The sequence below is a fragment of the Nyctereutes procyonoides genome, unplaced genomic scaffold (genome assembly GCF_905146905.1).
Source record: "Nyctereutes procyonoides isolate TBG_1078 unplaced genomic scaffold, NYPRO_anot_genome, whole genome shotgun sequence".
In the NCBI taxonomy this organism is placed as follows: Eukaryota; Metazoa; Chordata; class Mammalia; order Carnivora; family Canidae; genus Nyctereutes; species Nyctereutes procyonoides.
In genome coordinates, this window is record NW_026575110.1 from 1 (window position 1) to 143708 (window position 143708).

General features: G+C 48.8%; 1 protein-coding gene and 1 long non-coding RNA gene across 2 annotated transcripts; one reads left to right on the forward strand and one right to left on the reverse strand.

Annotated features, from left to right (window-relative positions):
• Positions 1-13046: 13046 nt before the first annotated feature.
• Positions 13047-21586, forward strand: LOC129514831 (uncharacterized). Its single transcript, XR_008665507.1, has 2 exons — positions 13047-13385; positions 20948-21586. It is a non-coding gene; the product is annotated as an uncharacterized LOC129514831 (long non-coding RNA).
• A 4909-nt stretch (positions 21587-26495) lies between these two features.
• RET (ret proto-oncogene) lies at positions 26496-70068 on the reverse strand. The gene is made up of 20 exons (XM_055333538.1): positions 69834-70068; positions 52926-53192; positions 51840-52127; positions 49439-49683; positions 48025-48220; positions 46538-46737; positions 44236-44494; positions 43382-43507; positions 42732-42842; positions 42073-42195; positions 40734-40990; positions 37526-37673; positions 35946-36053; positions 34739-34953; positions 34531-34653; positions 32516-32586; positions 31103-31240; positions 29904-30003; positions 28053-28200; positions 26496-26714 (listed from the first exon to the last, which is right to left on the reverse strand). The coding sequence occupies exons 1-20, from the start codon at positions 69898-69900 to the stop codon at positions 26557-26559; spliced, it is 3348 nt and encodes a 1115-aa protein (XP_055189513.1). The 5' UTR covers positions 69901-70068; the 3' UTR covers positions 26496-26556.
• Positions 70069-143708: the final 73640 nt, after the last annotated feature.

Genomic DNA, 143708 nt, shown 5'->3' on the forward strand with positions numbered 1-143708 from the left:
AAAGAAGTGTGAGATTCATACTCTGAACATTATAAAATATTACTGAAAGAAATTAAAGAAGATTTAAATAAATGGAAAGACACCTATGCTCATGGATTGGAAGACTTAATGTTATTAAAACACTGATATTCTCCAAATTGATTTACAGATTCAACACAATTCTCTACAGAATCCCAGATGACTTCTTTTTGGAAATTGACAATCCTAAAATTCACGGAACCCAGAATAGTCAACATAGTCTAGAGAATGGAGAACAAAATTGAAGGACTCACTCTTTCCCATTTCAAAACTTACTTCAAAGCTACAGTAATCAAGATAGTGTGGAGGGGACCTGGATGGCCCAGTTGATTAAGCATCTGATTTTGGCTCAGATTGAAATCTAAGGGCCCTGGATCCAGCTCTGTGTTGGGCTCCCCACTCAGTGGGGAGTCTGCTTGTCCCTGTCCCTCTTCCTCTGCTCCTTCCTCCACTTGTGCTCTGCCTCAAATAATTTTGTTTTTAAAGACAGTGTGGTACTAGCATAGGAATAGACATATAGATCAATAGAATTTAGGGTCCAGAAATAAGCCTTCACATTAAGTCAACTGATTTCCACAAGGTGGAAAGATAATTCAATGGAGAACAAATAGTCTTTTCAATAAATGGTGCTAGGACAACCAGATATTCACATGCAAAAGAATGAAACTGGACTCCCACCTCACCCTATAATAAAAATTTAACTCCAAGTGGTTCAAAAATCTAAATGTAAGAGTTAAAAATATAAAGCTCTTAGGAAACATAAGTGTAAATATCTGTGGTTTTCAATTAGGCAGTGATTGGTTAGATATGACACAAAAAGACCAAAGACAAAATAAATAAATTGAACTTCATTAAAATTAAAAACTTTTGTCCTGCAAAGGATATCCTCAATAAAGTAAAAGACAACTAGGGATGGGGGAAATATTTGTAAATCATGTATCTATTGATAGGGATCTGTATCAAGAATACATAAAGAACTCTTAACAACTTCTATTGAAAGTATAAATAACCCAATGGGCAAAAGATCTGATTAGTCATTTCTCTTAAAAATGGCCTATAAGAGAAAGAAGAGATCATGACCAACACCAAAGAAATACAAACGATTTTAAAAACATATTATGAGCAGCTATACACCAATAAATTAGGCAATCTAGAAGAAATGGACACATTTCTGGAAAGCCACAAACTACCAAAACTGGAACAGGAAGAAATAGAAAACCTGAACAGGCCGATAACCAGGGAGGAAATTGAAGCAGTCATCAATAACCTCCCAAGACAAAAGTCCAGGGCCAGATGGCTTCCCTGGGGGAATTCTATCAAATGTTTAAAGAAGAAACCATACCTATTCTACTAAAGCTGTTTGGAAAGAGAAAGAGATGGAATACTTCCAAACTCATTCTATGAGGCCAGCATCACCTTAATTCCAAAACCAAAGACCCCACCAAAAAGGAGAATTATAGACCAATCCCTGATGAACATGGATGCAAAAATTCTCAACAAGATACTAGCCAATAGGATACAACAATACATTAAGAAGATTATTCACCATGACCAAATGGGATTTATCCCCGGGATGCAAGGCTGGTTCAACACTTGTAAAACAATCGATGTGATTGATCATATCAACAAGAGAAAAAACAAGAACCATATGATCCTCTCAATAGATGCAGAGAAAGCATTTGACAAAATACAGCATCAATTCCTGATCAAAACTCTTCAGAGTGTAGGGATAGAGGGAACATTCCTCAACATCTTTAAAGCCATCTACGAAAAGCCCATAGCAAATATCATTCTCAATGGGGAAGCACTGGGAGCCTTTTCCCTAAGATCAGGAACAAGACAGGGATGTCCACTCTCACCACTGCTATCCAACATAGTACTAGAAGTCCTAGCCTCAGCAATCAGGCAGCAAAAAGAAATAAAAGGCATTCAAATTGGCAAAGAAGTCAAACTCTCCTGCTTCACCAATGACATGATACTCTACATAGAAAACGCAAAAGACCCCACCCCAAGATTGCCAGAACTCATACAGCAATTTGGCAGCGTGGCAGGATACAAAATCAATGCCCAGAAATCAGTGGCATTTCTATACACTAACAATGAGATTGAAGAAAGAGAAATTAAGGAGTCAATCCCATTTACAATTGCACCCAAAAGCATAAGATACCTAGGAATCAACCTAACCAAAGAGGTAAAGGATCTATACCCTAAAAACTACAGAATACTTCTGAAAGAAATTGAGGAAGACACAAAGAGATGGAAAAATATTCCATGCTCATTGATTGGAAGAATTAATATTGTGAAAATGTCACTGTTACCTAGGGCAATTTACACGTTTAATGCGGTCCCTATCAAAATACCATGGACTTTCTTCAGAGAGTTGGAACAAATTAAGATTTGTGTGGAATCAGAAAAGACCCCAAATCGCCAGGGGAATATTAAAAAAGAAAACCAGAGCCGGGGCATCACAATGCCAGATTTCAGGTTGTACTACAAAGCTGTGGTCATCAAGACAGTGTGGTACTGGCACAAAAACAGACACACAGATCAATGGAACAGAATAGAGAATCTAGAAGTGGACCCTCAACTTTATGGTCAACTAATATTCGACCAAGCAGGAAAGACTATCCAATGGAAAAAAGACAGTCTCTTCAATAAATGGTGCACTACAAAGCTGTGGTCATCAAGACAGTGTGGTACTGGCACAAAAACAGACACATAGATCAATGGAACAGAATAGAGAATCCAGAAGTGGACCCTCAACTTTATGGTGAACTAATATTCAACAAAGCAGGAAAGACTATCCACTGGAAAAAGGACAGTCTCTTCAATAAATGGTGCTGGGAAAATGGGACATCCACATGCAGAAGAATGAAACTAGACCACTCTCTTGCACCAGACACAAAGATAAACTCAAAATGGATGAAAGATCTTAATGTGAGACAAGAATCCATCAAAATCCTAGAGGAGAACACAGGCAACACCCTTTTTGAACTTGGTCACAGCAACTTCTTGCAAGATACATCCATGAAGGCAAGAGAAACAAAAGTAAAAATGAACTATTGGGACTTCATGAAGATAAGAAGCTTTTGCACAGCAAAAGATACAGTCAACAAAACTCAAAGACAACCTACAGAATGGGAGAACATATTTGCAAATGACGTATCAGATAAATGGCTAGTTTCCAAGATCTGTAAAGAACTTATTAAACTCAACAGCAAAGAAACAAATAATCCAATCATGAAATGGGCAAAAGACATGAACAGAAATCTCGCAGAGGAAGACATAGACATGGCCAACAAGCACATGAGAAAAGGCTCCACATCACTTGCCATCAGGGAAATACAAATCAAAACCACAATGAGATACCACCTCACACCAGTGAGAATGGGGAAAATTAACAAAGCAGGAAACCACAAATGTTGGAGAGGATGTGGAGAAAGGGGAACCCTCCTGCACTGTTGGTGGGAATATGAACTGGTGCAGCCACTCTGGAAAACTGTGTGGAGGTTCCTCAAAGAGTTAAAAATAGATCTGCCCTACAACCCAGCAATTGCACTGCTGGGGATTTACCCTAAAGATTCAGATGCAATGAAACGCCGGGACACCTGCACCCCGATGTTTATAGCAGCAATGTCCGCAATAGCCAAACTGTGGAAGGAGCCTCGGTGTCCATCGAAAGATGAATGGATAAGGAAGATGTGGTTTATGTATACAATGGAATATTACTCAGCCATTAGAAATGACAAATACCCACCATTTGCTTCGACGTGGATGGAACTGGAGGGTATTATGCTGAGTGAAATAAGTCAATCGGAGAAGGACAGATCTTATATGGCCTCATTCATTTGGGGAATATAAAAAATAGTGAAAGGGAATAAAGGGGAAAGGAGAAAAAATGAGTGGGAAATACCAGAAAGGGAGACAGAACATGAGAGACTCCTAACTCTGGGAAACGAACTAGGGGTGGTGGAAGGGGTGGTGGTGACTGGGATACGGGCACTGAGGGGGGCACTTGATGGGATGAGCACTGGGTGTTATTCTATATGTTGGCAAATTGAAAATCAATAAAAATAAATGTATAAAAAATGGTATATAAGCCCGTGAAGATGGCTCAACAGCATTAGCCAGTATGGAAATGAAAATCAAAATTATACCAAGATACTACTTCATATCCACTAGGATAGAATTCAAAATTCTATCCACTAGGATAGAATTCACAAATCTAAATGAAAAACCTAAAACTATACAATTAGAAGCAAGCACAGAAGAAAATCTTTGTGACCTTAAGTTAGGCAAAGGCTTCTTTGATCCAACAGTAACAGCATAACTGATAAACTAGACTTCATCAAAATTTATCAACTTGTGCTCTTAACATTGTTAAGAGAATGAATAGACAAATTACAGACCTGGAGAAAATAGGTGCAAAGCATATATCTGATAAAGGACTTATATTCAGCATATATACTTAAAAACTATCAAAATGTGATAACAGAAAAAAACACAACTCAGTTAAAACTTGGCAAAAAGCACAAACACTTCAAATAAGCCCATGAAAAAAATGTTCAACACTGTCAAACCACAAGGAGATACCATTACACAGAATGGCTAATTTTAGAAAAGTTAAAATTAAAAAGTGATGTGTTGGTGACAATGTGGAAGAACTACAACTTTCATATCCTGCTGGTGGGAATGTAAAATGACTTTACAGTTTCCTAACAAGTTAAACGTAAGCCTATCTTGATTCAGTCATTTCATTCCTAGATATTGATCTGAGAGAAATGAAAGCATAGGTCTGTACAAAGATTTGTATACAAATACTCATAGTTTTATAGGTAATACCCAAAAACTAGAAACAACTCAAGTGTTTACAAGTGAATGGATAAATAAACTGGTATAGCCATTCCGATACATGCATAATGGGTGAATCTCAGTAATTATTTTTAGTGACAGACAACAGAAGATTATATACTGTATGATTCCATTTATATAAAATTCCAGAAAATGTAAGCAATTTGTAGCGATAGAAAGCAGTATGAGTCAGTGGTTGCCTGCCGGTAGGGGGGTGGGGGGAGCGGAATAGTGGGTCAGGGAAGTGGTAACAGGAAGCAATTATAAAAGAGCACAGGAAACTTTTAGGAATGATAGATATGATCTATCATTTGACTGTGGTGATGATTTCAAAGGTGTATACATATGTTCAAATTATCAAATTATATACTTTAAATATATATAGTTTACTGTATGTCAATGATACTTCAATGAAGCTATTTAAAAAATAAAACAAAATCAGATTTAGTTTTAGTAGTAGCACCAAAGAAACATTTTAGGAAAACTCCATTGTGTTCCTTAAGACAAGCATGAAGATTTGTTGACTCCAAGTTTGAATTTAAAAACACAAAAATAAGAGGGGTACCTGGCTGGCTAAGTCAGTAGAGCATAGAACTCTTGGTTTTGGGGTTGTGAGTTTGAGTCCTACATTGGGTGTAGAGATTACTTAAAAATAAAAAATCTTGGGCAGCCCCGGTTTAGCACCGCCTGCAGCCCGGGGTGTGATCCTGGAGACCCAGGATCGAGTCCGACGTCGGGCTCCCTGCATGGAACCTGCTTCTCCCTCTGCCTGCTTCTCCCTCTGCCTGTGTCTCTATGAATAAATAAATAAAATCTTTTTTAAAAATAAATAAAAAATCTTTAAAAAAACAAAAAAAAAGTTAAACAACTGCTCTCTAAAAAAAGCAGAACTTATATTACTCTGAAGGTCTCATTACATCTGTTCTATTTGCATTGTGATTTTGAGACAACAGAAAAGCGCTAAACACAGTTCATTCTATGACACTGATCCTACACATAATGACTTTTAAGCAGTTTCTACTCAATCTTTTGATTCTATAATTTTATAGTACTACTTACACGTATTTCATACATCATTTGCATGATACTTACACTGCAGTGTGTCAAAATAACTTCTGCAGTAAGAGTAACCTACTATGTTTTGCAAAATACAATCCATTTGAATCTATTTAAAAGTTCTATTCTATATAGTCTTCCTAAATTTTTGTACAATTTCTTACTAAAGTTTTCAAAAACTAAATTTATAATTTTTAGCTCATTTTTTATATAACAAAAACAAAGTTACAAAATTATTTGGAAAACATAAGCACTGTCAGAAAAACAAATTAAGACATTACGAAGTATAAATAAATATTTATAAGGGAAGGAATTAGAACCTTTTATTTCTTCAGCAATTGATGAGTTACAATGATACATGGATTTTTTTTAACATGTTATTGAATAAATGGTTTGTAAGTCTTTAGAAATAAAAGTACTGATCACCAGAAAGTAGTACTCATTCATAACAAATGTTTAAGTACCTACTATGCGTTACGCACTGCTATGGACTGAATGCTTCTCTCACCAGCCCCCATTCCTATGTTGAAGTCCTAACCTCCAATGCGATAATATTAGGGATAAGGCTTTTGGGAGGTTAAGTAGGTCATGAGGGTGCACCCTTCCTTAATGGGATTAGTGCTTTTATGAAAGAGATCCCAGAGAGCATCATAGCCCTCTTTCAGCCATGTGAAGATACAGGTTGGCAGTCTGTAATAACCCAGAAAAGGGCCCTCACCAGAGCTCAACTGTGCTGGCACTCTGATCTCAGACTAAGAGAAATAAGTTTCTATTATTCATAAGCTAGTCTATGGTACTTTGTTATAGCTGTCTTAATTGATTAAGACAGTTACACTGTGTTGGGAGCTAAGAACAAGTAACATCAGATCATTTTGAGAAGTGTTTCTGGGGAAAATTATATTCAAGGTACCCAGATTTCAGCAAAACAAGTAACAGTAATATTCATGCTAACATTATAGGTAAAACAGAAATATGTGTCAAAAGTAGCCTGTGGCACAGGAAAAACAACTACAAAAATCAAGTAGATATAATAGCTACTTAATAATTGTATAATCTTGGGCATAATACTTACCTATCTGGCTTTCATCTATAAAATGAAGTATTTGTCTAAAATGACCAAGGTCATTTAGACATCCAAGATGTTTCAATTCCTTTCATTAAAGATAAACTAAAAATAGGCACACACATGACCAAGGTCATTTAGACATCCAAGATGTTTCAATTCCTTTCATTAAAGATAATCTACAAATAGACACACACACACACCCCTTATTTTTTGGAGGGCAAATTTGATTTAATGTACATGATTTTTAATCCAGCAATTCACAATTCCACTTTTAAGATTTTTAAGACTCCATACTGGGGCAGCCTGAGTGGCTCAGCGGTTTAGCGCCGCCTTCAGCCCAGGGTGTGATCCTGGGAACCCAGGGTCAAGTCCCATGTCAGGCTCCCTGCATGGAGCCTGCTGCTCTCTCTGCCTGTGTCTCTGCCCCTCTCTCTCTCTCTCTCTCTCTCTCTCTCTCTCTCTCGGTCTCTCATGAATAAATAAAAAATCTTAAAAAAAAGGACTCCATACTACATAAATAGTCATACTAGTGTGTAATCACATCTATGTTTACTACTGCTATATGTAACAGCAAAATAAAAGCAACTTAAAGTCTATCAAAAGGAGAAAGATTAAGTAAACTGTAGATATTTATACAATAGAGTATTCAAAAGGAATGAGTTTGACCCAGGTGTTTTAACACAGATAATACCTATAAAATGGTATTAACAGATTATAAACTTTTCTCTTAGTTTATCTTGTCCATATAATAGGCTTGGGAGCCAGATGGGCTAAATTCATACATCTGCTCTACAACTTTCTAATTCTTCATTATTCTTTAATCTCTGTAAGCTTTTCTCATCTGTTAAGTAGGAATAACTACAGTATTGCAGTATTATTTTAACAATTAGTCAATTAAAACATGACAAGCATTAAGTGCTCAGTGTTAGGTGTTATTCCCCTTATGCAAAGTTTTGTTTTGTTGTTAACGGAGTCAAATGGTCTCTTCCTGCAGGACTTCTCCATTTTAGCTTTCCTACTAGAAATAATCCTAAATAGCCAATTCTTACTATGTATTAAATAGCCAATTCTTAACCATGCTCTTGTCACTAATTTAAAATACCGTTTTTGTCATAAGCAAAATTCCTATGCATATGGAGGTCTATTTCTGGCTCTAAACCAGAAGTTAACAAACATTTCAGGTAAAGGGCCATGTAGTGAATTATCACAACCATTCAACTCTGCCCTGGAGCACAAAAGCAGCCACAGAAAATGTGTAAATAGGGTGTCCTCTGGGTGGCTCAGCAGTTGAGCTTCTGCCTTTGGTTCAGGGCATGATCCCGGGTCTGGATCGAGTACCACACATCAGGCTCCCTGCGTGGAGCCTGCTTCTCCCTCTGCCTACGTCTCTGCTTCCCTGTCTCTCATGAATAAATAAATGAAAAAAAAAAAAAGGAAATGTGTAAATGAGTGAGCATAGTTGTATTCCAATGGATACTGAAAGTTGAACTACCTATAATTAATCTCACAAAGTATTATTCTTCTTTTGTTTTCATTTTTTGTTTTCAAGCACTTAAAAATATAAAAGCCACTCCACTCTTAGGTCACAGGTCATACTAAATATAGGTGGCCAGTCATATTTGGCAATTCATCGTCTGAATCTTTACATTTTTGTATACTTAAATTTTTTTACATTTCTAAAATTCCACAAAATAAATACACAAGGGAAAAAAGTTAAATATAAGGGTTTATAAAGGGAAACTTCTTCCTTCTAGCCCAGAGGCCCAGGTCTCTTCACCAGTTTTCGTGTATCCTTCCAAATCTACTGCCACTATATTAAACATCCCAGCATAACATGTGGAACCATGTTATTTCACCTATAGAATAAATTTCTGAAAATGGAACTGCTAAGTCAAAGTTCCTTAAAGTTTTTATTCCAGCATGTAAATTGGTCAGTATCTAATCTATAGCTTTTTCCTTGCTCAGGTTAAGCCTTCCAAGATGGCTTTACCTACTTCCCACCTTCCCAAACAACTTTTAAAATCATGTTAAGTATTTGTTCCAGATTATAGACTTTAACTACTAAGTTCTATGAATCCTTCCTGAGCATGTCTTAGTTATCATTATTAATGCCTGTAGCCAAGAAATAAATTATACTATTTTCTTTGGTCACTATTTCTTGATTTCCACATCTATTTTTCTTGGATAAATTTTAATTTTTTACTTGAGGGACACCTGGGTGGCTCAGCGATTGAGTGTCTGCCTTTGGCTCAGGGCATGATCCTGGGGTCCTGGGATCAAGTCCCACATTCGGCTCCAGCAGGGAGCCTGCTTCTCCCTCTGTGTCTCTCATGAATAAATAAGTAAAATCTTTGAAAAAAAAATTTTTTTTTCACTTGATACATACATCCTAGGGTATTCCTAGTGGGTGTGGGTGAAAATAACTTTGTTTTGTCCCTACTTTTTTTTTTTTTTAAAGAATAAGAGAGTGAGTGAGCATGGGTTGAGGCAGAGGGAGAGAGAAACTCCAGCAGATTCCTCGCTGAGCTCGGAGCCTGACATGGGGCGTGATCTCAGAACCCCAAGATCATGACCTGAACTAAAACTAAGAGTCAGAAGCTTAGTTGACTGTGCTGCCCAGAGGCCCCTATTTTGCCCCCACTTTGAATGACAGGTATAATTTCTTAGTTCAAAATATGTCTCATAAGTACTTTTTAAACACTGCTCCACTGTTATCTAACATTCCATGTTCCAGATTAGAAGTCTAAGTGGAAATTTTGTTTTCACTCCTTTATAGGTAACCATGTTTCTCTTTGGAAGCTTATGAGACTGTATATTAATTTATTCATGAAGTTCATAACTTTCATTGGAATGTATCTTTGTGTGTCTATCGATACTCTTAAGACTCTCAGTCTAGTCCACTGTCTAGTCCATTCATAAACTCAGATACTTTGACTCAGAAATTTCCTCGGTTCCTTCCTTTCTTCTTTTGGCATAGTATTTTGTTTCCATTCTACCATAAGGTAAGAATGGAAAATCTGGTATCTATTTTGATTTGCGAGGGGGAGAAGAAGGGAGGAGAATGGGAAACAGGGACTGTTAGCACAACCAGAAACCCTTAACCCATGCCACATCTTTCTACAAGCCTGCTGATAAAAGGTATACTTACTGATCATTCCCACTACACAGATGAAATGGAGACCAAAGAGGGAAGGGCTGATTTAGATTTGCCAGTACTTTATCTTCTGATACATCTTTCTAGAGGCCCAAGATTCTGCCTGGGTACGCCTACCCTCATGATTTTTGTGGTTATTTCTCCTTTTCTAATTTCTATTCCTTCCTAGAACTGCTATGAGATTTTCACTGACTCTTCTGGATCTATTTTTCATGTCATAGCTATTTTTTCCCCTACTTTCTATGTTTTAATATTCAAGAACTGTTTGTTTTCAGGGCAGCCTGAATATGTTCAATAGGCATGATGCCCTCCCAAATCTGAACATACTAATAGTAATTTTAAAGTTTTCTTCTGTTTCTTACATTAACTCTATTGATTCAGGTCTATTTCTATGTATTTGTTCAGCCTGGGGCATCTCTCATATGCTACTGATTTCTGTTGTTTGTCCCCATTATAAATGCATCAGCAACTCAGCATCTGTTGGAAATCACTGTACTCCTGCGTAAATTCACATTTGTAACAATTTTATATTTACACACAGTACTTATATAGTACGTTAGCAACAAGGTAAGTTCTTTGACTTGCAGTCCCATGATTCTTCAATCCATTTTTAGTCCTATCCTTGTGGTGTTTCGTTTCCCCTAACAACCACCAACTTGAGTAACACAGTTCTTACCTAAGTGTTATGCAATAAGCTTCAGGGATAGATCGTCACCAGCTCTATCTAACAGACTTATCTAAGAGTTAAACAAATAATGACAGTCTGGCAGAAGATTGTTACAGGTGTGCAACCAAATAAATAAATAATAATATAGTAATGAATCACTTAAGTCTTGAACTCAAAATAGTTATCCTTTTTACAGAAGTTAAAAGAAATTATATTGAAAAAGAAAGACTCTATCTTGGTTCAAACCATTTTCTGCCTACCTTATGATAGTTATTCCACAGCTGAAGAAATGCACATAGGTGTTCACCAATAACATTTATAAGGAATGTTCCTAGCATTCTTCAAAATATGTAAAAATAGAAGTTGAAAACACAAATATCCATCAACAGAAGAATAGTCATATAGTCATATCAATGGAATATTGAACAGCAATTTTAAAAATGAACTTGAAACATCATGGGTGAATCTCACAAGCAATGTGCTGAGCGTAAACAAAACTAACAGATAATGACAGAAATCAGAACACTGATGGGGGTGGGCAAGAGTAAAACTAGGAAGAAGCAGAGGGAAACTCCTGGGATGATGGAAATGTTCTTTAAGTGTAATTTGGTGTAGCTTATGGTTACACAAGTTATTAAATATATAAAAACCCACTCAGTTGTGCAATTAAGATTTATGTACCTGATGACTTCATCTGTATTTCATACTTAAACAAAAAAGTTGAGAAAGAAAAAAAATGTAATTTCCAAACTGTCTGGAATGAAAACTATGCATATTTATGTCGATATTCAATAAATATTGGAACAGTTAGCCATATTTAGCCATAAATATTGGAAACCCAACATCCTTTTTACATTTAGTCATAAGACAGCTTTAGACACATCAGGATAATAATACAAAATGAAGATTAACATCGTTAGTCATAAAACACTTGGTTTCCCACCTCCAAGTATGGAAGTACTGTTTTAATACAACATTTTTATTTATTTATTTTTTAGATTTACTTACTTATTTATGTGAGACACACAGAGAGAGGCAGAGACACAAGCAGAGGGAGAAGCAGGCTCCCTGCGGGGAGCCTGACATGGGACTCAATCCCAGGACTCCGGGATGACGGGATGACGCCTGAGCCTAAGGCAGATGCTCAAACACTGGGCCACTAAGGTGCCCCTCAATACAACATTTAAAGACAACATTGATTCCACCAGAAATGAAGACTCAGCTCCTGAGAATCTTCAATGAGATTACGTGTCCGGACACTGCATATAAATCTCAAGGACAGGCTGAAAGATAAAAGCCTAAGATTTATAATCGAATCTCCATCCTGCCAATAATGTCATCACACACGCACACACTTAAAGCATCACTACTGCGTTTAGAAATGATTCCTCCGAAGGCTGTTCCGGAATAGCGCAATTTTCCAGATGAAGACTGAAAATGCAAGAGGCTCCCTGTCCTGTAGCCTCCTCGGCCGCACTGATTCCTACACAAATGTGCATCTCTGAAAGGCGCCTGCTGCCCGGCAGAGACAGACAGACACGGCGAGGGGCTGCTGTCAAGAGAATACTACGTTAACGCCATAAGGAGGCAACAGCTGACTAGAGAGTTTCTGCGCGGAGAGAAGCGGAGAGGATGGTGAGTCAGATGAAAAAAGAAAGTGCTAAAAATAAAACACACCCAAAGCCACGGTCCTCTGACAGCATCGTTCTCCAAAGAGAACTCAAACTGCTCCGAAAAGCGGTGACTCTCGCTGACACCGCAGCGGTCCTCCGAGGGCTTGTCCAGGAGGGGACCCCATCCGATAGGGGCCTCCCGCCCCCGTCCCGACCCCGGAGCTCGTCCGGGAAGCGACCCGACCCGGACCGGGACCCGCAGCCCTCCGCCCGCGCCCGGGCGCTCGCACTGCGCGGGCCCGAGCCGCGAGAGCCGCGGACAGGCGACGCTGGGTGGGGCCGCGTACTCACCGCGCTCACCCGTGGGTGCAAGGCCACCACCGCGCCGCTACGCCTCCTCCCCGGCTGCAGGCAGACACCAGCGGCGCCCGGCGCGCAGGGGATACCACCGCCTCAGCGCCCTCCGCGCCCCGCCGCGCCGACAACCGCCACTTCCGGCGCGCGTGAGGAAATGAGGCTGCCGCCGCGGGGCGCGCCCGCTCAGCCCCGCCCACGCCCCGGCCCCGCCCACAGCCGACGCCGACGGCCCCGCCCACTTTCCCGCCCGCGCCCAGTGTCGGGCTTAGGAAGCCTAGAAGCTGGCGTACGGTTCTGATTGATCAATTGTCTATTTAAAATTGTGTGTGTGCGTGTGTGTGTGTGTGTGTGCGTGTGCGTGTGTGTGCGCGTGCGCGTGTGTGCGCCTGTGTGCGCGTGTGTGCGCGTGTGCGTGTGTGTGTGCGTGTGCGTGTGTGTGTGCGTGTGCGTGCGTGTGCGCGTGCGCGTGTGTGCGCCTGTGTGCGCGTGTGTGCGCGTGTGCGTGTGTGTGCGCGTGTGCGTGTGTGTGTGCGTGCAGCTCGAAGAATGATTTGTGGAGACCGGGAGATTGCCCCAGGCAGAAAACCGTTTCCGCCGGAGCAGGTAGAGTCTGCGGAGACCCGAGTACCAGCCCGCGGCGGGCGGCGGACTCTGAGAGTGGGAGGGACTCGGCTGAGGAGGACAGCTCTGTCCTGCCCGGGACCCCTGTCCTGGGAGCTTGAAGGGTTGGTGAATGCCTTGGTGGACGCTGAGCTAAGGATTGATAGGTCGCCAGAGGTGTTCGGGCATCCTCGAGGGTGCTGGGCTGCGCGTGAGACCGCAGCAAGGAAGTCCTGAGCTGCCGCTGGACCTTTAGCCATTCCATTTCTTTGGACCAGGGTTTCCTTGTATGTGAACCGAGGGATTTGAGGTAGACATTGTGCAAGATGGCTTGAGATCTGATATTGTCTGATTTTAGTGGGGGGGGGGGGAAGCCCTCCCTAGCATCCCCTCTACTCAACTCTCAACTGCTTATTTCTGGGCATCCCCAAGGCACTTTGTCCTGCCCTAGGGAGTGATGGTCTGAGCAGGGGAGGGGATGTCAGGCAGCACCAGCCTCTGCCTGGGTCTGGGCAGGACACGAAGGTTCTAAGAGCAGCTCTGGGGTCTGGCCTCCCATCAGGCTCTGCTTTCCTTAGCGCAGGTTACCACACAGCCTCTCTTAGCCTTTTTCCTCAAGCTGTGTTGTAGGGACAATAACAATAGCAGACGCTTCCCTGAGGTTGTTGTGAAGGTTAAAAGCAATTCTGTGTCTGAAGGGTTTGGCACTCTACCTGGCAGGTGGCAGGCAATTGAAGGTTACTGTCACCATTGAGTACATTACTTAGAGCAGAAAATGGAGGTGACTATGGGATGCATCCTGTAGAAGCAGCATTCCTAGAAAGGAGGATTTGCTCCTAATCACAGCTGTCTTCACTGGATGATGGTTATTGGGATGTCTTTAATACAGATAGTCTTCTCAGATATGTCTTGTGGGAAATCCCACAGGTAAGAGTCTGGATAGCCTTCTTCTAAGATAGGCTTGCTGAATGTCCAGCCTCTTCCTTTTTTTTTTTTTTTAAGATTTATTTATTTATTCATGAGAGACGCAGAGACACAGGCAGAGGGAGAAGCAGGCTCCATGCAGGGAGCCCAACATGGGACTCGATCCCCAGTCTCCAGGATCATGCCCCGGGCGGAAGGCAGCGCTAAACCACTGAGCCACCAGGGCTGCCTTCCAGCCTCTTCCTAATTTCAAGTTGTCATTCCTCTTTCATGTCATTTCTGCGCAAATGTAAATAAACATTTATAGTGTTAACACTCCTTCCCCAAATCTGGCCCAAGACTGAATAATTCATCTAGTCATAGATTCCATGGGTCTGTGACCTTCTGAGGGTAAGGACCATGTCTTTTTCCTCTACCAGTACTTTACACATAGGAAGTGTTCAATAGGGATCCCTGGGTGGCGCAGCGGTTTGGCGCCTGCCTTTGGCCCAGGGCGCGATCCTGGAGACCCGCGATCGAATCCCACGTCGGGCTCCCGGAGCGTGGAGCCTGCTTCTCCCTCTGCCTGTGTCTCTGCCCCCCCCCCTGTGACTGTCATAAATAAATAAATTTTAAAAAGGAAGTGTTCAATAAATGTGAATTGAATTGATTAAAATAAGAACACACAAGGATCTCTCGCTTACCCAGAATCTCTGCCACTTGACTAGCCCCTTGAGCAGATGGCAGGAATGATTAAGTTTACTGTCTGACATAATTAAGCTTTCTGTCTGGATGCCTAGTTATGCTCTAGTATGGCAATCAGTCTTGTGTGAGTCTATGTAGTATAAATTAGTTATCTAGAGTTTTTTTTAAAAGATATTTATTTGTTCATGAAAGACACACACACACACAGAGAGAGAGAGAGAGAGAAAGAGAGAGAAAGAGAGAGGCAGAAACAGGCAGAGGGAGAAGCAAGATCCACTCAATCCCAGGACCCCAGGATCACGCCCTGGGCTGAAGGTGGCACTAAACCGCTGAGCCACCTGCACGTCCCAAGTTATCTTGTGTTTAAGCCTGCCATGGTTGTTTGTCCTGTAAGTCTGAGGATCCAACTTGGGAGTGTGAATGGAAAGGTGAAGTATTCTCTCTTGGGTACAGAGCACAACATTGGTGGATTTAAGAGGTTAAGACAGAAGTTCTTTGGGCAGCCCTGGTGGCGCAGCGGTTTAGCGCTGCCTGCAGCCTGGGGTGTGATCCTGGAGACCCGGGATTGAGTCCCATGTCGGGCTCCCTGCATGGAGCCTGCTTCTCTCTCTGCCTGTGTCTCTGCCTCTCTTTCGCTCTCTCTGAATAAATAAATAAATCTTTTTTTAAAAAAAGAGGTTAAGACAGAAGTTCTTTAAATACTTAAAGTGTTACTGCAAGTAATTATAAATGGCAGGCCACTGAACTGTCAGAGGATTACATTCCCAGGCTGGCAGCTTTGAAGCTCTCAATCCAAGTCTAAGTCCACTACATATCCTCAGTTAAGATGTTGTAATCAGCCTGTATTTGACATTCCTGATGATGGCCCTTAGGAAGTCTACAGAAAAAGGAGTATCTGGATCTGTCCTCTACTCTCATATCCAACCAGCAAATGCTCAGGCTGTCCTCTCTTTCTGCTGTCCTTAGACACTTTAAATTGGATGAGACTATCTACTCTCCCAGGGCAGGAACATGGCCTCTCCTTTTTCTCTCAGGCACCCCTAAACCGGGCCCAGGACCTGACCCATTATAGGTGCTCTCTGCATACCCACAGATGCATGAATCAATAAATACTAGTATTCATTCTACAGCTCTAACTTTCCTCTAGTGGAGGCCAAAGTAATAGCAAGATAAGCCTCTACTTCCACTAACCAGATGCAAAACAGCCTCACTTCCTGTTGTGCTGCAATGCACAGTAGAACCACTCCCATCCATGTTAAATATTCTATCCTTTGTCTACCTCCACTAGCCTTATAAGTGCTGGGTTTTCTTCTTTATTTATAGCACTTGTTTTTCTTCCTTTGCCCTACACTTTCCTTACTGATCATGCCATGTAGCCACATCTGGCACAAGCAGGGTGTGCACTCAGCAGCAAATGCTTCTCTCAGTGCTCCCTCTGTTCTAACCCCTCTAATCCTCTTGACATCCCTGTGGAGTAGGTTATGGTCCTCAGTTTACAGTGAAAGAAACAGAAACTCAGAGAAGAAACTGCAGAGGCTCTCCCAGGACAGGACCTGACATGAAATCAAAGCAGCAGGGTTAGGGTCATCTGTCACTTCTTGTAAACTGTTATTTGAATCCCCCATTAGAATTGTTGTTTTTAAAATAAATTGAGATTCTGCCATCAATGGATTTAAATTGTTAGCTTTTTATTATTTTTTGAATTGCTAAATAAAATACTAACTGAACTGTATATAATTTATATTTTGAGAGATAATGAGTAATTCAAGTTCTGTGGCAAGTAATGGTGATATACATAAAATAAATAGTTCCATTGAGAAAAATACTAACGTACTGTTGTGGTATATTAATACTAGAAGAATGTAGTTTTTTCCCCCCAACAATCTCTGACGCTTCTTTTTTTTTTGCCTGTAAAACTTTCCCACTCCCTAAGCCTGTTTTTGAGCTCCTGCCAAATGAAAGTGATAGGGGCTGACTTCCTTGCTATAGCAAGCTCTGAGTAGGCTTTGCCTATTCTCATTCCAACCATCTTTGTTTCCACCGTTTTCCCAGTGGCGCCACCAAGATATGCCCTTCCCTGCTTATTGCCTCAGACCAGAGGCTTCAATCAGGCATGGTATTCACAGAGGCCCCCTATGAATTGCTGTTCTTGGTTTATCAAGTCTGTAAGGATATGGTAAATTGGCATTGGGTCTGACCACTGCTCGCTTTGCATGGAGTTCCTTGGCTATTTCTTAGTTTGGGAACCTGGTTTTGTTATCGATTTCCATTTGTTAGGCATCTTTGATGGAATCAGTCCATTCCTTTCATCCCCTTTTGCTGTCTTTTATGTTTTGTGTACTTTCTAAGTGTTGTTTATCATATGGAGAATCATAGGATAGAACACTGGCACAGCCCTAGAACCCTGTTGCTCAAGCTGGTTCACAGACCTGAGTTTGGTCTTCTCTCCACGCCAGTGTCCATCTATACATGGTATTTCCCCCCATGACTTCCTTGTGTCCAAATTTCCCTCTTCTTGTAAGGGTACGAATCATCGGATTAGGGGCCACCTTAATGCAGCATGACCTCATCTTAACATGATTGCATCCATAAAGACCCTATTTTCGGATAAGGTCAATTTCACAGGCTCTGGAAGTATGGACTTGAACTTATCTTTTGGGGGCACAATTCTACCCACTATAGATGGCAACCTCACCAATTTCTGATAGATTCAGGTGCTACTCTTTCTGCATTAAGCCCTGCCACTTTTGTTCAGTCTTTTCCTAGGAGTAAACATATGGCAGATGGTGAGCATTTTAAATAACCCACAATTTTCTCTATTTCCCAGACCATAACTATGAGCCTTGAGCCGTTGATTGCAAAACATTCCTTCCTGCTCTGTGACATTGTCTCTTCAAAGGTAACAGGGAGAAACTTACTTTGCAATACTAAATGCACACCAGAGTACTTGGGACTATTTGTGAGATTCCATAGGATCCCTTTACTCAGAAGCAAGCTGATTCTGCTCTGGATTCTCCATTATATTTAATACACACCCCCAGATAATTTTCTTACCTGGGGGTGTGTATCAAATATACCTGACACTTTCTGGGCTAAAGATTCTACTGTAGTGGAATAAGAATAATTGGAGTAGAATCTATTAAAGTTTAGAGAGAACTTACCAAACCATTACCCAAACTTCTCCAATATCCCTTGAAACCAAAAGCAAAGGAAGGGATTAAATCTATAGTTGAAGTCTTATATCCAAAGATCTTCTTGTACCCTACCCTTGTAATATGCCCATCCTGGCAGTAAAGAATGGCCTCAGGGCCATTCACAAAACTGTTATTCCCCATTCTCTGGCGCATATACCATCCTGTGAGCCACTTGCTGAAGACACTGGCTGTAGTGAATCTTTGCTCAGCTTTTTTCAATGTGCTTCTAGAACAGGACAGTCAATAACTTTTTGTACATATTAATAGCAAATTTCCACAACATAAACCCTACAATTTTAACCATTAAGTATACAGTTCAGTGGCATGAAGTACATTTACATTGTTCTACATAGCCATCTCCACTATCCAGCTCCAGAACTTTTTCCTCATCCCACACTGAAACTCTTCCCCCATAAATACTAACTCCCCACTTTACCTTCTCCCAGCCCCTGGCAACCAACATTCTACTTTCTGCCTCTATGAATTTGCTCTATGTAACTCATGTGAATGGACTCACATACTATTTGTCTTTTGAGTATGTGTTTGAATGACGACAGTACCTTTCTTACCTTCACCTGGGGAAGATAACTGTCCTTCAGGATGGTCACGCCCCAAGGGTTCACTGAAGTATCCTACTATTTTTCTCAAGTTGTTAATCAAGATCTAAATGATCTAATTTTAATTAAATGAAAAGGAAAAATGAAAAAAAATTAATGATCTAATTTAAGTTATCTAAATTTCCCTTGTGATTGTTAGGACACCATATGTAGATGATCTCCTACTCTACTCAGAGAAAAAAGGATTCCATTTACTTATTCTCAGCCTTAGAAGAAGGTCATAATATTTCAAAAGACAAATTGCCATTTTGCCAAAATACAGTCTATTATTTAGGATGTGGTTCAACTAGAAGGGGAAAACATTCTCTTCTGATAGACTAAAACCTACTCAAATCTATGGTAGCTCCTTCACAAAATCACATCTGAGAGGATTTAAAGGTTTATTTATTTATTTTTAAGGATTTTATTTATTCATGAAAGACACACAGAGGGAGAGAGAGAGAGAGAGAGAGAGAGAGAGAGAGAGAGAAGCAGAAACATAGGCAGAGGGTGAAGCAGGCTCCTCGCAGGGAACCCAATGTGGGACTCAATTCTGGACCCTGGGATCATGCCCTGAGCCAAAGGCAGATGCTCAACTGCTGAGGTATCCAGGCATCCCAGGATTTAAAGGTTCCACTAGATTTTTCAGCACCCATTGGTGCTAAATTTTTTCTGTGATTTTTATACCTCTTTATGAACTAAGTTCTTAGTAAGAGATTCTCTCCTCTGGGAGCCTCAAAATGAACAGGCTTTCTGGAACCTGAAGGTGGCTCATCAGTGGCCTCTTTCCCTAGACATCTGAAACAACAGAAGGCCCTTCTGTCTATTTGTGCATGAGCAATCTGGACAAGACCTTGGAGTTTCACGGGAACCATCCAAAACCCATCACTTACTACCTAGCCTTCCCTTGACATGCTATATGCCCCTAGTGTTAGGGCAGGTGTTCTGCTGCAAAATTTGTGGATGCTTCTGCCGAGCTAGTTCCAGGCTCCTCGCTTGACCTCATGATCCTTCCTGAAGTAGAGAGATTACTATTGACTGGAAACAGCACTTCTCAGCCAGCTGCTTAACATCTTATGAAATTCTATTACTCTCTCCCTCTCAGGTACTACTTACTGCTACAATACCCTGAATCCAGGCATTCTGCTTCTCTTAGCAGAAGAAGGGGAGCCTAGTGATCATTTTACCTCAGATAATTTGGGAACTCTCTGTACCTTACTCACATGTATTATAGTCTCATATTGAGAACCCTGAACTAATCCTGTTTGCTGATGGATCATTCTTGAAGCTGGAAGATATCAAGCAGCATGTACTATCATTAATTGAAGGTCTCCTTTAGAATTTAGTCCTCTCCTGAGGTAAAATCAGTCAAAATGGCAGAAGGTGTTGAATTTACTACAGCTTGTTAACTAGCCAAAGACTAGAGGGTAAACATATAATATAGACAGGAAATATGTTTTTGGGGTGCCACACAACTTTGGGATGCTAGAACCCCCACAAAAATGGACAAGTTAAGCAACTATTAGATGCATTCTATTTACTACAAAGGTGACTACTATGAAGGTTGAGAACCATGCAAAAAGAGACAATTTTGAAGCTAAAGGAAACGCTCTGCAGATCATGATGCCAAACAGCTAAATTTTCTCCCTGAAACTATTCATGGAGCACAAATTGATTACTACTTTAAATTGACACTGGAGGGGAATCCCTGGGTGGCGCAGTGGTTTGGCGCCTGTCTTTGGCCCGGGGGGGGGGGGGGGCGCGATCCTGGAGACCCGGGATCGAATCCCACGTCAGGCTCCCGGTGCATGGAGCCTGCTTCTCCCTCTGCCTGTGTCCCTGCCTCTCTCTCTCTCTCTCTCTCTCTCTCTGTGACTGCCATAAATAAAAAAAAAAAATTGACACTGGAGAAGCTGTAAAGGGACAGCTGCATTGTTCTAAATTTCATGTGGGTAAGTCATGGTGTGTGCCAATCCTAATACTGTCCTTGGATCAGTGACACAGGGAAGGTGGGGCAGGCTCTACAGTGCCTTACGAGTAAAAGCTACTTGCTCTGTAAAACTGACCCTCAGGACCTGTATGGAATTTATTCTTGGCCTGGGTTAGGATTCTGGGTTCAAAGCATCTGACGGGTTATTAATTGTTCTCATTCTTGTTTATGTCATAGGGGTAGTAATACTGGTCCACTGCATTCTATCCAGGGTCTGAAATGCTTCTGCACAGCTACTTTCCTCATCAGATGATCCTCATGGTGATACAACAGAAAGGCTGAGAAGACTTCATGATACAGTTGGCCATGTAGAGGACTGAACAATCAATCTCAAAGTGGTGAAGATCTGGATTTCTAGACTTCCCGAAATTCACCAACTTCTCACAAGCAAGAAAATGATCAGAAAGGAAGACTGAGAGACTGAATATGCAGACATACAATGACCAGACCACATGTAAACTGAGAAGCCCTGACCCACACCTCTGTAGGAACTGGCCCAGAATGGTCAGGGCTTGGTCTATGACTGCCACGTTCCCCACTTTTGCTATTTCCAAATCAGAACCAATCAGAGAGAGCCAAATATGTTCCCAAAGCAAATCTCATAAGATGCCCGACTTCTAGGTAGCCTACCTTCCGCTTCCCCCTGCTATCAACTTCCAAGCACAACGTGCCTGAAGCCTCTCTCCCTCACCCCCTTTTTTACTGTAAAGCTTTTCCCTCCTCTGCCTGCCTTCGAGTTTCTGTCAAAACCAACTGATGGTGGTTGAACTCTCTTACTATAGCGAGTTCAGAATTAAATAACCTCTGCTTGTTCCATTTGGATGGTCTTTACTTATTTCCATGAAATTTAATTTTATAGATAATTGGGGTCCTCTGAAAAAAATACAATTTTCTACCACAATGCTTTTTTTTTTTTTAAAGATTTTATTTATTTATTCATGAGAGACACACAGAGAGAGAGAGGCAGAGGGAGAAGCAGGCTCCCCAAAGGGAGCCTGATGTGGGACTTGATCCCAGAACCCCGGGATCATGACCTGAGCCAAAGGTGGATGCTCAACCACTGAGTCACCCAAGTCCCCCACACAATACTTCTTTTACTTCAATGACTATCTCATGAAAGACCAGAATCCTTCTATCCTCTGTATCACTCCTTTTCTTAAAAATCTGATAATCTTTTCTTTCCCCAAACCCTTGGCATGCACCTGACCTGCCAGGCCCTGTGGCCACAGACCCTCCAGGGAAATTTTCTCTTTAAAGCTCCCAGGATGGGGATCCCTGGGTGGCTCAGAGGTTTGGCACCTGCCTTTGGCCCAGGGCGTGATCCTGGAGTCCCGGGATCGAGTCCCACATCAGGCTCCTGGCATGGAGCCTGCTTCTCCCTCTGCCTGTGTCTCTGCCTCTCTGTGTGTGTGTGTGTCTAAAATAAGTAAATAAATCTTTAAAAAAATAAATAAAAATAAAGCTCCCAGGAGGCACATGTGAAGCATGTCATAGGCCCTTGGTGAAAGAAGCATCTGAGGACAGGGGCTGTGACACAGGCACCATGTGGGCTCCCTACAGTCCTCTGGGCAAAGTCCCTTGCCTCAGGGAGTAAGAGGCAGCCTCGCGTTCTTCCTTCTTCCAGTCTAGACCCTTCCCAAACCATAGGAATGACTTTCCTCCACAGGGGAAATGACATGTGCAGAAAAGGACTGGCATGGAGGTGAGAGACAAGAGCAGCCAAAAAACATATGGTTTATTCTGGTACTGTTTACAAAACTGACCAAGATTAAAAGAAACGGGGACACTTAAAATGAACTTCACATTTTTATTCATGAAATTGATCATTTTCATGGTAAATATTATGTTTATGAAATATCCAAATGATTTCCTTCTCAAAAAGTTACTTTTGTGTTTTGTTTTGTTTTTTAGTTTTGGAATGTACTTACCTTGCCTGCTCATGCTAACTTTGAACTTGAATTGCTGTGTCCTCTGAATGGATGCAGGGCTATGGTGCCTCCCGGTGTGGAACAGAACTCCTGAAGTCATGGTGGTTGGGTTGGAGTGGTCTTGGGTTGTGACTCCTTCCATGCTGCCTGGCCCAGTTCCTTGTGACACTGATGTTTCTGCAGTCACCAAGTTCCTGTAGATGGCTTCCCCGTTACAACTCTGGGCCAGGCTCACATTGAGAGATGTCGGTTGGCCAGGTCCTGTGATTTAGCACATCCCCCAAAACATCTGCAAAATTATCTCATTACTTGACATAGCCATCAAAACCTGACTTGCAAAGATTAACCGTGATTTCTTTTGGGCATTGATAGTGCGTGCCAGTGTCTTTGACTCTGGGTGTGATGCTCACTCTTGCTGCTGTTACACTGCCCCCCCCCGCCCCCATCCAGCCTTGGCTGCAGAATGGATAGGTGCTCCAAATTGAAAAATTCTCTACATAGAGGTTCTGATTTTTTGTGATGTCAGCTAAGAACAGTTCCTGTGAATCCCTAGAGTTCTAACAAGGCCATCAAGGTTGCTGCCTGTGGAGAAGAGATGAGAGAACAGAACAGGCAGACTCAGTGGAGGGGTGTTTTCTGCACAAGGACAAGAGCAGAGAATAAGCTCTGTGAATATCTTCATGCTGAAGGGATGAGGAAGCTCCTCCACCACTACGCGTGCCCTTCAGACCACCATGTCTTTCCAGAGCCACAGAGTTATGGATTTCTCAGGCATCATCTAGAACCACCCTAAATGCCACCTGCTAAATATCCTATACATGAATATGCCCAAGGGAGGAGAGGAAACCATTCACTGGGGAAATGATGCTTTATTTATACTGGGGAAGATTATGCTTTTCCTTTGAATTTTCTATTACATATAAAGTATTTGTCCAAGCCCCATTCTCAGGCATTATATTCAACTAAATTTCCACTCTTAAAATAAGCTGCCCTTATGGTAGAAAAGCATCGTTTGTGGAAATTGGTGGAGGAATGTGCTTTTTAAGACAAATAAACCAAACATACAAACACTCCTAATGGAAGTTCAATGCTCTTGAAAAAGGGGGCTTTTAGTATTTTAGTATCAGCTTTTCTCAGCATGGGTTTCTAAACGGTCAGAGGAAAAGACTGTAACAAATCGCTCACCCTAGAGATTACGTTTACTTCCAGCCCCTGTGATTCAGATTGAAGGGGGACGTCAAGAGTGGACATGGGTGCTGAGGGCCGGAAGCCAGAGCTTCGAGGGCCAGGGGCAGTCCGTCCAGGTGTGTGTGTGTGTGTGTGTGTGTGTGTGTGTGCACGTGTGTACACCAAATGTGGGAAATGACATAGGCTTTTGGCATCTAGTGCACGACACACTCAGAAATCAGATTTATATTGGTAACAACTTGTGTTTGCCAACTGACCTATCTGCTCCCTGCCAGGCATTTGAGGAGGAGTTCAGAGAATGCATGCATAACCCAGCAGAAAGACTTGGTCTTTTAAACTTATGGTAGTTCAGGGCAAAAGTTTATCACTGACTGTACCAGACTTTCAGTTATGGCTATGCATTTTGCATCCCTTCTTGCACATCTGTCTAATGGCAGCTTTAAGAAATAAGCCAATTTGCTAGAGAACCGCAAACACCTGAACTCGATGTGGCTGTTGCTCTATTTCAGGGAAAGAAACACAAAGGAAAGAATGGTGGAACTAGCGGCACTTTAACAGTTCCCATAATGTGCCTAGTCACCTACATATTGTTCAAGATAAGTCAATGACCAAGCACCTCCTAGTTCTTTGAGCACTGTCACTTCCCCAGGGGTTACCATGACAGATCTCCTTGTGGTATTTCAATCCTTACACGTTGAAACTTCAAAATCAGAAACCTGATGTTTCCAACTGGGAAGTTAAAAAGAGAAAAGAAGTTTACACATTTTATGATAGATGATTTTATTCACATAATTGAAATTATTTCCTTAGTCACCTTGTTACAAAAGCAAATTAACAATGGTATGGTTTAGTAACCTTTCATAAATAGATTTTACAAATTTTAATAACTGACAGATTGCTACTTAATGCTCAGTAATACTTAATACTTGGTAACTTCAGTGTATATGCATATGAAAATAGTCTGATAGGACCAGTAAGTATGAGTGCTTTTAAAACTCAGGAATAGACATTAGATAACTGGTCAAGGGTTAAGACCTGGAGCTTTCACCCTGCCAAGAACAAACCCACTGTGGCAACTCGCACCTGTTGAGTAGGTATTTTTTAACAATTTGAAGAGTTTATCCTTTTTTCTGCATTTAATAAGACTGTCATTAACCACATCTGAAAACCAAAAGTTTACCACAACTAGATTATTTGTAAAAGAACTTATCACAGTGTGTCTGAAAAGTGGCCTAAACTAAAGCCACGTTACAGCGTGTTTTTCCAGCTCTCCCTCTGCGGGTTTGTGTGCACACGCATACACACACATACTATGAGGCTCTGCTACATACTCATCCAAGCTACAAAAATTCCCTAATTTTACTGCTTTTGTGAAACGCCTATGAGATACAGCGTTTGGATGAGACACTGTCAGTCCTTTACAGTGCTTTAAGTCTGAAGGCCAGGCAGCGTGTTGGGAACTGACCCTCTCCCTAGAGGTTACAGTCAGAAGAGCAGCTGGGAACTTCCCGAAAGCCACCCCCACAGATGGGAGGAGTACAGAGTGTCTGTGACCACAAACAAGCAGTGAAGAATGTCAAGAAGCTTATGAGTCATGGTCAGAATCTAATAAACAAGAATGTCTCGCTATAGCAGCATTAACTTACAAAGACAGAAAGAGTGGATACACGTACCTTTTCACACAAGCTCTATGAGAGCCAAAACATTGTCTTTTCCACATCAGAACTGTAATCAGAGGGTAGCAGTCCTTGGTCATTGTCAATGTTACTTCTAACATAACTAGCTGAACTGTCCTTTTTAAGCTGAGCACTAACCCCACCCACTACTCCTAATGTATGAGACGAGCCACTGCTTTCTGGCGCTGGACATGTGGTGCATGAAGGCTGGCAGCAGTGGGATTCACAGCAGCCAAGTCTTGGCTGTCAGCAATCCTTGGACTGGAGCCATTCCACTCAAACGCCCCTTTTCTTCATACCGTTCTTGTCAGGGCGCAGTGATCACTCAGTGATGGGGACAGAAGCGTCTGTGAGCCCATTCCCCTCACACCACCCACCTATATAGTAAATATGGCATCAAATCTCTCCATTGTGCTAAATTTAAAAATCATTTAAATCATGATAAAAATCAAACGTCTTCCTAAGAAAAGGCGCCATGATTAAAAAAATAAAACCAAAAACGTTCTCAAGAACTCAAACGCTGAGTTGAGGCCCATCCCGAGGTCTCCTCATCCCCTCCAGCCCTGGCTGTAGTGGGTTTTGACACCCCTACAAGGCCTTGCTGGGCTCTTGTTCTGAACAAGAACATGTTGTTTGGGCCAGATTTTATTTTTCCTGTTGCCCTTTGGTGTGTGTGCTTCGTGTTTAAATCTTGTTGCCTTGTTTGGTGGCAACCAGAAAAATAAAACAGCTCAGGTAGTGATTGAAGGACCCACATGTGTGAGCACAGAATGTGTGGTGGTCACCGATGAGCACGGACCAACACAGGGTACTACTGAGGGCCGAAGAGGAAGGAATAACTAGAGGCTGGACTCACAACTCTGGTCCAGTGGCTACGTGTGCCAGGAGGGAAAATCACCAGCCAGTGTGAGGTGCACAAAGGAGGGGCCGGCAGACTTTCCATTCTCGGCATGTTTCTTCCCCTTGTGAGTCCATTACCTTTCACAAAGAAATGTTAACTATCAAATGCGTCCATTAATTGTGCCGCTGAGGGTGAAACCATCCAGTTAGCATATACACTATCATTTGCATATCTTGGACACACAGAGTTAGTGCCATCAGCTCTCGTGAGTGGTACAGGACTCTCTTCAGGCCAGTTCGGGTCTGACATGCCTAAAAATGAAAACAGATAATTTGTTCTGCACTGAAGAACCAAAACTTCATGTGCAGACAGTAAGGCCTTGGCAAAACTCCCTTTGAGGTTCAAACCAAACTTTCTGGTTTCTGTGCCAATTACATGAATGGTTTCCTGCTTCAGGTTTCCAAAACACTGTTATATTTTGGGGGAAAGATCATGTGCTCTCTTGGTAACCAGAACTTAACAAGAACTACCAATTTTGACTTTTATGAGCTTCAAACTTCCAAATCTAAGTATTTGTTGACCCGTTTAAGTCTTTTTCTAAGATAGCATAAAGCATTGCTGAATTAAAGGGCATACTGAAGTGGGAAGCTTTTAAAAAAAAGTTCTCTAACATAAGAAGCCTACTTGTCTTCCATCCAAGCCCACCATGGAGGAGAGAATCTTCCAAATCAAGGGTACACGCGGGCGAGCCCCATAGCGTCGACAGGACAAATGGCATGTAGCGCTAGACCCAAAGCCAGCAAGGAAATCAGTGATTCAGGAGGCATGCAAAAGGAACAATCTCAGCTGAAAAATGCTTGAAACTCCAAGATTTTAAAACAATCAATGATCAAGTTAAGAAACAGAAAATTTTTTAAGTGTTTAATCAAAGACAAAAGAAGGAGTTTTGGCAAGAACCATATTTACTGTCCATTGCAAGACCACAGCACCACAGACTACGTTCTTTCAAAAGCATTTGCTCCAGCTTTTAGCACTGACTTCATAAACGGCAACTGTCATGACAGTGTGTAATGCAAAGGATGTGAAAACAGCAGCCTGTATGTGTCTTCCCTGATGGGGGGCATGTGGGTGGGACCAGGCTAGGCCAGCCCACACTCCCTAGTACCAAGTGGCCTCTGGGAGCCACCTGACCACCCAGCTGGGGTCTGGGTGTGACCACAGGCTGCGCCTTCAGTGCAGGCAGAGTGGTCCTGGCTCCTCCTGTCTAAATTAAATGCCTCTTCAGATTGGGTAAATTTATCCAGTAGTTAATTAGAAGTACTATGACTTGATACATACCCACCCCAGAAATGATTTATCATTTTCTCAATATCCCCTGAGAGTTCTGCCCAGCTCTCTTTCTTCTCTATAATAGTGAGTTGCTGGGTAGTGTGGTAATTATACTTATTTTCACATCCTTTTAAAAAAACAGTTTCAAAAATGCCTGAACGTAAACGGATGGAAAGTCAGACATTTACAAATAAAGAGGTTCAGAGAGAGATTTGGTTTCATTCAGACCAGAAACACTATTAAAAAGCATTACAGAGAGTAAGGATAGTGCAGAGAGGCACAACGTTGCTAGAATCTAGTAAATGCATGTGAAATTCTACCATAGAGTTTGTTTTCAATCCACGTGGAGGGAAGGGTTCGAGGGAGGGGAGCATTATTACAGTCCACCAGAGGTGTCTCCTCCTCCGAGAGGCCATCGTCATAAAGCAGGGAGTCAGATGGGGTGGACGCCGCCAGGTCCAAGTAGTCCTGGAAGAGACAGATGGCTGTTCACCCTGGTGTAGGCCACAACTGGACTCGCCCCTTGCCCCTCCCCACCCAAAGGCAGAAGCCCTGGCTGAGTCCTACCCCATGCTGTCTTACTGGCTTCTCCTGGAGACTTGAATTTTTTTATTCTTTATTTATTTATGATAGTCACACACACAGAGAGAGAGAGAGAGGCAGAGACATAGGCAGAGGGAGAAGCAGGCTCCATGCACTGGGAGCCTGATGTGGGATTCGATCCCGGGTCTCCAGGATCGCGCCCTGGGCCAAAGGCAGGCGCCAAACCGCTGCGCCACCAGGGATCCCCTCCCGGAGACTTGAAACCTTCACCAGACAGCCCCTCTCCCAACCTCTGCTTCACTGGTGCTGTTCCACAGCCTTTGTCGCTTCCCCTAGAAATTCACCTTTTTGGGGGGAGAAATGTGCTCCTTCATTGTTCAAGTCCTGTCTCTGCAGCATGGTGGTATACCACACCCAGCACCAGGGACCTAGCCTGTTTACCAAACCCAAGGCTCTGGGACAGCTCACTCTAGCATTACTCATGTGGGAGTGTCAAAAAGCGTCTCCAACTTGCTGGACACTTTTCAGCTTTCCTCTGAGGACCCTGTCTTCTAGAACAGTACATCAGGGCTCAGAAATCTGAAGTCATTGATGCAGGTTTTGCATAGGATACTGCTATACACTTCAGCTTCAATGCAGGATTTCCCAGGGCCTGCCACTGCTGCTGCCCTGGTTAAATGTGTAATGAATGGTTCTAGCATTTTCCTGGCTGTGTTTCTCAGCTCTGTTCTAGGAAGGCTGGCTCTCTTGGCATCACCTATTACTTTTATTTAAGACAACCCTATATTCACAGGATTTGGAGGCTCGGCCCAAACAGTGGTACACTGATGTTAGGTTTTATTACAAGCACCTTACACTATGCGTCTTTGTTATTGTGTATGAAGCAATGCCAACTTTTAGTAAATGTGTCAATGCAAAGATGAAACCCTGAAAGCAAGACTTGTGCCTGTCTTGTTTGCTTGTATCCCCAGCATCTGAGACAGAATATGTTACATAACAGTTGCTCAATAAGTATAAGTTGAAAGTTGTTGGCTTTCTTATTTACCTACAGAGTTGTAACCTGGAGCACACGGGCTAAATCTGGATTCCCAGATATGCTTTACTTGGAGCAGACTGAGCTTTTGGAAATTTAAACTAGTTATTAACATTAGAGACTGGGAATCTTAACACAAATATCCTTTAAAATTTAGAGGACCTGACACTCTGGCTCTCATATTCCTACAGATTACATGTGGCTATGCTGAGGGGTCCTTCAGACGTGCCCCTCTGTTTTTGCCATGGTCCCAACTACTCCCTAGCCACTTCCATCCCCTACTTCAACTCCACTCTTTCATGTTCCGTTACTAAAAATTATTTTGACTTTGGATTATTTGCCTCCCACATCTGTCTGTGGAGAGTTCTAAGTATAAAGGGAAGAACCTTGGTTTCTTTATGATTTGAGAGGGGGCTCAAGGAGTAAGGGTTTGGTTGCTGGCTGCCCTCAGGAGGCAGCATGACTGTCTCCCTTTGCATGGCCTTGCTCTGCCCCTGCACTGGGACCTCCATAGAACTGAGGTGAGGCTGGAGTCCCCCACTGCTGTGTTCAGCGTGCAGGAGGCCAACACAAGGAACTGGCTCCAGGTACTCACTCTGTTCTTAACCATCATCTTCTCTAAGTCTTTGCTGATGTCAGCAAACACTGGCCTCTTGTCTGGTTCCTGCTTCCAACACTGCAGCATTAGACCGTACCTGGAGGGAAGCACAGATAGGCAGTTATGACCCTGCAAGGATTGCCCGATCACAGTCACCACACTCAGCACAGTGCCTTCAGCCCAGAAGGCTCTGTTCTCAAACTCAAAGCCATTTCTGCATCACTGACATCCTTCTCTGAGTTGCATCTACGGGGTCACTAGGCCCACTCAGGGTGCCTGGTGTTGTGGTCCAGCATCTTCTGTCTCCTTTCCCTTGAGAGAGATTTGTTTTCAATTCCTTTTCAGACATTAGAAAACAGCTAACAGGATGCCAAGCCTACTATGGTGGCTGAGGGAGCAATGCCAGTCCTTCAAACACTTATGAAATATTAAGTGGTTGTAGAAATAAACAAGCAAAATATCTGCCAATCACCTGTCTTGTACCTGCCTCACTTCCTCATTTCTCTGGGTCTATGGCATGGCTGCAGGGGCCCCAGGGTTGCTATGTGGGTGTGCGCTGGGCCAGCTGCCTGCCAGCCCAGGCCACCCAGAGAGATGGCACCTGCACTCCCTCATTTAGCCCTGAGCCAGGGTAGTCAGCACACAACAGATTTTGTGGAATGAATGGACCAGTGTGTTTCTGCCTATGATGGTCGCTTTCTCATGTGTTCTCAGCCTGTCCTCCGAGAATTGTCTGCTGGAACCACCATATGTGAAGACTCTGGGGCTCCTGGGCTGTGGTGCAGGGTCCTTATGTCTGCTACCTCCTGACCTCTGTGCTTCCATGTGGGGACTCCCCAACATGCACCTATCGGCTCATTCTGAATTACCTGCTCCTCCCCAAGTATCCTGCAGGGACAGGCCTTGGGTTTCATCTGCTCCCTGGGTCTGAAGCACCCTTTCATCCTTCCCAATTGCCGCTCATCCAAGTCTCCCCCACACCCTCAGGAAGCACACTCAGTCCCCAATGGAATCAGGGTCCCCAGCATCTGTTGTGGTGCCTAGTGGTGGTTCTCTGACTTCTGGCATGCTCTGCCCTGTTACTATCTACCACCTGCTTCACCCTGGGCTCGCGTCCAGGGCTGCTCAGGAGCAGGGAGGGAATGAGTATATTGTCTGTGTCTGAGGGAGGCTGGGCTAAAGCAAAGCCTGCTCACATCTCCTCACTGCAGTTGTCAGGCCTCTCCATCCGGTAGCCTGTCTTCAGAAGGTTGAAGAGCCGCTCTGGAGGAATCCCAGGGTAGGGGTTGCCCCCCAGAGTCACAATCTCCCACAGCAGGACACCGAAGGACCACCTAAGGGGAGTGAGACAACCAGTGAGCGGCTGTCCTGGGCCAGCGGTGTCCTCCCCTCAGCAGATGATATGTCCATCCTCCCAGCAGCTGTTCACCCCACCAGCCCTCAGTGCAAAGAGCCATCTGGGGCCTGACTTCATGGATGGATGTAGAATGGAGGTGGGGGTAAGCTGTCTGCCTGCCCAGCTCTCACCCCTGCAGTGCTGCAGCCCGACAGGGCCACTGCCCAAGCTCAGACCCCACACCCATGAGGGGTACTTGGCTGGCCCTGTGGAGATGCACTGAAGCATCAGAGACAGCACAAAGCAGCTGAGCAAGTGCAGCAAGGTGCAAGGTGGGGACCTAGGTCACGGGGATCTACGCCATGGGACCCAGGGCTGCTTGCACCAATTCCTTCACCTTTCCTGTGGGCTTGGAAATTTTCATGAAATCTTGGAAGAAAAAAGGCCCTGACATAGAAAAATATTTAACTGTGAAGTGCGAACCACATTACAAAATAGCATTGTCACATGAGCCCACTTACAGCAACAGACAGCATACACCTGCACATAAGGAGAACACTAGAAAGCCCATGAAGGCCAGGAGCTACAGGAGCTACTTAGAGGCAGTGGGATCCAAGTGACTTCCAGTGTCTTCATTACCCTGTTCTCTGCATTTTCAAACATTTTACATACTCTCAACATAACTGTTTTGAACTGTTCAGGAGCTGCCTTTCCTCAGCCCACATTATTCAAGACATGCACGTCTGTTGATGGCAGCATACTGAGTAACAAGTCTGTTGTGTTTTTGAAAGCTATCTGGTCTTATGATTGGACCTGGAAGGCCAACTTTTAGTTCTCATTTTTTGAGCAGTTTGGGACTCACTCAAGGCCACGCTCCTTGTGGGTGGGGACCATTCTGCTCCCAGGGGAACTTGCCTGAGCCCAGCCCACACTCAGATCCACAGCCGGGGAACTGCTTGGCTGGGCCTGGGTGGCATGAAGATGCCCAAAGAGGAGAGGGAGGGGCTGAGAAGGGGAGCAGTGAGCGGAATTTGCAGTTACCTGCTCATGGCTCTCATGCACTCCACTGCGACTCTCAGAACCACTGCACAGGTCCCTGCCATTTGCTGAATGAATATGCGAAGCTCCCTCAGCTTGCAGGGAGGGGCAGCAGTCATTGCAGATGGTTGGTATGAGCCAACAGGCACTTGGGTCCCAGCCACGCTGCCCAGATAGTCATTGTGGCATATTATACATGTAACCTTGACCCCAGAAAAGCAACACCCACACTTACACATCACTTTGGGTGGTATAGATATGATCGAAAAGAGACTCAATTGCCATCCACTTGACTGGAATCCGACCCTATAAAGGGAATGAGGAAAGGCATTAACATCGCTCTGACAACACCCTGGGAACCAGGGGTTGGGGGTGTGGAGGAGGGTGAGGTCATGTCCCAGGCACTCCCGGCTCTGGAAGGATGCTGTGTAACGACATGCAGAGTGCTCCCAGGTACAGAATTGACAGCAAGTTCCAGAGGGTCTGGAACTCTAATCTGGCATGGCTGAGACACTGGAGGGAGTCAGCTGGCCTGCCCACAGGTACACAGGGCGTGCTTGTCATGCACTACATCCCTGCTGAGAAGAAACCCAAGGAATCATGACTGGCTCACACCAGCCAGGTCCCTTCCCTACAGCCAGGTCCAGAGGGTTCTGGGTGCCCAGGGTGGTGAAGCTCAATGTGTGGGCAAACAACACCATCCAGCAAGATCTCCCGATTTCTGAGGGTGAATGAGTTTGGGATACCAACTTCCAGCACTTCCATCTTGGGGACTATTGATGCAAACCAACACGCTAAAGGCTTTTCTGAGACACCCCAAGGGAAGAAATCTGTTTCTATGCTTTGGGGCTGCTTCTTTCCCCATCATTTTATCCCAAAGCTCTGTGAGCATCCTCTGAGACAGTGCCCCCACTGGAGAGGTGCTGGGGTCAGACCTAACAAGGCTTCCCATGCAACTTGACAAATAGCTTTTCATTAGGTTAAGGATTAGGACACAAGTCAGCCAAAAATGCATGTGCTGGATTTTAATGCAACTTTTCCTATAATTTCTTTTTTCTTAAAGCATTTTTTAGGATTTACATCCTTAATGAAAGGGTGATTTTCTGGGAGCATGTGTTCATAACAACACTGCCTGCTGCCTGCACTCTCTAGGGGCCCTTGTGCTTGGATGCCGGTACTTCTCTGTTCCATGACACAGGCCATTCTTGGAGGACCAGTGCATCAATAGAAAGCCTCTGTCCACAGCTCTGCACGGGGCAGAAAGGAGGCTTCTCCACTTCCCCTTTAGTAGTTCTGAGATATGCTGTCATAACGGAAACCCCAGAAGAAACGAAACCTCATCCTCACAGCCTGTGGCAACACAGGGCTTCTCCTGACCCATTAGAGCAGATCTGAAATGTATGCAGTCGCTTTTTAAAATTTTTCTCTTTTTTTATTTTTGTGCAGTTTCGTTCTGAAGGCCAGGCAGCTGTGACTCTTGAACAGCCCTGTGAGTGGCCCTGTCTCATCTGTCACAAGAAGGCTGCAGGGGAAGGTCTGAGAGGGCAGTGGAATCACAAGCGTTAGGAGGAATGCCACAGGGAGCTGGACAACACAGCGAAGCAGACTTCCTCAGAAGAGTCCCCAACCACCTATTTCAGAGGTTCGGAAAAAGCTGTCTGAGAACCTATCCTCTGTCTCTGGACTCCATCTCAGGGCCTCCCCGTGAACCTTCCAAACTCACCCAGCCAGAGGTTCCCAGGCCCCCATCCCAGGGGAACCACTACCTGTAAAGCAGTTCATTCCTCCCTGCCCAGAATGACTGCCACACTCAGGTATGTTGACTTCAGTCTCCTTTGAGTGAAGAGCTGAAGTTACAGAGAGGAAACAAGGGACCTTTCATCTTGTGGAAGCGACAGGAACAACTGTGGAGCAACTGTCATTTCCACAGCATTAGGTGACTTTCCACAGTGTTGGTGGTTAAAAGCAAGAGAAGCCCAGGGAACCCCCTCCCTAGCAGGCCCTCTGAAAACGTGGGTATGGCCCTTAGGAAGAGAAGAAACAGACCCGGGGGAGAGGGGAGGTCCTGAACTGGCTCTCTGGGAACCCAGGAATCAGGAAGGGTTTGAAGATGAGGATAGAAGTTCATACTCTAAAACTCTGCTCTCTCCTCGCCGGTGTTCTAGGGGCTCTGCCCCTACCCACTGTAGGAACCCTGCCCCCTGCTAGGGGAGCCCTGGGCCCTCCCTTGCTCCCACAAGGACCTGGTACCTTGCTCCTCTTCACGTAGGAATCTTCCTCATAAACATCTCGGGAGAGGCCAAAATCTGAAATCTTCATCTTCCGCCCCTCAGCCACCAGGACGTTTCTGGCGGCCAAGTCCCGATGGACAAGCTGCAGGGAAGACAACAGGCAGGGACCCCTCAAGCCCGGGTCCCCATCGCTGGCAGTGGGGAGCCGGGGCTGGCATGGCACACACCTTCATCTCTGCCAGGTACCGCATCCCCCGAGAGATCTGCCAGGCGAAGGAGATGAGGTCGCCCATGGTCAGCGCCCGCTCCTCGGGGTTGTCCAGGTAGCTGGAGCTTCGGCTGCCTCCACTGCCCACATAGCCTGGACCCGCCTTGCGGCTTTCTCGGAGGAAGCCCCGCAGTGAGCCATACTTGGCATACTCCACAATGAGGAAGAGTGGCCCTGGGGGCAGAGAAAGGGGGCTGTGAGAAGTCCGGCCAGCTCTAGGAGCATGGGAGGAGGCTACAGGGTCCCCAGGCAGGCTCCACATCCTACCAATAAGTGGGCAGAAGGACACAGCCATGCCAGTGGCCTGGGTGCCAAAGCAGCATGAGTCCATGTGTCAGTGTCTGCTCACTCGTGTGGCTTGCTCTCCTCACGCTGCCCATGCCACAGTGGGCTCCCTGGGCTGCTGAGCGCAACCTTCTGGGATGCCACTGTGCTCAGCACTCCCCTGAAAGGCACACTCCTGCTGCTAGGATGTCATGTCTTTCTACACCCTTTGCCTCGCTGCAGCGCAGGCTAGGGATGGCTGACAGAGGATCTAAAGCCTCACATGGCACGTGTTCCCTGTTCTCAACAGGGCTTTGGCTGCCATCTTGTCCCAGGCCCAGCCTCAAGTCCTGCTGGTGCCAACCAGCATCTTTTCTGCCCTCTCCCTGGTGCACAATGCCCTCTCGTACCTGCAACACACACATCTGTGCACAGGAGCACACACACAGGGAGAAGCCCTTAAGTGGCACAGACCAGGCCAACCTCCTGTGTCCTTAGGTGAGAAATGGTGATGATGCCTCCATCATGCAGGGCTGGGACTGGGGTTACTTGGGGGTCATGGTATGCCTAGTCCCCAGTAGGTGTCCAGGATACACCATCTGTTTCTAGAGCTCCCTGCGCTGGGGCTCCACTTGGAACATGGTGTTGACAAAGCAGGATGTCACCAGAGACCTCTGAGCAGCTGCAGCAGCTTAGGGAGCACCTAGGCCTCGGAGTAGAGGCCTCATGCGAGCAGTCCTGCAGCAGCCCCTCCTGGTCCTCTCACCAACATACAGGAGGATGCACACAACTTTGGTGGGGGCCGGAGCAACCGAGGACAAGGGAGGAGAAGGAGGAAGAATGAAGCAGCCCAGAACCCTTAGCCTCCCCTGGGCAGCTGCCTGTCCCTTGGCCGGCCTTACCATCCTGGCTGCAGGCTCCGTACAGCTTGATGACATGCGGGTGGTTGACCTGCTTCAGGAGATTGAATTCTGATAGCAGATCCCGCAGCTCGCTTGGGGAAGCATTCTCTGAAATGCACATAAACACAGCGAGTTGCCAACAAATCCCTTCTGGAAGCCCCCTCTTGTGACCACCCCTGGGTCACCTGATCCACATCATAGGTCTGCACAGACCCTGGTTATCTCCTTGCCTACTTGGTTTTAGACCAGGCCCCCAAGGACCCTGCTGCCTGGGGCTCTTGGGCTTAGGATGGTCAACAGTAGCCTCAAATGCCTCCAGTGAATAATAACCCTGAGGAGCAAACTTCCACATCAGCCAGGTCTTTCTATGGAAACCTTCCCAGGACCGGCTGTGTGTGTAAGTGGTAATATTTCCTTGCAATTGTCATCTTTCAAGGACAGTGGTACACAGACATTGTCCTCATAAATCCTTCTGGGAAGGTAAGAGGACTGTTTCATGTCCTATAACAGCTGCTGACCAAGCACTCAACAGGAGGTGAGGCCCTGGATACAGTTGGAGATTATGGGACTTCACAGAGGTGGCCTCTGCCATGTGCACACGTGCATCCTGAGGGTGAGCAGAGCTGTGCTTGGGCTCCCACGAGGAGCTGAAGCCTAAGGGGAGGGATGTGGGGTCAGAAGCCTTGGCTAAGCAGGCCTCCTGGGGCAGCTGCCCCACAGCTCACTGCCGAGCTGTACCACATCGCCACCTCTAGCCACACGCTTGTCTGGAAATGAGAGGACAGCTGGGAGAGAGGGTGCTGGGCCCCATACATGGTGGCCTGGGGCTGGTCTCAGTGTGCCCCTTAGTGTGTGGGGCTTCAGGGGGGAGCACAGAAAGACACAGTCTGAGGCCTAGGTAAGGATTCAAGCACCTTGCACAGTGTAGCCCTGAGTGCTGCACTAGAATTCTCATGTGCACCTGCCGACTTGTACCCGCTGCAAGGCTACTGGGCCCTTGGTCCATGTGAGCCAGACTCCTGGCATGGCAGAGGGCCATCCACCCAGCCTCTGCTCAGAAACACCAGTGAGTGTGTGTGTATATGGGTGGGTGTGTACCCATTTAGAGCCAGACTTGTGGCACGACCGGTCTCAGAGGCAGGGCACTGGGGGCCACTGGGGATTGGGCCAGGTAGGGCCCCAAGAGACAGGGGCCAAGCCTTACAGGTGGCTTCTTCACCAGGACCACAGGGGCACCTGGTTGAAAGGGATGAATGGGCAGACCGGGATGGAAGAGCTGTCAGTTCAAAACCAAAAGGCCTTTTAATTTTTAAAAAACTCAGATCTATACCCAACATTGGTGCAGAAACAGCACCATTCTAGAACCTTCCCAGTGATGAAAAGTTCTCTTGCCCTGTTTCTCCAGGGACTACCCTGGCCCTTGTTATCTGTGATGGTGCATGGGGGCATCTCCAGAATGCAGCCACTCAAGAATAGCAATGGTGGGGGGGTGTGCTCTTTAGAGGGCCCTAGGCTGGCTGCCACATCATGGTTGTCAGGGTGGCTCCAGAGCCACCTGTGCATACTGCCTGGACAGGTACCTTTCAGCATCTTCACGGCAACGGTCGTGTATCCTGCTTTGCCTTTTAGCCGGAAAGCTGTTGCCTTAACCACTTTTCCAAATTCACCTTCTCCCAGAGTTTTTCCAAGAACTAAGTTCTTCCGAGGGAATTCCCACTTAGGATCCTCCTATGTGGGGTTGGAGGAAAGGGAAGAAGAGGAGAAGGGAGAAAGTTGGTGAGGGTAAGAGGAAAAGAAGAAGACAAGGCTCATAAATGAGTCTCCAATGGACAAGCTCTGGTGTGCAAACTGCCACCTGGACTAGTGGGCAATGGTCATCTACCTGCACTGAGAGTGGGACCCCACAGTTGGGCAGGACCTGTACCTTACGGAGAGATAAACGTTGCCACAGAATGGCCTGGACTCTGGATGCCTGGATCCTTGCTTGTCCCCAGTCTACTGAACATGCCCTTGGCCATCTCGGGCCCATGTCTTCATTTCTCAAACAAGGAGTTTAGGGCTTACTAAGGATGTAGGGGGTGTTCACATAGGAGTGTGGCGTCTTTCCTGGGAGTTGAGCCCAAGCTTCCCGGTACTGTCCACAAGCCACTGATGTCCTACAGACTACGGCCCAATCTGTCCTCTCCAGAGATTCCTAGGACCCTGTTGGCATTAGCAGCCTATGCTGCCTCCCAGAACAGGACCCCTAACTATGGATGGAAGTGTCCTTTTCTGTGTGGTGCCCCAGAAAAGATATCACTAGGGGGGTTGGAAGCCTCCATCCTGACATGTGGAAGAGGCTATTCCTCTCATGGGACTCGCCATTTCCTTGAACCTGCATCCACCTGCTACCATGCTCCCCTCTACCCATCCTGCCTTCCTACTAAAATCCCACTCAAGACTACTGTGGGGGGGGTGCCTGGGTGGCTCAGTCAGTTGGGCATCAGTCAGTTGAGCCTTTGGCTCAGGTTATGATCCCAGGGTCCTGGGATCCAGCCCTGCATCAGAGACTGCTCAGCAGGGATCCTGCCTCTCCGTCTCCCTGCCACTCTGCTTACTTGTTTGTGTGCATGCACAATCTGTCAAATAAATAAATAAAATCTTACAAAAAAAAAAGAAAAGAAAAGACTACTCTGGGACATCTTCCCAGACCCCAGCCTGGCTCCAAATCTTTGAACTCTGACCAGGGAGGCTGAAACCTCCCTTCATGTGCCGGCACTGGGCATCTATTGCCCCAACTCTCCCTGCAGCTGGAGGTGGGTGTGGCCTGGGGGTGCTGCTATGATGCACCCTGCCAGATTCGCCTGACCCCCACAGATGACACCATTGGGTCCTCCGGCCCTGCCAGGCAGAGCCATGTTTTCCAACACCCAAGTATAGCTGTGTTTGCCCTGTGGGCAGAGGTGACCTCCTTTCAGCACTGTATCTAGGGCTCCTGCTGGCCAGCTCCTGGGCATCCTGGTGTTGTCTCGGGTTCTGCAAGAACCCACAGTCAGGAGTGGAGACAACATCATCATTGTTACCCTCGTGTCCTTCCTCCCCATTGCACTGGATAGGCATTCGCTGCATGTGGAAACTGCACTAAGCATGTGTGGATAGCACTGATTTGATTTTCTTTTGGGACATTAAAAATTCTCTCTGCTTTATATAAGAGACAACTAAGATCAAGCAGTTGAGTAATGTGTCCTCAGAGCTGGTCAGTAGGCCCTGGGCTGCAGACTAGGCTCTGGCTTCTCCATGCTGAGGGCCCAAGCTGGCGTAGGCGGAGGGTGGTGTATGTTCACTTGTACAAGCACCTGCCAGCACTGCCCTTCCCGTGTACCTCACTGTACACTGCCTGGGTTTATAAAGGAATCAAGTGGCTCATCCCAGAGGCTGGCTGTGGTGGCAGAGATGCTTTACAGGACAGGGGTCACATCCCATCTGTGTAGCGACGGGAACTAGGAAAGCTAGGAGAGAGGCTGCAGTGTCTGCCACCAGTGGGAATGGCTCCCATGGCCCAGGCCCACACTAAGGGGTGAGCACCCTTGGGTGGCACCTCCAACAAACCTTAGCCACCTCCTAGCCCTGGTTGGATACTGCCAAAGGCCAGTGGGTGGTTCCTGAATTTTCTGCTTGGAGGCTCTAGTCAAGATGCAATGTTCCCTGCCAGGCCTTGGGGGTGGAGCTTCTATTCACATGCACATCTTTTCAGCCCCTCTTAAGAACCTGGTTTCTTGGAGCACTTGGGTGGCTCAATGGTTGAGCTCTGCCTTTGGCTCAGGGTGTGATCCTGGGGTCCTGGGATTGAGTCCTGCATCAGGCTCCCTGCAGGGAACCTGCTTCTCCCTCTGCCTAGGTCTCTGCCTCTCTCTGTGTCTCTCATGAAAAAATAACATTTTTAAAGATTTTAAAAAAGAACCTGGTTTCCAGCTCCTCAGCAGTTGTCAGCAGGGATATGGAAGAAGCAGGGCAGGTTGATGGCAGGCCTAGCAAGGAGGAGGTTCTATGGAGTACCCAGTAACTATGGGCCCAGGACCTCCCATGGAGAGCAGCCAACCTGCTGGCTCTGGCTGGCACTCTCTATCAGGCAGCTGGTTACAGAATCCTGGGGCCTGCCTCCTCCACAGCTGGACCAGAGGCCCCATAGCACCTCTTTTTTCACTCCACAGATGAACTCCCCTCCCCACTGCTGCCACCCTGGTCCAGCCCCTGCCTGCCACCATCTTTTGCCTGGATGAGGAGAGCGCCTCATCATAGGGCTCCCACTTTTGCACCCACCCCATAGATGTTTCCACAGAGCAGCCTGCAGAAATGAAGGCAGAATATAGGCTTCCTTTGCTGAACCCCTAAGCCCCAGGGTCCTATCCTCTGAGAATAAAACCCACAGGCTTCCTCAGGATCTCCGCCCAGTTCTTGGGGCATCCGCAGGACCATGCCCTATCAGGTATGGCAGGCCCACCATCCCAAATCTCAGTCCAACTAAATTAGCACTTATTCTCCACTCTGCTAAACTGCCCCTGTGCCTTTGCAGCCCTCTGCCTGCTGCCCTCCCTGGAAGGCAGCTCCGCGAAGACTGGGGGGGTTGGTCACAGCATCCTCCTGGTGGGTGAGGATGCATTAGCTGCTTCTGGGCTACAGGACATTCAGCATCAGGGTGCCCTGTGCACCCCTCCCCACACCTCCCAGCTTCCCCAGGCCGGAGGGCAGCCCCCTGCAGGGCCGCCAGGAGGGTGGACTCTATGGGCGAGGCCCTGCTCAGAGCCTCACCGGGATCTTGAAGGCATCCACAGAGACCTGGTTCTCCATGGAGTCCAGTGAGGGCCGGCGGGCGCCTGATGAGGAGTAGCTGACTGGGAAGGCCTGGGCGGGCCGGCGGAAGGTCATTTCGGCGGAGGCGATGGGCGGCTTGTGGGCATTCTTGTGGTAGCGGTGGATGCAGAAGGTGGAGAGCAGCATGGAGACGATGAAGGAGAAGAGCACAGCCGCCGCAATCACCGTGCGGCAGAGCTCATCACACAGTGGGTCTGTGGGCAGGGGTGGCTGTGAGGGGCAGCGCTCCGGAAGGGTGCCCCAGGATCCACAGCTGGAAGGCTGCTGTGGCAAACTGAGCAGCTGGCAAGTGCTGCTGGCGTCAGGATGTGAGAGAAATACAGACACTCACACGGCACTGACTATTTGGCGGGGACTGTGCGTTATGTTTGCCCTACAGAGAGTGCTGTCACCCTCCTACAGAAGGGCCAAGAGGTCCAGGGAGTTTAAGCAGCCTGCCTGAGGTCACACAGCAGAGGCAGCATATGCAACGACTGCACCGGCCGTGGAACACTGCACCAAAGCCAGCTGGCCCTGGAGCACTGGTGGGAGGCAGACTCCCTCCTCTGTGTTCCTGATGTCTTTTGTATTTTCTTTATGAAACTGGGAGAGGGAAGGAAAGTGGCTCTGGACCTAGCACCATGCAGCAACAACTCAACTAGGAGAAAAAATCCTTGGGCTCAGTCATGAAAGCTCCCCGGGTGCCCAGGTCCATGCTGCCCACTGTACCTGCTAGCGTGGAAGGAACATCTGCAGGCTTGGGCTGGCAGGGGCGGGGGTTCTGATCTATGGTGCTGGGGCCCAGACAAGGCCCTGGGCAAGGACAATCTGAGCAGATGCCGAATTATTTGGTGGAAGATCTTTCTTTCTTTCTTTCTTTCTTTCTTTCTTTCTTTCTTTCTTTCTTTCTTCTCTCTCTTTCTCTTTCTTTCTTTCTTTCTTTCTTTCTTTCTTTCTTTCTCTCTCTTCTCTCTCTCTTCTCTTTCTTCTCTTTCTTCTCTTTCTTTCTTTCTTTCTTTCTTTCTTTCTTTCTTTCTTTCTTTCTTTCTTTCTTTCTTTCTTTCTTTCGTGGAAGAACTTTCCAGCCCAACCTTAGTCACAGAACTTTGGGCCAGAAGTCACTCTGTAGAGGCTCTGACCTAGACCTGTCTACACAGATTGGGGAATCGAGGCCTAGAGGAAGGAAGAGGGTCTCTTGGGTTTCACCTGCTTTCCTGCAATTTCCTCCCTGGTTCACGGGGGCTCAGGGAGGTGTGGGGAGCCCTGCCCGGCAGCAGTGCCCCCATTACCCACTCACCCTGGCTGTCTTCAGGCTCGCAGAAGCACTTCTTCTCTTCAGGAAAACAGTTGCAGATTCCGAAGCCAGCTTTTATCCCCCAGCGGTCCCCTGGCTCATGCCCACCGATGATGCTGCCACCCCCTGGTGACAGATGCAGCCCACTAAGCCTCCTGGTGTGACTGGACAAACCAGGACCACCCAGGTGGAAGCATGAGAGGTCCCTCCCCACATGATGTCAGCATGCTCAGACTTGGGGAGGGCAGTGAACTCTGAAATCTGGGAAACCTGGGCAGGAATCAGCACAGTCTGCCCCCAGTCCAGGTCCCTGGCACCAGCAGATGGGAGCAGGAACCCACAGGCTGCCCAGGGTCCTTGCTGAGGTTACTTTACAAAAGCACAGAAGGGGCAGCAGGGAGGCAGGAGAATCAGGGGTTAGGAGCTGTACCCACGTCAGCTGGCCAGAGAGACACTGGAGAGTGGGTCAGGGCACCAGTCTCCAGAGTTTTGATGGAGCAGAGCCCTTTATTCCAAGGAAATGTCAGAAAGTCTCGGTATATGAGACTCAGGAATGAGGCTGGTCTGGCTGAAGTAGGGGTGGGAGTCCAAGCCTCTCCCACTGGCTGGCTACCCCTACCCATGCCAGGCCCTTGAACTTGGTGGGCCCAGTGGTTGCTTACGGAGGCAGTCCTGGGGGCAGATGTTGACATTCCTGCTCTCTACAGCATCACAGTGGCCATCAGGGCAGGTCTTGACATTGGGGGAGCAGGTGGAGAAGTTTCTGGTGATCCCTAAAATACACACGGCAGGCCAGTCACTACCATTTGGGAGTACCCGCCTTGGTCAGACTGCCAGAGCCAGAAGGTGGCATCCCAGGGCCTCCCTGGCCAACCCTGACCCCTCCAGAGGAGCGAACTGAGGCCGGAGCAGAGATTCCATAAGTGGGATCCTTGTGGAGGGCACAGTGTGGACCCGGCTGCTGTCTGTGTACCAGTCTTACTGCCTGGGGCCACATGGCCTGGCCTGGGGCCTTCCAGCTAGAGCCTCTCTGTCTCCTGCACATCCCAACTTTGGCTCAGACCTTCCCAAACCCAAAGGGCCCTGCGGTCCCACAATGATGAAGAGCCTGAATGTCCTTGTGCTGCTCATACTCTGCACTCATGCCCACCCTCTCCTTGCATCAGGAACTACAAGTGGGCTCTGGACAACAGAGGTGCAGAAGGGAGGGCCATCATAGCGGCCAGCAGGCCCACATGGACCCCATTTCCACTCAGCCACCATTACCCCTCTCGACTGCCTGGCCATAGGCCTGGCTCTGTGTGGGGCCTACCTTTGCCATCTCCCTGTCTCCACTCGCACCTGCCCGTCAGAGAGCCCAGGCCGCCGCACTCTTCACACTCAGGCCGTCTCTTGCTGACTGCACAGGACAGGGGGCAGCCTGGCTCCTCAGCCACATCTGCAGGTGGCAGAAACTGGTCAGAGGGGGCTGGCCTGGCGCCAGTGTCCAGCCAGCATCCAGGGGCAGAGAGAAGCCTCGGTAGAGCCTTTCTCATGGGTGAGCCCAGAAGGGCAGGAGTGCCTTAGCACTAGGACACAGGGCAGTGATGGGGCCCCTCGAAGAAGAGGGCTGGGACTGCAGTCATGGCAAGGTGGGGTAAGTATGGAGGGAGGATGTGCGGTGGCTAGTGGCTAGACTCAGCCAAAAACACACACGCCAGTTAAACCTGAATTTCAGATAAACACTGAATACTCACTTTGTGTAACTGTGTCTCTAACACCGCATGGACACACTTAGAAGTCTGCCTTCTAAGAGACTCTGCAAAGGTTACGTAGGACATACAACAAAAAATTGCTTGTTCCTTACCTGAAGGTTAAATTTAACCAGGGTCTTGTGCTTTATAAGGCAGCCCTGAAGCAAGTGCATGGACAGAATGCATGGGCAGTGGTGATGGGGAGTAGTGACCATCTACTATGGGGTCACTCTGGGCTACACTGTTTTATCCTCCCAGCCTGGCTATGCAGGGTGCGCTGTTATTCTCACTTTATAGGGAAGGATACTCAGGCAGTCTCAGGGACGTTACCAATAGGCGAAGGGGGACAGGCCTGGCCCCTTCTGTGTGTGAAAAGTCCGTAGTTCTACCACACCCTGCCTGTCCCGACCCTCCATGGGGCCCTGGCACTCACATGTCCCCTCCACGGTGACGACCAGCGGGGCCTGGGTCTGCCTGCGGGTTGGCCGGTCGGCAGCCACCACTGTGTACTGGAGTTGAGAACAATCGAGCCGCTGCAGGGCTTCCGTGTCATTCACATACAGGGTCCCTGTGGTGTCCTCGGTTGACGTGACCACCCCCAGGACGCTGCAGTTGGTGCTGGAGAGCTGCAGCTTGTACTGCACGTGGATGCCACTGAACTCCTGGCAGTTTTCCACACAGACTTTCCCAATCTAGGCATGGGGCACAGGGAATGCCTCAGTTGGGTAGGGCACTGGCCTGTGCTGGTGGCCGGAGGGGCTTCTGGGCAGCCTGAAACCTACCAGGTCCAGGAATGACAAGTCCCTGTATTCCATGCCCCTGGAACTGGCAGACCCATCTACTTGCCTGGCCCTGGTTCCGTCCATCACACCACCGCCCACCCCTGCTCCTGGGAGCCAGAGGTGAAAGGACACGGACTGAGGTTTGGTTTAGAGACTGCCTCAAGAGATGCCCCTTCTCCAGCTCATTCTTTATTCACTCACTTGTTTTGACATGAAGGCTGAGTGGGTCCCTCTTCCTCACCTCCCCTCACCTCTTCTGGCCAGGCCACATTTGTTCTGGGGACCACCAACTGCCACCCTTACTCCAAGTGGCTGGGGTGCTCCACCCCCTGCCCAGGCTACCTGCTGGGGCAGTGAGAGCACTGCACTGGGGGCCACATGATTCATGTACCATAGTTGCCTGTCCTACAGCTCCAGGGGGCCTTCCTGGGACTGTGGCTGGAAGCCCTGGGAAAGACAAGATGCTTCTCCTGGGGATGCTAGGCTGGTAGTACCATTGCTGGGTCCTGGAGCTGGGCAGCTGAAACTCTCCTTTCTATCCTTTGGCCGCTTGAGTTAGAATGAGAGTTTCAGAGGCTTAAACCCAGACTCTGACTAGTTAAGGCTGGGGGGCAGAGGGCAGGGGTGGGGCAGGGTGAGGCTCTGCTTGCAGCCACTTAGCAGGTCCCTGCTCAGCCTTGCTCAGGCCCAGGACAGAGCCATGCTCCTCTATACCCAGGCCTGACTCCACAGCAAAACCACCTCTTGGATGGTGGCTGTCCCAGCACATCCCCATATAAAGTGTACTGGCTTCCACTCCCCCATGTGGTCCTCCAAATTGCCCAGGCCACTATCCTCAATTTACAATCATAAAGCCTGGAGAGGGGGTGAAAGATCACAGTGAGGGTGAGGCTAGATTGGGACTCAGGTCTCTATGATTTTTGAGGGTGTTGGAGTACACGTCTTCTGCAGTGCTTGTTCCCATTCAGTAGCTCCTCGGAGACCCTTCGGGCCCCTCTGCCTTGCCACCTCTCACCATTCTTGACCTCTGCCTCCATAAAAGACCTTGGATGGCAGGTCACGGAGCTGGGACATGTCCAAGGGTGGGGTCCTTTGTGTTTTGGACCTGGGTGGCTGTCAGGGCTGGAAGGGGCACGGGAACCAACCACAGAGACAGGAACAACTGGAAATAGCCCTAAGCAGGACCTTCTGAAGGGGATGTGTCTGAAGCCACTCCATCAGGAAGGAGCAGAAAGTCATATGCATGCTGCAATTCCAAGTAAAATGACAAAAGTCCTTAAGAGAAATATTCTAGAAAGAACTGTATCAAAATGATAAGCACTAGCTGACAGGGTGAGAAGGGATCAGTCCTCTCCGTCCCTTGTCTTCCTTAATGGATACTTATTACTTTATGTTTTTTCCACTTCTCATTGTTTTCCAACGACAAACACAAGACAGGCTCTAGTAAAGGCACTTGCAGCAGGTAAAGTGAAGTGTTCCCAGCCTTTCCCCGCAGAGGGCGCCACTGCTTACTGCCTGCATTTACAGATGTGCAAATTCCATTAATGAAAATTTGGTTTTGAACGTAAGGAGCCACATGAGGCCCGTATTTTTACAAACCACTTTCTGGTTAATAATTTACCAGGAAGATTTAAGTCTACCATATGTAGATCTAGCTGGCATTGCTCTTATGTTAGGACAAAACACGTTTTAAAGATAAGAATGGAAGAGGGCAAAAAGGAGACCCCTGGTGCCCACCACCCCTGCCCAGGACTCTACCAACTCCGCCATAGTCCAGCTTCCCCAGGCCTGTGCCCATGGCTCCCCCTGGGCCACTCTGTGTACTCACTCCAGGGCAGGAGGATTTCTCAACCCCAGCCCTGCTTGCAAACTGTTAAACAGAGTGCCCTCCCATCGGGGGTCCTCTGCCCCTGCAGGCCTCTTCCCAGGCCAGGCATCAGGCTGCAGGCTCACCTGGGCAAAGCGGCGGGCCCGTCTGCTCACAGTGAAGGTGTAGGCGCTGGGTAAGTGCAGGCTGACAGGCAGCACCGTCACGTTGAAGTGGAGCAAGAGGATGCCCTCCCCGGGACCCTGGAAGTCCGAGTCATTGACCAGAACGGCCAGCTGCAGGGAGCGGCTCTCCGAGATGGGGAGGCTCCGGTTGAGAACCAGCCCTGTGGGTGGGAGCACACTGATGACTCCCTAATTGCTGCAGGCCTAGGACCACTGCTCCATGCCACTGCGGGCCTCCTCCCAGCCACATGCCTGGCATGCACACCCATGTGTGCAAACACAGACTTCCACACTTATGCCGTGTGGATAACAGACTTGGCAGGTGGTGTTAAGTTAGAACCACTGTTTAAATGTTGGCCCTGTGCTGAGCTGGAAGCCAAGAGAACCCTTCATAGCTGGGAGGTAACCTGTACATATGTGTGGTATGTAGGTACATGTGTGGTGGGGTGTCTGTGTGCGTTGTGTATAGGGTCTACATGTGTACATGTATACATGGAGTATGTATGTGTGGGGTATAGGCATACACAAGATAAAGATCTACCACCACTGAGGCCCTGGGAAGACTATACTGGCCTCCATTCCTCCAGAGCCTGGAGCCTGCACGTTTCTGTACCTGCTATATGCCATGGCTATGGTCCTAGTTTTGCAGAGACAGAAGGATAGGGGAGGTGTTCGTACACATGCTACATACAGTGAGTGAGCCTGGGCAGGGATAACATCTTCCCTTGTACAGGCAAGGAGACTTTCAAAGGCTCAATGGGGGTGGAGAGGATGAGAAACAAACAGGATAGGTCCAGGCACAAAGGGGTGATGGTACCAGCGGTTCTGGGATCCCTCAGAAGCAGATCTCAAAACAAGGATTCAAGTGCAAGTTGGGTATTTGGAAGGTGATTCTAGAAAAATATGGGCAGCAGGGTGGAGGAGGCAAGGCAGCTGATGAAGGTGCCCCAACCTGCAGGTGAGCACCATGCATCCCTGGAGCTTAGTTCTGTGGTACATTCCAGAAGCCAGATAGGACAATCTTTGTGGAATCCTCTGACTCAAGCACACAGAGCTGCCATTATATACTAACCTACTAATAGAGAACTATGGGGACAAGGGAGAAATAATCCCCAAGCACTTAGGCACCTTGGGGGCCCACAAAGCAGAGGCCAGAGGAAGGCCCCAGGCAATGATGTCTATGTTTGTAGTGGGCAGTGAGCCCTGGCACAGTCAGCATGGGGAAGTCCATCTGCCAGGAGGCAGCTCCAGGAGAGAAGCCTGTAAAAACCCACCAGTGTGGCCAAGGTGAGCCCAGTAAAGACAATGAAGGGCTGGGTAGGGTGGAAGGATCTGTAGCCTGGGGCTCAGAGGGCCAGGACAGGTGTCTGTGTGTGTAGGGTGCTGTTGGAAGAGTGGACTGCCAGTTCCCTAGGGGGCCCAGCCAGGCCATGCCTGGCCCCTCTTACTGTAGTCATGCACAGTTGCCCGCACAAAGCTGCCGTTGGCCTGGACCAAGGTCTCGTTGGGTGAGTGTTCCACACGAAATGTCTGGAGGGCCCAGGCATCCCCAGGGAGTAGTGTACTTGTGTATCGCCTCAGGAGCTCCCCAGATGCTGGTACCACGTCCGCGTCAAAGACATGTATTGTGGCCACCACAGTGCCCTGCAGACAACAGGATGCCAGTCAGAGCTGGTGAGAGGGACCCCTCAGAGACCCTGGAGCCTGAGACTTCAGAAGGGCACATGCCCCACCGGTGGGCCAAGCTATGTAGTCAGAGCCAACTCTAACAACAGACTGACCTATGTTAGAGTTCCTGTGGGGTCCCTTGCAAGTCTGGCCCAGTCACCATCCCTAGGCCACTGTGTCTCATCTGTGCAACAGGTGTGATAGGCATCTACAGACTTCCGGTAGGAAGAGATTTTTTAAAGCAGATGTCCAGGTGCTCTGCTGACAGGCTTTACCAGGTCCCTTAGGAGAACAGTAAGCCAGGCCACCCAGGGTGGGGTTAGCTCTCTGTCACACTGAGATAGTTGGCAGAACTGGAGTCAAGCCCCGGTGTACACCAGAATGTTCTCTTCCAAGTACCTTCCATATACCAGGCTGGAGGGGATCACAAGAAAAGTTGAGCAGTCACAGGGCATATTTGCTTTCGCTGCTAACTAGACTCTGTTGTTACCCCAAGGCAAGCCCTTTCAAGCTTATGGGGTCTTTACCAATGAGCTGTGCTTTCCTCCCGCCAGCCCATCCGCCAAACCAGCACCCGGGGTGCGGGGTGCGTGGAGAGGCAGGTAACACCCAGCTCCCATTGTGCCCCTCGCCGGCCGGCTGCAGGACGCCCAAGGCCCAGCAGGTGGCAGTCACGCTCCACCAGTGTGGACCAGCGCCCGGGCAGGCCGCGGTGGGCGGAGCCGTGCAGGGAGATCCCAGCCAGAACCGCTCAGGAGTCTCTCTCAGACCTCCAGTGAGGGCTGACAGCGGGGGAAGGGAGCGCCCTCCTGGGCAACTGTCCTCTCCCCGCCGCGGGGTAGCACCGCTGTGCCTACCGGCAGCGGCACAGGTGCGCCCCGGTACCTGATGCAAGCGCTTGGCCTTGACAGCCTGGTCAGGCACATGCTAGGCATCCAGGGTCCCCAGACACTGTCATAGGCCAGCGGGGCTGGCCTCCCCTCTCCTCTGCTACCCCCGAGACAGGCAGAAAGCCCCAAGAAAGCCCTGGGCCGGCAAATGAAAGACACATATCTGGAAGGATGGTCAGCCACGTGGCTGGATGGCTAGACGGACGGACCCTGAACAGACCCAGAATAGATGGTGGGCGGAGTGGCAGAGGCCCAACAGATGGACGACAGACAAGACACAAGCACAGGCGAGGCAGACAGGCACCTCCTTCCTCTTGAACTCCACCACGGCGCTGGCAGTGTCGAAGCCCCCGAGGGAGGTGGGCGCCGAGTCGTCCTCGTCATACACGGTCACGGGGAAGGGCACCATCACCACCTCCTCTTTACGCGCAGCGACGCGCACGGTGCACGCGGCCACCAGCTCATACTTCTCCCGCAGCTCACGGTCCAGGGCCCAGCGCGTGCTCACCTCCAGGCTGTCCGGGGCGCAACGGAAGGGCAGATTCTCACCTACACACCAAGCAGACCAGGAACCCCAACATGACTTCCCTCCAGGAATCAGGGTGAGCTAGCTGTCTTTTTCTGGGCCCGCCAGGAGTGGCTGCAGGGGAGGGGGGCTCTGCGGGTCCAAGCTGGGGACCATGCCAGCCCTGCCCTGAGCTCCTCCTCCCCGGCTCCAGATTGGGGGAGGGGCACAGAGCTCCAAGCACCTGTATGCAGTGATGACTGTGCTCTAATGAGCTTTTCCTGTGCCTGCCAGTTTCCCCACCTCCATACTGATGGGGGAGGGGAACACCAGCTCAACCAGGCTGTAGGCCCAGAGATACAGCTCCTAGCACTGGCTGGCTTTTGAAAAAAAAACAGGCGATTTTTAAATTACGGAACTAGTACGTGCTCATTTTAGAGAACATGAGAAATAAAGCCACTATTCCACCATCTGAAAACAAACACGGTGGACTTTTAGTGTGTGACTGGAAGTTAACACACAAATGCTTCCAATTGCCTTCTTTGTACCCCTGCTTTACACCTCCTGGCCGTGTGATCCCAGACTGGTTGTTCCGCCTCTCTGTGCCCCAGTTTCCTCACCAGAAGACACGATAGATGAAGGCTAACATGCCTGCTCCTCACTAGGCACTGCCATATGGTCAGTGATTCGTGTATCTTCCCACAACCTGGTGAGGGGAGGACCAGTCGTGATAGCACACTCTTCAATCCAAGCCTGTCCTGAAATTCATCCTTCAGGAATAACTCATCCTTCAGGAAAAAGGGGGAAATGCTGAAGGCTTGAAGGTCCACACTGACCACCCTCACAGCCAAGCATGCAGGGTTATGTCAGCTCCACTGCATGGGAGAGCAAGCATCCCTCGGTCCCTCACATCAGAGCCACATATTATATGTGAATTACACCTGGGAAATGCTTATCATATGTTTCTCTCTGTTGTTTATGGTTACAAAACACATGCTCAACAAAATTTAATTATGTAATCTTCATGAGGAAGGGCAGCCTGCTAAACCTGATGTGTGGCTGACAACCTTGCACAAAGACATTTAGCCCAGCTGCAGGGCAAATGGAAGGAGGCTGGGGGAGTGGATGGCTCCTTTCCTTACCTTACTGAGATCTGCTTTAACATCATTGCCATGTGTATGCAATTAAACCTGCTGTGAATCCACGTCCCCCGGGCTAGCAGTGTGACTTCTGTGTCCCACCTCCTTGCTTTGGATATTTCGATGGTGCCTCCTGTCATGGATCTGTTCATGTGGCTTCTCTCAACTCCCTCGGGATCTACTGCCTGCTCTCACCTTGGCCAGCCTCCCCAGGGCCATCTTGTGGCCAAGTTGGCTGCCCTTGCAGCTGCTCAGGTGGAATCCTGGAACCACACTGACTCCCCTCTTTCCCTTAACACCCACATCCAACTCATCAAGGAATCATGCTGGATCTTCCTTCAAAACATGCCCAGAAGCCACCTGCTTCTCGCTGCTCTGTGGCTTCCACCCTTCTTCCAGTCTTCATTCTGTTGCTTAGGGATTTCTCAGGTAGTGACCCTGCTTCCACCCTCCCCTGCCCATACGGAATCATTCCTAGCATAGCAGCTGGAATAATCCTTTAGGGGTAAGGCAGGTCTTGTCAGTGCCACCCCCTATAAGCCTTCCATGACTCCCCAGTCCCTCAAGGGGAAATCCTCAGGAACTTCTGTATCTTCATGTGCCTCTACTCTCCCCAGTCCAGCCACACAGTGGCCCCGCCACAGCGATCAAAGGGGCTAGCGCAACTTGCCTGGTGCCCTCCCACCTTGGCTCCAGTGCTCCCTTCCCCAGCCAGGGCACAGAAGACCACAGTCTCCACCACTCCACATTCCTGGAACTTTACTTCCCAACTAGCATGTTCCAGAGATCGCCTCCATTGCCTTGGCATGAGCATGGCCTCCACTTCCCAGGGGTAATGGAGGCTCTAGGCAGGCAAGATTGTGACTTATTTTGTTCACTGTCACATCTTTAGCCCTTAGAACGGTACTTGGTTCATGACAGGCACACAAGAAATATTTCTGGGATATTAAATGAAAGGATGGTGTGGTGGTGAAGAGTATACCAGATGGCTGTCAAGAGCTGGCGGTGCCATACCTGGCACACAGCAGCACCAAGGGTCACTCTGCGAGGTCAGCACTCACCTTCTAGGAGCTTGTAGGACACGCTGATGTTGGGGCAGAGGAACTGCACGGGCAGCAGACGGAATTGGTGGAAGGTGCCGGGAGGCCTGTTCTCTCGAATGCGGAAGGAGACACCAGTCTCAGGGAAGCAGAGCTCCCGGGGTTTGAGGGAACCACAAGCTGGGAAGGAGGTGTTAATGAAGGAGAAGTACACACGGGCACAGCCTGGCCACTGGCACTCGCCCTCACGCAGGGATGCAGATGACAGGAAGACCTGGACGTAGATGGTGAGCACAGGGAAGCCGCCATCTGTAGACAGAGAAGTCAGGCCTGGTGGGGCATCACCATACCAGCAGGGGAGGGGGCAGGAGCTCCAGGGCTGGTGGAAAGTCCAGTCCTCACCCTTGTCCACAGGGCTCCACTGGGCTCTCTACGCTGCCTGGCCACCTCCTGCCTGCCCTGAGCTGCCCTAGACCTGGTGCCTGTCTCTGCTCATGGTCCCATGGTTCTGCTCCCTCTGCCTTGGGTGCCTCACAGGCCTGCCTCTCTTGTCATTCAGGTCTCAGCTCAAATACCACTCCCTCAGGTGCTCTGAGCACTGGGGTCTACTATTCCTCCTATTTCTCCCCACCAGCCTCTACTGCATCATTGCCCCCTCAGAGGGGTGCCCTGAGTCCTGGGTCTAATAGCAGGTGGAGAGCTTTGCCAGGCTGGTTTCTACTTTGCATGCCGCACAGTACTGCATGGGGGGGGGGGGTCTTCACCCTCCCCAACCCTCCCCAAGGGCTTTCCTCATCGGCACCACTGCAGAGACACACCCATAGACAGAGGACAGACTTTCCCAGCACCTGGAGGGGGGAATTTCCAGCAAACTCCATCATGGAGGCTCTTTCTCCAACAAGGTCTGGATCTCTGCCAGAGTGATAAGGACTCTTTCCTGGGTCCTCTCTCTCAGCCCCAGGATAGTGGCCACTCCCCTATGTTTGCACCTCACCCTTCATTCTTACACAGCAGGGATCATACAGGAGCCACCTTCCCGAGCCTCAGTGTGGGTGTGATGTGGGCTGTGAGAGAAGAAGACAGGGTGGGGTCAGGCAGCTTCCTTACTGCGGATGCTGAGCTTCTCCCAGGTGCTGTGATCCAGGCTCTGGTTAAGGTAGAGAAGGCCTGTGTCCTCCTCGATGCGGATCCAGTCGTTCTCATGCAGCCTTGCACGGTAGGCGATGCCGTAAAGGTGCTGGCCTAGGCGGAAGCTAGGCACCTCCTCGGGGATGTCCCGCAGGGCATGGACATAGAGCAGGGGCATGCCAGATGGCTGGCCCACATACAGCTTCTCCCAATAAGCATCCCTGGAGAAGTAGAGTCCCAGTGGAGCTGCAGAAAGCAGGGAAGCATGTGAGGGAGGGAGTGGTGATGACAATATCCAGAGCAGACCTCCCAGGCAGACCAGCACTCTCTAGCAGCTTTAGTTCACACTTTGATAAAAGGTTCTCTATGGACCAAAAATTTTACTAACTAAAATTCCAATCTAGCATAAGTAATAGTTTATAAGCAAAACTGTGTGTAAGTTAGGAGTCTCCTCATTCTGAAATTATAGGAAAGAGATCTCAGCCTCCAGAATTTATAGAATTAAAGGCTTTCATACAGAAATACAGAAATAAATAAAATTCTGATCTTCGTAGGACTTTCTCACCTATAATCCTAACATCAACACACAAACAACTATCTGTGTAGCTAAACACAAGCTGAAAGTGGATTGCTGAAAACAGATAAAGGGAGAAGGAGGCAGTATAAAACCACTATAAAATCATTCTCAATTATCCAAGTTTGATAAAAGCTGGGAGTTTACCCTGGTTTCTCACCAAATCACCTGAACCCAAGGTTTTCAAGTGTACACGAGGATGCCAGACAAGCAGGGCAGGCAACAATCACCTAAAATGAACCAGGACACCTTATTCATTCATTCATTTATAAGATTTAATAATTTTAGAGAGACAGCGTGCACATGCAAGTGTATGCATATTGGGGGAGGGGCAGAGAGAGAGAATCTTCAAGCAGTTTTCCCCACTGTGCTTGGAGCCTGTAGTCGGGCTTGATCTCATCACCTATGAGATCATAACCTGAGCCAAAACCAAGAGCCAGACACTTGATCAACTGGGCCACCTAGGTGTCCCTGGACCCGGGCGCTTTATAAGAGAAACAAATCTTTATCTAAAGTTAAACACTCCTACCGTTTGACCCAGAAATCCCACTGAATTTATCCAAGAGAAATGAAAACATATGTCCATTAAATGACCTATTCACAAACGGCAGGGTTATTCACACAGTCAAGAACTGGCAACAGCCCAGATGCCCTTCAGCAGGTCAGTGGATATGCAAAGTGTAGTTTTCACACCACGGAATCCTATGCAGCAATAAAAAAAGGTGAACTACTGATACACACAACAACCTGGAAAGATATGTAAGACATCATGCCAAAGAGAAGAAGCCAGGCACAAAAGAACACACATGGCATGATTCTAACTAATTTTAGGTAACAGAAAGTAGACTGGCTACCTTTTAGGGGTGGGAGGAGGCAAAGGGCTGGAAAGGGCAGAAAGGAACATTCTGGGGAATGTAGGTCCCACGTCCTGATAGCAGTGTGGGTCTTAGCTGACAATGTACAGCTAAGGGTTGTGCATTTCAACTTAGGTACATTTTCCCTAAAAACCCGATCACCAAGGGACTGTGGGTAGAGAGAGCCATGGTTGCCTCAAGGGAGAGGATGTTGAACATGGCCTTGCTGGGTAAGCTCATGTAGGACCTCACTACTCTGCTGACTTTGTGTAAGATCAACATTTCTCATATTAAAAAGTTTTTAAAAATAGAATTTCCAATTAGGATAAATAGACGAACAATGCTTGAAAACCACTAAAACCCTGCAAATACTCTATAATGCATAGAAAGTACCCAATACACAATGCAAACATTAGAACTACCTGTGGATTTGCTCTCGTGTAGCCAATTTATCTTTTCAATAAACTTGTTTCTACCTAGACCCCACTCTTCTCATAGCTGTTGGGGTTAGCAGCCAGGCCAGTTTGCACCAACAGAGGACACTCCCAGCACCACTTGGGGCCCCAAGGACACATTTGGGTATGGGGAATCAAGTGCCAAGTGGAATCAGGTGAAGACACCAAGTAATCCCTTTCCAGGTCCCCAGACATGATAAAACAATAAGCAAACAGGAAGGCTGCCTGCACTGTAGAATGTTTTCCAGGATGACTTCAAAAGGCAGCCAAGGCTGCGAGTACCAACTTGGGGGGAAGCGTGCATTTGGCCCCACCTGCTCCCTGCCAGACAGGCCTGGACTGGGAAGGAGCGAGAGGGAGAGAGGGAGAAGGAAGCGGGGAAGAGAAGGAGAGAGAGAAGAGAGGGAGAAAGGGAGAGAAGGGAGATAGATGCTCTGGCCAGAGCCAAGGGCATGAACCCCACACTAACCACAGAGATGGAGAGAAGTGGGGTGGAGGCACGACAACATTCATAGAGTGGCCTTTCAGACCTTCTCTAGGAGAGGTCTTCTTGGAGTGGGACCTAGAATTACTTGGTCCCTATGGGTGCAGTTCAGAGAGGCCCTCCGAGGAGCCTGCCCTGTGCTCTGAGCTAAGGTTTCTTGGGGGAAGGATCTACTCCAAAGTGTCACATTGGCTGCCATTCAAGGGGGAGGCAACTTATGGAGCGCCATGAAGTCACACTGGGGAGGGAGTGCTGAGACCATGCTTCCCCCACCCTGGGGTCTCACCAGCAGACACTATGGGCAGGAGCTAGCTTGAATGCCACCTGAATCTCCCCACATCCCCACTGGCCAGGAGGACACAGGTTCTCAGATGCACTCAGGGCTGACCTCCTTGGGATTCAGTGGCTGCCAGGTAACAGGGACAGGAGGGCAGCTCAGAGAGCTGTAATGGCTGCTGAAGACACGAGCACAAGGCTGAGCTGAGTGATGGGCCATGGCTGATAGGTCCTTGGAGGGTCCCTGCACAGGTAGGATCCCTTCCAGAGGCTTGCATGTCCCACGAGAGGCATTCACACACCTCACAGAGTGGAGCCCTAAAGGGGACCCTACTGACTCATCAAGTCATGGCTCAGACAAAGACAGAAATGCTCCCTGTGTGTGAGGAGCCACCCACAGGGAGGGGACAGTGGTAGAGGAGTCCCAGATGGGGCTTGGCAGCCACCTCCCACCAGGAGTGTGCCAGAGCCTGCTCTGTGCTGCCTGGCAGGGTGACTCCTGGCTTGTGCTCCTCAGCGGGGCCATCCAGTCTCCCCCACAGAAATCTGATATTATAGGGGCTCCCAACCCATGGCAGCATTCCAGCACGGCCGAGTCCTGGAAGGCAGGTTCAGAAGGGGAATCAGAGCCACGCACAGCACTGCTGCTCCACAACAGGGGACTGGATCATGAGCAGCAGCCAGCTAGGCTTCCTTGCCATCCAACATTCCATGAAGGTTCCACAAGTCAGAGCATCCAGCAGGAGCTCAAAGTGAGGGCTGGGGCAGGGGGTGTTAGGGGTGTTAGGGAAGGTGATATTCACTGCCCCACGGACAGAAAGAATGACTCTCTTCCCCCCACAACCTTCTGAAGATGCTGGCCCCCTGCAGGCTGCTGCTGCCTCTCAAAGGTGGAGTGTAGGGTGAGCACAACCTGGCTGGATGGCTCTGGGAGGCAACACAGGACAAGGCTAATCCTCCATGCATACATGTTGACCTTTCATCCTCTCCACAGCTCCAGACAGACAGTGTCAGGACCACTGCTTCCCAAACAGACAATGTGCTCTCCCGTCTCCCACCCCTCCCACCAGCCCACAGACTGCCCTCTGCCATCCCCAGTGCAAGCTGCCATGCTCCCACACCTCCCTCAAGTGGATGATGCCACACTGCTCAAGGGGCCTTCCTGACTGAGCCCACTCTTAACCCAAGGCCACATGTACAGAGTAACCAAGGTCAGTCGGATCATGTTACTCTCTGCTTGAAGCCCTGTATTAACTGCCCATAGCTTGTAGAATAAAACAGAGCTTCTTACCAGGGATGAGGCCCCAACTGTCCTCCCCCCAACTCACCTCCTCCCCACTCTCTCGAGCACCCGCCTTCTAGGAATATCAGCCAATTCACTATATATGAGCTGAAAGAACAGACAAATGAGTGAACCAGTGAAGGCAATAATGAAGGAGCAAACCAATATATACATGGTTTCACAAAGGGAGAGGAATCTGGGGACTTTTGGGAAATGGTACAAATTTGGGAAGAGGGAGAGGGTGTAGCTAAGATACCCTGGCTGGGTCTGATGGGCACTGGGAGCCACAGGTGCAGAGTCAGCAGCAGGGATGAGCTGGAAGAGCCACCTGGATGCTCCTCCTATGCTCACAAGACTCATAAGGGACATGTGGTGCCCTCTAGTGCACTAGCCATCTTGGTGGGGCCAGTGGTGGGTGCTGAGCAAAGAGCCACCAGGCTGACAACAAAACCTCTGATGCCTGCTCAGGAAATGACTTACTGGTGACTGAGGAATACTGCCAACTGGAGATGGTGGACAGAATGTGTGTGCTCACTTACACACACACATGCATGTGGGCTCACTCTGCAATCACTATGCTTTGTCTCAGTAGGAGGTTCTGCTTTTACAAAGGATTATAATGTACAGATCAAATTTGCAAATCAAATTTATAAATAACAGGTTTGGGAAGCATACAAGGGAATCCCAGTTTTTACAATTAATTGTGGTAAAATACACATAAAATTAATCATCTTAATTACTTAATTATTTTAATGTCCCAACAAGGACATCAGTCACCATTACAGCAGTGCAGCTTCAGTTCCAGTCTTCCACTCATTCCCAAAATGCTGCCAGCAGCATGCAGTGGGCAGCCTGTGCCACCATGGCCACAAGGTTGGGTGGCCATCCTGGTGTGGGCTGGGCACACAGCAAGGGCAAACTGGATAGGCCATCACACAAGGAGGGGCAGGTGGGCATCCCGGCACATATTGGGTGCCTGAATTTCTCATGATGAGCTCTGGGGCTCTGTTCCCAAAGGTTCTCTCTGGCACAGACCCCAGGGCTCCTGCCTGCCTGGCCAGGGGCACACACAGCTCTCAAGGCCCACCACATCCCTCCCTCCTGCCTCAGTCCTCACTGTGTGGTTCATGGCAGGGAAGGGCAGGGAGCCCAATGTGGGGTGAACTATATCCCCGGACACCTGTCCTGTTGGGCCCTGACTGTAAAAGGTGGCTGGTAGCCTGGGTGAGCAGCTGGATGGAGGAAGAGAGACCTGGAAGCCAGCCCTTGCCTCAGAGATGCCACTCTGCACACAAAGGCACACCCCACTACCTTTGTGAAAAGCTCTTCCTTGCACACCTCACCAGAGCTCTTGTCCTTGGCCAGGAACGTCACTCCCCCCATTCAACGACGGGAAAGAGAAGCTGAGGTTCACCTCTCACACTCGGGTGGAAGTGCAGTCAGGGCCCAGGTTTCCTGACACTGCTTGTATCGCCTACGTAGACCTCTGCCAAAAGTGGGGAAGGGGTCTGGGCATGGTTGAAGTTTGGGGGAATGAGGCCAATGACTGAGGTTTATAGCCCGGGTAGCATGGGAGCCAGTAGTCCAGATGCACTCTTTGCACACAGGCCCCTGCTTTCTGCTCTGAGGGGTCTGGGCCCCAGGCTGTATTCCGCATGCACCCGCAACCACCGCCCACACTTCCACACCAGTCCAGGCCAGCTGCAGTAGCCTCACTGAGATGATGGACGTTCCTGCCCAAATGTGATTTTCCAGCTGCTGCTGAGTTAATCACCAGCCTCACTGGCAGTTCCTTCCGGCTTCTATGCAAAGGAAACTGCCAATTAGGTTGCAATTAATTTCTTACCCGGGGCAAGGCCTGGATGGAAAAAGACTGGCCACCCAAGTGGCCTGCTGATGACTGTGTGTGGGTCACCAGGCCCCCTTGGCTCCTGGACTCTCCTGCCCTGAGGCCCCAGCTGACTCCGGGTGTGCTGGCCCTGGCCTGGGAGTGACTGGCCAGGACATCACCAGCTTTGACTCTGGTGCCTCTGCTTGGGGAACTGTCCCTCATGCTCCCAGAAGGGCACAGTGACTTAGATCTAAACAAATGTGTCACCCCACCTACCTTGAGTTCCTGAACAGAGATGGTCCTGCTCATTTTTGTCTTCCCCTCTAGCACTCTTTGTGCAACATTAACTAGCAAGAATTCTACAGTACACTTTTGGCGAGAGACTCTGTTCTAAAGTACTTCCCGTGCATTGTTCCATTTAATTAACACAACTGCCAGAAGTAGGGATGATTATGATGCTTGTCTTGCAGAGGGGGAAACTGAGGCAGAGAGAGACTAAGTACTATGCCCAAGACCATTCAGACGGTAAGCCAAGACTTAAGCTAAGGGTCCTGCCTTGGGTGGTATGCGTGGCCGCCAAGTCCTTCTGCTCAGTGACGGCTGTATGTGCGCACACACGTGCAGAGAAGCCAGGGCACTAGGACCTGGGACACCAACCCACCTGCTTCCAGACCAGCTAGAAAATGCCATCATAAATAACCATCCATACCTCCCTTAGCTTCTTCTAAAAAGCAGGTGCCCTAGAAGTTACCTGGTGTAAATATGTTAACATTTCAATGAAACGGGGTGAAGCTCAGGTAAGTGTGATGGGGAGTCTGCTCAGGCATTATCTGTCTGACAAGGACAGACACAGTAATGGTTGTGGCCTCAGAGGGGGCACCTGGCAGCTGCCCAACGATGCTAGGGGCCTGACATGTCCTGCTGGATACAGAACTGAGCCTCGAGGAATCCTTCCCTCCATCCCACTGGGTGCTATTTTCACCAAATACTTGAAAAGGTGGAATCAGCAAAGTCTAGCTTCTGCATATGTATGGTGACCCATGATTCCTATCTCCTGGGGGGTGGTCAGGGCAGCCCCTGGGAAGGTAGTACCTATACAAGCTGACTGGGACCAAACCATCTGCACAAGCCAGCAATAGCGTGTTGGTCAGAGCAGGGCCTACTGAGACTGCTGTCACTCGATGGGGGCTGGAAGGCCACCCTATGGTCTGGATGTGCTTCCTTGTCAAGTCTGAGAGAACTAGAAAGGGCCCTCTCCAAGGAAGGCCCTTTTCTCAGGGATTCAAGGAACAGGCCTGGCCTCTTGCCCCCAGTACACACTCCTTCCTACGTGAGGCAGGTTTGGGATGTCACAGTACTTCCACCGGGAGCTCCCCCTTACTCCCTCCCTGCAGCTTTGGACCTGCTCCTCCCTCCTCTCCCTATTCCCCACTATAAGCCAGGACAGGTGCAGTCAGAGTGAACAGCAGGTGAGACCCCACCCCCCCACCCCCACCGCCCCGGCAGGGCCACCACGATCCCTGGAGCAGAAGCTGGGTTCTCTCTGGGGATGTGGGAGGCCTCAAAGAAGGCCCAAGAGTCTGCTCTGCTGGGAGGGTGTAAGGAAGAGAGCTGGGGAAGCCTCTGAGAGGGGCAGGTTCCAACATAGCATGGACCTGGGGCCAGAGAAGTCGGCAGGTCCTAAGGGTCCACTGCCCACCTAGGGCTTTCCCCATCTATATGGTTTCCCTATCTATACAAGGACAAGGTTGCATCTGATGCTGAGGCTCCTTTTCATTATGATTCCCATATGAGTCTATGTGATAGAATTTATAGAATGAACTTCCTGACCAGGGACAAGTGGCAGGATGGTGGGCATGATGGAAACTGGGGTGGGCTTTGACCTAGGTGGTCTCTCTCTGTGCAGGGGGAGGGGACTGGGCCATGTGATAGAATAGGATTAGAATCACAATGGTCTTCCTAGACCACCAATAATACGGCAAAAAGACATGAGCCTAGATCCAAGACAGAGATTTTAGTGCAACACATGGAAGCAGAAAGACAAGGGCAGAGCTGGGCCCAAGCCCATACCCCTTCACTAGGCCTCTCTGTGTGTCCAGCTTGGCATGCAGCCTTTCCAGGTCCGTTCCCAGCTGTGAACCAGGACAGGAACCCCTCCTTGGAAGCGTGGTTGGGACAGGCCAGGTACAGAGCACCTGCAGACAGAAGCAGTTTTCTGTTCTCCCTCCTCCATTCTTCCTCTCCCACTCTGGAGGTGCATCTGCCTGGAGCCCACTAAGCCTTCCAGTTACTCCTCAGCCAAGGCCTGCCCACCTCCATGCCACTGCCAAACACTCCTGTAGCTTGTGGGTGCAAGGGGGAGCAAATGCCCCAGAACACACTGCTGTCCCAGGAAAATGGCTTCTGGAGACCAGCATCATGATATCACACAGCTACAATTACGATAATCAACTTACACCGGATCTGCCTGGTTATTTTTAGAGTCAAGATTGAGGTGTAGCAAGACAGGGCAGCCCTGAGTTCCCTTGCTGAGTCCTGCCTTGTCAGGTGGGCTGGGTGGGTTGCTGATTCCCGGCACCCCTCCTTTCCCTGGTCTTTCACAGGGTGATCCCTGGGCTGGGGCATCTTACACACAAATTGTGATGCCATTGTTTCTGGGGCATTCGAGCTTAATGTGTCTCAGGGTCCAGGTCTTCTGAGAATGTCCTCAGGGTCCCAGTGGGGTTATGGTGACTCAGCAGCAACCCCCCTCCCCCACCCCAAACATCAGGTGAACCTAGGTCCTCAAAAGGGATCTAGGGCTCTCAGTGACAGAAATGCTACTGACACAGTGAAATGCTAATGACACAAAAGGGCTTCTCAGGAATACCCGGTGGAGGTTTGATAAAGCAAGGTAAACCCCATAACCTAAAGAACCCTCACCCAATTAAAACACGGGCAAGTGGCCTGAATAGCATTTCTTCAAAGAAGATGCAAATGGCCAATGAGCATGTGAAAGATGTTCAACATCACTAATCATTAGAAAAATGGAAATCAAAAGTACAATGAGATACACTGTACCCAGTATGCTGGCTATAATTAAAACAAAACAAAACAAAAATCCAGAAAATAACAAGTGTTGTTGAGGATGTGACAAAAATCAGAACTCTGACACACTGCTGGTGAGAATGTAAGACGGTGCAGCTGCTGTGGAAAACAATTTGGCAATTCCTCAAAAAATAAAACAAGAATTACCATATGGGCCAGCAGTTTCACTCTTAAGTACATACCTAAGAGAACTGAAACCAGGGACGCAAACAGATATTTGTACACGCATGTTCACAGCAGCATTATGCACCATGCTAAAAGGTGGAAACAATCCAAATATCCAACAGTAGGTGAATGGATCAATAAATGTGGTATTTACATCCAAGGGAATGTTACCCTTACGAGGAAATAAAATACTGATACATGCCACAGTGTGTAAGTACTTTGAAAACATGATGCTAAGAGAAAGATGCCAGAGATACAAAGGTCCACTTACATGAAATATCCAAAGCAGAGAAGCCCACAGAGACAGGACACGGAGCGGTGGTTACCATGGGCCGGCAGGGGGCGGGGGCCGAGGGGGCAAAGCCTAGTGGCTTCGGAGTTTCCTTTGTGGTGATGAAAATGTTGTGGAACTACATAGAAGTGACATCTAGACAACACTGTGAATATACTAATAAATGCCACTGAATTGTTCACTTACAATGGTTGATTGTGTGTTATGGGAATCTTACCTCACCAAAAAAAGCAAAGTGCAATCATCTGCCTCCCATCCCATCCTAGTCCCCGGGCCCAACTGACCAGCGGAGCTGACATGGAGGTGGTGGGGCTCAGGGGTGCGAGTCTAGAGAAGGGGGCCCCCGAGAGTGCATGCAGGAGCCCCAGGGTGTGCATTCCCACTCCCCAGGCTCTCCTTTGTACCCTGGGCCTCTCTTGAGGAGAGAAGGGCCATGTGATGGGACTCCAAGCCACAGAACATGGGCAGAGTGCCCCTCCCTGAGCACATGGCTGGCCATGGAGCAGCTAGAGGGGCACCGCACCGCAAGCAGGAGAGTCACTAAGACTGGGGGGGTCTCTGTTACCAAGTACAATCTCACCTGCCCTCAAAGATTCGAGTGGGTGGGAAGCTGAGAAGCAAAGAGTATTTCAATGGCTTCTCACTCAAGACCCTTCAAGGTTCTGTGGAGTCATGTCTGTGGTCCTGCTGGATGAATGTCCTGTGAAGACCACCCTGCGGGTTGCCGACATGACAAAGCTCAAACCCTCCAGTGGCAAAGCACCACCCCACCCCACCCCCGGCCGTGCTAAGTGCACATTAACCCTGCTGCCAGCTACTCCAGGGCTAAGTGGCTTCTGGAACAGAGCCCTGCCCCCTGACTCCACCCTCTCTCCTCCCCAGAAAGGACAGAGAGCAGTAGATGCCCCACCGCCAGTATCGGAGGGGCAGCATGGGGAGCAGGCAAGGAGAAAACCACCTGCACACACCCAGGACAAGGCCCAGGCCTGCCTTTCAGCATTTCACTGCTTCTATCTTTGCTTGTTTCACTGGCAAGAGAAATTTAAAGAAAAAACTCACTAGACTCTCTAGATGCCTGCCATCACTCTGCACACCTCCAATTTAACTCCCCGCACACACCCCACCTTTGGGTCCTGGCACATAGAATGCACATTTTCCCCAGCATTGTCAAGGCCGTTAATTAAATTTTAGGAAGTTGCATTTTTTTCTTTTCCCCTTTCTAGAAGAGTGAGAATCACTGGAATTTGCTGGTATATAGACATCTACGGGGGGGTGGGGGTGGCACCAGAACCAGCTTTGATGGGCAGTATCTTGCTGGGGGCCTTCTGATTTATTTTAGCAGCAGAGCCCTTTCTCCAATCAGTGATCAGGTCTGGCTGGTTGCTCGGAGCAGGGCTCAGAACTTCAACTCTCTGCATCCTCCCACTCGGCCATCCTGCCTTCTAAGCACTGCTTAGAGCCCTGGACCCTGAGGAACCCATCAGCATCCCTGTCACAGAGGAGAAAAGGTCCAAGATGGCAATGAGGTACAACTGCCAGTGCCTGAACCTGGGAGGGGGACTGGGGCCCCAGGACCTGCGCCTCCAGGGGCACAGGCATCTTCCCTGAGCTAGGCCTGGAACTGGGCCCTTGCCTGTCACAGAACCCCAGCCTTGGCCACTCTGGGCTTCGATATTGTTATGGACAACCAGAACCAGCCACCCCACAGGTGCACAGGTGACCTTTCTGTGGTGGTTGGTACCCCGGCTGCTGTACTCTGTGGAGCCACTCACAAGGCAAAAGCAAACAGAGGTGTTTGCTCAGGACTGGCCACCTGCTCTCCTTGGGGGCCCAGGTGGTACCTGAACTGCCAATCTCAAGGTCCTGTTGGCGTCATCTACCCCATGACCGCGTTTTCTAGGCAGATCAGCTCCCAGGGCAGGGGGCTGAGGGAACAACACTACATTGCTGCCTCCTCTTTTCCCACCTGATACTTGCCCAGAGTCTCGGAGAAGATGGTGCAGGAGCCCACTGGCTTCACAGCTCCAGTCTCTGGGACAAAGGGAGGTCCCAGAAGCTCCTACAACCACACAGCTTTGAAGCCTGAGATGGACGGAAGCCCAGGTCTGCTCCCAGAGTTTAGGAAAGGTGGACAGTAGAAAGACGGATGGGGAGGGAGGACAAGAAGGCCCAGTCTACATGGGCTCCCAAGTGTCTTGTACCTTTGGCTCAAAGAAAAAATCTGCTAAGGTCTTCCGAGGTGAGGTAGAGCCCTGCCTCCAAAGTCACAGCCTCCCTTAAACCCCCAACACCAGGCCTGGACTGCCACTCTGGGGTGGTGAAGGGAAAGCCAGGTGGGCTCTAGGAGGCCTCCTGGGCATTCCCACCTCTTCAAGCCTCCCAGGAGCACCCTCCCCAGGGCAGCAGAGGGCCACTTTCTGCACCTCCTCAGGCGGTCATCCAGTCCCCCTGCATGGAAGGGAGATGTGCAGGGGGACTGGATGACCCCCTGCTGTCATTACCACATTGCAGTCCACAATCAGGATAGTCACCTGCCTGCCTGGCTGCCCACGGCCCTTTCCTACCCTGCCCCTTAGCCTGCTTCCTGCTGAGCACCTCCTCTGAAATCACACACATGTATTCGAGAGAAGTGATGGCTTAGTGCTTCCTTTACTGCCTACCCCCCTCCCCCTGCCAACAGTGACAGCTCTGAGGTCAAAGGCCCTTATGTTGTCTCCCCGAAGGCATCCCCTGCCCTGGAGAAGCTCTCTAGGCAGCAGATGGTCCCTCTGGGAGTGTTTGTGGATCACTATTACTGTTATTGTTATTATTAAATCACTCATTCAGAGAAACAATTGCAGAAATGAGGAGGAGGAGGACACGGGGAGGGGGAGAAGGACATGGGGAATAGGAAAGCACAGGCAGGAGGAGGAAGAGGACACAGAGAGGAGGAGGACATGGAGAGGAGGGCATGGAGAGGAGGGTATGAGGAGGAGGAGGACACTGGGAAGAAGAGGGCATGGGGAACAGGAAAACACAGGCAAGAGGAGGAGAACACGGAGAGGAGGACGTGGGGAGGAAGAAGAGGACATGGGAGGAGGAGAAAGACATGAGGAGGAGCAGACATAGGAAGGGGAGGACATGGGGCGAAGGAAGAGGACATGGGGACCTGAGCTGAGTGCTGCCAAGGTTAGGCGCCCCTGCATTACCCTCACATCAGGAGGTGTCCTCCCTTACGCCCACAGGAAGAGGAGGGGATTCCACAGTAGAAATGCAGCCACTTCCACAGGATGGAAGGAAGCAGTATTAGGGGGCCGGGGGTGCCTCGTGCCTCTCTAACTCTGTTTTCTTTCCGGGGTGAGTGGGCGCTTTCTTCTCCCAGTCTGCCCCGGAGCCCTGGGGAGGAGGTCTGTGTCCTGGATAAGGAGACACAGCTGCACCCATGCCCCGTGAAGCTCAGCACCCCATTGCATAGTAGCTTCTGTCAGGTGCTGGGTCCCCAGGCAGAGGATACACCCTCACAGAGATCTCCTCCTGCCACACAAGAGCACACACGTCCCTCTCCTGGGGCTGGCTATGCCAGGGCCATGCCTGGGGGCTGTCTCTAAACCCGTAAGACTCCCAAACATCAGCTAAAGCAGTGGTCTGACCTAAGAAATCAGCCATGACTCTGAAGAGCTCCTGTTTCAAGCGCAGCACCACACTTCATTCCCATCGCCGTGCCAGACTGGTGGAGCCCTGAGCAGGTGGGTGAGCAGGCTCAGGGCTACCTTCCCTTCCCAGGATCCCTCTCAGCCCCATCCCTGGGCCCCACCACCACTGGCCCAGAGAGAAGGCACTGCTGAAAGCCAGAGGCCTGGGGTGGGGAATCACTAAGTCTTCTCCACCAGCTGTATGTAGGGCACAGTTTCCTCACCTGTGAAATGGGAAACCAAGGCCATGTCCCTCAGGGTTCCGGGAGGTTACAGGGAGCTAGCAGACATGCAGTGCTCAGCCGAGCACCAGCAGGCTGTGAGCTCCCTTGGGGTGGCTGCTGCTGACATCAGCCTTATCCAGTTAAGACCAGAGGACAGAGGAGTCCTCTCTCAGGTCACAGAGAGGGGTAAGGCCTCAGGGGGCTGTGGCAGCTTCCGGGCCCTCCGGTCACCTTGGCACCCTCAGGCTCCATTTTAACAGTTACCATCATTTTTAATTAGTTTTCTCTTCCCCTGGCTAAAAGGCCATTAGCTCCCCATTAGGTGAATGCATCCCATTTTCTTCACACCACCAAGGAAACAGTGATTTACTTAGCCATCCCTAAAGCAATTCTGCAGAATAAAGGCAATTTAGCAATGGGCTCAATAAACTTCCCCATTTGTTCTCCGTTTGCAGGCCCTGCCCTTACTTAGGAGCCCACCGTGTCCCTGGTTAGGCTAGGAGATGTTGGGGGCCCAGGGCAGCAGCGTGGGACGCCAGCAGCCCCCAGAAGTCAGAGTGGCTTAGTAGGGACACAGGCTAGGGTGGAGGAGAAAGAGGGAAGAGCCCAGGTGAGCCGGTAAAGCGGGACTTGTCTTCTACTGGTCCCTGGCCAAGGAGAGGGAGGGGCCAAAGGAAAGTGAGAAGTAGGTGGCAGCTTTCCCAGCAGGGGCTGCTCTGACATCTGCTGGTTCAGGCATAAGTGGCCCACCCAGGCCACACTGCAGAGGGCTGGGCCTGGCATCCTGGAGAGGGAGCGCGCCTAGCCATGGCAAGTCTTCCCTTCTTTGCTGCCAGGAAGTGAAAGTCCTAGAGGCCTGTAGGGAGAGAGGGCAGGTCCTTCCTTGAAACCATAGGTGCTGAGCAAAAGGGAACCCAAGAAGCCAGGCCAGGAAGATGAGAGATGCGAAGCCTGCTGGGAAAATGCAGGAGTCAGGGAAATGGTGCTGGGTGAGGTGTCAGCCTGGGAGAGCCCCAGAGCTCGGACTCAAACTGCTCATCCACATCCCAAGGGCGGCTGTTTCTGTGTCAGCAGCAAAATGCCAGAAACTCTTCTAGGAACAGGTCTTAGATGGAGGTTCCCCAGCTCTGGTTCTAGGATTGCTGGGGCTGATGGGCTCTGTCCTTGAGTGTATGAGGGGGTGAAGGGCAGGGGTCCCTATGTATATATGTGGGAACCCAATATGTGTACATGGCAGGAAAAGGGGCTGGGTTCCCTGGGTGAAGGTGGAGTATGAGGGTGGTCAGGCCTCACTCACTGTGGGAGTGTGTGTGTGTCCACAGGCAGCATAATCACAGATCCTTGAGCAAGAGCAGGAGTGTGTCTTGTGTGTGTGAGAGCGACAGAGACAGAGAGAGACAGAGACAGGGAGAGATACAGAGACCCTGTGTGTGTATGTGAGAGAGAAACCTTGTGTGTGTGTATGTGTGAAAGAGAGAGACCCTGCGTGTGTATGAGAGAGACCCTGAGAGAGAGAGAAACCCTGTGTGTACATGTGTATGCACATGTGCACACAAACCCACCCACACGTGGACAGCATGATGTAGGAGAGGAGTCTGTGTCGGTACGTCTTTCTAAAGGCACATGTGCTCACGCACTACGACAGCGGGCACACACAGAGGGAACAAGCTGCGGGTATCTGTTCACGTCCCGTGGCCTTGCTGTGAGTGACCCTGTTCCCACCTTTCTGGCTGGCTCTGAAGCAGCGTGGCCCCTTCTTCTAGGCACCTGCCTCTTCATCTGGGTTGCCTCCCTACACCCCTCCTGTCAGTCCCCAGCACAGAAGAGAGCTTCCTGCCTTGGGGAATTGTCAGCCAAAGGGGAAGGTCTCCCCTAGAGACTCAGAGCATCTCTTGGGTGAAAGGCCGGGCCACTGGGATGCTGTGTCCACACGAGGGCGCCCGAGGCCACGCGGCTCTCAGCCTGGGTGGGTCCTGGAGCAGCAGCCAGGGGCCGCGGGGGGCGGTCTGGTTCAGCTCAGTGAGAGCCAGCCTCATCAGCTCCACGGTGGCTTCAAGGGAAGGGTGCCCATATTCCTCTCCAAGGGCCCCAGCTGTCTCCTCCTGGGTGCTGCAGGGCCACTTCTCCACTCTCAGCATCGGCCAACGGGGGTTTCTTGGTCATTCCAAGGGAAGGGTGGGCAGGGTGGGACGCTTCTGTTCCCTGGATCAGGGAGCCTGTCTTTGGCCACCAAATTCTGTGGGCCAGGGGTGTGAGAAAGCCACCTGTCTTCCTGCCAAGTGCCACAGGCAGACCCTGGCAGCCTGGGCCCCAGAGTCTAGTCCTTAAAGCCTCCCGGCACCCCAGCTCAGCTCATGGCTGTGGAAGAGCATAGGGAAATCCTCTGCAGGGTGCAGAAGCTGGCACGGGTTGCCTAGCCAGCTCTGGCCTCCCGCTCACACCCGACCACACACCTACAACTACAAAGTTACAACTAAGAGTTACAAGAGACCTTTAGAACATTCTATTTGTGTTTACTTCTGCTCTGACTGCAGCCTCCTAGGGGTCTTCCCCCAGCAGCCCAGTGACCCCAGACTTCTAACACAGGAAACAGACCCTCTCCCCCTCTTTCCTTCTCAAGGCAAGGGAATGGCTTGTCCCCTGTCCTCCCCATGATGGGCTGGGAACACAGATTCTGGCTTCAGGATCTGCCAGGGAAACTCAGGATCCAGTTACACAAACGAAGCCCTGCGGCAGGTCTGTGAACCCAGAGTCTGCAAGAGCAGGGGCAAGAGGCAGGGGACCACCACTTCCCCTGTCCCTGGGGGCCACAGGGAGAGAAAGCCCTTTGTAAGCAGTGGGGGAGGGCGGCCTTCCCTGCTCGCACATCCGCACCGGCACCGAAGGAGGAGATGCAGTCAAGGCTGGCTCGAGGGAAACTAGAGGCCTGGCCAAGGGGCTTAAGGGGCTTGGAGACTCTACTGCCGCAAGCTTCATTCCGCCCGAGTGTGGGCTGGCGGCGGTGAGCAGCCTTCGCAAGGCCACATCCCAGCCTCCAGCGCCGAGCCGGCCGCGGGCAGCGCAGGGTCCTGCCCCACTCTAGGGTGGCCCCGCGCGCTCGGCACAGGGCGGCCAAGAGCCGGCCCCCGGCCCGGCCCCGACGGCCTCCCCCTCCGTGGCCCTGGCGCGCGACTGTAAAGCTGCCTGTTGGAACTCGGGCCCTGCGGGCTGCGCTGGGCCAGGCAGAGCGGGGCCCCGCGGGCAGCCTCCCAGACGCCACGGGCTTTTGGGTTTTTAAAGACTAGGGCGGCAAAAGCGCACCCGGGGCAAAGCGACCTCCTCTACAGGAGCGGACCTCCCCCGCGCCCCCGAAGGCCGGGGCATCCGAGCCGCAGGAGCAAGGCACCGACGTGCGGCGGGAACGACGCCAGGGCGGAGCAGCGTGCAGACACGGAGCTGGCCGCGCCGAGTCGCGGGCTTTCGCGGCTCCGACGCGGCTCCCCAGCCGGGGGAGCGGCCACCGCGTCCGTCCGCTTGGCTCCCAGGCGCGGCTGCGGCTCACGCCCTGGGCACGGAGCCCGGCCCGTTCCGCGGGGCCTCGGGCGCGGGAGCGCCGCCCCACCTCGCTCCGCGCTCAGCCCGGCGGGTGCCCGCGCGCCCGGAGGAAGGCGCCTCCCAGCGCCCGCCCGCCGCCCGCCGCCCGCAGGACTCACCTTGGCCGAGCAGCGGCAGCAGCAGCAGCAGCCGCAGCCCCGCGGCGCGGGCCGTCGCCGTCGCCATGGCCCGTGCGCGCTGGCGCCGTGGCGGGAGGGCTCGGTGGCTGGGGCCGGGGTCTCGGCGGCGGGCGGGCGCTCAGCCTGGCCGCCCCATGCCTGCCCGGGGCGCGGCGGCGCGGCGGACACCGGGGCGCGGAGCGTCGGGGCGCGGACCCCGCTGCTTGCCGCCGCGGAGCGCCTGGCTCGGGGCGCGGGACTGAGGCGCGGCGGGCGCGGGCTGCGCCGGAGCGGCGGGCAGGGGCGGGGCGGGGCGGGGCGGGCGGGAGGGGGGCGGGCTGGGGCGGGGCCGGGGTGCGGGGTGCGGGCGGGGCGGGGCGGGGGGCGGGCTGGTGCGGGGTGCGGGCGGGGCGCGGCCCGGCGGGGCCGGGGTCGGGGCGCGGGGCGCGGGGCGCGGGGCGGCGGGGGGGAGGGGGCGGCCGGTGCGGGTCCCGCGGGGCGCGGAGAGAAGGCGGGTGCGGGGCGCGGGCCGGGCGGGGGGGGAGGGGGGAGGGGGCGGCCGGTGCGGGTCCCGCGGGTGCGGGGCGCGGGGCGCGGGCGGAGCGACGTGCGGGCAGCGGGGAGCCGGCCTGGCGCCCCGCACCCCGGCCGCGTCCTCAGCCTGCGCGCGGGCTCGCGGTGGCTGCGCGCGGTCCTTGCCGGCCGCCGGGTGAGGGCAGGGAACCGCGCGTAGGGGCGCGCCCCGGCGGACCGCGAGCCCGGGCGCCCCGCCCTCAGGCCCCCCGCGGAGCGCATCCTCCGCCATCTCTCGGGGGGAGCGGGGACGCGGGGGGAGCGCGGCCTCTCCGGGGGCCGCGGCGGAGGAGGGGGAGAGCCCGGGCCGGGAAGGGGAGCCTGAGCGCTTCCTGCGCACTCGTGGAGCGAGCCGGGCGCGTGGCTTACAGGGTCCGCGGCCGCGCTAGGGACCGGGTATGGCCCGGGGGCTACGTTGGGATCCTCCTCTCTGTAGGACTGCTCGGACCAACGGGAGCCGGAAACTGGCTCAGGCCTTCAGAGAGGCCTGGCACTGGCCGCCTATTGGGGTGCCTGGAGGGTGACAGTCCTCCTTTCGCAAACAGAAGAACTCTTAGGGTGTGGACTAGACTGGGTAGGAGAGCAACTAGCTGGAACCCAAAATAACTTCGTTTTTGCCCTAGTAAATGATGCCCACAAACACACCCAGTCCTATATAAAGGGGGAGACTGAGACTCTGGGTCCCTAACACGCGGGGTCCTGGGGTAAAGTTGGAGTCTAAGTTTCTAGAAAAGTCCATCGTTCTCCCACTCCTACCTGTCTTCTGAGGTCTGGCCTCCACCTAGGTGAAGAGGAATAGAAGCCCATGGGGCCTTGGGGTGGGAGGGGCGAAGGTGGGAGGCCTGGAGTGCCCCTTCTTCAGCGTCTCTTCTTCCTGCTGTGAGGAGAGCCCCGCCCTCTTCAGGGCTGAGTAAGAGATGAGCGCATCGCTCTGCAGATAGGAAGTCAAAGTGAAGTCACCCTGGCAAGCAGGAGGAGCTGCCCGAGGCTTCTGCCAGCAGAGATGTCCAGAGCAGGCCTGCTGGCTGGAGGCCAGGGCGCTGTGCTGCCAGCTCAGGAGAGACACCCTGCGGCCACCAGACCTTGGGTTGCTTGCCAGATACCACCAGAGCCCCAGGGCCTTGGGTTTTTGGGTCTGGAGTTTGCCATGGGAGGGCTCTTGGGTGCAGGCAAGCCTTACTTCTGGTGCTAATAAGGACTACCAAGGCTGTGTTACTCAGGCCTGCCCAGGGAAGGGACTTGAGTAGGAAGGAAGGGGCTGAGGGGACTTCATCACAAATCTCTCATGGCAAGAGAAGAAGAATAGGGGTGGCCTGGCCCATTCTTCCAACCAGCCTCATCCCCACACCTCTCAGGGACCACTGTGGCCAGGCAGTGGCTGACACTGGACAGGCTAGATGTCTGGTTATGCTCTGTGTGACCACGTAAAAGCCGAGGCCGTGGTCCTGCTCGACCTCCTCAGGCCTTTCCACACTCTCTCCACCACCACCTTTGAGGGTTTTGAGGGGAAACCTCACACTATGGTGGGGGCATTGCCCTCTTCTTAGAAAAAGGTCTGGGAGGCTTCACATGTTTTTCCCTGTATACATGTGCATGGGCATACATGTATACATATGTATATATGCCTGTATTCACATACATGGACATTCCTACCCTCTCCCACTGCATGCCCGGGGACCTAACCGGAGTGGCAGCCAGTAGAGGGCAGAGGTGAAGACTTAGCCTTGCTGGCCTGAGAACTGCAAGGAGGGAGGTGACTCAGTCCATTTGGGGCCTGGGCATTGGCTCAGGATCCCTAACATCAGAGCAGCAGGAAGGAGCTTCATCACTCAGCAGAGAGGAAATAGATGTGGCCTCCCTGAGGTCCCAGAAGGGGAGGTCAGAGGACAAGCTGGGGTAGAATCCAAAGGTGCCAGACTGTGATCCCGAGGGAGTTCTCCTCTTCACTTCTCTGTCCCAGGGGCCCTGGGACATTTGCCTGGGAGAGTCTGTAGGAGGTTCATACTCCATGTCTTGGCTTCTCCTAGTCATCTCTCTTTCAGCCTCAGTTTCCCCAGCTCTAAGCATCTCTCTCTCTCTCAGAAGGAAGAGTGAGGATAAAAAGAGGGAGAACATGTGAGAGTGAAGCTCAGTGCCAAGCACCCAGTAAGTGCTCAATAAATCGTAGCCATCATCTTGCCCAGGTTTAGGAGTTGGCTCTTGGCATCTTTGCTCCGACAGACCACGGTGTTGGGGGGTGGGGTGGGCTCCGATGGGCACTGAGAGGCTGTCTGGGATCTGGGGAGGAGTGCATTACAGTGTTGTTGGTGCTCTCCACCGATGCCCACAGATCCCCTTGGAATATCACCAGGGCAACTTTTATCAATACATAGATCCCTGGGCCCCACCTCCACAAAAAAAAAAAAAATCCCCATTCAAAAAAGTTCCCCAAGAGATTCAGATATGAGATTTTGCTTTGAAGTGAGTCAGACCTGAGTTTCTGTTTTGCCACTTATAGTCGTGTGACATCGCACAAATCACTTTACCTCTCTGAGCCACAGTTTTGTCTTGTGTAAAATGGGGGCTGAAATAGTGTCCCCCCACAACCCTGCAGCTGTAAGGAGTGAATAGTGTTTGCAAGGCCCTGCCCCTAGTGCAGAATCAGGCAGAATCAGTGGGCAGACAGTTCCAATGTTATCCCAGCAACAGTCTTTGCTTCTGAGCAGGTGAGACCTACTTGGAGCCCCTTGAGTCTGGCCCCAAAACACAGCACAGGGAAGGGAGGGTGGAGGTCAAGCCCAGCATAGTGACAGATCCCAGCCAGCATGCTGCGCTTGCCCAAGTGGGGAGGAGCTGCTGCTGGAGCTGGAAGGCAGGGCAGGGTGCTCTGTGACCATGACCCAGGTGGCTATGGGGACTCAGTGAGGTTCAAGGGAGCTGAGAAGGCCAGCTGTTAGGATTGGAGGCTGAGTGAAGGGAGGAGAAACCCTGGTCCAGGGGAGGCCCTTGTGGGGAAGGGGAAACAAAGACAGGAGCACAGCCCAGTCCTGGGGGCACTGGAAGACTAGGCAGCGGTTCCTGGAACTACTGACAGAGGCCTCTCAGGTCCTGCCTGGGGGCCAGGTGTGGTCAGAGTTATTGTGGGAGGGGGTCTCAGTCCCTCCTGCAGGTGCACATTGCAGTGGCTGGAGGCATAGACCCAGACTGACTGTGCTTGTTGTTAGTTAACTACTCAGTGCCTCAGTTTCCCTTTGTAAGTGAGGGTAATAATAGTACCTACCACTACACTTTGCAACCCCAGTGGGATGTCAAGATGGAGGCAGGTCTGTCATTCCATGGTTTGCCCTTCTCTAGGCACAGCTACAAAAAGAGCCAATGCCCACCAGCTGGCACTGAGGGGCCCCACAGTAGGGCTTTCCACTCAGCCACCCTGAGGTCAAACATGCTATCTCCACCACACTCTCACAACACACCAGGATCGGGCTCGCAGGATGTGGCACCGAGACCCTCTTCGCCTTACTCTGGGCAGGCCATCCGCCTGCCTTGCCACCCAAAGCTGGCATTTGCAGCCAGGGCCTCAACCTGGCTGGCGAGAGGAGCCTCCCTGGGGCCTGACAAGTTGCAGGTGCCTGAGGGCTGAGCCCAGGGCTCCAAGGCAGGAGCAACTGGGTCCCACATATCTGTGTGCAGATAACAGATACAGAGCCCCGTGTACAGATACAGACCCAGTGGAGCTCACCTCCACCCCGAAGGCCTGACCTCAACTCTGTGCCCCAACTTACCCTTCCATGGGCCGCCTCAACAGATTTGTTTTTCTTCTCTGAATTTCCTCCCCTGACTTCCTTTCTTGGTTTTCCTCTTTTCCTTCTCAGCCCTCTCCCACCCCATTCTCTCAAAGGAATCTCTTTTCTCCATTCTTATCAACCGGCACAAGAACTGGGTTCGCTGCGGTTAGGAGCAGAGCCTCAGTTTCTTCACTTGTTACATGAAAATAATAATATGGTACCTGCCTTGCAGGTTGTGAAGCTAAATCCAAATGAAGCATGACAGGATCAGTCCAGTTCCTGGCCCAGCAGGGAATGGACATCTTCCTTTCTGTTCTTCCAGGGCTCCTCTGAAGTCCAGGGGGCCATCTAGGTGGTAGCCTGGGGGTGCTGGCATGGTGTGAAGATTGCAGGTGAGCTCTGTGTTGTGTCTCGTCTGTATGACCGAGGCATGTTCCCAGCAGCATGTTGCTAATGTCTCTGGACCTAGGTGGGGGAGCAGAGTTCTTTTCCTCCAGATGTCTGAGGACAACTGAGTCCCCACACAGTCAGGAGGGGCTGTCATTGTTCCCATCGGTCCCTATCAGCTATAGAACCTGAGACTAAGAGGCCAAAGAGGTCAAAGGACATTGCTAAGGTAGCACCAAAAGCAGGCAGTTCCTAAACCTGAGCTATCTGCTTCTCTGTGCTCTGGCTCCCCACTTGTATTAGGAACAATTCACACCCACATGGAGATGGCAGCCAAACACAAGCCTGGCCCCTGTCACTTGACTGCCCCACAGGACATGCCACCTTCTCAGTGAAAGGAGAGAGCCCTAGAACCCAGAGTCCTCTTGCCGCAGGCGCACTTATCTGGCCATGCAATTATACATTGGGGAGTGCCGAGTTGATTAATGCCTGCACCCTACCTCACCCGAGTCCCCAGCTCCAGGGCACTGCTGGTTAGAGGCGGCTGGAGACTGATGGGGCCTCAGGCCTGACAATGCCTGCCTCTTGCATCACGTGGACGCCAAGGAGAAGGGCCATCCTGGCTCACAGGCAAGCCAGAGATGCTACGGGGCTCGAATTGGCAAGTCCAGCAAATGTGGCCTGAATGCTTTTTAGAAAAAACATCTCCCAAGGCAGTTTCATAATCTGCCTTGTAATGCAGATTTAGACAAGTTTTTACGAATGCACTTTTTAAAATAGGTCTTAATGGATCCTTTGCAGTAGTTACAGTCCATTGTGTAAATGCAAACAGAAGGCTTTTTGAAAACATGTATTATTGATCAGAAAGGCAGCAGCAATTAGAAGCCAGTGTGTCATATTATTCAATACACACTTCCTATACAGGTCTGCTTGTACTCACTCATAACTTTCTGACAAATTATCCTGTCACTAGGAAGCCTTTTCTTTTCCCTTTTGCTTCTGAAAGTGAAGGAGGACCTCCCCATCAGTTAGTTATTAGCTGGAGGCGAATGAAAAATTAAGCTTATCTTTACCGCAGCAAAACTTATTTATGACTTCTCCTTTGGTTTCAAGACTGAAATGGCAAAACCTTCAGGTAAGATGGATGATGCTTCTATGATCCAGATGGAAACAGAAAAGGGGGAAAAAATGGAAAACCAAACCAAACCAAACTAGTGACAAGATAGCAGTGTGCTACAGGAAGTCTGAGCTGGAGGACCCGGCAGGGAATCCTGCTCTGCGGGAAGGATACAGAAGCAGAGGGAGAGAAGCCATCCAGCGAGCCAGCCGAGGGTCCACAGGGAGAGGGCTGCCCGAGCCCCTAACGTCTCTAGTCTTATTATTTTCTGTCCCTGTCATGGAACCTAAAATGATGGACTGAGTATAAAGTTAAGATTTGGTTTTGCTCAAAAACACCTATGTGAATCTATACCCAATGGGCACATTTCCCACTTACCCTCCTTCTGGGAGAGTTAATTTATTTAACAAACATTTACTGGGCACTTACTGTATTCTAGGCACTGGAGACACTACAGTGAACAAGACAAAGACCCTCTCTTCCTGATACTTCTTGCCCACAATCGCCAACACAGTAGGGACAGAGGCAGTACATCTTAAAGTGACCCCAGGCACCGAAGGACGGGGGACAGGACGTCGGTCAGGGCTGGCTGCTCCAGGCATCTGTCTTGGGCAAGCTGTGAGAGACAGCACTGCTCTCCTTGGAGATGGCGCTGCAGGTGGGAGGGGGCCTTGGAGTTAGCTTGTGCTGTCCCTGCAGACATGAGACTTTGTAGTTGGTCTTCTTAGGAAAGCGCCTCCCAGCAGCCTCACCCATTCCTTCTGGAAGCTGCAGCTCTCGGCCCTGAGAGGGTTACAGCCTATAGAATCTGCAAAGCACATACTCTGGCCTGGACAGTCCTTTGGAGCCGAAAAAACCTGATGTGCTGTTGGAATGCTGACAAATAGGAAGTCCATTGACTTAATGCCCTGTAATGGCTTCTACCATTACAGGGCATTACAGGCATCCTTGCCCAGGATGGCGTGGGTTGCCACTCCAGGCATAGTGTGCAGCTTCTAGGTCATCTCAGGCCTGGGTGTGGGTGCTGAGGCAGTGTGCTGTGAGCTGGATGGGCTGCAGGGTGGGGTTGGGGGGCGGAGCGGCTGGCAACCTTCCTGTGGTGGGTGCAGAACTTGAGGGGTATAGCCCAGGTGGTTCCCCCAGCCCCTGGTTTGCAGACAGGTTCAGGAGCACGGCCCCTACTCACCCCCCAGCCTGAATCACTCCTGCAGAACTTGCCCAGCTCTTTCAGAAGCCCCAAGCTTGTCTCAGGTAGATCACTGCTTCCTTCCACCCCAACACCTCCTGAGGTTGCTCCCTGAGCCTAGGCCTGTCCAGAGCTCCCACCCTTGTTGTTCCTCACACAGGCCAGATGGGGTACCCTCTCTGCTTGCTGAGAAGTTGGCCAGCCTGGCCTTCGTCCCCTAGAACAGCACTGTCCAGTGGAATGTTCTGTGGTGGTAGAAACATTCTACTCTGTGCTGTCCAAGTGTGGCTATTGGGCACTTGAAATTTGACTAGTGGGACCGAGGAACTGAATTTTTAATTTTACTGAACTTATAATAATGTGAAATTAAATAGTCGCACATGACTAGTATACTTACTAGGCAATGAAGCTTTAAGAAACAGCTCCCCAGCCCCGCCTGGACCTCCTGGCACAAACCACCCCTCCTGGCTTGAGGGCAGAGAAACCAGAGCCAGCTGAATTGCTCAGCCCAAGGCCATGTGGGTGCCCAGTATGGTCCCGGTGGGCTCTCTGATCCAGCAGCTTTCTCTCTGGTTTTTGACTTCCTAGTGGTTTGAGAAGGCCACAGGCTCAAGGAGAAGGGCAGCATTGCTGGGGCATACCCTGGGCACCCCTCGCCCTGGGGAACTTCTGTTTGCCTCCAGGCCCAGCTCCAGGCCTGACCATGCCTCCTGAAACCTTCTGCAGGCAGAGTGAGCACAGCTCCATTGCCACAATGCCCAGCTCTCAGGGCCTCTTCCGAGAGGTGCTGATGAGTTCGTGCATATTAAGATGCAGTGATGAAGGGCTGTCAGGGGACTCTGTTCAGCAGTCTGAGACCTGAGGGCCTGCTTGCCCCTGCTGGGAGCTCAGCACCTGGCCCCTCTCCCTGGCCCTCATCCCTCTGCTAGCAAGCTCCCCCTACCCCACCACGGTCTCAGACTCCCTGCGTGTTCCCTGGCCACTGGCCTCCACTGGCTGTTCCTTCTGCCTGGAATACTCTTCTGGCCTCCTCCTGGCCCCTTCTGTTGTTCAACTCCTATTCATCATTCAGAAGCCTCGGCTCCAAGGCACTATTCTTCCCAGCCCACGTAGACACTCTGAAGGGGACCCAGTGTGCCTCCTGGTCTAACTGTGCTAGTCTTCTCCCTGAACCCTTGGCGGGGGATCCAGTGAGGATTCAGAGTGCTGGTCAAATGTCCTGCTGTGAGAAATAGTCCTCCAGGTGGTGGGGACAGCCTGGGCAAAGGCAAGGATGTTTGCTTAGGAAGGCTGGTGGGGGACTGCGAGGCCATGGGCTGAGACAGGATCAGTCCTGCTGCCCCTTCATGGGCAACCCCCTGCCTTTTGTGCCCCTTCTTGGCACAAAGGAGACTCCAGACTTCCTTCCTTGGTGTGAATAGAAGCATCTGTAAAAATCAGTCGAAGGAGCTACATGACCATGGGCTTGAGCTGCAAAACAACTTGCAGGGAGAGAACAAGTCGCCCCAAATAAATCATTTGGGGCCTGACATTTGAAGCATTTGAGTTTGAGACCAAACACAGATGCCCTTTAGATAAATACATTTTTGAGTAGTGTTCAGTGGGAGAAGTTTATGACTTTAATAGGTTTTTAGTGTTAGACAAGCATCAGGAAGTGTTTTGTTGAGAGACTTTCTCTTAAAAAGCTCAGAAACCTTCATTTAACCTCTAGCCCTTTAAACATAAGGATGCAAGGATCCTCAGCCAAAGGAGCATTCTCTTTTTCCAGGTTCCCAGGGGATTTGCTGGGATTGCTCAACTGAGGAATGTTCTGAAGACCTCAGTACTCCAGGCCAGTGGGGGTGGTGGATGGGAGGGGTCTCTTGGGAAACTGATTTAGAAGCTTAGAAGTGTCCTCATCATTCAGAGCAGCACCCCTTCCCCTCCCCAGCCCCCGCACCCTACCCTGGAGGAGCCTGAATGATTGGTCCTCAGGAAGAAGGGCTCCATGTGAAGGATGTGGGTCCCCCTGAGGCCTCCAGAGGCTGGCAGTTTTCTGTGGATTGGAAACCTTGCAAAGTTCCCCACGCTGAAGTCCAGGAGTACGAAGGCTGAGCTCACCTTGGGCCCCACGCCAGAGAGAGGAGACATGGGAAGAAGGTCAGATGCAGTCATGTCTGGAAGCTTCTCCTTTCTGGCTCAGAGACTGGCCCCCACCTGCCCATCCCAAGCTCTGCCCCAGAACCTCCAGGACCCCCGGGTCTTGCAGCTGCCCTCAGCCCCGCTGTGGCCTGGATACCGAGTGGCCACCTGCGGGGCTGGTTCCATTACCCATGTGTGTGCTGCCCTGCTCTCAGCCCCGGCCCTGCCCCCCAGGACAGGAGCTGCATTGTGAGGGGGTGGATGCCCTTTTGGAGTTGCCACCCATCCTTGAATGAGACCAGCACCAAAGAACTACACCCCAGATCACCTGTGCTATGCTTCAGGCTATGGCAGGGGGAAGGGGGTGTCCCTGGCCAAACTGGCCTCATCTCAGGCTTATCTTCCATCATAGTGGGTGGGCTGGGGCACACATAGTCTAGGCAGGAGCAGGAGGGCCCCACTGTTTTCCAGGACCTGGCTGGCCATAAAAACGTAGGAATTGAGAAGAAGCCCACATAGGCTCATGGCAGTGCGGACTCTGAGGGCACAGGCAGGCTGCATCCTAGTACAGCTGTGTGATGAGCTCTAGGGGTGGTGGGGAATGAGAGAGAAGGGACAGTCATGTCCGTGCTGTCCTGGGGGCAGCAGAAATGTTCTAATCAGTCAATACACCAAGACTCCATGTTGATTGTCACTCCAGGTGACTTGTGGACACGTGGAGCCACATCCTCAACTGTTTCAGCTGCTGTAATGGAGAAATCTGGCCTCAGTTTTTCCATTTTCTGCCCTCCCACCCTGCCCCTCCATCTTACACTTCCCAGCTCTGGCCCTCAGGGGCCAGTCTTAGATCCTTGCCCTGCCTCTGACCTTACTTGTGAGAATCTCGCCATCTTCCTGGAGGGTAGTTTAGGTATGAACAGGATCATGTGTGGTCCGCAGTCCCTGTTGTTTTATCCTGGCTGACTTGGGCAGTGAATGGGAGATGGATGTTGAGAAGCTGAGACCTGCGTGCCTCCACATCCCCCAGGGTCACCCCCTGCTACCACCATCAGGGCCCTGAACTCACCTCCTCAGTGCCTGGGACTTGCCAAGACTCCCATCAGGAGTCCATCTTATAGGGAGATTAGAACAGTTTGGACAAAGTACCCACAGTCTTCTAAAGCTTTACTCCTGCCTCGTAATTTATTTCCTTGCAGGATCCAGGCACTTGGATGAAGCTGATGTCTTAGCACCATTTACAACCTTTTTTGTTTTTCCACATTTATGTCTTAGAAGCAGCTGCCCACAAGCTGAAAGCAGCCCATAAACTACATATAATCTTTGAGGGCTCTTGCGACCTTGCCTGTGTGGGGTAGAAGGCAGTGACCTCTGTTTTATCTCCCAGGCTGACACCCAGGCTGAGATCAGGGGTGTTGACTCGTTACCTATATACATCTGTAACTTATCAGCATTCTCTGAATCCTAAAGGTTGAGGGTTTGATTATGCCTGTCTGACCTCTGGAGGAAAGGTCCAGTGAGATGCTCTGGTTGGCAAATCTTTGGGGACTTGAATCATCTCTTCTAGAGAAAGAAGCAAGCCCTGGAGGGTCCTGAGTAAGAATGGCTCACAGTTATTGAGAACCTACCTGTAGGCAATCCTGACCTGGAGCTTCTAACTCCCTCAGGGTCACAGCACCTGCCCAGGACTTAGGAGATTCCACTCTATAGGTGAGGTGACTGACGGGCAAGCCCAGGTATTCTTTCTCTGGAGCCCTCAGTCCACATTGCTCCTGGATCGATCCCAAACTCTAGTGGAGGACTGGTCAAACAAAACACAGCCTATCCCCTGGGTTTTGAGTCTGGATCTGGGCCAGGGCAAGAGACTGTACTCAGGGCCAGTTCCCAGGGGCTGCCAGTGCTGCTGGTTCCAGGCCCATGATGTGGATCCACTGCTGCAGAGCAAGTGGGATGGCAGAGGGGTTGATGAGAGTCGCAGGGTGGAAAGCACTCACCCATATCATCCTTTGGCCAGTGCAATCTATGTCCTTGATGGGGCTCTCCACCTCCCCTACATTACCTCCCCATTTCCAGCCTCTGTCTACCCCTGACTTATGCCCATGGTCTTGGCTTTGCTGGGAGCCCACCCAGAACATGCATGCTGTGCTCTTCTGTGGGGACCCACCTGCATCTGCAGCCAGCTCTGACTCCTCTTAACACCCATTTCTTCAACTAGGCCCCTTATGTTAGGTTCAGATCCCATGGAGTCTACTTGGGAGGGGCAGTGTCTAGAACCTTCACTGTGCAGGCAAACAGGGTGGTCATTTCCATGACTGGATCAGATTCAGTGCATGATCTGTGACCTGACTCTACAGTATTAGGGAATCTATTTTTCTCATCTGTAGAGTGAGATGGCTATTGCCCTCATCCTGATGACCTTGTGCTCAGCTCTAGGAGAACTGGTCTTTGCCAAGCTGTGATCACTTGATAAAGGCTAACTCAGGGCCTCTGTATGGCCAGTGGGGCCCAGGGAAGATGAGGGCTGAGAGGAGGACAGGTGATGCTATGCTCTTAGTTGGGGGCACCTAGGCCCCTCCAGCACAGCATACATAGGGGCGACAGCAGCAGTGACTCTGGCTGGCCTGTGCATTGTTATTTCCAAAGACTAAGGCTTTGGAGCAAAGGAATTTTCATTCTTTAATGAAAACCTTGCAGCCAGAGGAAGCACCCCACTGAATGACTGATACTCAACAAGATATGCACTGCTCAGAAATGTCTGCTAGTCAATGAAGAAAAGATAACAGTCAGTGGAATAAAAATTAATCTGGTCACTATAGGAATTAATATAAAAACATCAGATGCAGGACTTATAAGGGATGCCACCTCCAACTAACCCTCCCTGGGTTAAATACCCTGGGGATGATGATTTACGTTCTGTGCTGTAGGGTTCTGTGGCATAATCGATAGGGATGAGAAATGGGGCCACTCAGCTGTGCCTGCCTTGGGGCCGGGGAAGGGAGCCCAGGGGAGCACATGACTGGCCTGGAGGCTGCTGGGAGCAGGGGGCACATCTAGGCCCACCCACTCTCCTGTTTTCCCCTACCTCTACCTCTCTGGTGAGCTCCAGGCCTGTGGCTGACAGGCTTCCGGAGGCCTGGGTTATGACACTGTCTCGTAGGCCTCATGCCCTCCCTCCCTCAACTACAGGAGGTCCCCAGGGGAGGAGAGGGCAGGGCAGACTGGGCCAGGTATTGCCTGAGACCAGAGCGGTGGGACCTCCCACCCCTGCCCTTGGGGCCTGGGCTTTGGTGAACCTCCTGATGGTAATCACACACACCCATCTTTGTTCTGTGAGAATTACTGCTCCAAACTCTTGGTTTAGGCGACACTTGTGTAAGCAACCATTCATTTCCACTATTCTTAATCTGGGATGCACTCTTTCCTTCCAGGAGATGTAAGTCCAAGCCCTTCTGGCCAGTGCCCAGAGTACTTCTCTGCGGGGAAGCTGGGGCTCACTGCGGCTGCAAGTCTGGCTGCCTGCCGTGCCAGGTGAGAGGTGAGGTACCCTTGCTCTTTTGTGGTGAGGGCCACACTTGCTCACTTCTACCCCCCTGTGCACATGCTACACCTGGGTAGTCAGGTGGGCAAGCTGTGTGTCAGGGCCAGCCAAGTTCCAGCCTCCCATGAAGATGTCTGCCCTCCAGCTGGCTCCCTGTTCTCCTCCCTTCTCAGACCTACTCCTGAGGGGCAAGGAACACATTGCCATCTGTCTCTTGATACCAAGGCCCAATTCAAGGAGGACAGAGGGTTTATCCCCTAGCCCCTCCCTGCCAGGCCCCTATATACTCTATATTCTATCAGGTCTGGACTTCCAACAGGTGCCAGGGATCAGGGATAGCAGCTCCCTGCCCTGTGCCAGCCTCTCACCATGCCCTGCCCAGCCCTCTGCTCTTGCACTGAACCATACTCACTGTCCTTCAGGTATGTCCTCTGTGTTTGCTGGGCTCTGCCCATACATTCCCCAGGGGAAATTCCTGCAGGGCTAGTAGTAGGGAATCTCATGGGGTAAAGCCTATTTTCCTGTTTTTGTTTGTTTGTTTGTTTGTTTTTAAGATTAATTTATGTATTTGAGAGTGAGAGAGCAAGCAAGTGGGGAGAGGGGCAGAGGGAGAGATTCTTCAAGCAGACTCCCCACTGAGTGCAGATCCTGACTTGAGATTCAACCTCATGACCCATGAGCTCATGACCTGAGCCAAAACCCAGAGTCAGACACTTAATCAACTGAGCCACCCAAGAGCCCCTGGTTTCCTGTTCTTGATGACATGATAACCTGGCCCTTCAATGCCAGTCAATGCCTCCTTTGTGTGCACCACACTGAACAACCCGGGAAAGAGGTAATAAAATTAAAATAAGGTCGTTGGGGGTAGGCCCTAAATAAATACAACTGGTGTCCTTATAAAAGGAGGGAAATTTGGACACCCAAGACTCTCCCAGATGGTTGAGGTGAGGAGACATAGCTGAGGAGAGAGGTCTCAAATGGATTCTTCCCTTTTGGCCCTCAGAAGGAGTCAGCTCTGATTTCAGACTTCCAGCCTCTGGAGCTGTGAGAGAGCACATTTACGTTGGTCCAGCCACCCAGTCTGGGGCACTTTGTTGTGGCAGCTTCAGGAAACTGCTACAGATGATAAAGAAGTTCATGATCATGAACTTAGAGCATTATTATTTTTATTTGTTTTATATTTTGGTAGGGAGTTTGGTGTTTCAGATATTTTTTGCCCTTTTAATTTTTTTAGTTTGTTTTGTTTGGATGGATTCACAAATCAGAACGTATTTAGTAATGCTCAGCAGTTTAGAAGGAGATGCTGATGGGGAAGGCAGCCTGGTACATTCTAGGGGCAGTGGCCCCTACAGGAGGTTGGTTCCATGGTTGCTGGGAAGGGGTATCAGAGAATGGCTGCTGAGGCACAGAGCAGACGAGGAACCACAGCCCACAGCCCACATCTCCCGCTGTCTTGGTGACATTTCCTGTCCCCCAGTGTCCCTGATGGTGGTGACTTGGTCAGGAACCCCATGTCGGCCCAACTAGGGCACCACCATCCAGCCAAAGAGATGGAAGGAATGGGTTACCCAGTGCATGCTTGTCCTTTCACATAATAGCAGGTCAGTGTTATTTTAACAAAAAGAACTTCACGGGCGTTACAGGTGTAGGCGTCATTGTACAACATGTATTTTAAATAAAATCACAGACCTTAACTTGGCAAAGCTTATTCCAGAGAGTATCAGTGCGTTGTTTAAAGCCCCACTGACCCACTCAGTTTAGTGACACTTTTTGTTCCTATGCAGCCCCATGACTGCTGCTTTCAGTGGAGGCTTAAAATAAGCAGTTTTTCTTCAGGCCAGAACTCAGCTTGCTGTGGGTTCACAGAAGAGATTCAGAGGCCTCACAAACTTAGGGAAAATGACCAAATATCTAATTCAGAAGGCTAACCCCTAAAATTTTGCTACCATGAAAACATTTCCCATTGAATAGACAACCCCAGTCAGAGCTTCCAGGCATGAAGCACCATGCCCCCCACCCCACCCCGCTCCCTATGCACAGTGGATCCAGTTGAATATAGCTCTCAACCCTTCCCACAGACCCAGACTGGTTGGAGTTTCTCCAGGATGAGGAGCCCTGCACACACCCAGAGTCTTCCAACAGCCATTTGCAGAGCCAGTGCTACATCCCCGGGACAGAAATTTCTGGAAGTCTAAGGGATCACTTAGGGCACTGTGCTCATTATCTATTTCTGAACAACAAACCGTTCCCAAACTGAGTGCCTTAAAACAACACCATCATTTCTTTTGCTCATGAGTCTGCAATTTGGGCACCATTCAGCCAGGATAGCTTGTCCCTAGTTTGGGGTGGCTTGCAGGGAGAGCTGGAATCATCTGAGGGCTCCCTCATAGAACTGTGGCTGGTGCTGGTTGTCAGCCAAGAACTTCAACATCTGCTGGAGCTGTTGGCCAGGACACAGGCACTTGGCTCTTTAGGATCTGGGCTTCCTTACAACATGGTGGTCAAAGGCATAGGGTGACCTAGCCTCAGGAGTTGCTCTGCATCTGTCTGCCATGTTCTTTTCATCACAAAGGTCACAAAGGCCTGCCAGTTTCAAGGAGAATAATCCTCTTAATGGGAGTGGCAAGATTCTGGAAGAGCATGGAGGGCAGAGATAGTGCTGTGATTATTTTTGGAAAAGGCAGCCTGCCACCCCATGGGCCAGAGGTCATACTAGGGACTCTGGGTCGAGGGGCGGGGGAGGTCTCAAATATGATTCACCACCAGGAATTGGAGACACAGTCTGAAAATGTCTCCCCACTGCCACCAAAGTGAGGCTGAACCAATACTCCTTGGGGGCATGTCTGTGTTTCCCTCTGGCCCCATGGGTCCATCAGCACAGAGACCAGCCTTGAGTCTCTCTCAAGGCTCCTCAGCTCCAACTGTCTGTGATGCCAGGACTCTCCAGTCTGAAATGAGTCATCAGTGGAATCTCCTTCAGCAAATGACCCTCTCAAAAGGAGGATTTGTTATGCCTGGAGCATTTTATAAATCTCTGCCTGACAAACTGTGATTCCATTAGTAACAACACAACCAGCATGAGGTGATGTTGCCAGTGCAGACACCAGATCAAGGGCAAGCGAAGAAGGATGTGTGACCTCTGCTGGGGCTGCCTCCTTTCCAGCAGGGGCCACTGGACCCCACCTGCCCTGGGGGGTAGGGGCAGGAGACCCTGGGTGATTGGCTCCTCCCATCCAGGATATTTGATTGGGATGGGGTCTGCACACTCATCAAGCTTGTGCTTCTCTACCTGTGACACTCTTGCAAGGGACAATACAAGTGACTTGTGCCCTGAGCCGGGCTCCTCTGGGACCCACCATGAAGGAGGAACTGTTGGAGGTGTGAGGACAGCAGCTTGCACCTGAAGACCCAGGCCCACATCCTGCTCCTCTGCTGCCTGTTGGGGGACAGTATTTACAGGCCCACCTGAGGCCTCCTTCCTTACTTGTCACATGGGTGACAACCACCTTGGAACAATGTGTCAAAGGACTCAGGGTCAGGAGTGCTGGGTGCTGGGGGCAAAGGGAGAACCTTCTCTTCCTCTCTCACATTTCTCCTGAGGCCTAGTACAGTGCTGGGCACACATGGGGTCCTAGGTCAGCAACCTCTGGGCTTTCTGGGCTCCTGATCACTCTCAGACCAAGGACTGACTTGTGGCCATGACTTGAGGCTGGCCAAGACTTGAGGAGGACATGGCACCTCCGCGTGTCTGAGATGGGGTGAAGTGGGCAGGGCTGCTGTTTTCCTGCATTTGATTAGAGTTCTCTCCAAATGTCCATATTCTGGATTGGCACCATTAGTTTTGAGACTTGGAAGGGACATCAGCAATCACCAGGATCTAGAAAATAAGGAGAAGGACTCCAGTAAACATTTTCTAAACCTTGCCGTGTGTGGAGCTTCTCAAAAGGTAGGAGTCCTAGACTGTTTGGAGCCTCTGTCACCCCTGATGCAGTCTTACATCTCCTTCAGGTCAGCCTCATCACCAATCCCCATGTCCCCTCATGGAGAACCTGCTCATTTACGGAGGCCTTCCTCAGCTGCCTCTCATCAGCACCCAGCTTCTGTAACTCAGCTGCAAACCTCATGTCCTTCGTTGCAAAACTGGTTCAAAGTGGGGTACCACCTTCCAGGGCGGTGGTATGGCAAAACTAGAAAGCAGGGCCTGGGCAATGGCCCTGGGAAGTGAGCATGACAAGGACACTCCATGTACATCCCTCCAGCCCTCAGCAATGGTATGCTCTTCTACTCATCTGGCAAACCCTGAACCCTGGCTGGGGGTGGGGGGGGTGCACCATGTACTCAGCCACAGCTCCTGAATCTGCCCTGTCTGCCTTTCCAGTCCTTTAGCTGCACCTCCCCTACCAACACCCGCCTCAAACATACTGGAACATTCTCTTCAGAATGCAGACATGCTGGGATGCTCCTCACATGGAAATCCAAACTCCAAGACCTCATGCCTCTCTCTTATTTCTCTGCTCCCTAGACAGAAAATTGCCTTGGCAATGTCATGTTCTCTAACTGCATCCTCCTCTGGCTCCTGCACTCCCTGTGGGCCCTCTGCACCCATTCAGCCCCTGGCAGGGCTGACACGCCCATCCATCCTCCCCCAGGGCCTCCCCTCACTTGACTTCCCCACCCACCACTTCTGGCTCTCCTCTTTCTCATCTGTGTGCCTTCCTCATCTCAATTTCTAAACATGAAAGTGTCCCCAAAGGATCACCATCCTGGGCCCTCTGCTTACCCTACACCCACTCCTCAGCATCCTCGTCCGGGCCTGGCTGGCAACACTGCTGCCCAGCTGTTCCCCTGGCCTTTCTTCCCATGAAGTCCACTTATGGAGCTGTCTGCCCTCTGAGGCCTCACCCACATGGACACCCAGCAGGCATCTCAAGTCTGATGCATCCAGAAGAAACTTGATTTCTACCTTTCCCACTCTCCAAATCTTGTTTCTCCCTCAGCCTCTCCCCCCAGTTTCTCAGGACAAAAACCAGAGTCACACATGATCTTTCATTCCCCAAATCTGATCCAATAGCATATTCTGCTGGTTCTCTCTTCAGAATGTAGTCAGAGTCCCACCCACCCACCCACCTTGGTCATGACCTCCTTGATCCAAGCTGCTGTCCTCTCCAGGCCATTATGTTGGCCTCCTCTGGAGCTCCTGCTCTTGTGCTTGCCCCCTCCTGATCTGTCCTCCCCACAGCCCCAGAGTGATGCTGGAAAACAGCAAGGCCCTGCACATGGAGGAGGCCCCCACCCCTCTGGAGCTGATATCCCAGCAACATGCATCAGTGTGCCTGACCCAAGGCTGCAGCCTGAGGGGTGAGTGGTCAGGAGTCTGCTCTGATGGGTGGTTGCCCCCTCACCCCAGCTCACCCCACTTCTCTTGGCTTCGCCCTCCTCCTTCTTGCTCCAGTTGGGCTCCTCTGGCCTCCTGTGATCTTCCCTGAATGGAGCAAAGCCATCTGTGCTTGGGGCCTTTGCATTGGCTGTTTCCTCTATCCAAGAGGCACTGGTCCCACCTGCCCCAGACCTTCCCTCACTTGCCGAAGTGTCCACTCAGATGTTGCTCCTCAGCAGGCCTCTCCTGGCCATATAGAGGGCAGTGCTCCCACACTCTCCCTGGCCTGCTTTGCTTTCCTTAGAACACTGTTGTATTTCATTATTATGTTTGTTTGCATGCTTACTTGCACATGTGTGGTTTTATATTATAATGTAAGCTTCTGAGGGCAGGGAGTTTGCTATTCTGTGTCCCTAGTGCCTAGAACAACACTTGCAACATAGCAGGTGCTCAACTGCTCAACACATATTGGTTGGTTAAGTGAATGAATGCGATGGTGATGTGCCCACATCAGGACTTCTGGGTTACTGCGGTCTTCCTGACAGCCATGTGCTAGTCCACTGTGTGGATGTGCCTCAGTTTACTCAACTCCTCCCCTACTTGAGGACATGTAGTGGTTTTCTAAAAGATTTTATTCATTCATTCATTCATTTATTCATGAGAGATGCAGAGAGAGATGCAGAGACATAGGCGGGGGAAGAAGCAGGCTCCCTGCAGGGAGTCTGATGTGGGACTCAATCCCAGGACCTCAGGATCATGACCTAAGCTGAAGGCAGATGCTCAACCTCTGAACCACTCAGGTGCCCCACAGGTAGTGTTTTTATTCTTTCTCTACTATAAACAAAGTTTCATTGCACCTCTTTGTATGTCTGTCTTTGCATTCATGTGTGAATATAGTGAAAAATCAACATTCTAGCTCTGGACTTGCTGGTTCAACGAGTGTGTGCATTTAGAGCTTTGGAAGGTAGCACCAAACTGCCCCCTAAGTGTGTTTCTAATGAATTATGATTTGAAAAAAATATTTGAAAATGCATATTTTAAAAGAATGACATTAACACTACTCTATTACAGAGCCCTTGAGATTATGAGATCAAAGTCCGGGACTGAGTCTCATTTCACAGAGGCAAGGCCCAGGCTCAGAGGGGGTGTGGGACTGTGATCTTTCGGCTGCTGCAGCTGAAGTAATCAGAATGGCCCCAACCTTTCCTACTTTCACAGGATCAATCTTTAGTGCTTGTCACGACATCACTTTGTAACCCATGGAAAGCACCGTCACTGGGGGGTGGATGTCTATTACTGGTGTTGCATTGGAAAAAGTTTCCTGAAATTCACCAGCACCTACCCAACAAGCATTTACTCAACACATGCTCTGTGCCATGATGATGCTGTTGGAGGTGGTAGGGATACAAGCCTGCAACAACACAAAAAAGCCCTGGGACACCTGGGTGGCTCAGTGGTTGAGCATCTGTCTTCAGTTCAGGCCATGATCGAGGGTCTGGGGATCGAGTCCCACATTGGGTTCCTTGTGAGGAGCCTGCTTCTCCCTCTGCCTATTTCTCTGCCTCTCTCTGTGTGTCTCTCATGAATAAATAAATGAAATCTTAAAAAAAAAAAAAAGCCCTGCCCACAGAGAACATTCTACTTGGGAGAGACAGACCATGAACAGAATACACAAGCAAATTATATGGTATGTTAGATGAGAACAAATGCTGTGAAAAAAACAGCAGAAACGGCGTGGTGGCCAGTTTCAGAAGTGGCTTCAGGTATCCACACCCCCAGGTGTTCACATAATTGTGTTATCTCCTGCCTTTGAGGGTGGGCTGGACCTAGGACTTGCTTCGAATGAATAGAAAAGGCATAAGTGATGGAAGTCACTTCCAGGATTTGGTTGCAAGTGACCAGAAGTCTGTCTTCCTGGCACATTCTCTCTCCCTCATTCACTTTGATGTTTGAGCAGTTCTGGTGGGCCCCTGTGCAAGGGATTGAGGAGCCAATTCCCACCCACAGCCTCAGCAGGGAGCTGGAAGCAGCTCTGGCTCTGAGGTGACCACAACCTAGCCAGCATCTTGGCTGAAGCCTATAAGAAACCCTGAACCAGAGGGACAGCTAAGCCACACCCAGATTCCTGAGCTATAGAAACTGTAAGACAACTAATGTACAAATGTTGTTTCCTTAGCCACTAAGTGTTTGGAATCACGTGTTACTCAGCATAGCTCATTGACACAGAGAGGAATAGAGAGTATCAGGGCAGGGGGTGAAGGGAAGGAGTTATTTGAGATAATCCTTGAAGAAGGAAGAGCCATGGTGTCCCAGAAGCAGATCTAGGTGTGGGGACAAACAGAAGATCTGTTTGTGGGAGCTCAGGAGGCAAGGTTTGTAGGCATAGAGCAAGAGCGGCAAGAGGCAGGGGGAGGGCAGAAAGGAGCTGGAGATGTCATGCTAGCATTTGGATTTCTACCGAGCTCTGGAAAGGGAGCCTTCAGAGGTTGAAAAGTTGCATGTTTTAACAGGATCCAGGTTGGTGATAAAGAGTGCTTGGAGAGGGGGGGCAAGTAGCAGGGAGAGTATCAGAGGTGTCAGGTCCTAGGTTTCCTTTATAGGCAACAGCATGACAGACAGGTGGATGTAAGGAGAGAGAGAGCAGTTTTGCATCCGAAGAAAGGTGGAGGCAGGCAGGTCTGGGGAGGCCTGCAGACTGGAATTTAAGCCCTGGATGCCCATCTGAGCTTGAGATGGAGGGTTGAGGAGGTGGTTGGGCAGAGCAGCCTGTAGAGATTTTTCGAGCCATGAGGCAGGAGACAGGAAGGAGTGGAAGAGAGGACTGGGCATGGCAGGACCAGGGTAGGGAGCCTGGATGCAGGTGAGCAGAGTATGGAAGAGCAGGTGCTGAGGTGCTCGGTCACCCTGACATCTGTAAGGTGAGGCTAAGCCCTGACTTGGGTTTAGCCACTGGAGGGTCACTGGGAGTGAGGGTGTCACAAAGTATTTGCAGAGGGCTTGAGAGAGCGTTCCAGGGGCAAACCAGGTACAGGAACACAACTTGAACCAGTTTTACTGCCAAGAGGAGCAAAGAAATAGGGCAGCAGCTAGGAGTTCAACAGAGGAGTGTATTAAAGATGGGGAAATAGTATATAAACCCAATTGGGAACGTTTGGTCAGAGAGGGAAACACCAGGACACAGGAGGCAGGGAGTCTGGCTGAAAATTGTCCCCAGAAAGGGGGCTGGAAATGTCCCTAGGAGCTGGTTGGGAAATCTGAGTGTCAGATCCTCAGGAAGTTCCAGAGGATGCAGGTGCCTCTGCGGCACGCACGGGTCTCCTGACATCCCACCATCCTGGCTGGTGGACAAGTCACCCTGGGGGCGATTGAGAGAGCTGGAGTCGAGCTGGGAGACTGCCCTTGGAATTTCCTGACCTGGACGAGGTTCAGCTTTTAATCTCATGTTGCATCTACAGTCTGTTTCATGTGGTTTTCGAGAAGCTGAAAGAAATAAAGGTTGATAAGCTTTGCAGAGGGGAGTAGAGGCCAACCCTAGACACCCTTGGCTGAACTTCAGAGGTGCTGGGGGCAGGACAGGGACTCTGGGGGCCACAGCGGCTGGTCACTGCTGAGGGAGCAGCAAGCAGCTGAACATCCCGGCTGTGAGATCAGGCTCAGGACCAGGCTCTGGTCATGGTCTCCAGCAAGGGACTGCTTTTTCGAGCCTCAGTTTCTTCATCTGGAAAAATGGAGTGAGTGAGAGCACAATCTCACAGGCTATGTAAGGGGTGTGTGAGGGAAGGTCGGTGTGGGCCAGTGACTTTGTGCAGAAGAGGGATGAGTCTTCCATTAGGAGAGGACCAAGATGGTGCCAACAGGACCTGAGGTGCCCTGAACAGTCAAAGTATTGTACTGTTGGGGTTGGGGGTGGCTAAAATCATTCTGAGAGAAAGTATGAACTTGCTACTGAATTGAGGGAAAAAAATCCCTGTTCGAAATAGCATCTGTTCCCCTTCCTCTTCATCCGTGTCCCGGAGGATTTGCTGCCTCTCAGTGGCCAAGAACGCAGGTAGTAAGAGCAGAAATGGGCGGCTGGATGACAGGCAAATTGAATTTCCTTTTTTTCTGGCCTCTTGGGAGAGATACTATTTCCTCCATTGGTTCAAATGTGTTCAAAGTGCACTTCCCACAAACTCAGAAATAACAAACTGCCGTTCCTCAAGGCCTGGGACCGTGGCTGGGGCTTTCCTGCCCAAGGTGGCCCGTGGCTGGCCCCAGAGCCAGAGCCTGGCACTGGTGTAGAGCCCAGACGCTGCGATGGGTGAGCCAGGGGAGCTGCCCAGCATGCACAGAGCAACCCCGGGGAGTTTCTGGTCGGCTCCCATCCCTTCCCTGCTGAGGAACAGGGCCCCAGAGAAGACACTAAGTTCGCCAGGGCATGCAGGAGGTCCTGGGCACCCAGCCCGCGTCTCCACCTCCACCATCCATCTCGGACCAGGCTTGTTTCTGGGAAGCAGTGAGAGGAGTTTTCAGCCAGGCGTTGGTCTTCAGCCAAGAGTTTGGGTTTCAGCCAGTGGCTGGTATTTGTTCAGAGATGAAAAAGGTGAAGCTGTTATCAGGAGAGAGTATCTGGGGTCTGAGTTCACTGTGGGGTCTCAGGAACTAGATAGCATCGGGCTGGCCGGGCCGGCGGATGTGAAGGGAGGTAGTGGCTGTCACACAGCGGGGCTGCCTGACTCCGGGCCGGCTGCTGGTGCTCCTGGGAGCCCGGAAGATGGAAAACAGGCTACGGTGCGGAACGAAATGAGCAGAGGCACCCTTGGGGCTGAAGGCTGGGGCCAGTGGCATGACTGCTTCTGGCTCCCTCTGCCCGCCTGGAGCTGGCAGCGATGGCAGTTTCTGGCTGAGGGTTGGCTGAATAGAGAAGTTGGATCTGGGGACTTTGGGCACCCTGGATCCTGGTCTGCAGTGACTCTCAGCTTTGCTGAGTTCCCAAGAGCACGTGAGCTCCCAGCTAGCCCACAAGCTAGATGTTCCCCCTCTGTTTCACAACAGGTGGGTCTCTCTTTAGATGGACCCTGGGAGCAGGAGAGGGACAGAAACACCACAAAGGTCTCACTGCTGAAGAGACATTTGGTGAATGCCACCACCTGCTCCTGATTTGCTAAATGGTCACACAGATTTTTCCTGAAGAGGGAAAAGAAATAGTGACAGGCTCTTCAGAGGGAGGTCACTCCTGCCTTCCTCTCCCTTGTGATCTACACTACTGAGGCTGGAGAGCTAACTATATTCTCAGCCTGTCATGAACTAAGCGTGGTCAAATGACATATAAATGTGGTAAATGAGACGTAATCGGTAGTCAGCTGGGAGAGTCTGGGAAGGCCTGTTTTCTTGATAGAAGAGCCACATGTGGCTAGTGCTTTCCATTTCTCTTCTTTCTACCTTGAAGGTGGATGTGATGCCAGGAGTTGGGGCGGCTATGTTGTGACACTGGGGTAGAATGCATGAAACAGAGGCTAAGCACTTGTTGAGATAGGCCCAGACATTGCTGAGGTGCTGAACACAGACCAGCATCTATCTGCTTACAGGCTTCTTGTAAACTGAGGCAAAACAAAACCTTATTTGTTTAAGCTGCTGTGTTTGGAATTCTTGCAGCAGAAAGCATTCCTAGCTAATGCACACCATGATGGCAAACTATCAGAGAGCATCACACATAACACTGAAACCCCAGCTGCATTTCCATTACAGTTCGAGACAAGGGCGTGCCCACTGACTGCTAGGAATGATAATACAAATAATGGTTTTTCAAGTGTTCACTACATGGCAGCTCCTCTCCTAAGCCCTTGGCATACTTACTCATTTGATCTCTCTGCAGTCTCATGGGAGATATTTTATTTATAGGTTTCAAAACTAAGGGATTGAGCGGTTGAGAGAACTTGTCCAAGTCGTTAAGCAGGGACCCAGGACGTGAATTCAGAAGGTGTGGCTTCAGGGGCTCATAATCACATGTGGTAGTACTCTCTAGCTATAAGATAGGGAGGTGGGGAAGAACAGCACCCAGAACCGAGATCTGACGCCTCTCGTCCTAAATCTCCTGGCTCCTACATTCCCTCCCTCCATGCACCACTCAGGGAAAGCCAGTTACCTTCTGAAGGAGGGTGGGGAGCCAGGATCAGAGCTGGGGAGCAGACACTAGAATGTTCTAGAGCCTGGGAGAGCCTAGGGAGCCACTCCACAAAGAGCCACGGCCCCTCCTCTGCTCCAAGGCATGGGTGAGCGAACACAGCCAAGCTTTTCTCTTTCTTCTTTTCTTCCTCTGTCTCCAAAGCTGTTCAACGCCACTTCTGATGAAGATCTTTTTCTTTATTTTTAAAGCTACTTTCCTGTTCAACAGTACTGGCAAGTCTTCTAGGCTGGGAGCTGGCTGTCTTTTCTTCCCCTATTATCTCTTAAGGTATTTAAAAAAAATTACAAAGAAATACAAGGCTGCTATAAAATCTTCAAATAGTTCAGAGGTATATGAAATAAAAACTATAATTTTTTGGTCCCATATTCTTACTTCCATGCCCCTCTCCCCAAAACTTAGAGGGATAACATTGCCCAGGAGATTAGAGTGTGTCCTGTCAGAGTTTTCCCAGCACAAGCACACTCATGTAAGATGCACACATCTTATTTTAAATAGAAAAAATTCAGATGACACATGGCAGTCTATACATTGCTTCTTATCCAATAATAATTCATGGACTTAAATCTGACTCATTGTTTCCAACATATGCTGAGTATTCTTTAGGATGGAGGTAGTATGATTTCTTTAGCTAACTGTGGTTGTTTCCACTGTGTTGCTTTTATGTACTTGTATGCTAGTTTGGGCTGAAGAGATTCCTATATGTGGCCTGGTTGTGTCCACGTGAACACTTATCTGCATTTGACCGATGTGGCCAAATGTCATTTCTAAACTCCTGCTCCAGTTCCTTCCTGAGTGAGTGAGAATAAGAGTGCTCTTTCCCTGTGCCTTTGCTAATCCTGGATACTTTTAATCTTTACAAATTTTGCAGACACCCTAGTAGCAACATTCTGTGCCCAAATCCTGGTTTCTAAATACTGTCTCCACTAAAAGGAACCAGGAAAATGAACTTAGAATAGTTCAATGTGATAGAAAATAAGGAAATATTCAGAGAATGATGGGGACATGTAAAGGGAACACGAGCTAACTTGAAGGGGCTCCTATTCACCCAATAGGGACATTTGAGCATCAAAATAAATGACAGCAATAAATTTTAGTGCTTGAAATTAAAATTCCATGAATCTACTGATATTAAATAAATAAAAAGAAAATCTTGTTCTTGTAATAGAATTTCAGCTAATAAATGTACACAGAATTTAGAAAAAGCATCATTTGGCAATAATTATGACAACAATTGATCAGACAAGAATCATCAGCAGATGCTAAATTCATGGGTAAATGTTTGAACAGGAATTGCAAAGTATCTTCCCACAAAAATACCTCTTAATTATAAAAGGAAAAAGAACAACTTTACAATTGAGAAACTTAGTGGATATCAGCCTAACCCAATAAAGTTACTATCACCAGTGGTGAAACAAACTCCATGTCCATCTTGGTGTGATCCACGGAGAGGGTATAGCAGTACTTCTGTGGCTTCCTGCCGAAAATGTGTGGCCTGAATCAAATCCTGAGAAAATGTCACAAAACCCAAATTGAGGCACACTGTGCACCACAAAGGGACAGTTGCCTTCATAAATGTCAATGTCATGCAAGCAAAGAAAGGCAGAGGCTGTTCCAGATTACAGAGGTCTACTGGGTCAGGACAATTAGATGCAACATGTGATCCTGAACTGGAAAAAAGTGTTATTAAGGACAATATCAGGACAGCTGACATAATTAAAGTATGACTTCAGATAATATATGAAAGTATGATTAACAGATAAAAATGTATCCATGTTAACTTTCCTGCACTTGATAAATGTATCATGGTCAGGTAGGAAAATGTCCTTGCTTGTAGAAGACAAAGGTTTAAATGTTTAGGACTAAGGAGGCAGGGAGATATGCAACTTCTTGTCCTATCATTCAGAAAAGAAACTATATAAATAATATGTGTATATATATGTATATACCTGTATGTATGTATATGAGACACACCCACACAGAAGTAGAAAAAAGAAGGCAAATGTAGCCAAATATGAACAGTCCCGTGAATATGGGTCAGTGGTATCAGGGAATTCTTTCCACTGCATTGAGAGTTCTTTTCAAATGAAAGGTTTAAGGAAAAAATGATTTTTGCTGAAGTGTTAGGTGCAAAATCATATCTCACAGGGGTTTTCATCTGCATTCACTTCATCACAAGCAATGCTGAGCATATTTTCAGATCTTAGTCATTTCTACTTATTCTGTGAATCACCTGTTCATAAGCTTTGCTCATTTCTCTATTAGATAGTTTTGTTTCACTTATTGGAATGTTTCCTGAATTTGTATTAAAGTTCTTTTCTATTTGCACATGGTGACTATTTCTCCTATTTTGTCATTTGTCTTTTGATGTTCATAGTCTTTGGCTGTGTGGATGTTTTACATTGTTATTAATCAAATCTATCACCTTTCCCTCCCTGCTGCGAGAGTATAATGTGTAATCTCTAGTAATTGAATAGCGTAGCTAGAGCTCAAGTCTGTGTCTAATTTCATTGTTTTTTAAAATTAAAATTTTTATTTGGAGATAAGTGTAGATTCATATACAGTTGTAAGTAATAATACAGAAAGATTTCATATACTCTTTACCCAATTTTCTCCCATTGGCACAACTTTGTGAAACTAGTACAGTATCACAGCCAGGATATTGACATTGATATGGTCAAGATACAGCACGTTTCCATACCCACGAGGATCCCTCATGATGTCCTTTATAACCACACCTCTTTATAACCACCTTCCTCTCAAGCCATCTTTCCTTAACCCCTGGCAACCACCAATCTGTTCTCCATTTTGATAATTTTGTCACTTTAAGAATGTTATAGAGGGATCCCTGGGTGGCGCAGCGGTTTGGCGCCTGCCTTTGGCCCAGGGCGCGATCCTGGAGACCCGGGATCGAATCCCACATTGGGCTCCCGGTGCATGGAGCCTGCTTCTCCCTTTGCCTGTGTCTCTGCCTCTCTCTCTCTCTCTGTGACTATCATAAATAAATAAAAAATTTTTAAAAAAATTAAAAAAAAAGAATGTTATAGAAATAAAATCATATAGTATGTAACCTTTCAGGATTGGTTTTTATCACTCAGCATAATTCTCCAGAGATTCATTCAGATTGTTGTCTTTATCAATAGCTTGTTCCTTTTTATCACTGAGTGATATTCCATGGTATAGCTGTCTGGAAGTTTGCTTAAACCATTTACTCATTGTAGGACATTTGGGTTCTTTCCAGATTTTGGCTGCTACAAATAAAGCCGTTATATTTGTGTGTGTGTGTGTGTGTGTGTGTGTGTGTGTGTGTGTGTTCAGGTTTTTCTGTTAACGTAAGTCTTCATTTTTCTGGGATAGATACCAGGAGTGCAATTTTTGGGCTGTGTGGTAGGTACTTCTTTAGTTTTTTGTTTTTGTTTATCTTAAGAACTGTCAAACTATTTCAGAGCAGCTGTACATGTCCATTTTACATCTCCACCAACAATGTATGAGCAATCCAGTTTCTCCACATCTCCATCAGCATTTGGTGCTGTCACTATTTTTTATTTTAGTTATTCTGATGATCATATGTCATTGTGGTTTTAATTTGTAGTTACCTAACAGCCTATGATGTTGAATATCGTTTCAGATGCTTACTTGCCATCTATATAACATCTTCAGTGAAATGTCTGTTCATGTCTTCTGCCCATTTTTGCTAATTGAAATTCTTTTTCACTTGTTGAGTTCTGGAAGTTTTTTAAGTAAGGAAATGTCTTACAAAATGGCATGAGATGATATATTCTAGACACCAGTTCTTAGTTGGATATATGTTTTTACAAATACTTTCTTCCACTCCATACCTTACTTTTTATCCTCAAGGCAGGGTCTTTTACAAAGCAAAAGTTTTAAATTTTGATGAAGCTCAAATTACTAATTTTCTAAGGATCATGCTTCTGATGTCAAGTCTATGAACTCTTTGCCTAGCCCTAGATCTCAAAGTTTTTCTCTTTTTTTTTTTTTTTGGTTTTAAGTTTCACATTTATCTCTGTGATCCATTTTGAATTCACTTTTGTATAAGATATGAAACCTAGGTCAAGGTTCAGTTCTATGACTAAGGAAGCCCAATTATTTCTGTACCGTTTGTTGAAAAGGCTATCTTTCCTTCATTGAATTGCTTTTGTATCTTTGTAAAAAATCAGTTGAGCATATTTTTATGGGTCTATTTCTGTGTTCTATGTTCTGTTCCATAAATCTATGTGTCTCTCCTTTTGCCAAGACACACAATCTTAATTATTGTGGCAACATAAAAATCTTAACATTGGGTAGACTGATTTCTTCCAAACTTACTCTTCTTTTTCAAGATTGTTTTAACTACTCTAGGTCTTTTGTCTTTCTATATAAATTTTTAAATAATCACATGTTATATATATTTACAAAAAATCCATGCTGAGATTTTTAGAGGAATTGTGTTAGGCATATAGACTGATTTAGAGGAAATCAACATCTTTATTATGTTGAATCTCCTATCCCATGTCTCTCCATTTATTTAAGTCTTTTTTGATCTTTTTCGGCGGTATTGTATAGTTTTCAGCATAACAAGTTTTGTTAAATTTACATCTAAATAGCTTATTTTTTTTTAGTTACTGTAAATGGTATATTTTAAATTTTGGTATCGATGTATTTGTTGTTAGCATATAGAAATAACATTCTTGTATGGTATTTTTTTTGTATGTTTATCTTCTATCCTGCAAACTTGCTGGCCTCACTTAATAGTTTTTATAGAATTTCCTGTTGATTTCTTAGGCTTTTCTACCTAGACAGTCATTTTATCTGAAAATAAAGACAACAGTTTTGTTTTTTCCCTTTCAATCTGTATGTCTTTTATTCCCCCCCCCCCCTCCTTACTGCGTTGACTATAACTTCCAGCGCTATGGTGAATAAGAGTGGTGAGAGTGAACATCTTGCCTTGTCCTGATCTTAGGGGGAAAGCATTCAATCTTGTCCATTTTGTCTAAGTTTTCAAATTTTTGTGTGTAGAGTTGTTCACAATATTTCCTTATTATCATTTTGATGCCTGCAGGGTCTATGGTGATATCCCCTGTTTGATTTCTAATTGGTAATTTGTGACTTCTCTCTTTATTTATTTGTCAGTGTTGCTAGAAGTTTCTCAATTTTATTGGCCTTTTTAGAAGATCAACTCTTTGTTTCATTGATTTTCTTCTTTGTTTTTGTTCTCAATTTCATTGACTTTTGTTCTTATCTTTATTGTTTCCTTCATTCTGCTTGCTTTGTAGTTATTTCACTATTCTTTTTCTAGGTTTTTGAGAAGAGCAATGAACCAATTATGTTCCCTGTCAAATTCATATGTTGAAGTCCTAAACCTGAGTACCTCAGAATGTGATTGTATTTGGAAGTGGGGCCTTCAAAGAAGTAATTAAGGTAAAATGAGGTCATATGGATGATGCCTTAATTCAATAGGACTGATGGTCATGTAAGAAGAGAAGGTTAGGACACAGACACACACAGACAGAGGGACATAGTGAGAATGCAGCCATCTGCAAGCTAAGAAGAGAGGCCACAGAAGACACTCAGTCTGTGGCATTTGTTATGGCAGCCCTAATAAACTAATACAAGGGGGGAGTTAATCTATTTGAGCTTTTGTCCTATTATATGTGTTTGGTGGAATTTCTCTCTCATCACTGCTGTAGTTGGGTCCCACAAATTTTGACAACCAGGTTGTACTTTTATTTTCACTCACTTCAGTGTATTTTTTTTTATTTCCCTTGAGACTTTCTCCTTGACCTACAGATTATTTAGAACTGAGTTGTTAACTTTCTAATGTTTCAAGATTTTTCTGTTGTCTGTTACTGATTTCTAGTTTCATTCCATTGTGGTCATAGAAAATACTGTAGGATTTCAATTATTTTAAATTTTTGAGATTTGTCTTATTGTCTAGAATATGATGTATTTGGTATACATTCCATAGGTACTTAAAAATGTATATTCTGCTGTTGTTAGTTGGAGTGTTCTATAAATGCCAATATGATCTTGTTGGTTGATGGTGTTGTTGAGTTCTAGATCCTTGCTAATATCCTGTCTAGTAGTTCTGTGAATTGTTGAAAGAGGAGTGTGGAAATTTCTTTTTTTTTAAAGATTTATTTATTTATTTATTTATTTATTTATTTATTTATTTATTTATGACAGAGAGAGAGAGAGAGAGAGAGAGAGAGAGAGAGAGGCAGGCAGAGACACAGGCAGAGGGAGAATCAGGCTCTATGCCGGGAGCCCGACATGGGACTCGATCCCGGGACTCCAAGATCGCGCCCTGGGCCAGAGGAAGGCGCTAAACCGCTGAGCCACCCAGGGATCCCCGAATGTGGAAATTTCTATCTATATTTGTGGATTTGTCTATTTCTCTTTTCAGTTCTATTAGATTTTGCTTCACATATTTGTAGCTCTGTTATTTGGTATGTATATATTTAGTGTTGCTATACCTTCCTGATGGATTGACTCTATTATTACCTAATGTCTCTATCTTTGGTAGTTTTCTTTGCTCTGAAGAATACTTTAGTAGTTGATATTAATATAGCCATTAATACTTCCTTTTAATTAATGCTTGTGTAGTATGTCATTTCCTTTCTTTATTTTCATACTGCTTATATCATTATATTTGAAATGATTTTCTTACAAACGACATACAGCTGGGTCATATTTTACAATCCACTCTGCCGACCTCTGTCGTTTGGTTGGTATATCCCTATCCCTACTGTTTGCATTTAATGTAATTTTTGACATGTTAGGGCTTATCATGTCTTCCATTTTATTTTTTTGTTTTCCACTTTAAATTTTGTTTTGTTTTTCCTGACTTTCTTGGGTTATTTGAACCTTTTAAAGAATTCATTTTGATATATGTCTAGTGTTTTTGGGTATATCTCTTTGTGTATATTTTTTAGTGGTTGCTCTAGGTATTACATTACATATACATAACTTATACTCTATTAGTATCACTGTTTTGCCAGTTTGAGTGAAGCAGAGAAATCTTACTTTTGTTTACTTCCTTTATACTCTCTCATATATAACATAATTGCCTGAAATATTTCCTCATACATTTAGAACTAGATCCAAAGCTATTTTTTGCTTCAACCATCAAACATCATTTAGAAAACTCAAGATGAGAGGAAAAGCTGTTGTGTTTACCCATATTCTTGTTTGCCACATTCTTTCTTCTTTCCTGATGTTCCAGAGTTTCTTCTTTTATTGCTCATTTTCTGTTTAGAACAATTCCTTTAGTCATTCTTTTAGGGTAGTTTTGCTGGTGACAATTCTTTTGGTTTTCCTTTATCTGAGATTAAGAAGAAGAGGAAGAATGATATTTTCACTGGATTCTGGGTTGGCAGTTTTTTTCTTTTAGCATCTGCAGAATACTGTGCTCACTTCCTGGTCACTTCTATGGTTCTGTTGAAAAATGCACTGTCATGTAAAGGGGCCATTTCTTTCTATTTTCAAGATTTTTTTTTTCTTTGTATGTCTCAAAAACTTAATTATCATGTGTCTTGAGATGGATTTCTCTGTCTTTATTCTGTTTGGGATTATTCACCTTCTTAAATCTGTGGGTTTATTCTTTTTGCCAAATTCGATAAGTTTTCAGCCCCTATTTTATTTCTGAGTACTTTTGTGGCCTACCCTCTTTCTCCTTTCCTTCTGGGACTTGAATGACATGAATGTTAGGTCTTTTGTTATAGTCTCTCAGGTCTCTGAGGCTCTGTTCTATTTTTTCTGTTGTTCAGGTTGGGTAACTTCTATTTTACCTTCCAGTTCACTGATTTCTTTCCTCTGTCCTCTTCATTTTATTAAGCCTATCCACTTATTTCACTTATTGTATTTTTCTGTTCTAAAATTTTGTTTTGGTCTTCATTATATTTTCTAGTTCTTTGTGGAGACTTTGTTTTTCACTTTTTTCAAGCATATTCGTAATTGCTTGTTGAGTCATTTTCATGATGGCTGTTTTAAAATCTTTGCTAGATCATTCTAACATCTGTCATCTAGCTGTCAGCATCTGTTGAATGTCTCTTTTCATTTAGTTTGAGATTTCCCTGGCTCTTCATATGACTAGTAATTCTCTGTAGAAACCTGGGCATTTTCATATTATGTTGGGAGACTCTGGACCTTATTTAAACATTCTGTTTTAGCTAGGTCTTTCTGCCATGACTCTAGCAAGGAAAGTGGAGGGCAGCTGCTCCTTACAACAACCAGGTAGAATTAGAAGCTCAGATTTCTCACTCAGCCTCTGTTGACATCTGAAGCATGGATCTTTGTTAGTGCTGGGTGGGGGTGGGAGTTCTGGCTTCTGTGTGGTGCTCACTGACATAGCTAATGGGGGTATAGGAGATACAAACATCACACTTGGCCTTTTCTGAGACTGGTAGAAGTCTAGGCCTTTTCTGGTGTGGGTGTGGTTGAGATCACAACTTTTTTTCTGTGATGTTTGGTTAGAGGAGAGCAGTGATCGTCTAAAGTTTTCTATCTTAGTGGGCTGCTCCTTTCCTGTACTTGGGCGAGACAAAACCATTTTTGTCAGAGCTCTTTTGGGGCTTTCTGGGTTGCTGACTCTAGCTCCAAGTCTGGGATATATGAGGCAAAAGAAAATCCAAGGAAACTACCGCTATCATTCCTTGGGTCCTGAGTGCCTAGCCAGTCTGTCTTCCTCACTTCACTGTTATGGGTCTTCTTGTTTTATATTTAATGTCCAGAATTTTTATTTGTGCTTAGTGGGAGGAATAATGACACACTTTCAGATTTTTGTCTGCTGATCTAGTACAGGCATATTTATCTATAAAACACATGTGGCATTGTTTGAGACGGTTTAAATATAAATGATATTGTTTTATAACTGTATCTATCATGACATAATCCAAGAATTACTTAGATAGCTTTTAAAAATATTTTGAAGTTGGTAGACTTTGGAGCTTAATTCCCTCCTTATTAAATTTTAACTTTTATTTCATTACTACAAATAGCAATCTTAGAAATATTGATTTTTGGAATTCAATGGAAATTTTTTGAAATTTTTCTGTGATTCCTGTGATTGAAGCAAATATGAATTCTCCATTTTTGGTAGAAGTTTATCATATTTGTGGTTAAGTTTATAGTAATTTAAAATTTTTGTATTTTTTTCTCTTTGCTCTTATGTGCTGACTTCTGAAAAATATATCCTAAAATTTCCCACTGTGATTGTGAATTTCACAATTTCTCTCTGTCTTTCAGTTAAGGCAGCTGACTGTGAAACTAAATTATTATGTACATAACCACTTATGACTATTACCCTTTCTGATAGATTGTGATTTTCTTGAATATGAATTATCACTGTTAGTCCCTTTTAATGCTTTTTACCTTATTTTTATTTTGTCTGAAATTCTCATGTGAAAGCCCACACTTTTGGTAGCATTTGTCTGGTATACCCTCTTATATTTCTATATTTTAAATCTTTTGTGTAATATATTTTGTGATGTGTCTTATAAACAGTATACAGATAGAATATGTTTTTGCAAGTCTGAGTCCATTTTTCAATAGTAGAATTTAACCCATTTGTATTTATTGTGAAGTTTGATATGATTTGATTTACCTCTCCTATCTTATTTTAGGTTTGCTCTTTATTAGGCTTTCTTATTTCCTTTCTTCCATTCCTTCTTTTTAATATGCAGTTTTTGTTCAGACTCGCCAAGACTTAAAATCCCTGGGCTTACCAATTTTTCACTGTCCCTTCACTATTCATTTCCCTCTTATGCCCTTGCTCATGGCAAAGACCCCTCCTGGTGAAACCTACTTCTGTCTGACTGTATCCCACAACCTTAATAGGCTGGAGAATAGACTATACACCTGATTTCACTTCAGATCCATGGTCATCATTCAAGGAGCTCACAGAGTTGTCTGGCAGTCACACTTCAGTTTCCCATTCATTCCCTCCCACACTCTCTCAGATAGCTGTTTATAACTTCTCTTCTCTACTGCTGCCATACTCTCAAGCAGACATTGTATACCTTGCTTTATCTATATTTATACTTCACAGAGAAAACAGAAGCAATAATATCCACTAGCTTCACTCACATCTACCCTCCTACTGGTGTGTGCCTCTGATATCCTCCACATTTGCTTCAATGGATAAGCTGTCTTTCTTCCTAGTGAGACTCCTTGTTTCCTAGGCCTCAACGTCTCATATCTAGGATGTTTCTCTAATTAATCTCTTCTGCATCATCAATTTTTCCTTTTCCAGTGGATATTTCCTATAAAGTCATACAAATAGAAAATAATTTCTTTCACCCTAAAAAACAGCCTCTCTTAGACTTCTAGCTGCTATCCAGTATCTGTTTTTCCCTGCACAGTAAGAGTACTCAAAAAAATCACATTTTCTTTCATCCCTTACTGTCCCATTAAAACTGTTCCAGTCAAGAGTATCAACAACCTCCATTTGCCCAGTTCAAATCATACAACTTGTATCAATTACTTATTTCCATGTAACAAATTACCCCCAAATTAAGAAGCTTAAAGTAGCAAACATTTATATTCCATAATTATATGGGGTAAGAGTGGCTTACCTGGAAAGTTTTGGCTTATGGTCTCTCATGAAGATGCAGTTGAGCTGTTTGTTGGGGCTGCAGTCTCATCTGAAGGCTCAACTGGATGAGGATCTATTTCTAAGCTGACTCACTTGCTTGCTGGCCAGAGATTTCAGTTTCTTACTACTCAGGCTTCTCCACAAGTTCCCTGAGTGTTCTGACTTCCTGACAGCCAGCTTCTCCCAGACAAGTGATCAGAAGTAAGAATTGTCAAGACAGAAGCCACAGTCTTTTTATAATCTAACCTTGGAAATGACATATCACTTCTGCTGTGCTCCATTCTCTAGAAGTGAGACACTAAATCTAGCTGACATTCAAGGGGCAGGGATTGCACTGGACACAGGGATCCCTGGGGGACATCTCAGAGCTGCTCCTTATTCAGTCTGTCAGCAAACCCTGCCACCTCTGTTTCCTCTTTCACCAAATGTCCTCTGCTACCCTTTCACTTGCTCCATTTCAGCCACACTGGCCTCCTTGCTGCACCAGGCAAGCCCCCACCACAGAGGGTTTTGACCTTTCTGTCTGGGGTTCTCTTCCCTTGGATTCACATAACTTACTGCCTAACCTCTCTTGGTCTCCACTCACATGGAGGCCTTTCCTGACCACTCTGTTTAAAATTGTGAACTGGGGCATCTGGGTGGCTCAGTCAGCTAAACATCCAACTCTTGACCTTGGCTCAGGTCATGATCTTGGTTGTGGGATCCACACTCAGTGGGGAGTCTGCTTGTGATCTCCCCTCTCCCTCTGCTCCTCCCCCCACCTGTGCAGTTTCTTTCTCCCTATTTCAAATAAGTAAAATCTAAAATAAAATAAAATAAAAATAAAACTTCAAACCACCTCTGGAACTTCCTCATATCCTTTCCTACCTTATTTCCATAGCATTTATCACTGGATAATATGTTATGGATTGACTTGTTTACTTTGATTATTTTCCTTTTTCTCAAAAGGATGTAACCTCCATGAGGGCAGGAAATTTTGTCTGTTTGTTCTTTATTGTACCTTCAACACCTAGAACAGTGCCCAGGACATAGTAAGACCTCAAAAACCATTAAAGTAAACAATTGAATTAAGTTATTTTTGTTTTAATGTTTACTGAAAGCTTTTATTTTTCTATTAGTGACTCTTAAATTTGTATACAAATATTTAAATTTATATTTTTATATCAAGTTTAAATTTAATCAGTACTATATTTCCTCTATCAAGAAACAAAGACTGTAGTATGCTCCTACTCTTCTCATATCCCTTTTGCAACTTCCCATATTGCAAGGATCTAGGATTTAAATTTCATTCATTCATTTATCCTCCTTTTATGTACCCAGAATTAACTGAACATCTACTAAGTTTCACACTTTTTTTAGTAATTGAAAACTACTTAAACCTTGTTCTATATCATGTCAGGAGTATGTGTGACATGGGTATACCCATTTATCAAAATTACATGGCTAATATTTGTATATTCAATTGAGAAACTGAATATACAAATATATAATGGCCAGACTGTATATAAAAATAGAGCTCTGACCTACCACCTGCAGCAGGCTGCCTAGGAAACCAACCCTTTATCTCCAATAATTAGCCCAGAAAGCCATCTTGCTATGAGTCAGACTTGTAGGAGCTGGATTGCTATCTCTAGTAACAATCTAGGAAGCTAAACAGTAACTTCAATAGTAGTTGACCCAAAATGGCAAAGCTTTGATTAATAATGGACAACTTCCCTAATTTTGGTTCCCACTTACAACTTAGGACCAATCAGAGGAAGCTAAATGTGCTCCCCCTAACCAATCACATAGGATGCCCTGCTTACTATTAGCCTGCTTACAGCTTTCCCAGGCCAACAGTGACCTGGGTGTACCTGAAGCCTTCTCTTTTTTCCACTACGAAGTTTTCTCACTCTCACTCCACTCACTCTTGGCCTTTGAGTCTCTGCCAACACATGAGTGATCATGGCTGACCGCCTTGCTAGAGCAAGTTCAGAATAAGTAACTGTTGCTTTTCTCATCTGTATGGTCTTTGTTTATTTCTATAAAATGTATGCACATTTTACCTATAAAAATAGTAATTGAATAGAGTGGGGAGGTTGATGGAGTTATAGATGATACAAGAATGACAAAAAGTTGGTAACTTGAAATGGGTGATGGTACCTGGAAGTTCATTGTACTATTCTGTTTACTTTGTATGTTTGCATTTTTCCATGATGAAATGCCTACAAATTATTTAAATGTCACCACCACTGTTTCCCTTATTCCATATCTTTCCTTTGGATCCATTTTTTATTTTGCTGAAATTTATTCACTTGTCCAATCAAAAGGGATGTATCAAGTGTCTCTTATGTGTAGCTCTGCTCTAGGCACCGGGGATAATAAAACAGAGTAGAGTAGTTCTCACTCTGGGGAGCTTGTGTTCTGGTGAGTGAGGCTGGTAATTAAACTGATAAATATAAAGTATGTCAGGAGATGATAAGAGCTGCTTTCATATCCCTATTAGTACAGAAACAGGAGGATGCAGAGTGGTGGCCACAGGGCTTCTCCATCAATAGGGGCTCAGGGACAGCTCTGAGTAGGGTGACTTCAAGCAGAATCTGAAAGGAGTGAGGAGAATGTCACTTGGGAATAAGGACATTCTGGGCCAGACCCTGAGCCCACACTCAGACAGCAAAGGTTTCATGTGTCCCTGGTGCAGCCCTTAGACTGCTTGTCTTCATTCACAGCTGTGGGAGACAGTTCTTCATGCTCAGACTCACCCCCCTCTATATTGTCCCCCTCAAGCCATGTCCTGGCTTGCTCCCTCTTCTGTCTTGGTGTCTTCCTAAGGCTGACTCGGAGCATGGGGAGGCAGAGCTGCAGCAGGCTTTATACAGTGGTGCAGGAGCATGGACAATGTCCCAGCTGCATACCCCCTGAGTGGATGGTTCTGAGAGCTTCTCAGGGACTCCTAGCAGCCCCTAGCTGCCACCAATGACATACCCCTCCACTAGCTTTTTCTCCTCTCTCTCAGTTCTGCTTCCTGGCATCACTTTCCAAATCGACTACCTGTCCTAAGTTCTGGTCTTGTGCCCTGCTTTGAGAGTCTGAAGTAGGAGGCTTGGTGGGCTCCAGGAGCCCCAAGGAGCACAGGGAACAGGGAGATTTGGAAGACACAGTTGGCCAGGAGGCAGGGACCAGCTTCTGTGGGCATTGAAGGCTGTGGTGAAGGTGATGGGTTTCCTTTAGACGGAGGAGGGTGAGGATCACAGAGGCTCACGAGTCAGGAGTAAAGAGCAACCTCTGCTTTCTCAGGATCACTGCATTAACAGTCGTTATCTGCCAGGGGCCAATAGGGCAGGACACCAGTTAGGAGTAATTACAGTGGTCTAGTTGAAGACCAGCATGGCTGGGGACCCTGGGTGGGTTCTGAGGGTTTGCTGAAGGAGGGTGGGGACAATAGCAGAATCACAGTCACTTAGTTCCCAGGGCTTTGGATTGAGTACCTGGAAGGACAAGGTTGCCACCTACTGCAATGGGTAGGAAATCTGTGCAGGACTGGTGTGAGTCTTGGGGATGTGTCAGGAGTTTGTTCAACTTACCCTTGAGGTGCCTTTGAGAGAGTCAGAGTGATCTTCATGGGTGGCATTAGCATGCAGATGATGAAGCCACAGCTCTGATGACATCACTGAGGAAGGAAAGTGAGAGAAGAGGACCAAGAACTGAGGATCCTGGGACATTCCAAAGTCCGCCCATCAGGATGAGGGTGGAGCCAGCCAGGGGACTAGGGGCTGGGGCTGGAATGGCAGGTGAGATGAGTCTTCTGCATGGGCTGGGATCCCCCTATGGCCACCCTTGCAGCTTTGCTGGTCCCAGCCAGGGAGGAAGCACTTCCAGGAGGAAGTGACTCACTACATTGAGGGTAGCCAGCCACAGGATGGTCAAGTGGACCTGGATGTGATACATACAGATCCAGAGAGGAATGACTGGCACCCTCCTTGGCCTTTGCATCCCTGAAATGTCCCCACCTTTCCTTCCTAGGTCATTAGCACTTAGGGGAGGAGGACAAGTAACCTCTTTATGGATTATCTTTGAGCAGATGTTACTTTTGTATAAGAAAAAAGCCAATGAATTTTATTTAAAAGTAGAGTTATGTTCCAAAGACTCTGTGGGTCTCACAGGCATGGTGGTAGGTTTAAGAGTGTCTCTGGGCCCTGCATGGGTCTAGGGGCATTACATCCAGCTGAGGGCACTGGTTAGGTGTGACAAGACCTCTGGAGGGTGATCCCTGCCTCTGCCCATGAGGACATCACAGTGGCCTTTGTGCATAGGATTGGCGTAAGGCAGAGGCGGCATCATCATCTATCATTCTGTACATCTGCCATGACTGTTCAAAGAGGGTAGGTGCCTAGATCATCATCTCATGGCTCCAGAGTCAGCTCAGAAGGAATGAGTATTCATGGGTAAGGTGAATTTATTCAGCACTCACTTGTCACCTAGTCACTGAGTCACATGTGCTGCCCACTGTTCTGGTTGCTGGGTATATAGTAGTTAACAAAGATGAGGTGACAGTGGGATCAGGGTGAGCAGGGTGGCAGTGGCTGTGGATGTGATGAGCAGGGGCGAGCCCAGGGCCCAGAACCGAGCTAGCATAGCATGCTCCCCATTAGAAGTGTTCCCACAGCTGAGACCTGAGAGTGGCCAGGCCCTGGAGACCCCCTGCAGAAGCATCGAGGTCCAGGGCGGGGACTTGAGGACTAGAGAGGAAAGGGGCATCCCATGGCCAGGTGGGTGCCTTTCTCTAAGGCTCAGTCCTGCTCTCTGCTCCCTGTCCCTTCTTCACCAAACGACTACCCTCCCTCACCCTCACCATCCATACTAAGCTCCTCACCTTCAGGACACCTGTCACTGCGAGGGGAAGATAAGGACAGGTCACAGGCAATGGCTCCTCAGCAGGACAGGCCCCTCTGGAGCCATTTGAAAACACAGTTTTAAAGGTGTAGTAAAGCGAAAAACACAAACAAAGATCCACTGTTGTAGCCTTGAGCAGCTTTTCTGGGCCCTGGTAATGGGTAGTTTCATGGTGATAGTTCTCTGGGGCCTTGGAACCCCAGGAGAGCACAACTGACCCGGAGTTCTTACAGCGCCTCTATTAGCTGCCCTCTCAGGCCACGGCCTGAGGTTGAGAGACTTCTCTTATGGCTTCATTGTTGTGTTAGATTTGCCCATCTTTTCCAAGTCGTTTAGGAGGGATGAGTTACTTTTATAATTAAAATACTTTTATTAGAATGCAAAGTAAAGTTTGTAGTTCACTTTGAACAACGCTGGAAGCAGTCTGGCTAAGTCTGGCTTGGGCGGCCTGCCCAAGTCTGAGTGTCCCTCTGGCCAGTGCTTAACCCACTGCTTGAGCCTCTGGTTGTTGGGCCGGGCAGATGGTGAGCAGGGTTGTCAATTAATTTATCACAGGACTCCTCAGTTTGGGCCTGTGATCTTGGCCTCCAGGTCTCCCTTTGGTCTTGCCCAGTCCCATTTTTCTTCTTCCAAAATGACCAAAAGACATACAACCTCCCATTTAGTGGGAAAAAAAATCACGTAAGTAGCCTTTTAATAAAAACAGAGGCTCTTGCTTAATCAAAAAAATCAATTAGTCAGTGGAGAATTTTATTAGTCAATCATGTAAGTAATTAAAAATATTGATTGATGGGGGCGCCTGTGGCTGAGAGCTGCTGTTTTGCCCCAGCAATGTGGGGCCATGGCTGGCATGGGGGGTGATCTAGAGCAGCAGCTTCTAAATCATTCCCTGACATGCCCCTTCCAAGGTCACATGGGGATACATTAGACAAAGACCATGGTCAATCCTCCCACTGTACAGGGTTTTCTTGTAGATTAAATGACAGTATGAATGGTGAGTGGCACAGCTTCTAGACTTCAAGTTGAGTCTTGTCCTGGGGTCTTGGGCTAGTAAGAGGGACAGAAATGTTGCTGGGGTCTTGTCACATGAGATAGGGCTCATAGATGGGGGTTCTCAGGGTCCTCTGATGAGAGAGGAGTGGGTGATATTGGCACTCAGCATCCCATGCTCAGGCCCTGACACTGAGTTCAGGAGGAGAGGCCCAGCCCCAGAATGCTGATGCTGTGTTATTTTTTGCTACATACCCTATCACCCCATGGATTCGTGGCTTAAAAGACAATGTTGATTTAGTTCACAAAACAGCAAACTGGCCAGGGTGTGGCAGGGACAGTTCATCTCTGCCTACTTGAGCCAGCTGAGGCAGCTGGAGTCATCTGAAGACTCATGGTCCCAGGTCTGGCCATGGATGCTGCTGCTGGAATCTGCACTGGGGTCCTACCAGGCAGACCACCTCCATGTGGCCCCTTTGGAGGCCTGGGCTTTCTCACAACATGGAGGCCACCAAGGGTGAAACTCCTGAGAGAGAGAATTGGGCAGAAATTGAATTGTCTTATCCAATCTAGTTTCTGATTTCACTTGGTGTCACTTCTGCAGAATTCTATTTATCCAGGCAGCCATAAAAGCCCCACTGCCATCCTGCGCCGTACCCTAATTTCGATGGGAGACGAAATAGACCCCCTCTTGATGGTGGAGTGAGCTAGAATGATATCTGTGGCTATTTTTGGAAAATACCATCTGCCACATTTGGACCCCTCTCCCAGAGGCCCAAGGCTAGAGTTCTTCACAGTGAGAAGGGCCTGCCCTGGCACCCACTTCAGAGGAATCCCAAGAACGGGGATAGACCTTCTCTGATGGAATGCTCTGCCCTGCACCTGACACACAAGCTCATGATCCCACTCTCTTCCCCACAGCACATGAGTGGAAACCACTCCCCAGCTTCACAGATGAGGAAGTGGGGAATCTGGGTGGCTCCCTGACTTACTGCTTGAGATGCCCCCTGCTGGCACCCCAGGGGCAGAGCTGAGATTAAAGCTTGGTCCATAGGACTATGGAGTCTGTGCCCCTCTCTCTGTGTGGCCATGCTGGAAGCCCTACCTTGGCGGAGGAGCTCACTGCTAGCTTTGGTTCTGGTTCCCTGTCCACCTACACAGCCCTGGTAGCCTTGCCTACAGTGGGCTTGACTGCCCTCATCAGTGATGGGGAAGGATGGGGTGCCTGCTGTGAGGCCCCAAGACCATGTGGATCATCATCACCACTAGCCCTGAATGTCCACTTGCCCTCTGAGGATCACTCTCAGGGCCCCACTCTCCTAAGCCAGTGCTGACTTGGTGGCACTCCTTGCAAGTAGCTCTTGCTTGGCCACAATCCATGGAGGCCATCTGAACCCACCCAGGGCCCAGTACTCTGAAAACCTTTCTAGACGGGACATCAGCCCACATACCCACCCTGCTTGTGGCTGCAGCTGGACCCATGTTTCAAGGAATGTGGGCGCTCATAGCCTGCTGTTTGCAGCAGGATCTCAGGGATGCCTCAAACCCCGGATGGATTCAGTACCACATTGCTGTTGGGGACTGAGCCAGCTGCTGCTTCAGCAGCTCCCAGCTGGGCCTAGGCCTGAGTTTGTCAGGCGCTGGCTATCAGTTCCCTCTTCTTTCTGGGTCTCCTTGTTCCCCTAGTCAATGGACCCAGCGAGGATTGAAAGACTTCCATTTCCCTGGCAAGTCCCTCAGGATTAGAGCCTATGGGTGCTTCCCCTCACACAGAGATCTGCATAATGGAGAAGAAGGAAGATGTGGTCCCAGGGAGTAGATGCCTGCACAGGATGGGGAGGAGGGAAGGAGGGACACCAGGCCAGAGAGGTGCCTGTTGTCTGTGCTACCTGACTCCCCCCAACCCCTGTGCCCCCAGGGCCTCAGTCAGCCTGCTTGAGGGTCTTCAAGAGGGATCCTCCATCTGATGGGAGCCCTGCTCTTAAAGGCCAGTCACCCCACACCAGGCCCAGGTGCTGCCTGCCCCCCCCCCCCCCCCGGGGAACTTGCAAGCCTGCCTCTCTGGACTCACTTGTCAACATCCTAAATGCTCACCCTAACAGGAAGGATTCCACATTTCCTGCTGGCACAGAATTTTCCAAAGCCACTTTGAAAAGCAGGCCCTGGAGGCCCTTGTATGCAGGCTGCTCATCCTCCATAAAACTTGGCTATTTGTTTAGACTGGCTGACATTTCCATGGTCTTTTATTAAAGAAAGTATCCTGGGGAGAAGGCAGGATGTTTGCACAGAGCTTATACCCTCTGCCTCTGGCCCCCAGCACTCCAGAGCCTGTGCAGCATGGAGGGCGGCAAGGCGGCAGGGGTGCCAGCCTCTCCCCTCTCCTTCTTTCCTGAATGGGAGGGGTGGCAGGTGGCAGGCCCCCACTTGCAGGCATGGGGATCCTCCAGTCTCTGCTTGGGCCTGCACTGGGCTTGGGGAGGCAGGATGGATGGACGGCCAGATAAGCCCACAACCTTTGCCGTGGGTGGGCCTACAGTTCAGGGAACAGGTGCTGCTGACCCACACAGGCCTCCCGTCTGGCTCCATGGGCTGTGCTTTGGGCTTCAGTGTGCTGTGCCCTTTCCCCTCCTGTGTGTCTGTGTCTGCATCTGCCAGGGGGGAGGCGGCTACTGGTGGGTGCCCTTAGTGACAATCATAATTATTGTTCAGGACCTATCTCAATGACTACATCCTTCCTCCCCAGCCGGCCCACCTGAGGCCTGGAGAATATCTCTCCCTCAGTCCTCATTCAGGCATTTCTGAGGAGGTGACTGTGCTCTGAGTCTTGCCTTCTCCCAGCCCCAGACCACAGTGTCACAGTCATGCTGACCGGGGTGGGGGTCCCGGCTCTGCCATTTACTGGCCGTGTGATGACATCACAAGCCCTCTGCACAGCGGCAGACCTGGCTCTGCTGTCAGGTGTAATGAGCACTGGTATGCGAAGCCCTAGAGAGCTGACTGTACATGTTTGACCTCCCGCAGGGCTGCAGTGTGGAAGTCCTGGTCGTCCCCACTTTGCCTGGGACGCAGTCCAGGTACAAGGTCCTGGACACAGCCTGGCAAATAGAGGGAGCATCTGTGCCACCCAGGAGCATGTTCCGACCTTCTTGGTCCTGGAGCACAGGGAAGAAGGGCCCACTTGGCACCATCAGTCACCCAGCGATGTGGTGCTCGGGAGAACCAAAGGCTGTGGCTGATTTGGCCTTAATTAAATCACCCCGCAGGTCCCAACTCACTGAGATAAATTGCTTTTATTTCACGGACCCACTTCAGGCAGAATCCTTGCAGGTCTGTGTAAACATCCCCACACCCTCCACTCCAGCTCCTGCCTGCAAATCACAGGAAGCACTTCCATTTTAATTGGGGCAAGACTCCAGTTGAGACCAACTGCTGACACAATGAGTCATCGTCAGCCTCAATCACCTTGAAGGGGCAACGCGTTTGTGGATCAGGGAAGCACACCAACCTTCTTCCTGGGACAGAGCTGGGCCTTGGGCTGCCCAGTGGGCCACTGCCAGGCCACTGCCTGGCTGAGCAGGAGGCGTGGGATGTGGCTGCCGTGGGACCCCAGCCCAGATACCAGCTGCCAGAGGTGGGGCTGATCCCTCCTGCAGGAATTACCTCTGTGGGCATTCAAAGGCTAGAGTGGGGGACACCTGGGTGGCTCAGTGGTGGAGTGTCTGCCTTCGACTCAGGGTGTGATCCGAGGTCCGAGGATGGAGTCCTGCATCTGTCTCCCTGCAGGGAGCTTGCTTCTCCCTCTACCTATGTCTCTGCCTCTATCTCTATCATGAATAAAAAAAAAAAAAGAAAGAAAGAAAGAAAGAAAGAAAAGAAAAAAAGGCTAGAGAGCTTTTTTTGGTCCCCAGCTGCTAAGACCAGGCCTAACACTTGTGGCATCCTCACAGGAAAGGTGGGGAAGGAAGGGGACACATGAGGAGAGAGGGAGGGGCACAGGCAAGAGCCTGGATTCATGGGTGGAACATTTCTTAGCTGACCAGGAGAATGAGGATCTCACAGGCCTAGTGTCTACCCTGCCTGTCCCTTCTTGGGCTCTCTTTTCATATAGAAGCAGAAGAGCCATTGAAGACTCTGAGACAGGAAAAGAGGTCAGTGAAGTGGGGGCAATATGAGTCTCTCCAGATGCTAGATTCCCCATCTGGAATCTGTTCAGACAGTGCCACACAGCACAGGGAGCTGAAAACCTCTTTCTTGCCTGTGGCCCTCAGGCCCTTAGGTAAGGTCTGGCTATAGTGAGATGGCCAAGGGCTAGGAGGGAGAACATGGAAGGCATGTACCATGGTGGAGTCTTCCAACACAACATGGTAGTCCTGGGCCTCCAGGACTGGCATCATGGTTCTGGCACACCCGGGAGTAGAACCAGGATCTAAGCAGAGGGGAAAAGATGCATCTAAGTGGGGGGTCGGAAGACTTTGCATATCCTGGGCTTCCAGAGGCTCTGTGGGTCAGAGACTGAGGCCCCATTTGCTTCTGACCAGGGAATGAGATCCATGAGGTCCTGGCAAGGATCCTAAAATCTAGGAGATAAACCCTGATGGGATATAGCTTTTGTTTCTGGGCCCTGATTTACCCTTTGGGGTGTACTTACAGTTGGGGGTGGCCACAGCTAGGACCAAGGCATCTTTTGGGACAGTACCAGGGCCCTCACGGACACCCAGGTCAGAAAGTCCCTGTATTGCTAGGTGTGGGTAGGCTGGAGGGAAATGAGAGGTTCAGGCATCTGAGAGCTGGCTGCTCCAGTGCGGCCAGTTCCCACAGTGTGGTCTCTGTCCTGAAAGGGGCTGCTATGCCCTGGGCTCAAGGGAAGAGGCTAGGGGCCAGCAGGAGTTACCCCATTTCAGCCTCTGCCCCAACTCTAGTGAAGCTCAGAGTGAGGGTTGCTGGGCCTCACCCCTCCATGCACACGAGAAGATGACAAGAAGTGACAGGAACTGGGGTCCTCAACCCCTTGGTGACTGAGACCAGTAAGACAAGTGGATATGCGCTGGTCAGAACACTAGGGCTAGATGTTGGTGATGTCATGACATCATCACCACCACTGGGAAGGCTTACAGTCAGAAGGCAGAGCCCTCTCTTTAACTTTTGAGAACTCCTCAGATAGCGTGACTTCCAGGTCAGATCTGCACTGGGCTCCAGAATGCTCCTGTAGGGATTCCTGTTGAGAGTTGAGCTTGGTGTGAGCCTCTCAGACATGGCAGCCAGCTGCAGGGAGCCAGCCAGCTCTGCACCTCCTGGCGTCCTGTGGGGGTGGCATTATCCCTGCCTGTCTTGAACTTGGGGAAGTTGCCCTTGGGACCTCATGGCTGGGATACTGGGAATAAGCATTGTGGGGGCTCATCCAGGGATGAGGGGTCACTTGGTTGGAGACTCTCCAGGGGTAGGCTTCTTCCACACCTACCAATACACTCTTCTAGGGCTACCTCTGCACCAGTCTCCCAGATCTCTGACCTCGTATACCCAGGAGGGAGAAGTCCCCAAAGCCAGTGACAAAGCCGGGTACTGCCGAGAGGGAAGGAGAGATTTCAGGTGAGGGAGGCCCCAGGAGTGGGAGTCAACTCTGGCAGGTAAAATGAGGAGGCCTGGGCTGGTGTCTGTGGTCTCAGATTGCCCTTTCCCTACCTCAAACTCCCTGTGTTCTGGGCTATTCACTTCCTCTCCCTGGACGCTGTTACAATTAGGGGAATTCCAAGCCAATATAGCTGTCCCACTCCAGCATTTCCAGTGTGTGCTGTGGTGCCCAGTGGCTCCTCAGCAGGTGCTTGGGGGTTATGAAGGGATAGGTTACGGAGGATGAGAGGTTAGGGGCCAGTTCTGGCCTCTTCTCACTGCAGGAGATTGAAAACCACAGAATCCTTTTCCACTGAACTTTCTGTGATTCTTTGATTCTGATTCTATATCTGAACCTCTTCTCCACCCACCCCCACCTTTTTAAAAATTTTTTTAAAATTTATTTTCTTGTTCCTAATTCCCTGCCCTAAGCAGAAGCAGCTTCCTCCTTGCTCTTGCCTGGAGTGCACTCCGCACTTCTGCCTCAGAGCTCCCCCTTCCCAGCCAGCCCTGGCAGCTCCTGGCAGCTCCCTGCCCTCAGGGGGCCAGCTCTCAGCCCACCCCCTTGGGCCCCTTCCTTTCTCCCTGCTCATCACCAGCCTCATCCTGGCCACCACCATGTCCCTGCAGGACCAGAGCAGGAGGCCTCCCACTGGTCTCCCTGCTCCCCTGAGGGCCCTCCCCCTGTTCACACACACACACACAGGCCACTGTGAGCTTTCCCAAATGACCATCAGATGCTGCCACTCTATGCACAGCCCCTCAGTGGCCTCCTGGTGATAGTAGAGTCCTAGTTCCTTCTGGTGGCCCCCAGGCCCCCCTGCTCTTTCTCGGTTGCTGCCTTTCTTGGGACCACACTGCTGGCCCATCCTCCTAGCCCTTTGCCAGGGGGTGGGGGGGGCATTTTCTTTCTGCGAGGTCCCCTTTCTTCTCCTCGGCGTGCTCAGCTCAGTCTCTCCGTCCAGAGGGGCACTCCCTGAGCACTGCCGCCCACCTGTCCCCTCCGCCTGGCCTGCCTGTCACAGTCAGCGAGCATTTTTCGTCTTGACTTGGTCGCTGTTGCCTGCCTCCTAGGAGACACGGGACTCACCTGTCTGGCACAGGTTACTGAGTGTCTTTGCTCGGCAGACGGAGTCCTCCCCTCAGCAGGCCGTCAGCTTGTGGAGGGAGGAGCCCAGGTTTCCTGTTGTCACGGAGACTGTTCCCTATGCCTCTGTCTGGGCACTGTGTGATGCCTTTATACCTGGCTCTGTCCAGGAAGGGTCACAGTGACCCCACAGGGCACACAGCGAGCTCAGCCTCCGGGAGTGGAGCCTTGAGCGGCAGGCTGGTGTTTGGGAGCGGGTAGCTCGGAGGCCGAGTGCCCACTGCTCTGCAGACCCCTGGCCTGGGCCCTGCCCTGGACCAGCTGCACTTGGCCCGCCGCCTGGCTGCCCTCCAGCTGTGGCAGACATCTGCCGCAGCTGGGCCCGGTCAGCAGCTCTGCCACATGTGTTCTGTCTTGAACTGTCGGCTGGGGACATCTCCGATGATGTGAGACTCACACTGTGATTTCCTGTGATGTAATTGGCTCCCCGAAGCCGGGGGTGGGGGTTGGGTCCGCCTGGCCAGAGGCGGGGGCGCAGGGCAGGGCTCCCCTGCAGGTGTGTGGGTGCTGTGTGTGCCTGTGCGAGTCTGTGGCCCCTGGGAGTGAGGGGTCTGCTGCAGAGAGGCAGCAGGGTTTGCTCTGCTTTTTAAAGAGACAGCATCATGGACAGCCCAGCACTATGGAAACCCAGAGGCCCCACTTCCTGGTGCGGGACTCTAATGAATGCCTCAACCTCTTTAGGATCTTAGTATGCTCACCTGTAAGACCAGGATGACCATCTGCCTCATTCTCAGGCTCACTGTGAAGAGTTAAATGCTTGTCAAGTGCTGAGGGCTTCACGGACCCAGAGGAAGTGCTAGAAAATGTTGCTGCTGAGCTGTGAATAGCTTGGGCTGAGTGGACTTGGTTGGAAGGGCTAAGGGGGGGCACTTAGCATCCAGCCACTTAGTAGGGGGACCTCAGGCAAGCTGGTAACCTGGGAGGCCACCTTCTCTTTCCCCATGACCTTGGGAGGCAGCTGTGAAGGTCCCATGATGTGATGTGGGCCTGAGAAGCCTACCCAGGTGCCAGGAATTAGAGAAACAGGTACCTTCGTGGCTAAAATCTGAGCTTTGTTCTGGTCTCAACCGCTGGCTGTGAGTATATCTGAGGAATCTGCCTTTTTCCTGGAGCCATCTGAGATTTTCCAGCCTGGGAAGATGGAGTGCACCAGCCCTCAGGAATCCTGCAGGTTCTCTGGGAGCTGAAGGGAAGCAGGCAGCTTTAGAAACTGCCCACCAGTGCAGGGAGAGTGCACACCAACCCTACATCCAGCCCAGGTTGAGGCAGAGCGGGGCGAGGGGGAGGGAGGTTCCAGGGCTGCCCCCAGAGGTAGTTGGTATCACACACCAACCCCTTGATGCCCCCCTGGGTGGGGCCGTGTTTCACCTGCTGCCACCTCTTCCAGGCAGGTAGTCGGGGGCAGCTCAGAGCCCACAGTGCCCTCCAAGTGCTCCCACTTTCGCTTCCACAGCCGGGCTTGGCATGTGGGAGGGATTAAAAACAAGAGCAGTGGCAGAAAAGGCTCCATAGCCACCTGGAGTGAGGGCCATAGGGTCAGGGCAGTCCCCTGCACCCCCCAGGCCTCAGATGTCTCATGGGAGCATCATCTGCCCTGCCTGCTCTCGGGGCCACCTGAGGCCCAAGCCGCAGTGTTGTGTGAAAGGATCGAAGTAATAAAAACGATAAACACAAGCCAGTTCACGTTATTATGTTGCCCTCCATGTCCTTGTTCTTACTCTGCTGGCTCTGGGCTGAGCTGAATGCCTTCCGTGTAATGAGATGTTGGCACAGTTTATTCCCTGTGTGCATCTGACTGGAAACCCAGCCTGGGGCTCCACGGTCCTCACCTGGCCCCCTAGCCCCTGCCCCTGGGACTATGGACAAGCCTTGGCCCCCTTTCTTTGGTTCCCCTCCTATGAAACGAGGTGCTGGCGTGGGGCTGCCTCAGAGCTCTCTTCTGTTCTGAATCGGGCAGAGCTTTTTCCTGCATTCCCCGGGGTTTTTTCCAGCTGGCTTTCCCTGAGGCAAGACATGGATTGTTCTAGCTCTCTAGGTATCAGGTCCTCTCAGGGGATGGGAGCTGGAGAATGCTGTAAACTGAACCCCATGTTTCTCATGACCAGGCCACATCCCCAGAGCCTGAGCCACCCCAGCTACCAACCTGAGTGTTACCTGGATATGCCTTCTGCTTGGTGAAATTCCTTGAGGGCAGGCCTGGAGTGCAGACAGGGCACCAGCCTCTGACATCCACCTCACCCAACACCACTGCATGCTGGGCAGACACCCGGTGCTCCCCACCACAGCTCCGAGTCCCAGAGCTCCTGCACAGAGAGACTGAGCCAACACAGGCAGGACACAGACACTGGAGAGGCCACCCCAGCTCCTGCAGAGATAGGGTCCATGCCTCATCATGCCTCACAAAATTCCCACACTGTGACCAGCCCACAGCCCAGGCTTCTCCCACTGCAATCCTGGGTCACCTCGTTCTCTCAACATTGCATCTGTCCAGGCTTTGTGCTTTGCTTTGCTGTGCCCTTTGCTTGTCCCTTCTGTGTCCTTAGATGTCTCTCCTCTGTGAGACCTGTGACTGCCTATAGGGAGGGGGCCAGCTCCCTACCTCCCAGCTGTTCTCCAGGGTAGGTCACCTCTCCCATCCCCAGGCGCATGTTGGCAGGTTGAATGTATGAATGCCCAGTGGCCAGGTGTCTGTCCTCTCTCAAACCCTGCTGGGCTGGGCTGGTAGGCCACCCTCCTGGTGCTAAGGTCAGAATCACACACTCATCTAGTGGGCTAAGCTCTTGCTCTCTGCCTGAGGGATCATGTGGACAGATGAGCTCAGGACTCCATGGGCAGGACACATGTGGCTCTTGGACTGTCCTAGGGCCCTGAGCTCCCAGCCCAGCCTGCTCTGGAGCTTGCCTGACTGCAGGTTACTGTTGCTGGGATGTGATGGATCCATCATTCTGTGCCCACTGTTAGATAGGCCAGGATTATCTCCTCTGAGACCCTGGGGTGTGACACTGAGAGGCCTCTAATGGGGAAGGTAGAGCTTGGAGACAGAGTGATGCGTGTGGGGGAAGGTGCCCAGGCCAATCCAGAACACCCTCTAATGTGTCCCATGGAAAACAAAGAAGCCTGTGCCTCAAGATGTCTGGGAGCATCATTGCCTGTCCCACTCTTAGAGAAGTTCTGAGAAGCCCTGAGAAGAAAACCACACACCGGAGCAAAATCCCATGTGGCTTGGCAGAACCCAGCTTGGCCCAAATGCCTGGGACCCCTGAGATTTTTTTGGTGGGTGTGATGGTTAATTTTATATGTTAAAGTAACTGGGCCAGGGGGTTCCAGGTTAAACATCATCTCTGAGTGTGTCTGTGAGAGTGTTTCTGGATAAGATTAGTGTCTGAATTGGTGGTCTCAGGAGACTGCCCTCCTCGGTGTGTGTGTGTGTGTGTGTGTGTGTGTAAGTGTGTGTGTAAGTGTGTGTCAGGATCCAATCTGTTGAGGGCCTAAATAGAAGAAAAAAATGGAGGAAGGAGGAATTAGCTCTTTTTCTTTCCTGCCTGACTGCTTGAGCTGAGATTTCAGGTCTTTTCCTACTCTCAGAGCTCCTGGCTCTCAGGCCTTTGGACATGACAGAATGACACCATCTCTCCTTGGGGCTCCAGCTTGCAGGTAGTAGATCATGGGGCTTCTCAGCCTCTAGAATGGCATGAGCCAATTCCTTGTATATATATATATATATATATATATATACACACACACACACTCTTGGTTTTGTTTCTTTAGAAAACCCTAATACGGGAGTGTGACATGACACCTATTAATACCCCATAAAGCCAATGGTCCTGGAGATGCCCTTGGGCAACACTGGGCAGAGACTGTTAAGGGTATGACAAGTGTTGGGGAGTCTAAGCCCTGCCTGAAGAGAGCACAAGTGACCAGTGGGGCCCATCGTCCCTCTCCTGACACCCTGAGGCAGCCTCATGGACCACCAAGAAGCCCTCACTGGAACCTTATTACTTTGCTTCTTCTGTTATCCCTAACCCAGCTTCCAAGACTAGTAACAAACTCATATTTGAAAAGCAGTTATTACAGAGCCAGTCCATCATGAATACTTGAGCCTGATGGATAGTAGGAGATGGAGAACTCCAGACCACTGACCAGTCTCCTTTCTAAGACAGGTACAAAAACCTCACGAGAGTCAGCAGCAAATAGAATCCACCATACATTAGGAGAGTAATACTCCGTCACCAGGAGGACGTCCGCCTGCTGAGTAAAGGTGTGTAGTGTTAGGAAAGATATTAACAGACCGCTCATTAACGGGTCAGACGGTGGACGGTGATTGGATGGCATGAAGGGGCTTCAGGGCCCAGCAATGCTCTGACCTCGGGCGTGACACAAATGCATGCACCTTGGAGAATTTATGCAGCTTCACAGTTAGGAACTATGCCGTTGCCGTGGTGTTCAAACACAATTTAAGAAGAAAAGCAACCAACAGGGAGATGTTTGCTATACATATACCACATTGAGGATTAGCAACATAAAAATCAATAAGAAAGGAGGGCACTTGTTATGATGAGCACTGGGTGTTGGATGTAGGTGATGAATCACTGGTTTCTACTCCCAAAACCAATATTGTTCACAGAAGAGGGAACATGTATAGCCAATGAAAATATGCAATCACGTGTTCAACATCACTGATTACCTAGAAAATACAAATTAGTAAAAATGAAATAAAATTTTTTTTATCCATTAGTTTGGGGAAAAAATGTGAGAATCCCAAGAGTGAATAAAATGATGAATAGCAGGAAATCTCATGCCCACTGGCAGGGGTGTAAATTACTCCAACCCCTTGGAGGAGTGGGGAGCAGAAACGTGTGGATTTGAGACAATGCATTTCTGAAGATGCCAAGATGCCACTCCTGGTACATACCCTTGGGTACCACCGGGAGCCTGAATAAAGATGTTCATTATGATACCATCAGTTATGGCACAAAATTGGGAATAATTTAAATCATTCGGAAAGTGGGCAAACTAATTGTGAGATATTTGTGAGCTAGAATCCTTTATGGAGAAATCCAAAAAGATGAATTAGATCCATATGTATCCAATGTGGATAAGCTAAAAAATAGATTACAATTTCCATGTGTGTGCACGTGTGCACGTTTCTGCATGTTTGCGCCTGTAGGTGCATTCATGTGTGAGTTTAGATGTCTCAAAAATATGAAAACAAGGACTGCAAAGAAGCCCCCACGGCCATGCCAGCATTTTCTGGGCAGGGAGAGAAAGTACTCTGAGTCAGGAGGGAAGGTCGTTGCAATGTCCTACTGCTTTTACGTGAATTGAAAACTTCTGAAGTGAACATGACCAGGTGTCAACATCTATAAATTCTGACATTGGTGTCTGTTATATTCTGTACTCTTCTATAGTTTTGAAACTTTGAGTGGAAAAAAAAAACCCACAAAGGAAAACCAAGAGATTTAACTGGGGGAAAACCTCCAAACTCTTCATAAAAGGCATGTAGAGCTGGAAAAGGTGGCAGCTACTGCTACTCCCAGAACAGGGAAAGCCCCTGGCTTGGCCCAATCTCAGGGGTTCACATTTGCCAACCTGCTCAGTGTGCAACTGGCTCTGCACCCACAAAGGCTGCCCACTGCCTGTGGAGGACAGTGCCCATGGGTCCCTCAGATCATGGTCCTGGTCACTGCTTGTGCCATCCATGCTGGCCCTCACTTTTGGGTCTAGGTCTTGCCTCTGGGCAGCCCCTCTGGTCTCCAGCTTGCCTTCATCTAGGAAGCTGCTCAGGGATCTGGTGACTCCAGCCCCAGCCAGAGATCAGCCCTGTCCACTCCCACTGACTCTAGAACCCAGGCCAGCTCAGAGCTGCACACATCCCTCTACCATCCCTCCTGCTCTGAGCCGGTTGAGGAGTTAGGTTTACACTGGAGCTATAAGCGCTTATCACATGCTTAGAATTCACCAGGCAGGCACTAGCTGCTTTTTGTCATCATCTGCTTTACCCTGCACAACCACCCTCTGTGGGAGCAAACACCAGGAGACAAGGATGCCTCACAAGGGAGATTCACATTCCTTTCAGCCCAGTCAAGACGCAGGAGCAAAGGAAGAACCCAGAACAGATAGGAAGAGGGGGAAAAGGCTGGGAGTACTATTACTTTGGCCTCTTTTTTTATTTTGTCCCTGACACACAGAAGATCAGATGAGCTCATACCTGAGTGGTCCTAAGAATGAGTGAGAGCTGTCAGTTGGGTCCCAAGTGGGCCCCCCTCTCAAGGTTGGGAGCCTCCCTTCTTCCTCCCTTGTGTTTTGTGAAGAAGGGGCTAGGGGAGGGAAAGAGTTACCTAGGGTCAGGAGAGTCAGAGTCCAGGCCAGGGCTATTAGGAGCACCCCTGAATGAATAATTTGAGCCCTTTGAGTGTTCTCAGATGTCACCTGCTGGTCCTTTTGCCTATCAGCTCCAGTCTCTCTCTCTCTCTCTCTCTCTCTCTCAAGATTTTATTTATTTATTTGAGAGAGAGAGAGAGAGAGATGAGCAGGGGGAAGGGGCAGAGGGAGAGGGAGAAGCAGACACTTCGCTGAGGAGTGGGCCTGACATGGGGCTCAATCCCAGGACTCCAGGACCATGGCCTGAGCTGAAGGCAGATGCTTAATGGACTGAGCTACCCAGGTGCTCCTCCAATCTCTCTTCAAAGCCCAAACAGACACCCAGAGGCTCTGCCTCACACTGGCCTCCATTTGGCTTGCTCAGGTCTCAGGAGCCAGGGTTAGGGGTATGCCCCAACAACAGTGGGCAGGAGCTTCACTCTTGGCTTCTAATGAGCACTGCATATGATCAGAAATAAGTTTCAGGGACCCAGCACCATGCTGTGCTCTCTACAGCCCTTGACACTCTCTGGATTCAAAGAATTCTGTGGTTGGGTCTTATTTTTCCTGCTAGAGCCTATCTCTGCTGGCATGTCAGAGTGCAGTGATGACCAAGCTGAGATTGTCTTTCTGGGGCCTGCATCTCCCACCCCCACCCCAAGAAGATGGTCATGGTGTCTGCTCACAGTGGACCCCAGGGAGGGAGGCTCCAAGTCACCAAGCATGCTGGGGAGAGCCTGAAAGGACAGTAATACATCACCAGCATGAGACTGTGTGCAGAGAGCTTTTGCCACAGTCTCATGTTCGCGCCTTGTGACTCCAGCTCGCGGCTGGACAGGGAGCCTCTGTAGTGGCTGAGGCCCTTCTAGGGCTGGCTCTGTCCATCTGTCCAGCATTGGCTCCCATCGTGCCCCCTCAAACATTTCTTGGACCACCCGTGCTCCTCTCACCTTCTCACCTGTGCTTGTGCAGGTCACCCTTCCCAGTGTGCCTGTCCCTGAACCAAAGTGTCTTGCTCAAAGGCCACATTCCCCAGCATATCTACTTGTCTCATTGCCCTTGCAGAAAGCAAGCTCTCTGATCTCAGACGGCATCTCAACTATGCGCCTGGTATCTCAAAACAAAGTGGCGAGAAGTAAATCTGATAAATAGCAATTCGTATGCTCAAGTTCAAATGTTATATTAGAAATAGTCATAATCAGCTTTGGGGAAATAAGGTTGCACTGAAAAGAAAAGGTATGCAGACAGGAAAAACAGGGCAGCTGAACACCAGAAGGTCTTCTCTCAGTAAATGTTAATTGTTTGCAAAATCCGGGTGGAGAGCCACATTCTAATCTTGTACAGGCTTGGAAGTAAACCAGTATCCGTCTGAGTTATGGTCAAGAAAGGCCTGGGCGAGCCAAGCAAGGTGGTCCCAGAGTCCCTAAGTTTTTTTTTTTTTTAAAGATTTTATTTATTTATTCATGAGAGACATGGGCAGAAAGAGAGGCAGAATCACAGGCAGAGGGAGAAGCAGGCTCCATGCAGGGAGCCCGACGTGGGACTCAATCCCAGGTCTCCGAAGGCGGCGCTAAACTGCTGAGCCACGGGCTGCCCGAGTCCCCAAGTTTTAATGGTCACCTGATCCTGTCACACTGGGAAGGTGGCACAGAAAGCCTGCACCAGTGGTCAGAATGATGGGATCTGGACTTGGTCTCAGTGTGTAAATCCAAGTGTACACATCTGAAATCTCTGGAGGGCCCAAGGCCAGCCTCACCAGTTGACCCAACAGGGGGCCTGGGCTTCATGCTGCTGTTTGCAGGGCTGGACTCTGCCTTGGGGATACTGGGCAGGTGGGTCTGGGGCTCTGGCCCTCGTGTGGCCCCTGCAGGAGCACGTGAACACAGACAACAGGAGAATTCTGCAGAGGAAGATGCGGTGCTTACAGAATCTGGGAACCTCATGAGAAACCCTTCTGCTGCTGTAGTAGTTGACTCCTGGCCTCAGGTGGCACAAAGAGAAAGCAGTGCAGATGTACAGGGTGCCTGAGTGCCCTGAGGCCAACATGCCCATTCCAGGATCTGTGCTCTCAGAATGGAAGAAAGGGATAATAATGAAGATGGTAGCCAAGTTTTACTGAGCACCTAAAACATTCCCAGAATGATAGGAAAAATTTTTTGAGTATGGTGTAATTTAATCTTCACATAAGATAATATTATTCTTTCCATTTTCTAGATGGGAACATCTGAGGTTTCCAGAGAGTCCAGGGAACATGCCCAAGGTCACAGGGAGCTGAGGATCACAGAATCACTGGGTTCTATTGCCTTACCCAAGGGTGGAGCCCCCCTCCCGCCCCGCTATGAGCCAGCAGCTTCACATGCCTCCTGCTAAGTCGGGGTTACTGCTACATGTCCTAGACTCATTCCTTCAGTTCTGGAAATGTCTCTGGGTGCAGGGTTGACCAGGACAAGCTGGCTGGCCCTGAACAAGGCTGGCCTGGATGGGAATACCCAGGGCAGGGATGACTGGGCCCTGACCCAGAAGGAGGCCACTCAGAGAAAACCCTTCACACACTCAGTAACCCTTATGATTTTAAGGAATCATGAAAGGCAGGGGTGCCCCTCTTTCCCTGGAAAAATCTACAAACAATGCATAGATTATCTACCATAAGGACTATTATTCAGACATGAGAAGGGAATTAGCTGCCTGATGGGGTAACATGTATAAGAGGGTGGCAGAAACAGGGCCTGGTGGGCAGACCTCAAGACCCCGTCCAGGGCCAGTGTTTGTGTGTGTGTGTGTGTGTGTGTGTACATACACATGTGTGGGAAGCATGGGATGAGAACAGAGAAAGAGGTCTGTCAGAATAGCAGGACTATGTTACTCTTCTTTCTCTGAAAAGGCCCTAAATGAAGAGACATGATAAGTAAATGAGGGGCATGATCTGGAGTTGGATCCTCTATTAAGAAAAACAACCCATGTTAGAAAGGACTATGTTGGGACAACGGGTGAAGTTTGAATATGGACTGCATATTTGAGAACAGAGCTGTTAAATTTCCTGGCTTCGATAATTGTGCGGTGTTCCTGCAGGAGGATGTCCTTATCTTGTTAACAACTGTTGAATTTAAGGTATGTGGGGATTCATTGTACCCTTCTTGCAGCTTCTCTGTAGATTTGAGAATTTTGGAATAAAAAGTTAAGGAAAGTGCCCTTTATAGTCAATACAATGCTATTTATGTAATTATGAGAAGAAGGGGAGGGAAAGAAATCGTGGTCTGAGTGTTGATGGCTAGAGGCCTGAGGACTCCCCTGAAGAGGCAAGAAGAGCTGTGCCCTGTGACCCTGGGCACGCAGCCAGCCTTTCCAGACCGTGAAGGTTTGTTGGGAGAGGCGTAAGGCCTCAGAGGCTTCAAAGTGTCAGGTGGAAGATGAAGGTCAATTGAAAATCAATTGTGTGGGATGAGCAGGTCAGCTCCAAATCAGGGAGGCCTCCTTCTGGGGACAGGCTGCTCCTCCCCAGGACAGCAGCCCCAAGGCAGTGGGGTGGGGTGGGGACGGGAGAGAGAGTCTCGCTGGGTCAAGGGCCTGCCCAGCCCTTCTCATCCCTGGGCTCCTGTGGGCCTGGATCCAGAGCAGCTGCTACATGCTCAGAGACTGCTCCTGGCACCCAGGCGGCTGAGGACAAGTCTCACCTGCTTGGCCTCAGCTTGTACATCAGCAAGATGGGTCACCCCTGCAGACCCCATTCACCTCACAGAGGCTGATGCTGGAAGCTATCCAGGTGGGAATGAGGTTGGAAGGTCCTGGGGACAAAAGCTGTGTGTCGTCTGTCTCTGGGCCCTGCAGGAGCCCCCAGATGTTCAACAAATACTAAATGAGTGGTTGATATGCTCATTTAGCAAATAGCCATTCAGTGACTGTGCCAGGCTCAGGACTGGGGCCAGTGGCCACCTAGACTGAAGTACATAGCCTTGCTCCTGGGAGCTTGTGTTCTAGGGAGAGAGCCAGACCCGTAAACAGCAGCCTGGGTGGCAGGAGGAGCCCCTGAGAGAAGAGGCTCTAGGACACTGGATGGGTCCCTGCCCCAGGAGGTCCCTCTGGAATCAGAAGTGGTCAGCCAAGGGAGAAAGCAAGTGGGGAGGAGGCCTGGCCTCATGGGCTGGTGAGCACACAGTGGCACAGGGCCCCGGGCTCAGAAGGACCTGTGTGTGATTCAGTGGTTGGCTATAGCAATCCTGAAATCTTAATAATTTTAGTGCTGAGCTTGTGTTCTCTAAGCCCCGTCCTGGGACAAGGGGGTATGCACAATACGGGAGACAGGTAAATGTGTGTGTAGACCCATTCATAGGAGCCTTCAGGAAATCTCCCAAGCACAGGGCACTGGTGGACTGTGTGTGGCCAGGACTCAGCGAAGACAAGGAGAGCCTGTCATGAGGATGCTGGAGTAATGGAGGGTAGGCGGACACGGTCCCAGAGGCCCCACTTTCTCCTAGAACCAGAGTCTAGGAGATGGGCAGTGATGATACACAGAGGAAACGAGGGTGATCTTCCTTCCTTCCTTCCTCCCTTGCCAGTAAGCTGAGGTGGAGCATGTTGATAGGATGTGCCCTAAGGTCAAGAAGTGAAATTGGATCAGTTGAGTTAGTTGTGTGAGGTATTCACACTGTTAAATGCGCGTGCAAGTTATGGATATGAAATAAGTGCTCTTATATTTACATTTAAGACTGGCATTGAACAATAGAAGGATGAAGGGTAAAATTCATACTAACAATTAAATATTTTCATTTCTCTTTATTTAGAATGATATTAAATATGGAATTAAAACAGAAAAAAAAGGAAGGCCAGAAAGGTGGAAGTTTCGCATTTCTGTACCTTTAACTTCAGTACCTGGTTCTGCACAGGGCTGGCGGGGCCACGGCAGGTGGAAAGGGCAGGTGGGGGGATGTGGCGGAGGAAGCAGCGGTCAGAGAGGAAGCTGTGAGAAGGGTTGGTGTGGTGTGGGAAGACGGTGGCTGTCCACCAGGCTGTGGTCACCAGCAGAGGTCAGGCAGGGTGCCCGTGGGCTCCCACAGACTGTGGGAGCACCACTCCTGTGTGCTATTCAGTGCCCCCTCAGGGATAGTCCCCGGGTGGCAGCGCCAGTCACAAAGAGAGCAGCTCCTTGGCTGCTGTCAACTGGACAGTTTCAGGCATTGGGCCTCCATGTGACATTTTGCTTGAACAAGGCTCTGAGGCCAAGACGTGTTAGGAGACCGGCAGAGCGAGCAGGCTGTCCCTGGGCTGAGTTCAGGGCTGACCTTATGCTATGCCAGGCATCGGGAGCTTGGGGGACACGGCCTCCTCACCTGGGTCTGCAGCAGCTGTGATTATGGGGAGTGACTGAGTCCACTGCAGAACAACAGTCTGCCTGTTGTTCACCATCACACCTCACCCCTAGGCTAGAAGTGATCTTGGCTCTCAGTGAGGACTGCCTACAGGGAAAGTCCAGCATCTCTCCTGCTCATTGGCTCTGCTCTGCACCCCCAGCTGGAAGATGATGGCCTGTCTGGTGTCTGGGGAGCGCTGCCTTCCACTTGAAAGCATGGATGATTAAAGCCTAGGCCGGTGGTGATGGAAGCAGCTCCATTAGCTCTGGGGCCAAGTGGTACACAGCTGCCTCCCTTGCACACTTGCTCCGGGTCCTGCTCAGGGGTCCTGGGTAGGCTGGAGTGTGGGGGGAAGCACCAATCACACACACATATACCCAGGACCTCCTGTGATACTAGCAGCTGCTCTGGGGTGGGGGTCAGCAATTTGGGGCTGGGTGGGGTGGTCAGGGAAGTGAGAAGGAAGAGAAAAATCAGGCTTCCTTCAAGGTGCTGCAGGACTGGACTTTCCCAATGTCCCATCTCATTCAGCTAATCCTCACATGAGTTCTCCTAACTCATAGCAACTGCTGTTTCCAGAGCATTGACTCTGTGTCAGAGATTTTCAGCATTTCACCTCGGATCCCCATGTGGGTTAACTGACCAAGGGACAGTGGGTACAACGGTCATGTGCTCGGGCTCTGGAGCCAGACTAGGTGCTGTTCCTGAGTACCTTCTGGGATCCCAAGCTTTCCTCCCCTCCTGCCTCACTTCCTGCCTGCCTCACTCATTGGGCTTCCCGGAAACACTTCCTAAGTAGACACTGTGAAATAGATCGTTGTCTCAGGATCTGCCTTTGTGGAGACTGGAACTCAGAGAACCCTTTCTAATGTACGCAGAGAAGGTCCCCTCCGGAGTCCTCAGCAGAGCTGGGCCAGCCCCCAGACCTCAGCCCAGGCCCACCCTCAAGGGACACAGATGCCCAAGACCTCCACTTGCCTGCAGCCCCAATGATGTTATCAGGACAGAGTTGGCAAATGGTTCTTTCAGCGACATGGCCTGTTCCGTGACCACTAGCAGATGCCAAGATCATTCATTAGGGGAAAATGGAGGATTTCTGAGAAATGTGGATACTCAGATACCTTTAAAAATGAATCCATAGAGGATCCCTGGGTGGCGCAGCAGTTTGGCGCCTGCCTTTGGCCCAGGGCGCGATCCTGGAGACCTGGGATCGAATCCCACGTCGGGCTCCCGGTGCATGGAGCCTGCTTCTCCCTCTGCCTATGTCTCTGCCTCTCTCTCTCTCTCTCTCTCTCTCTGACTATCATAGGTGGATGGGAATTAAAAAAAAATTAAAAAAAAATGAATCCATAGAGCCCAGGAGGTCTGTGGTGTGACAAGCCCATGGATTGCACATGCTGGAGCTGGAAGGTAGGCAATCTGGGTACCCAGCTCACAGGACAGGTGAGCGTTTGGGGCTGAAAGGCAGAGCCAGGGAGGGGCCAGACCCCTAGCCCCTTTGCTCCCTATTGCTCAGGTTAACTCAGTGGACCTCTGGTGTGTTGGTTCCCGGGGACAGGGATTGCTCAAGGATATGGCAGAGGCTTGCCAAGGTTGCAGAATCAGAGGCCCAGCCAGGGATATCCAGACCTCAAGGTTTTTGAATGGATTGTTTTTGGAAGGTCACCAGCAACCTGGCCTAAAGAAGCAAGGGGAATAAGAGAAATGATGAGTCAGAGACTAGCAATTCCCACTGGGATCTAGCCAGATTCCAAGAAAAAAAATTTTTTTTAACACAGTGGAATTTTCAACTAACTGCTGAAACACACGGCATCCTAAAATAAAGTCTTTATTGAGATATAATTTATATCCCATAGAATTCACCCTTTTAAAAGTGTATGACTTAGTAGTTTTTAGTGGATTCACAGAGTTGTACAACTACCAGCAGCCCCATCTAATTTCAGAACATTTTAATCACCTCCAAAATAAGTACCAAAGTAAATTAGCAGCACGCCCCTTTCCCTGCCCCGCTTCCCCAGCCCTGGCCAAGCACTAATCTACTTCCTCTCTCTGTGGATTGCCCATCTGGACATTCACACAAAGGAAAACACACAGTACATGGTCTTTTGTGACTGGCTTTTTTACTTAGCATGTTTTCAAGGTCCATCTATATTGTAGCATATATCAGTACTTTATTCATTTTTACAGCCAAATAATAATCCATCGTATGGATGTACCAGATTTTGTTTATCTGTTTATCAGTTGAAGTAGTTTCCACTTTTTGGTTATTATCAATACTGCTGCCAATGAACATCTGTGTACCTTTTTTTTGTGTGTAAATGTATTTCTGTTCTTTTGGATAGATACTTAGGAGTGGAATTGCTGGGTCTTCTAGTAGGTATATTAACTTTTTTAGGACCCAGACTATTTCCCAAAGCAGCTGAACCATTGTGTGTGATGTTTCTAATTTCTCCACATTTTTGTTAACATTTATTGTTATTTGGCTTTTTGATTCTAGCCATCCTAGCAGGTGTGTAGGTGTAGCTCAGTGTGGTTTTGATTTGTATTTCCCTGATGACTAATGATGTCAAATATATTTTCATGTGCCTACTGCATATTTGTACATATTATTTGGAGAAAAGTTTATTCAGATCCTTTGTCCATTTAATAATTAGGTTTGTCTTTTTATTATTGAGTTGTCAGAGTTCTTTATATATTCTAGATTTCAATTCCTTTTCAGATATATGATTTACAAATATTCCATCCTTGTCTTTTCACTTGTCTTTTTTTGTATATATATATATATATATATATATATATATATATATATATATTTAATTGGAGTTTGATTTGCCAACACCCAGTGCTCATCCCGTCAAATGCCCCCCCTCAGTGCCGGTCACCCAGTCACCCCAACCCCCCACCCCCCTCCCCTTCCACTACCCCTTGTTCGTTTCCCAGAGTTAGGAGTCTCTCGTGTTCTGTCACCCTCACTGATATTTCCCACTCATTTTCTCTCCTTTCCCCTTTATTCCCTTTCACTATTTTCTATATTCCCCAAATGAATGAGACCTTATAATGTTTGTCCTTCTCCAATTGACTTTCTTCACTCAGCATAATACCCTCCAGTTGCATCCAAATCATGGGTATTTGTCGTTTCTAATGGCTGAGTGATATTCCATTGTATACATAAACCACATCTTCTTTATCCATTCATCTTTTGATGGACACTGAGGCTCCTTCCACAGTTTGGCTATGGTGGACATTGCTGCTATAAACATTGGGGTGCAGGTGTCCTGGTGTTTCACTGCATCTGTATCTTTGGGGTAAATCCCCAGCAGTGCAATTGCTGGGTCGTAGGGTAGCTCTATTTTTAACTCTTTCAGGAACCTCCACACATTTTTCCAGAGTGGCTGCACCAGTTCACGCTTTTCACTTTTCTGATAGTGATCTCCGAAGCCTCAAAGATTATAATTTTGAGGAAATGCAATTTATTTATTTTTTTTATCACTTGTGCTTTAGGTGTCATATCTAAAAAAAAAAAATTGCCTAATTCAAGGTCATGAAGATTTACTCTTGTGTTTTTTTTCCTAAGAGTTTTATAGTTTTAGCCCTTACATTTAGGTCTATAATCTATTTGAGTTAAATTTGTACATTGTGTGAGGTAGAGATCTAAATTCATTCTCTTATATGGGGATATCCGGTTATGCCTGTTTTTAATATTTGTTGAAAAAATTACTCTTTCCTCATTGAATAGTCTTGGCACTCCTATAGAAAATCAATTGACTATAAGTACTATAAGTGTAAGTGCTTATTTTTGGCCTCTTAATTTCATTCCATTGATCTACAGGTCTATTGTCAGCCAGTGCCACACCATCTTGATTATTGTAGCTTTGTAGTAAATTTTGGAATCAGGAAGTGTGAATCCTCCAATTTTATTCTTTTTTTTTAAGTTTTGTTTTTACTATTCTGAGTCCCTTGAATTTGTATTTTGCCAAATGCTTATTCTACATCTATTGAGATAATTATGTAGATTTTCTCCTTAATTCAATTTAATATGGTGTTTCACATTGATTCATTTTTTTAAAAAGATTTTATTTATTTATTCATGAGAGACATAGAGAGGCAGAGACATAGGCAGAGGGAGAAGCAGGTTCCATGCAGGGAGCCCGATGCGGGACTCGATCCCAGAACCCCAGGATCACAGTCTGAGCCAAAGGCAGATGCCCAACCACTGAGCCACCCAGACGTCCCTCATTGATTCATTTTTAAGTGTTACATTAACCTTATATTCCTGGATAAATCTCACTTGCTCATGGCATATAATCCTTTTTTTATATGTTGCTGGATTTGATTTCCTATATATTTGTACCTATATTCATAAGGGATATTGGTCCATAGGATTATTTTATTGTGTGTCTTTGTCAGGTCTTGGAATCATGGAATGGCCTCATGAAATGAGTTGGGAAATGTTCCCTCCTATTCTATTTTTGAAAGAGTATGTGAAGGATCAGTAGTAATTCATTTAAAAACATTTGGTATAATTCACCAGTGAAGCCATCTGGACCTTGGCTTTCCTTTGTGGGTAATAATTAGATTAATAACCAACTTGCTTATTTGTTATAGATCTAGTCAGACATTCTATTTATTCTTTGATGCCACTTCAGTAGTCTGTGTCTCTGCAGGAATGTATTCTACTTCATCTAGGCATACAATTTTCCATATTATTCTTTTAGAATCTTTGTATTTCTATAAGCTTGGTAATAATGTTCCCTATTTCATTTCCGATTTTAGTAATTTTATCAGGAAGGCAACCAGGCCAGGAGAGGCTGGCTGGCCTGGAACTTGCCTCCCCTATCCCCGACCCCCACAACCCCCCACACAGAGCCTATCTCCTCCCTACTGGAGCCAGGCTGTGTGTCAATCTGAAAGGCCTTCTCCCCCTAGCAGTGACACCATCTCATTGTATGGAAAATACTGAAAACCAAGGGGCCCCCTCACATCCTGGGCTGGATAGCACCATTATGTCCTGTAGCCCTCACGGGGCCCTGGGAGGCGGGCATGATCCTGGGCGGGGGTGGGGGGGGTGGGGTGAAGGATGGGTACCTTGCCCCAGTCCTTTCCTGGTTTTGGGATGAATGGCCATGCTTCTCTGCCAAGGCCTGGCTTCTGCTGGGCAGTCCCTTCCCCCTTGTGTCCATCCCCACCTGGACCTTCTGGGATCAATCTGACCCATGGCTTCAGGTCCCCTCTGCAGCATGTCCTCTCCTGCCAGGGCCCTGCTGCACACACTCCCTAGGCACATTCCCCCTCACTGCATTCCAGCACTAACATCATCTCCTTATGTCTTTGTTCATGCCAAGTGCTGCCCACACAGGGAAGGAGCTCCCCTAGGGCAGAACCCCAGTAGCAGATATGGAGCGCCTCACAGAGAGGAAGGTGAGGCCACCAGAGAAAGTCATGCCCACAGCGCTGGGTTACCACCCCTCCCCTCACAGAGCCCGGGGAAGGCGGCGGCAAGGTGCATCTCAGCACAAGTCTGACAGCCCTAGTCCCTTCAGAAAACAGGCTCTGTTCTATCTTCATGTATTTATAATAGCACTCCCTTGTTTTTGTCAAGCTGTGTTCTCTGTTTATCAATAAAATCAATGACCTAAATCCCACACCAGGGGCTGATTTGAAATCTCTGCTGGGAATCTCCTTCTAAAGCCCTCCCTCTTCAAAGAGCTCTGTCTGAAAGGAGGTAATGGTTCTGGCTGTGCATGAGCCATGGGGGACACAGGGCCATGGCTCTGCAGCCTGGCAGGGGCTCTCTTTTTTTGTCCGCACCCTGTAAGTGTATTCAGTGGAAATACCCAGCACACCGTGGCTGTCCTCACCCAAAGGGATTCCTGAGGACAGAGCATCGGCAGGATGAGAGCTCAGTGGCTCAGGAGGCACAGGCTGGCTCTGGACCCCAGGCCCCACTGCCACCTTCTACCCCACACCTCCACCTCAGCCTGGAGCTACAAGCTGGGCTGGCCACGGAGAACGTCCATACTGGGTCAAGTGGCCTGGAGTCCAGTCTGAGAAGGGTTGAGCACTGAGCACTGCTGCTGGGACAAGCCCTAAGGAGTACCTCTGAGAGGCATCTGATAGACAGTCAAGGCTCTTCTATGCCAGGGGCATGCAGCCCTGGCCACTGGGCCCTTCCCCTACAGGGTACAAGCCTTTGTCCATGGCCAGGCCTGGCCCTTTTGTGGAGGTCAGCTGTCTGCTTTCCAGTTTTTCTGCTACCAATTAATACTTATCTGATGTCAACTTTGTGCCAAGCTCTGTACTGGGCACTCAAAGTCCTGCAAAACAAGTGCTTTTAAATTCTTATTTGGGGCACCTGGGTGGCTCAGTTGGTTAAGCATCTGCCTTCAGTTTGGGTCATGATCCCTGAGTCCTGGGATCGAGCCTGGTGTTGGGCTCTCTGCTCAGTGAGGAATCTGCTTCTCCCTTTCCTTCTGTCCTTCCTCCCTCCTAGTACTCTCTCTCATGCACTCTTTCTCAAATAAATTAAATCTTTTAAAAAATAAAAAGTCCTTTTTTTTCACAGGGAGGGTACTGGGACCTATAGACGGTAGATAGCATACCCCAGGCCATAAGTGGCTGAGTATATGAGTCAGGCTGACACCTCAACCCATTGAGTTTCACAGCCCAGGCTGCATCTCCTCATAGCAGCACAGACCTCAGGTGGGTTCCTCAACCCATGACTGCTGACCTGACAGGTCACAGAAGCTCTGGTGAGGCAGCAATGTGGTCCTGCTGTATAGAAGGGACCCTACCTGGAAGCACAGGAGTAGTGGATCCTTCCTGGACACAGTGGTCCCAGGGCCATGCTTCATCCAAGGGCTATGTATTAGTTAGGATTCTTCAAAGAAACAAAACCAGTAGGATAATCTCTCTCTCTCTCTGTCTCTCTCTCTCTCTCTCTCTCAATCTCTCTTTCATAAGGAATTGGCTCACATGATTATGGAGGCTGAGAAGTCCCAAGATCTACAGTTGACAAGCTGGAGATCCAGGAAAGCTGATGGTATAAGTTCTTCTCTGAAGGCAAATAGACTTGAGGTCCAATATTTCAGTTTGAGTCTGAAGGCCAGGAAAGACCAATGTCCCAGGTCCAGCCGTCAGGCAGGAGTTCCCCTTTGCTCTTGGGTGTGTCGGGCTTTTGTTCTATTCAGGCCTTCAACTGACTGGATGAGGTTCACCCGTATTAGGGAAGAAAATCTGCTTTATTGAGTCTAGAGATTCAAATGTTAATGTCATGGAAAACCACTTTTATAGACACACTTAGAATACTGTTTGATCAGTTATCTGGGTACCTAGTCAAAATGACACACAAAATTAACAATCACAAGCTCTGAGACTCCAGGCCCAGGAACCCCCAAGGGTGCCCCAGCTTCCATTCATACACCCTGCTTGGGGACAAGCTTTGGCTGTGTGGCCTGGATGTGGATGAGACCACTTAGCAGCATGCACCCCAGGCATGCCCTTCACACTCTGAGCATCCTTTCTCCTCTGTCCTTGGCTGTACAGCTCATAGCTGATGACCCATGACAAGGGCACTAGGACTCAGAGAGGTCCAGCTGTCAGTCAGAAGTGTTGCTGGGATTTGAACCCAGACCATCTGGCTCTCAGCCCCAGACCACTCCACCACCTACCCCCTGATGGGGGTTGTGAGGCTTTCCCCCACTCTTGCTGGCTTATGGCTATTTCTGAAGCTGAATGGCCTGCCATCCTAGGGTCCCTGGAACAGTCTGGGATGTGCAGTACGATGCTGAAGCTGAGTGGGGGAATCTACCAAGGTTCCCTCACCACCCCTCCACTGGATCGGTCACCTGGATCATGGACTGGACTTGAGGGTGATAAGGATGACCTTCTTCTGCCAAGAGAGGACCACATCTCTCTAGGAACCCACCAGGGGCTTCCCTTGGGGAAGGAGAGCCAGGAAAGGCAGTCAGAGGGATGCTGGGTGGCCTTGAAAGGGGCCAGGCTCCCCATGCCTTGGTGAGATGACCCTCACATGGAGATCCTTAGACTTGGCATAAAATTCCAGACAGAATAGTCTTCACATGCAGTTTAAAAATGGCTTCTTCCAAAAATCAATATAGGCTCTTATAATTCTGAAATACATGCTGAGATTTGTGGAACTGAGTCCAAAGTAAGTGTGTGTGTGTGTGTGTGTGTGTGTGTGTGTGTGTGTGTGTGTTGGGTGAGGTGCTGGTGAGCTTGGAGACAGGCTATAAGGCTTTGATAAGCCTTCCAGCCCACAGGACAGCCTGTGAGGTCCTGAAGGGTAGAATGATTCCTGTTCAATCTGGTGGACTGTTGACAGGGTCCCTGTAGGCTCAGGACCAAGAGACAGAGGCTACAGAGAGCAGGATGGAGCATTCCTGGCAGGGAAAGGCCTGGCCTAGGGCCACTCACAGTGAGACCTCACTCCACAGGAAGTTCATGCTCTCCAGGCCTTAGGGACCAGCACATCCACCTCTGTCCTTCAGATGACGCCCTGAGGGAAGGAAGCAGAATCCCCCTGGGCCCGCTACAAGCCAGGCTCTGGTCACTGCCCCACACCAGACCCCAAGAGGCAGCCCTTCTTTCTCCATTTCTGCCTTGTCCAAGTGACATGGTAGCTCTGTTACCACTGCCTGTAAATCCACTCTCTTTTTAACTTAGGTTGTCCTAAGCAATGACAGCCTTCTTCACACCATACATTCAATGTACTTTGGTATCTTTGGATTCTTACAAATAATGCTATGAACATTATTAGCACAGAAGTATTTGTGTTCCTGTTTTTAATCCTTTTGAGTATATAACTCCAAATGGAATTGTGAGGTCATATGGTAATTCTATATTTACCTTTTTGAGTAATGGCCAAACTATTTTCTCCACAGGTTACACCATTTTGCATTCCCACCAGCAATGTAAGTGGATTCCCATTTCTCCACATCCACATACTTACCAACAGTTATTTTCCATCTGTTGTTTGTTTGTTTTTAATTATAGCTATCCCAGTAGGTGTGAAGTGGTAACTAAGTGAAGTTTTTATTTCATCTCCCTAATGGTTATTGATCCTGCACCTTTCAGTGCTTATTGGCATCTGTATATCTTCTTTGGTGAAATACCTATTCAAGTCCTTTGCTCCTTTTTACGTTGTTTTATCTTTTGGTTGTTGAGTTTTAGAAGTTTTTATATATTCTGGATATTAAACTCTTATCAGATGTATGATTTGCAAATATCTTTTCCCATTTTGTAGGCTGTCTTTTCACTTTCTTGACAATGTCCTTTGATACACAAAAACTTTTTTAAAAAATTAAAAATTTAAATTTAAAAATTTAATGAAAAAAATTTGATGAAGTCCAATTTATCTTTTTTGTTGTTGGTAGTGGTGCTCATGCTTTTGATGTCATAACTAAGAATCCATTGTATATTCCAAGGTCATGAAGATTTACCTATATATTTTCTTCTAGGAGTTTTATGGTTTGAGCTCTTATACTTAGGTTGTTGCTTCATTTTGAGTTAATTTTTTTGCATACAGTGTATATTCAGTTGTACCAGAACTATTTGTCAAAGAGACTGTTCTTTTGCTACTAAATGCGCTTCCCACCTCTACTAAAAATCAATTGACCATAGACTATAATCTTAATTCTATTCCATTGGTTTGTACATCTATCCTTATGCCAGTTCCATACTGTTTTGATTATTGCGATATATTTTGATATAATGAAGTGTGAGTTCTTTGGCTTTGTTTTTCTTTTTCAATATTGCTTTGGCTATTCAGGACCTCTTGCAATTCTATATGTATTTGAGTATCTGCTTTTCCATTTCTTCAAATAAGGCTTTTGGAAATTGGACAGGGAAGTGTTTGTATAGTATTGACATTTTAACAATATTGTCTTTATGCCCATGAACTTGAAGCAGTTTTTAATTTATTTAGGTCTTTAATTTCTCTCAGTAATGCTTTAGAGATTTCAGTGAACAAATCTTGTATATCCTTTGTTAGATTTATTAATTTATTCTTTTTGTTGCTTTTATAATTGAATTTTCTTAATCTCATTTTCTAACTGTTCATTGCAAGAACATACAAATACAGTTGATTTCTATTGATCTTGTATCTTACAACTTGCTGAGCTCATATGTCAGTTTTAATAGTTTTCTTGTGGACTCCTTAGAGTTTTCTGTACATAGGATCATGTAAATAGAGATAGTACTTCTTTCTTTCCAATTTGGATGTCCTTGTTTCCTTTTCTTGATGAATCACTCTGTCTAGAACCTCCAGTACAATGTTGAATAGCAGTGGTAAAAGTGGGCATCCTTATTTGATTCCAAATTTTAGGAGGAAAGCTTTTGACTGACTAATTAGCTATGGGTTTTTCATAAATGCCCTTTATCATGTCATGGAAGTTCCTTTCTATTCCTAGTTTTCTAAGCGTCTCTATTGTCAAATGCCTTCTTTGTGTTAATTGAGATGATAATGTTGGGTGTTTCCCCCTTTGGGCTACAAATATGTCGTATTATGTTGATTGATTTTATTATATTGAGCCATCCTTGCATTCCTGGAATAAATATCACATGTCATGGTGTATAATCCTTTTAATATGCTGTTCAAATTGGTTGGCTGATATTTTATTGAGGATTTTTATATCTGTATTCATAAAGAATATTGGTCTGTAGTTTCTTTTCTCATGATGTCTTTATCTGGCTTTGGTGTTAGGGTAATGCTAGCTTCAAGAAAGAGTTAGTATGTGTTATCTCCTCTTCTATTTTCTGAAGAGAAGGACTAATGTTAATTCTTCTCTAAATATTTTTGTGGAATTCAGCAGTGAAGCCATCTGTTCCTGGAATTTTCCTTTTTGGGAAATTTTGGACACTAGATCTAATCTCTTTACATGTTATAGGTAAAGAGATTTCTTCTTGAGTCAGTTTAGGTAATTATTGTGTTTCTAGGAGTTTTTTCAGTTCATCTAGTTTGTCTAATTGTTTATCATCATCTCTTACAATCCTTTTTATTTCTGATAGTAATGTCCTGACTTTTACTTCTGAGTAAAAGCTATTTGTTATTTGTGTCTTTTTTGTTTTCTTTTTCAGCCTTCTTAAAGGTTTGTCAATTTTGTTGATCTTTTCAAGGAACCAATTTTGTTAACATTGCTTCTTGCTTTTCATCTTTTCCTTCTGGATTCAATTTTCTTCCTCCTGAAGTGTACCCTTTAGAATTTAATTTTCAGCAAGAGTTGGCTAGTGTTAAACTCGGTTTTTGTTTGTTTGAAAGTTTTTTTTAACTTTTTCACTCAAATAATAGGTCAGCTCTCTGGTTAGCCGACATTTTTTCCTATCAGCATTTTGACACTGTTATTCCATTATCTTTTGACTTCATTTATTATTGTTATGTTTGCTAAGAGTCTAAATATCTTTCTTCTGTAAATCTTTTGTCTTTCTCCCTGGTTGCTTTTTAAATCTCTGCATCTTTATTATTTTTCATTTTCACTAAGATGAGATAAGAAGTTGATTTGTTTTTGTTTATTCTGTTCAGAATCACTGTGATTTCTGAATCTGAGGGATATCTCCTATTGAGTCTATAAAAGTCTCAGCCATTATATATTATATTTCTTTTTGCTTTCTGATCTTTTCCATCTCTTTATGGTCTCTGTGCTATATTTTGGGTAATTTCAATATATCTTCATTATTAATAACTCTTCTGCTGTATCTAACCTTGCTATTATACTCATCTACTAAGTTTTGTTTAAAAGACTATTTGTTTCATTTGTAAAAGATGTATTTCTCCTTTTAAAAATAAGTGGTTGTTTTTTTTCCCCAATGGCATCTTACATGCTCTTAAACATTAATTTTAGAGTTTCTATCTCCAATTCTTGGGAGTTGAATTCTACCACTGTGGTGTCCCTGGGCCCTCCCCTTAATTGACCTGTCTCCTTGTGTCTTCTGTAATTGGGATTGTAAGCTTATTTTTTGTGGGATTGAAGCTACTAGAGCTCTGTGGGGTTGAGAGGAGGCACATGGGCCAGAGAGGTTGTGTGCTTGCTTCCACTGATAGCCTGAGACTCTTCCTGGACTAGAACCACTGTTGATGGCTTGGGCTCCCAGATTCATGCATGTAATATATAATCAACACTCAGGATGATACAAGTGTATTTACAAACTTCAGCAGGGGGATGCCTGGGTGGCTCAGTGGTTGAGCGTCTACCTTTAGCTCAAGGAGTGATCCTGGAGTCCAGGGATCAATTACCACATCAGGCTCCCTGCATGGAGCCTGCTTCTGCTCCCTCTGCCTATGTCTCTGCCTCTCTCTGTGTGTCTCTTGTGAATAAATAAATAAAATCTTTTTTAAAAACCTTAAGGAGAAATCTATCTGCCAATGAGAAAGTTTTGTTTTGTTTGCTAGACATTTTTGCCGAAGTTGTAAGCCTTTAAGAGTCCTAAATTGGGTGTGCATGTGGGGAATAGGGGTATCAATTCTTACTCTGCCTCTTCTGGGCCCCAGCCCTTGACTCCTCTCTTCTGAGGACCTTTAAAACCAGAAGCAGGCTGGGATGGTCACCAAACTGTCTATTCACTGCAAACCAATTTACCAAAGTCAATTTTTCAAAAAATCAATTGGCTGAAGACAGAATTTACCAGATGACCAATTTGCCAAATTTACCAAATTAAGAAACATTTGTTTCTTTGATGATCATGAAGTTTGCAGCTATTGGGTGATATAGTTTTAACAGTTTTTAAAGGTTTCTGTCAAGTTTTAACTGGCTGCCTATTTTGTTCCATGGCAACCCTCTGTGAAAATTCATGTAGCTGGATACTAAGATCACCCAGTGCAGTCTTTTTGTGTCCCACTCCTGCCCCTAGCGACCCCTCTTACTCTTCATTTCTGTTCTTGGAAATGTTCCTCACTTTCTCAAAAGCTCAGCCATGCATTTAAATGTTGCTTGTTATATTTTGCCCAATTTTTCTAAGGGGTGTGTGTGTGTGTGTGTGTGTGTGTGTGTGTGTGTGTGTGTAAATGATTTCTAGGATCTCCAGGATACAGCATTGCTGAAATGGAGCCTGCTGTGCCCTTTCTGCAGACAAGGAAGCACAAGCCCACAGCAGGAAACCCACCTGATGACTGTCATGCAGTTCCTGGGGGCAGAGTGGAGATCTGAACCTGGATCTACCTCCTCCTGCCTCCTGAGCTGATGGCAAAGGATCTTCTTTCAGATACTTGAGTCCCCCTCCTGCTTCACAAAGTAGCTTTGAGGAGGAGGAGATATGAGCCCTCCATGGCTCCCAGGCTCTTTGGGTGTCAGCTCTAACCATTGCCAGGACCCTGGACATCTACAGCACACACTTCCAATGGATTCTCACAGCAGTGTAATACCACACTAGTAGTGCCATTTACAGACAATGTAACTGAGGCTTCAAGTACAAAGTAGTCCCCATTTCCCCTAGTTCGCAAGCAGCAGAGAGACGGCACTCTCATCCACTCCCTTGACTCCTAGGCTGGTGGCCTCCAGAGTGATGTGTGTTTCCATGTCTCAGACCCTAGCACAAGTTGATCCATGAGGCAGAGATCAGGGGGTGCTCAGACCTGGGGGGCAACAACCGCTGGCGGAGACATCTCCATCACTAAGGGCAAAAGCATTAGGGGTGCCTCCTACAAGGCCTAAGGAAAGGGAATGCTAGGAACCTATCTGGGAAATCTGAAGCTAGATCAGGAAGATGCTTCCAATTCCGGCTCACTGTGGGTGTCTGGGCAAACTGGCACAGCACCGGGCTCTCTCTGGGCTTCAATCTCCCAGCATATAAAACAGGATCAGATTGCTTGCCCTGCGCCTTGAATGTAGACTTTCCTGGGTCTGGTTTCCAAGGTGCTGAGAAGGCGTTAGTGCAGACACTGTGAATGTCAGGAGAGGGAACCAGGGGGCAGATGTGGGCATGATGACTATCGAGAACCTCCTAGAATTATGGGAGCTCAGAGCTGGAAGGGCCATTGCGTCAGAATAGCTTGACCTTGTCCACTCAGGTGTGGCTGCCTGGAACACTATGTTGAGAAAGATCCTGAGGATTCATCCGGGCTCAGTGGGAGGGGGACCTGCAGGTGATTACTAGTGCCCTCTCGGGGGAAGGCAGGAGTGATGGTGCTGAGTGGCAGCTCCTCAGATGGAGTGATGGACAGGGCCTTCAAGTTCTGCCTTGGTGCCTGGCACACTGTGTAACCACCCGGGCCCATTCTTGTGCCTCTTCTTCCAAGTGCTGGCAGATTTTGCCGTGCCGGGTCCATCCTGGAGCGCAGGTTAATGTGCTATTACATATTGCATGAGGTAGCCTGCTGAGGAAGCACCCTCGACTCTTGCTTACAGGCAACACCGCCTCTGAACCCAATGCCCAGAGGGTCCCATTAGCTGGGCCGGGCAGGTTGATTGCGCCTCCGGAAGGCCTAGCTGGGCTGAGTTGCTTCCCCAAACATTTTGTGTGCGGAGCAACATCTTCCTTCCGCCCCAGGCACCTTAGCCACACGCTCTGCGATGTAGAGCACAGCCGTGCCTAGGTGCTAGCCTAGCGCCAGACAAAGGCAGGCTGGCTCTGAGCTCCGCTCCCTGGGACCTGTTCTGACCCGGGTCGCCATACCCACCCCTGCCCAGGACTGGACTCCCCTCTGCCACCCTGCAGCTTCCACTTGGCTGCCTTCCTCAGCCATTTTTTACTGCCGACCCTCACCTCCAGCTTGAGAGAGCTCAGATGA

Excerpts from the sequence above, each read along its gene's own strand:
- RET (XM_055333538.1), bottom strand. The coding sequence starts at position 69,900 with ATGGCGACGGCGACGGCCCGCGCCGCGGGGCTGCGGCTGCTGCTGCTG. Across the intron at positions 52,128-52,925 it reads GGAGAAGCTCAGCATCCGCA|ATGGCGGCTTCCCTGTGCTC; the intron begins GTAAGGAAGCTG and ends CTCTGTCTACAG. Across the intron at positions 32,587-34,530 it reads CCTACGTGAAGAGGAGCAAG|GGTCGGATTCCAGTCAAGTG; the intron begins GTACCAGGTCCT and ends TTCCCTTTATAG.